The following is a 144,179-nucleotide window of genomic DNA, read 5'->3' on the forward strand; positions in this document are numbered from 1 at the left end:
AGGACTTGCAAGGTTAACAGCAGCTGAGTGGGAGTGGTTAGAGCACTCGCCTCACAAGTGAGAGGACCTGTGTTCGATTCCCAGCCGGGCAAAACCTTAGGCAAGTTTCCTTATTCACACACGCCTGTTTACCTAGCAGTAAGAAGGAACCCAGTTGTTAATCAGTTGGCAGATCACTTTCCAGGATAATAATTCCTTCAAATAAATAAATGGTTTAGTCACTCACTGTACGAGTGTAGGACACTGCAGTGCGCAATTGATTGCCACGTTTCACCCCAAAATATGCAATATATTCTGTAAAGCACTTTGAGACATCTCAATGACATGATAAGGCGCTATATTAAATGTAAGGATGATTATTATTAGAACCCCCACCCTCAGTAATGTTTCAATGAATCCTGTGGAAGATAGTTTCAGGATATTTGATTTGCTTTTCACTCTGGTGCAAGTTCTGGATCAAGAGAAACCCTTGAAACTAACAAATAGCCCTGACCTCTTGTCTATAGTCCCGATTGATGCCAATCACTGAGCCAGAGGCAATGGGCCAAGGGGTTAACCCTAAGCCATCAGCTGCGCCCATAGAAAATTACGGACATTTTTGCAAAAAATATTGCGGAGAGCTTTATAAATCTGCCTCAGTCAGAGTTGTCAATGTCAGGTAAACACTCGGAATGTAACACACCATCAGCAAGTGACACAGGTTGAAAATCCACTTAACCACACGCAACCTCTTACCTTTAACAATAAGTTGTACAGTACTTTAAACACAACCGCACTAGGCTGGATGTAACATTCAAGCCCTTAACTTTCAAATACCAGTTCTAAGTGTAAAGCTATTTCTCCGACAGATGCAAGTGAGACCAAAAAGCACTTCTTCACACTGACGGTTGGGAAAAGGTGCAACGGAATTTCTCCCAGTGTCATTGGCCAAACATCCCCCAAATAAAATTGGTCATTCACTTCACGGCTGATTGGACATTGTGCAAATTGTCTGCCTGCCCAGTTATTAGACTATAATAAATCCTGTGAAGTGCTTTGAGACATTTCTGCAATTCCCTAATCCCCTACACTCCACCATCGAGGGACACTATGCCCCGAAATGCTGGAACTCTCTGTCTCAATCCCTCCTGTTTGCTAATCTTCAGATCACACCTCAAGATTTTCCTCTTCGACACTGCCTACAGTCACCTCCCCTTTGCTTCCCGACTCAGTGTCAAATTCTGCCATTGTTAAGCGCTCTGGGGTCTCCTTGGAGCTGAACGGGCTCCAAGGTGTCAAACTTGGCAACGGAATTTCAGAACCGAGCCAGCCCTCTGTGGTGGTATCGTTAGTCCGGTTCCTCAGCCAAACGGGTCTGCAGTGTTCCAGGGCACTGCTGATCGTAGCCCAGTCAGCTCGGTTCATCAGCAGCACCTGGAAGGGCAAACCAGTCGCTGGGGCCAGGGAGTCAACCCACTCAGCTCCGGTTAACCCTGCAAGTTAAAGCCCTAACAGGTAGTAAAAACAGAAGTCACTGGGAACACGCAGCAGGTCAGGCAGCATCTATGGAGAGAGGAAAATTAGTTAACATTTCAGTTCGATAACCTTTCGGAAGAACCCTTATCTTCCTCTCCTCATTTTCCTCTCTCCACTGATGCTCCCTGCCCTGCTGCGTGTTCCCAGTGACTTCTGTTTTTGTTTCAGATTTCCAGCATCTGCAGTATTTTGCCCTAACGGGTAGGTTAGTCATAGCTGGACAAGCAGCGGAAAGCTTGCAGGACAGCAACATCAATGGCAAACTGAGGTTTTATCTGGTTAGACGCCAGCAGTTACCCCAATGCACACTCTGGGGTCCCCAAGCCTTGGCCCTTGCCAACCTGTGCCTAATACTTTCCGGAATTAGGATGGTCCCTCCAGGGAGAGAGAGAGTGCACATTCCATTCCAACAATCTATCTCTGGGATTTCCATGTGTCGGTGGGATGCCTGGAATTCTCAGCTGGGTTTGGATACTCTTAAGCACAGTGATGGGTTTCCGCATGTGTCAGACACCGCCCTGTGTGAAGGGTATATAAAGGCAAGCTGTTGTTGTTTCAATGACATGTTAAATGCAATATTAAATGCAAGGATTATTAGTATTATTGTTATTTTTGCCTATCGAATATACAGTCAATTTGCTTTACAGCATATTATGTGAAGCGCTTTGAGACATCTCAACGATGTGATAAGGTGCTATATCACTATATTATTATTATTAAAACAATCCTTGCATTTGATACAATGCCTATAGCATTTGAACGTCTCAAAGAGCCTCACAGATAATTGCCTGAGCTATATTTGTAGGCAAACACTTGGATGTCTGAACCCTGCCTGGAGAGTTTAGTTTTATTCCAGGAAACGAGGATGTTGAAGTTCATTACCAACAGCAAATACAAAGGTTGGTGCCCTCCAAGGTCAATATAAGAGGCTGCTATCATGCCTAACATGATAAACGTTGTGGGCAAAATGAATTTGCGGCATTGGGAGAAGTCAAGGGAGTCAATTAGCAGTTTGTGCAGTGGCTCATTCAATGCTTGCACTGAGATGGATGTGAGTGGAAGCCAAGAACCCAGAGGATGAAGCAGGGAAGTGGAGAGAACCTACGCAGTACATGCATTGCCATTTGTTTTCAGTCAGCTGGGTGTCTGACGCGCATGGAAACTCAACGCCGTGCTTAAAGTCACTAACCAAACAACTGAGAGTTCCACAAACTTATAGTTTCCATTTTTCTGGAATGGAGTACGCACTCTTTCCGTCAAGGGATGCACCCTGTTTATCTAATCCCAGAGAAATTAGGTGAAGATTAGTGTAAACTGAAGATAATATAATAATCCTTGCATTTGATAAAGCACCTTATCACATCATCGAGGTGTCTCGAGACGCTTTACAGAACATACTGTAGAGTGAATTGACTATATTTTTGTGGGCGAAACATGGCGGTCCAATTTTGCACAGTAGTGTCCCACAAACAGTCTTGGATTGAGTGACCAAATTATTATTTTTTGGATGGGACTATTTTGGCAATCCGCCAATCAACTAACAACCGGGTACCTACTTATTGCTAGGTAAACAGAGGCATGTGAAGTAAGCAATCTTTCCTAAGGTTTGCCCTCCCTGGGAATTGAACAATCCTCTGGCTTGTGAAGCAAGTGCTCTAACGACGCAACAGGACTCCAAAGATTGGAGATCCCAAAGTGCCAATTTGCACACAAATGTCCCACAAACAGCCATGAAATGAAAGACAAATTTTGATCTGGAGGGTTGTTGGCAAGGACACTGGGAGAACTCCCTTCTCTTTTCGTGCAGTGCCACAGGATCTTTAACTTTTGCCTCAAAGGGCACAGATGGGATCTCAGCCAAGGTAATTTTCTTATCATTTGCCAATTATCAGTAAGATGGAGGAGCCATTGGACAGCGAACAGGAACCAGAACAAAACACTTTAATATAAAAATATCTCAAACATGAGGTATTATGGTTATAGAGCATTGATGTGATCAAGCTCATTCGGTTAGCGAAATGGCTTGTTATTTATGGAGCTCACAAGAGAGCGTTATTGCCTCATAAATTCAGTGCCTCGGAAATCCATTGTGTGATTAAAGAGTGTAGTTATAACTTACTTTTGCATTTGTATTCCACAGATATGTGTCCTCAGGTGTGTAAAGTGGTAGCAAGCAAAATTTCTCTCATTTCTCAGTTAGGGTGAGACAAAACTTGCATTATTACAGCGTCTTATCTTGTTGGGGTCCATTTTGTGATATAGTGAAATTCGGATAACTTATCATCCCAGGGGACATAGCTCAAATGACTATTTATCAGAGTTGACTAGTTATCCAAAATATAGTATCTCGAGAGTACAAAGTACTCTTGCCAACCTGCGCCTAATACTCTCTGGAATTAGGTAAGCAGAATGTGTCCCTCCAAGGAGAGAATACACAACAACAACAACAAGATTATATTTGTATAGAGCCTTTCACGTCAGGAGGATGTCCCAAGGCACTGGACAGTGTACAGCATTTAAGACCCGAGCTGGGGTCAGGGGAGGAGAAGGGAGGGGAGTGGAAGGGGGGTGACGAATGGCATGGTTGAAGAGGAGGGTCTTGAAGCAGGACTTGAAGGAGGCTAAGGAGGGGGTGAGGCGGAGTGATTGAGGGATGGAATTCCAGAGGTTAGGGGCAGAGTGGCTGAAGGCTCTCCCGCCAATGGTGGGGGGGGGTGGGTTGGGTGACGTGGAGCAGGCCAGAGCCGGCTGAGCGGAGGGAACGGGTGGGGGTTAGGAAGTCGCAGAGGTAGGGTGGGGCGAGGCCATGGAGGGCTTTGTAGGTGAGGACCAGGATCTTGAACTGGATCCTCTGAAGGATAGGGAGCCAATGGATCGGGCGAGAATGGGGGAGATGGGGTCACGGAGTTTGGTGCGGGAGAGGACACGGGCTGCAGAGTTCTGGATTATCTGCAGCTGTGGAGGGAGGAGTTGGGAAGGCCGACAAGCAGGGAGTTTGCATAGTCGAGCCTGGAGGTGATGAAGGCATGAACAAGAGTTTCAGTGGCCTGAGGGGTGAGGTAGTGGCGGAGTCGGGCGATGTTACGGAGATGAGGGAAAGCAGAACGGGTCATGGCTTGGATGTGGGGAAGAAAAGACAGTTGAGGGTCGAACAAGACACCGAGGTTCCTGACTGGCTGGTGAGTTGTAGTGTGCAACCATGGAGGTTGATGCTGCCAGAGGCTGAGGTGCTGAGGCGCTGGCGCGAGCCAATCAGGAGGGCCTCAGTCTTGTTCACATTCAACTGTAGGAAATTTGCCCTCATCCAGTTCTGTCAGGACAGCAGTGGTCCTGGAGTTGAGAGTGGAGGCAGAAAGATAGAGTTGGGTGTCATCTGTATACATATGGAAGTTGACCCCATGTCTGCGGATGATGTCACCAAGGGGGAGAATGTACATATTAAAGAGGAGAGGGCCAAGGACAGAGCCCTGAGGGACACCAGACGTGACAGTGCAGGGGCTGGAGGAGAAACCGTTAGAGGCAACAAAATGGGGACGGTGAGAGAGATAGGAATCAAGGGCAGGTCCGCGAAGATTGCGTAAAGAGGAGAGGCGGTGTATGAGGATGGAGTGATTTACAGTGTCGAAGGCGGCAGAGAGGTCGAGGAGGACAAGGAGGCAGAGGGAGCCCTGATCACAGATGATCAGAATGTCATTAGTGACTTTCACCAGGGCTGTTTACACATTCCATTCCAACAATTTATCTTGGGATTTCCATGTGTAGGTGGGATGCATGGAAATCTCAGCTTGGTTTGGATACTGAGGATACTCTGAGGAAGGATGACGGGTTTTCATGTGTGTCAGACACCCGGCTGACCGCCTCCCTCCAACACCCACCCCCGCCCGCCCGTCCCTCAAAAATAGCAGGGATATTGATTGACTGCTAGTTATGTGGGGTTGATGACTTATCAAAGGGATCAGTTATCACTGTATATCCTAAAATTATTTTTTACTTAAGAAATTAAGTCCATCGTGTCCACTCAGGTATATTGGATGCCAACTGGTACAACATCTCAGACTGAGGTTCCCTTTCGTGACATCTTCCCATTTACCAGATGTATTGTGGGGGTGTCCCTAACTCGGACTTCTTATTCAACGCAATTTCTTAAAGAAATATCACAAGACAACACTTTAGAATACAAGGAGTCCAAATCCCTGACCGTCCAGCGCCTTGGGACATCCTCCCGACGTGAAAGACACTATACAAATGCCTCTGTTTACCAACAGTAAGTAGGAACCCGGTTGTTAGGCGTTTGGTAGATCGCTTTCAGGGCGTAATAATCCCTTCAAAATAAATAATTTGGTCACTCAATCCCCGACTGTTTGTGGGGCACTGCTGTGCACAATTGGCTGCCGCATTTTGCCACAAAATAGTCAGTCAATTCACTTTACAGTATAGACGTCTCAAAGCGCTTCACAGAATATGCTGTAAAGAGAATTTGACTGTATATCTGTGGGCAAAAAGTGAGTGAAAAGCGCTATATCAAATGCAAGGATTATTATTATATTATTATTATCCTGTGAAGCACTTTGAGACGTCTCAACGACATGATAAGGCGCAGTATCAAATGCAAGGATTGTTATTATTATAATAAAGAGGGGACAAGATGAAGAGATTGAGGCTGGGAATTCCAGAGATTTGGGGTTGATAAGATCAGTCAGGAGGCATAGGTCTGCCGTTGACCTTGAACAGTTTCCCCCTTACCATTCACGTGGATTATACTGAAGAAAGCTCACTGATCGTTGACATCAGGGTCTTTGGGCTTTCCATGAGCTTGTTATTTACCCCGGTCACATTCCTCGCTTTATAAAGGAACGGATCTCAGAGGTGCTGTCAGGAGAGATGCTGCCTCGTGCCGTCAGTAACATTCGTAAGTCGATTGCACTCCAAACGGATGGAGTTTTGACAGGCAGGATGGAGATTTAATTAGCACAGAATGTGTGGAGTGGAAGTGGGGGGGTGAGAAGCAGTACGTCAGAATGAAAGAAAGCAGAGCAAAGGCATAGTCGCCAACTCTCAAATGTCAGGGATTTAATTTAATTCCCTCAAGACATCTCATCTCAGGCAACTGGCCTTGTGTCTTCACAAACACAAAAGGTCTGTGCGGTAGGAATGAGTTGGAGAGGGACGGGGGGGCAGAGGTGGAGGGGGAGTGGGAGAAAAGGGTGAATGGGATAAAAAATTGATGTCATTATGACTCCAAATAGGCTTTATAATTTGCAATAGGGGGGAAAGAGGAGAGGTAGGGGTGGGGTCAGGGTGGAACGATCATTCAGTCTCTATCAAATGAATGTCTGCATTTTTCCAATGTTAATAAACATTTCTGCTTCACGTCAGTCTCTGTCAGGCCACTTAGACTTTTACCTGCACGGGTAGGTTCTGGCTATGATGTCTAAATAATGCCAAAGGCTGACATACTGGAAAACTGACACAGACAGCCAATTAATGCTATATGAGGCCATTGCATCAGCATTTTGGTCTGTACTGTATTGAATCCCTGTGGGAAGTCGCAGATATAAATCATAAAGCCTCATTTGTCTTGTAAAAGGTCAGATCTTAAACTGTGAGGCAGATCGGAATATAAATCAGATCTGAGGGGAAGGGAGGGCAATCGCAGATGGGGTTTCGAGGTTTATTATTCCAAATGCTTACTTACAATTAATTATTAGTTTGTGTAACAAAAAAAAACAATCATTTAACTTTACGAGCTTGGCAACTTCACCTGAGCGTGGTTCTATTTATATTGTGTAAATGTAATTGTTGCCTGCTGCGTATTGCCCACAAAATACAGTCAATCCACTTCACAGTATATTCCGTGAAGCGCTTTGAGACGTCTCAACGATGAGATAAGGTGCTATATCAAATGCAAGGATTATTATTATTATTAATAAATAAGATCTGGAATTTCCAGAAATAAATAAGGAACAATAGTACTGTTTCGTTGTGCGTAAGCGTATTGGGAGTCTTTTTTTTTTACAATGTGCTTCCTTTTTACCCAAGGTTTCAAAACTGTTTACTTCTTTTTTTGTTGTAGGGTTTGTGTAATTGTTCCTGTTGGTTTCAACCATAAATGGTTTGAACTATTGTTTGAACTATTGAACTGTTGTTCAAACCTTCTGCTTAACAAAGAAAAAAAACATATTTTTTGTTTTTAGCTCTTCTCTTTTCAGATGATTTGTTACTGATTGGGGGAAAACGATTATAATAATCCTTGCATTTGCCTTTCACGTCGGGAGGATACCTCAACGCACTCTCACAGGATTTACGCTAAAGTGTAGTGACTGTGTATTTTGTAGACGAAAGTGGCAACCAATGTCCCACAAACAGGAACAAAGTGAATGAGCAATTTTATCTGCGGAAATCGCTGTCCCGGACATCAGGAGAAACCACCTTCTCTTTTTAGAATAATTTCATGGGATCTTTGTAGATAGACATTGCATTATCCACTGTTCCACAGTGCAACGGTGGCGTCTGTCTACAAGTGAATGACCCTAGTGAGACCGAGAACTACAGAGGGATCTCCCTGACTTCAGTGGCCCTCAAAGTGGTGCTCCAGATAGTCATTGAACGTGTATCGCAAACATTGGAAGCTCACGGTTTGATCCAGAAGGAGGCGTCTGGCTTCGGTTCTCGCCAGGGTTATGTGGGATCGTTCGTAGCTTAGCATGAGATCACAGAACGTTGTGAGGCTAAGGGAAAACCTTCCTACATTACAATCATCAACTTCCACAAGACTTTCGACCTAGTGCCGTATGAGACCTCATGATGAAACTGGAAGTCATGGGAAAACATGACCAAATCCTTGCATTTTATCCGGAATCTTTATTCCGTTCCAAAAGTGTTGACACTGAGTCCATCGCTCTTGAAAAGGGTTGGGAGGTTGGAGTGGGGGGAGGGTAAGGCAAGGCTGCCAATTGTCACCACCCTGTTCGATGTATTCATCAATAACATGTTGGGTGGCATCGAGATGGATGGACTTTGTGTATCTATTCCAGACCTTTTTGACTGGATTGCAGCATTTCTGTTTCAGACAATATTTTGTGGCTGGGATACACACCAGGGGATGTTATGTGCTGCACTCAACATATTGAACACTGGGCCAACCAGTGGAATATGATGGTGGGTGGCCCCAAGTGCGGAATCATGGTTCTGCATAGCTCAAGAGAAGACATCGAGGAAATTGATTGGAAGATACAAGGAGGTTGTAGTGGGCACCAACTTTTGCTTGGACACTGAGCAAAGAAAAGAGAAAGGGCACTCTGTTCATGCTTGTCTCTCTTCAAGGAAACAAGGTCCCAATGCAGGTCAAGCTAGCAGCATATAAGACCTGTGTGCAAACAGTCCTCCTTTCCTCTTCCGAGCTGCTGGGGATACAGAGGAGAGGAGAGGCTTCCTCCAACCCATTTGCAAAGTCCAGGATCAAGCAGTGAGGTGGATTTGTGGCAAACATGGGAAGGGGCTCCGGCCTACCCTGACCTGTTGCTAAGTATCCTGAATCAGTTTCGCATTGGCACATCTATTTGCCAAGGCCCCTCGCACGAGGACCCGGACTAAGCAGTTGGTGCTGAGTAAGCCTGGTACATGACTTTGGACTTGGACCTTGAGAACATCAAAGTGGTTGGCATATCGCAAGCTGTCCTGTAACGGTCCTCCCACCACACTGAAGGCAGATGTCTGTCAGATAGCTAATGAGGAAACTCTGAGGCTTGGGGCAACAGCTGCTAGAAATCCAGAGTTTGTGACATGGTGGGGAGGGAAGGTGACCGAATGTGACCGAACATTCATTGATTCCATCAAACACCTTGAGCGATCAGATCAACTTTGTCAGGATGTTGAGGTTAGTGCAGTTATTATAATAAAAATAATAATCCTTACATTTGACCTAGCGCCTTTCATGTCAGGAAGAAATCACAAAATGCTTCACAGGTTATAATAATAATAATAATCCTTGCATTTTATACAGCACCTTATAATAATAATAATAATAATCCTTGCATTTGATATAGCGCTTTTCACGTCGGGAGGACGTCCCAAATCGCTTCACAGAACACACTGTAAAGTGAATTGACTGTATATTTGTGGGCGAACGCGGCAGCCAATTGCGCACAGCAATGTCCCACAAACAGTCGTAGATTGAAAATGACCAATTTATTATTGTTGTTGTTTTGGAGGATTATTATTAGGCTCTGTGTGGAGTAAGGAAACTTGCCCAAGGTTTCGCCCTCTGCCTGGAATTGAACTCAGGTCTCTCGCTTGCAAAGCGAGTGCTCTAACCACTGAGCTACAGGACTCCACATCACGTCACTGAGCTGTTTCAAAGAGTTTCACAGAATATACCATAAAGTGAATTGACTGTATACTTAACTGTATATACTGTAATGTGTTAGTAACTGTGTATTTTGTAGGGGAATGTGACAGTAAATTTGCGCACAGCAGTATATTCCGTGAAGCGCTTTGAGATGTTTCGAAGATGTGATAAGGCTCTTTATCAAATGCAAGCATTATTATTATTATTATGATAAGTGGGTTCAAGAAACAAATAGATGTGTAATTAAAGGCTTAAAGAAGCACAGAAATCTTCAACACAGCTACTTTCAATGGAGGAAAGGTATTAGCGGACACAGTGCATTAATAACATATAATAATCTCTGCATTTGAATTCTAATGAATTCGACCGAGCAGGTGGCCCTAGCTGGACAAGCAATGGGAAGCTTGATAGATATTGCTCTCAATGACAGACTTAAATGTTTTAGTTGGTTCAGCTAGGACTCCAGTAACTTCCAGAAAATTTGGAAGCAGAAAATTTCCAGGTGGCGGCACACATACGGATACCGTCAAGCACTATGATGGGTTTCTGCACGTGGCAGACACCCGGCTGACCAAAAGATAAATGCCCTTTAGCCACTGACTCACCGACCAGTGGAAATAATTTCTCCCTGTCGACTCTATCAAAACCTGTCACCATGTTGAAAACTTCAATCAGGTCCCCGTCACCTTCCCTGTCAATGTTTGGAAGAATAACATTCAATCCGGGAGAAACGGTTGATGACGTTTATTGTCGGGATCAGAAGAATCCCACACAGTTGCCGGCATGGAATTTTTCCTTTTAAGTTAGGAATTGACATTACTTTATAACAATCTGAGCTGCTCCAACAGGCGGGCACTTTACATGTCGAACAAGGTCAACGTGGAGGTTCCACTGAAGGGAAATAAAATAAGTCGTAAAGATATCGGACTTTGTTTTGAAGCAGCTTTTCGTTGTTGAGCTGGATTGATGAGCTCAGAGTTCCTTGTTGTTTAAATGCTACGGTTTTGCTCCTCTCATTTGTATACGTACATGAAAAGAAGTCGTTGTGAGTTCCCGGTGAAAAAAAGTGATAGGATACAAGTCACAAGTGCCGATCGGAAGCAGCTTCTCTTGCCCATGTCCGCTGCCGATGCAGGAAATCGTTAAGAAAGCAGTGTTTTCCTCAGGGGCCTTGGAAGCGAGTTCAGGAGTTCCATCCCAACACGACATGAACAACCAGCAGATAACACATCCCGATAGTGGTGGAAATCAACATCATGGGAAAACCCAGCCTGAAAAGAGAGTGAAACAAAAGCGTTGATATCAGGAGGAAAAACAGCCTAAGCTTTCGAGTGCCATATATTTTTTTGGTCAGCCGGGTGTCTGACACACACAGGAAACCCATCACCGTGCTTGAGAGTATCCAAACCAAGCTCCCTCTCGGTCTCTCTCTCTCTCCCTGGAGGGACGCATTCTACTTACCTAATTCCAGAAAGTATTAGGCCCAGGTTGGCAAGAGTCAAGGTTTGGAGATCCCAGAGTGTGCGTTAGGGTAACTGCTGGAGTCTAACCAACTAAAATCGCATAGTTTGCCATTGGTATCACATATTGAGTGGCATTTGGGGATACCAGAGGCTACACAAGTCAACAGACAAGTGGTGTAATTGGTTTCCCTGCCCGCTGATGCAACCCTCATTAGCTCTGAACCTGAACAGTACACTGTGAACCAATGCTGGAGGATGGATGGCTGGGTGAGTGAGGATCGAATAATATAAGCTAGCACTGTGCGTATGCGTTTCGAAAGGTTTGTTCACCCACTAACAGGGACTGTGACCTTGGTTTTGACCATCACACGGCAGGTTGGTTTCACTCCACTGATGACATATTATTCTAAATCGTAATCCTTATCAATGGAATAAATATATTCATGATAATCCTTATGTTTATGTTTCACCCACAAAGTATAGTCAATTCACTTTACAGTATATTGTTTCGAATAGAGCCAGGGAATCTTTAACCCCCACCTGAACAGGGAGACAGCACCCCAGTTTAATGTCTAACCTCTGACAATGAAGCGCTCCCCCAAGCACTGCAGGGAGTTTCAGCCTTTGACTACGAGTTCAGAGTCTTGAGGTGGGGTTTGAACCCACAACCCTCTTGACTCAGGGACGAGAGTGCTACCAACTGAGCCAAGCTGACCCCCTTATAAATAATAAATGCCATCATCTCCGCTTTCTGCGAGACACGTGAGTTTGGATTCAGCTTGAGTCATATTTTTATAGTGTTCAATGCCATCTTAAATTTTAAAGTTAATGTCAAATTTGAACTTAGCAGTAACCCAATTGTTAGTCGATTGGTGGATCACTCTCCGGGGATAATCATCCCTCCAAAAAAAAAATTGGGTTACTCAATCCGTGACTGTTTGTGGGGCAATTGGCTGAGCGCAATTGGCTGCCGTGTTTCACCCACAAAATACAGTCACTACTCTTTACAGTATATTCTGTGAAGCGCTTTGAGACATCTCGAAAAGACGTGTTAAGGCGCCATATAGAATGAAAGAATGATGATGATTCTTATGATTATTATTATTATTATCGTGAGCTACAGCTGCTCCTGGTAACCGCAGAAGCCTATGTTACACTGTTATCAAGTACTGCATTTCACGGTATCCGAGTGGCCTGAAGTGTTCTGTTTAATGGGAGGTCAGAAGCCTAATGAAGTGGCACCATAACAACATCCTCCACACTCAGCAACAACAATACCAGCTGCTAATGGCCACAAAGATGACAGCAATTAAATTATTCAGCCAGCTCGCTAAAGGCCCAACAATTCAGATCCGATACGAAGCATCACAACTTTCACCTTGAGATTCCTCAATGAGGAGTCTGGTTGGAACTTTCCCTGCAGGAAATCTGTTCCAATAATACTATTCCCCGCATTTGTTACAGAGCCCTATCATGTCGTCGAAATGTCTGAAAGCGCATCATAGGATTTTACTGAAAGTGAATAATGATAATAATCCTTGCATTTGATACAGCATCTTATCACGTCGTTGAGACGTCTCAAAGCGCTTCACAGTCTATACTGTAAAATGAATTGACTGTATATTTTGTGGGCAAAACAAAACATACAGTCAATTCACCCCCAACCTCGCCCGACTCCACTGGCTTCCCATCATACAGAGGATACAGTTCAAGATCCTGGTCCTCACCTTCAAAGCCCTCCATAGTCTTGCTCCCCACTACCTCTGCGACCCCCTAATCCCCTACCATCCTGCAATGTAGGGCTTTCCCTGCATTGGAATGTCAACCTGTGAGCTCAAGTCCCGATGTTGAGCTTTGAGTTACAGCCTTCTGACTTAGACGAGAGAGCTACCAACTGAGTCAAGCTCATAACTAGACATAGATTCACACGGTCCTCACTTATATCACTCGCTTACAAGGAAGAACTCCTTAACACCGCGCTTCAGATTCCTGATCAGGGAATCACATTAAGAGATACCTCAAATAGACTCCTTTTGAAATGTCCTTCCACAGTTCACCTCCAAGTTTTTTTTTGTGGGGGGGACACTTTAACATCAACAGTGTTTGCAATGTGCTGGTGAGTGTCTTGAAACAGTTGTACATAGCAGCGGGTGAAGCGCACATTAATTCAGACACCTTCCAGTGTAACAACTGGAGCTAAATATATACTTGAAAGGACAGAGGACAGAGAATGATTGGCTCGGGCTACAGAATGCAGCAGTTTCCCTCTCACTTTGAGACCGTAAACATTTCCAAGTCTATGCTTGTCTTTGCTCCCTGCTCTCCCATTCTCTCTCCGCCCCCATCCCTCACCGCCCTCCATGACCTCCATTGCCAAGGCAACAAAGCCTCAAACCCAGCTTGTCCGCATCAGACAGCATGTTTCCACTCTCTTGCAAATCATCGTCAATTCCAGTTTCCATGTCATGAAATCCCATTTCAAAGACGAGGAGGCTATAATTTGCGGAGCTCTCGGGAGTTCTCTTTGACCATTTGCCCTTTACATTTCTGAGGAATCAAGATTAAGTCTAACCTCAGAACGAGTGAGTAAGGTAATTTTTCTTCAGTCGGTACTGGAAGTACTGCTCTTACTGAAAGAATCGTGTGAAGAATCCTATCCAGGTGGGATGTGATGTGTTAACTTAACACATTGCGAAAAATAGCTGTCAAACCAGTTAATGACAATCTGCTCTTATAAATACACACACACACCACCTACCCACACACACATCCGGTCCCTCCCTATCTTTGGTACAATGCTTTGCCGCAAAAAACCCTATTGTTGTTACGTCCCACAATTATTATTAGAGAGGTTGGGAACAAACAAGGAGATACAATACATAATTAAATTACATTTTATAGAATCTTTCACTTCAGGTGGACGTCCCAAGGCGTTTGACAATCCTGGTTTGGAACCCAAGCTGGGAGTGGGTCCCAAGGGAGTAGCACCTTGAGTAGCACCTTTCTTGTCAGGAGGACGTCCAAAGGCGCTGGAATGGGAAAGATGATGGGGAAAGAGCAGAGGAGTGGAAATAGAGTGGATCATTCCAATAGGGAAGTTGGGACCAGCACCAGATAGGTTGAATGGCTTCCTTCTAAGGTGTAAAGTCTGAAACTTTGAGTTCAGTGATTGTTTTAGCTTTGTTGCTTTACCTCCATCACCCAACATGTCCAGACAATTCCTATATTTCCCAACAATCATCTTTTACCACACAAAAACAAAACAATAATAATAATCCTTGCATTTGATATAGAGCCTTATCACGTTTTCGAGACATCTCAAAGATCATCACAGAATATACTGCAAAGTGAATTGACTGTATTTATCTAGCACCCTTGATGTAGAGTAACGCACAGTGGCATTAAACAAGGAAGAAGGAGAGAGGGAAGTGATCAAATGTGTGGTTGAAAAGGTAGATTTTTAGATGGAATTTAAAGATAGATGAAGAGGGGGCAAGATGGAAGATTGAGACAGAGTTAGAGACGTAGTGAGTGACTGAAGCCACAGACACTGATGTGTGAGGTGCTTCCCATTTGCAAAGTCCAGGATCAAGCAGTGAGGTGGATTTGTGGTAAACATGGGAAGCGACTAAAGGGAGGGAGGCTTCTGAGCCTACATTGACCTGTTGCTCAGCACCCTGGAAGTAGAGTCAGCTAAACAGCTGGTGCTGAGTAAGGCTGGTACGCGGCATTGGAATTGGACCTCAAGAACATCAAGCTGGATAGCATATTACTAGCTGTCCTGTAAAGGACCTCCCACCACCCTGAAGGCACATGTCTGTCAGATAGCTGATGAGAAAACTCTGAGGCTTGGGGCGACATCTGTTGGAAGGCATTACCTGGAGTCTGAGTTGGTGAACCACACATTTCTACATCCAGCTCTTGGAATCCACCTTGCTTGGCTTGGAGAGAGGCAAGCAGCTGCTTCTCCACATCTCCAACTGGTGGAACCATCGCTCTTTGAAGCTCTCACGCATTTCATGTTGGGCTGCAATACCCATCAGGAAGCTGGCGGGGAGCTGCTGTTTCCTACCATGCACCTAGTGAGGGCTCAAAACCGCTCGTCAAATATCAAATCACCAACTGGTGACTAACCTCCTTAGGGAGGAGGTAAGTGGATCTCTTTAGAGCTGAACTGACTCCAAGGTGACATGTTTGACAGTGGAACATTGGAATCGAGACAACTCTCTGCGACAGTCTCGGTAATCCAGCTCCTGAGCCAGGTGGGTCCACAGTATTCCAGGACAGCACAGCCCAGCCTGGCTCATCGGCTTCACAGGATATACTGTAAAGGGGATTGGCTGTATTTTGGAGTGAGTGACTAATTTTATTTGGGGGATTAGTTGACCAGAACAGCGGGAAACAAAAATTCCCTTCTCATCAGGGAGTAGTGTGTTCGAAACTCATATAGTGCCATAGGATCTTTAACATCCAACAGAACAGGCAGACAAGACCCCAATTTAACACCTCATCCGAAGGTCGGCACCTCCGACAATGCAACACTCCCCAGCAATGCATTGGAGGGTCATCTTAGTCTATGTGATTGCAAACACTGATGTGGAAGTTGAACCCACAACCTTCTGATTCAAGGCAAGAGTACTGCCACTAGCAGAGTGAGGAGACTAATTTAATTCACTTGCACTTGGCCTCGCATTCAGGTCCGAGGGATGAACTGCCTGTATGTGAACCCTTTGTACCACCCGAAAGCCCCGCTGAATTTAACTATTGTCCAAAAGCTCTGAGAAATAATCGAACAGTGAGACATCGCCATTCAGCACACAACTTGTAATTTCTTCTTAGAAATTACTCAGCGGAATGAAAGGGAAGACGCAAAATGCTGAGAGCCACTTAAAGAGAGAGAATAAATAAACCACTTTATATAACAAGAACCACAACGTGAAATAAAACCAGAAAAAGCACAGCGTGCCAACCAGCATCTCAAAACGAAAGCTAAGTTAATGCTTTAGAATTTCAGCTCGGAGAAACGGTCACTCCTGCATTAAATCTGCTTTTCTCTTTCATGCTGGGCTTTTAGTGTTACACTGTGCTTCCGTTTGCTGTGGAGCAGGGAAGAAGAACTTGCATTTTTAGAGCACTTCTTTACAGCAAAATAATAACAATCTTCACATCAGGATGACGTCTCAAAGCGCTTCACTGTGTATTTTTGGAGGAGAATGCAGTAGCCAATTTGCGCATAGTAGCATCTCACGAACAGTCATCAAGAGAATGACAAATTATAATTGGGAGAATGTTAGCCAGGACAGGTAGAAAGTTCCTACACTTGACTAATAGTCTCGTAGATTTTTGACAACCACCTGAACAGACAGATGGGAAACATGGTTTACTGTTTTACGACCTATCACCATCCACCTTTATGATAATAATAATCCTTGCATTTGACATAGCGCCTTTTCACATCATTGAGACGTTTCGAAGCGCTTCACAGAGTATACTGCAAAGTAAATTGACTATATTTTAAGGGCGAAACTCACAGCAGTATCCCACAAACAGTCATGAATTGAGTGACCAATTTTTTTTGAAGGGATTATTTACCCCCAGAAAGCTATTCGCCAATCAACTAACAACCGGGTTCCTACTTACTGCAAGGTAAAGCAAGACGTGTGGAGTAAGGAAACTTGCCTGAGGTTTCGCCCTACCCAGGAATCGAACCCGGGTCCTCTCGCTTGCGAGGCGAGTGCTCTAACCAATACTCTACAGGACTCTGGGACTTCATAGTGTGACCAGCGTGTGAATGGGATTGCTCCTGTAGCCATCTCCTGCCTGACGTGTGAAGAGCAGGATTCCATGAAAATCCAAGCTGTCTGACAACAAAGAAACTTAACTTTCACCTCTGTGAGCAAATATTTTAGCAAATCTACCTAAATAACTGTAGCTAAATTGAAACTGAAGCATTGTTCAATGAGAGCTTCTTTAATTCGTAACCACACCATCCACTGATAATTCCACGTGGTCTGTGTTTACCAGCAGCATTTAAAAGCTCCATCAGAACAGCCGACCAAATTAAATCCCCTCTACTTATCTGTATAGGAGGTAGATCTCATTGAACACACATTATAAGCCAAACTAAACAAGGAAGGAAGGAGTTGAAGAGCTGTTGCTGAAAGCTCCGTCACTGATGGTGGTGCGGAGGAGACAGGGGACAGAATCTTACAGCACAGAAATGATTCTATAAGGCCCATCAAGTCTGCCCTGGTGTTTTTCTCCACATGAAATCATTGAGTCTCATCTCACTTTCCTCGGGAATCACTTGGATATTTTACGGCAAGAGTGGTTCTTTTTTTTGACCTTTGAGCGAGTGCCTTTTCAGCCCCATTCAACTACAAATGGACTGTACTTAAAATCATAGAGAGCTGACTGTGTAGGTAGGGAGCCACGCTTCCCTCCAGTTGACAAGACAACCACAACAACTTGTATTTATATAGCACCCTAGCGAGGTAGGGTCCCTGAGTTCTTGACCTCAAACACAGAGGATATAATCTTAACACTAGTGTTAAACCGGTCACGAGTGAAACCCGAGCTATTCCTTCAGGCACAAGCATAATATAAATGATTCTTATATTTGATATGGCGGCTTTCAAGCCTTAGAGAAATCTGAAAAGGGCGTCACAGGATTTTACTGTGAAGTGCAGTGACTGTGTCTTTTGTAGACGAATGCAGCAGCTAATTTTCACGTTCAGGTGGACGTTAAAGATCCCATTGCACTATTCGAAAAGAGATGGGAGTTTCTCCCAGTGTCCTGGCCAGCAATGCTCCAAATAAAATTGGTCACTCACTCCATAATAATAATCCTTGCATTTGATATAGTGCCTTATCACGTCTTCGAGACATCTTAAACGTCTCAAAGAGTTTCACAGAATATATTGTAAAATGATTTGACTGCTTGCAATGCAAAGAGTTAAAAGTCTTTCACGGACTCTGCCTTCAGTGGGGTGGGAGAAAATAAACTATTTAATGTACATTTTGTGGGCAAAGCACAGTAGCCAATTGCTCACAGCAGTATCCCACAAACAGTCGTGGATTGAAATGACCAATTTTTTTTGGAGGAATTATTATCTCCAGAAAAGCAATATGCCAATCAACTAACAACCGGGTTCCTACTTACTGCTCGGTAAACAGAGGCGTGTGGAGTAAGGAAACTTGCCCAAGGTATCGCCCTGCCTGGAATTGAACCCAGGTCTCTCGTTTGCGAGGTGAGTGCTCTAACCACTGAGCTACAGGACTCCACATGGCTGTTTGTGGGACATTGCTATTCACACACACAACACAGTCAATGCACTTTACGGTATACAACAGCAACAACAACTTGGATTTATATAGCGCCCTCCACGCCGGACGGCGTCTCAGAGCGTTTCGGATCCCGGGGCCGAGCCGGGGGGAGGGTGAGGAGCCAGGGGGAGGGGGGGGAGCCAGACCCGGAGGAATGAAGGTAACGGGCACTGTTTTGAGGAGAGAGGTCAGAGAGGTCGGGGGGTGCAGAGGAGTGGAGGGACTTGAATACGAGGGTGAGGATCTTGAAGTCGATCCTCTCTGGGATAGGCAGCGAGTGCAGTCTGGCCAGGACTGGGGGGATCGGGGAGCGGAGTTTGGTCGCGTGAGAATGCGGGCGGCAGAGTTTTGAATGATTTGGATTTTATGGATGGTAGCAGATGGGAGACCGGCGAGGAGGGCGTTAGAGTAGTCCAGCCGAGAGGTGACAAAGGGATGGACTAGGGTTTCAACGGCCTCGGAGAGAGGTATTGGCGGAGATGGGCAATGCGTCGGAGGTGGAAGAAAGCGGTGCTGGTGAGGGACCGGATGTGGGGGAGGAAGGACAATTGGGTGTTGAACCTAACGCCAAGGTTACGTACGGGTTCGGAGAGTTTTAGGGGGAGGGTGGGTAGGTGGAGAAGGTGAAAGCCGTGAGATTTTAGACGTTGATGAGAGCCAAACAGTATGGCTTCCGTCTTGTCAACGTTCAGCTGAAGGAAATTTGCACTCATCCAGGCCCTGAGGTCTGACAGGCAGCTGACAGAACATCAGGGGACTGGGGGTTCGCAAAGAGAGGTGGAAAAATAGAGTTGGGTGTTGTCCGCGTACATATGGAAGTGTACCCCATGCCTGCGGATGACATCCCCAAGAGGGAGCATGTAGATCAGAAAGAGGAGGGGCCCAAGAATGGATCCTTGGGGTACCCGCAGGTAACCGGGTGAGAACGGGAGGAGAAGCCGTTTGTGCAGATGTACTGCGGGCGGTTTGTGAGGTAGGACTCGAACCGGGCGAGTGCGGTCCCACTGAGGTGGATGACGGAGGAAAGGCGGTGGAGGAGGATGGCGTGATCGACTGTGTCGAACGCGGTGGAGAGGTCCAGGAGGACAAGGAGGCAGAGGGAGCCCTGGTCACAGATAGAGAGGATGTGGTTTGTGACTTTCACAAGCGCAGTCTCTGTACTGTGGGCGGAAACCGGACTGGAGGGGTTCGAAGAGGGAGTGGGAGGAGAGGTGTGCGCAAAGTTGATTGGCAACACCGGGTTCTAGAACTTTTGCGAGAAAGGGCAGATAAGAAATGGGGCGGTAATGGCTGGGGTTTGAGGGATCTAGGGAGGGTTTCGTGAGGAGGGGGTTGATGACAGCAGTTTTGAGGGAGGCAGGGACTGATCCAGAGGAGAGAGACTAGTTGATGACGTCAGCCAGTAGTGGGCAGAGGAGGGGGAGCTGGGTGACCAGTAAGTTGGTGGGGAGCACTTCTGTGAAGTCCTTTGTGGAATCCATCATTCCAACGCGAATGTCACAATACCAAATCCAATGATTCTTATTATTGTGAAAGTTGGGTCTGCTGCTTGCTCATTTACGCTCTTATATTATCTTCACTTTGTTCAACTCTAACGCACTTTAAGGGTTTTCTCCTTTATTCTCAGGCGATGGGAATAATCCACCTACATCTACATCAGAAACCCACATCTTCTGTGCAGGACCCGTTATAACTCACCTCACTAGTGCAAATTCTCTTATGCCACAGTTACACTATGGACCCTATTCACTGCGCACGAGGGCCCACCCACTTCCTGCACACTGGGCGGGCAGCATTTTGGACGAAAACGGTCAACTTCCAGGTCAACAACAACAACAGCAACTTGGATTTACATAGCGCCCTTCATGCCGGACAGCGTCTCAGAGTGCTTTACAGTTTAAGATCCCGGGACCGAGCCAGGGGGAGGGGTGGGAAGGTGACCAAAGGCGCGGAAGAAAAGAACAGGAAATGACACGAGTGTGACCAATCAGTCAGCCATTTGTTTTCACTTATTACAGCAAGCATCCGGTGAAGAGGGAGCATGTCAGGGCCTAATCCATGTTCGGTCAAACCCACTTGTTAGGCCTCGCTATAACTCTAGTTGGGATTTACTTGATCGCAAACACTACGCTAATAACGGGATTCCACTCTACCTTGGATTCTTCCTCGTCTCCTCATCCTTCCTGAAGACTTCATCTTACTTTTCTCAGTTTCTCCATCAGACAGTGGCTTCTTCTCCATTTTAAACATCTCAGTTCAAGATGCACCACCATGGAAACATAGAAATTGACAGCACGCAAGGAAGCCATTCAGCCCCATCATGCCTGACTGCCTCGCTCTGTGCAAGAGCTACCCATTTAGCCGCCTCTGCTGAGTTTGCCTGCAAAATTCACAGTCACTACACTTTATTGTAAAACCATGACAAGTATGACTATCCAGAATGCCACAGCCCATATGGTACCAGGGTGGGGACGATCAATGTGGAGATAATAATAATAATCCTTGCATTTGATATAGCGCCTTATCACATCGCTGGGGACACCTCAAAGCACTTCACAAACGGTCAGTTCTCTTTACAGTATATTCTGTGAAGCGCGTTGAGACGTCTCAAAGACGTAATAAGTCATTATATCAAATGCAAGGATTATTATTTTTATTATATCAAATGCAAGGATTATACAACAACAACAACAAGATTCCATTTATAAAGCGCCTTTCACGTCAGGAGGACGTCCCAAGGCGCTGCACAGTTGGGTCATGACCCGAGCAGGGGGGAAATGGTCAGGGTGAGGGGAGGGAAGGGAGGGAGCAAGGAGGGGGGAAATGGTCAGGGTGAGGGGAGGGAAGGGAGGGAGCGAGGAGGGGAAATGGTCAGGGTGAGGGGAGGGAAGGGAGGGAGCGAGGAGGGGGTAGAGAGTCGAGAGGGGAGCTGAAGGCTCGGTCAAAGAGAATATAATAATAATAATAATCCTTGCATTTAATATAGTGCTTTTCACGTCGGGCGGACGTCCCAAAGCGTTTCACAGAACATACTGTAAAGTGAATTGACTATATTTTGTGGGCAAAATGTAGCAGCCAATTGCACAGAGCAGTGTCCCACAAACAGTGGTGGACTGGGTGACCACTTTTTTTTAAGGGATTATTACCTCTGGAAAGCAATCTACCAATTCGCTAACAACCAGGCTCCTATTACTGTTAGGTAAACAGAGGTGTGTGGAATGAGGAAACTTGCCTAAGGTTTCACCCCGCCCGGGAATCGAACCCAGGTCCTCTCGTTTGTGAGGTGAGTGCTCTTACCAATTCGCTACAGGACTACACATCCTGTATATTCTGTGAATGGAGTAAAGCAGATACCATTGGCAGGCGGACCTTTAGCAACTCTGCCCCCACCCTCTAGAACTCCATCCCGCAGTCCCTCCACCTCACCCCCTCCCTTTCCTCCTTCAAGACCTATCTCAAGACCCTCCTCTTCGACCGTGCCTTCGATCACCCTCGTCCCCCCCTGCCCTCCACCCTCTCCGATCCCAACCCCCAGTTCAGGTCAGAAACATTGATTGTCCATCGCCTTGGGACCTCCTCCCAACGTGAAAGGCACTATACACATGTAATTTTGTTGTTGTTGGTCAGAGCCTGAATGAAAACTTTGAAGGAAAGATCAAAAGGCTGAGGTTCCTTCATCCCAGGCTCCTTGAGGTAAAGGGACAGATCAGGGGTTTTGTCAGCCACTGAGGTGAAAAGTCACTGGTGGGATCAGAGCAGGACAGCTTAAAGATTGTTGAGATTGATTTGATTATTTCACAAAAGTGGAGGGTGTAGATGAGGCAAAGGAAAGGATGGAGGATAGAGCCCTGAGGAACACCTCATAAGCGTGCAGTGCAGGAGGAAATGCTGTTAGAGGAGATGTAGTGACAATGTTGGTATAGAGTAGGACTGAAGACAGAAAATGCAGAGCCATAGAGGTGTAATAATAATAGTCTTTGCATTTGATATAGCGACTTATCACATTGTTGAGGCATCTCAAAGAGCTTCATGGAATATACTGTAAAATGGATCGACTGCATTTTGTGTACAAAATGCGGCAGCCAGTTGCACACAGCAGGGAGGAGAGATGCCGGATTGGGAAATGGGCCATGATCTTGCTAAGTAGCCGAAGAGGTTCTTCAGTTGAATGGCCTCCTCCTGTTCCTAGGAGCACTTAACTCAATTGCAAACCTGTAGCTCGGTGCCAGCCACAAACTGAACGTGTCAAGTTACTGCAGTCAATTACAAGGTGGCCGTGATCCAAAGTATAAAGAAATGCAGAATTCCTCTCCTCCCACTGGGCAGAGGTTTCCATCTCCAACTACCACAGGTGCCTACTTTTGACAGGAAGCAATTATTCCCCGGATTTGCATAATACAGGAAACCCACAGAGTCTGCAGCTGAAGACACAGTGAGGATAAACCAAGGTGTTTATCCTGACTTAACTGCTGCGTTTGAAGTGCATGAAATATTGCAGGCCAGTGGGCAATGGAACTCCAAGCTATGTTTCCAAAGTACTCTACAACTTCTGCAAAGTACAAAAGCGAACTTGTATTTACACAGTGCTCCTGTAGCATCGGTTAGAGCACTCGCCTCTCAAGCAAGAGGATCCGGGTTCGATTCCTAAGCAGGGCGAAACGTTACGCAAGTTTCCTTACTCCACACACCTCGTTTTACCAAGCACTAAGTAGGAACCCGGTTGTTGGACAATTGGCGGATCGCTTTTCCGAGGGCAATAATCCCTTCAAAAAAATTAAAATAAAAAAAATAATAATTTGGTCACTCAATCCACGACTGTTTGTGGGATATTGCTGTGCACAATTGGCTGCTGCATTTCACAGAGTTGCTAAAGGCAAGGACTAATTGGGCTCAATGCCTGTTTCTATACTATATAATTTTATGTAACTCTAAGTAATAATAATCCAAGCATTGGATATAGCCTCTTTCACATCAAGAGGACACCTCAAAGCACTTCACAGGATATTCTGTAAAGTGGAGAGTGACTGTATGTTTTGTAGACGAATGCAGCAGCCAATTTGCAGTGTCCCACAATCCGGAGTGATTGATTAATTGTATCTGGAGGATTGTTGGCTAAGACATCGGGAGATGTCTCCCTTCTCTTTTTGAATAGGGGAGCAGCATCTTTAACATTCACCTGAAGAGGCAGATCGGAGCTCAGTTTAACGTCTCATCCGAAGGACAGACTTCCAACAATGCAGGGCTTGCCTGGTATGCGTGTGTTTTCACAACGAATTTAGCAAACTGTGAGCAATTCTGCAGGTGAACGCAGCATGGGATTAGTTACCGGTGACAAATTGGCAAAGGTTTTTTTTATTATCGGGGCAGTTAAAAGAAGAAGAATGATGCAGCTGTTATGGATTTTCTCATAAAGTACAGATATAATGTGTCAGTGAAGGCTGATCTCACTCACACTGGGGCTGTATATGCAAAAATGGAATGGAATTTGGGTCAATTCGCAACAGCAAAACAGTCTTCAATCTTCATCTTACTACAGTTACATTCCAAAATACCTGGCTCCTTACAAACTGCTCCAATCAGTCTGAACAGGGCTGAATTCCTGCCCACTCCTGCCCACATTAAGCAAATCTAAAAGCACATTGTGTCAAACAAGAATATGTTACAACCGCGTATCCAGATCCTTGAGGATTACACTCAGCAAGATCTATGACTGAAGCACTGTCCTGTTTGCTGTCACATTTCTACCCAGAGCGAAATTACTTCTGATGCAAATTGTGTTCCGCGGCTTTTCAGATGTCAACCTGGATCAGCTCGTAGCCTCTGAATTAGCAAGTTGCAGACTCAAACACCATTAAGGAATTTGAGCTCACAGTCAGGGCGGCAGAGAGAATGGACTGTCAAAGATGCCATCTTTCTGATAAAATAAGCTTTAATCTGTAATTGAAAGATCCAATGGAAAGATCCAATTGAAAAGAAAAGGGAGTTTCTCCCATGTCCTAGACACAAATAATAATAATAATAATAATCCCCCCCAGATAAAAGTGGTCATTCACTTCATGGCTGTTCAAGGCTATACTTTACTGCACTCTATCCTGTGAAGTGCTTTGAGATGTCCTACTGGCGTGATGAGGTAAGGTTATTCTTATTATAACCACCTGAACAGGAAGATAGGTCCTTAGCGTCTTATGCAAAGGACAATGGAGGATGGAATTTGGAAGCAATGACATCTCACACCTGTACAGACTCCCACTTTCTTTAGAAAGTGCTCTGAGACATTTTCCTGTGTAAAACATAAGAACGTAAGAAATTCTAGATGAAAAAGACCAAGGTCCATCTAGTTCTTCCACATTCCTGGCAGTCGCGTGCACATATGTCTTGATCTACCTATGTACTATACCCATAATGTTATTTCCTAGAAAACTATCTAATCTGCGTTTGAAGCAATGAACACTTCCTGCTTCAACCATCTCCCTCGGGAGCCTGTTCCACAGGTTCACTATTCGCTCACTGAAATAGTATTTGTATAGATTTGTTCTGAATTTCACCCCCTTTGATTTCTCCAATTTCCAGAACTGTACAGTCTCTAAGTATGGTCTCACCAACGATTTATACAGTGGTAGGATTACCCCACTATTTCGGCTGCTATTGATCTTTTGATGCATCCCAACATCTGGTTTGCTTTACTCACTGACACAGAGATTGTTGGGAGAGCTTCAATTTATTATCAGTCAGGACCCCCAGGTCTTTTTCATTTTCCATACCTATTATTTTCCTTCTGTTCAAATAATAGTCCCTTTCCAGGATTTTTTGTCCCCATTTGAAATACTTTACATTTCTCCACATTGAATTTCGTCTGCCACCAATCTGCCCAATCCACAATTTACCATCTTCATTAACTTGATGTTATCTGCAAACGTAGCCACTGTGCTCGCGTCTCCTAGTTCCGGATCATTTATAAAAATATTAAACAAAAGGATCCCAAAACAACAGTGGCGCTGGCGTGAGCCACAGTTCCTTGTGGAACGCCACTGGTAATATTTTCCCAGTCTGATGATATTCCCTGTACCACCCCCTCTGGGTTCTTCCAGTCATCCAGTTGTGTATCCATTGTAATATACCTCCATTGATTCCCGCTTTATCCACTTTCAGTACCAGCCTCTTAAGAGGAACGGTATCAAAACCTTGCTTGCACTTATACAGCGAAAGGCAGTGTATAAATGCAAGGTGTTGATGTCTATGGTATCATGTTAAAAAAATTCTAATTTTTAAAAGATTGGGTGAGTGTGCATCTTTAACTCAGTTTTAAACTCATATTTAAGTCCAATCTTTACTGTCAGATTTACGAAGGGAAAATTATTGGAAAGGTCAAGCTACACACTCGCCTCACAAGCAAATGGACTTTGGTTCGATTCCGGGGCAGGGCAAAACCTTAGGCAAGTTTCCTTACTCCACACGCTTCGGTTTACCTACCGTAAGTAGGAACGCAGTTGTTGGTCGATTGGCGGATCGCTTTTCGTGGGTAATAATCCCTCAAAATGAATCCACAACTGTTTGTGGGGAAACTGCTGTGCACATTTGGCTGCTGCGTTTTACCAACAAAAATGCAATCGATTCACTTTGCAATATATTCTGTGAAGCACTTTGAGATGTCTCAAGAATGTGATACGGTGCTATATCGAATGCAAGGATTCTTATCATCATCACATACAGCCTTCTGAATTCTGTGAAATGCTGCAGGAGGAACAATATTAAGGAAAAAGAGCTGGGGAGTGGAATTGGAGTAGACAGCTCCAGTGTGGGGATTAGAAACAGCACAGGCACAATGGACTGAATGGTCTGTACTGTAAACCATCCATGAATCTATATAAGCCTATAAAATATTCAGGCTTTACAAACTGGTACATGAATCTGCATGATTCTACTAAATTTCTTAATTAGATAGGAAATGCATCACATCATTTGCACTGCGTTCACAAAGCACCGTGATCTCCCAAGTGAAAGAGAAAACAATTAATACCGAAGGGTGTTATTTCCTGAGGTGACGGATGGGGATTCTGGCACGTCGAACACATAGCACTTCCCTGCTTTGGAAAATGTTCTAATCTGCCCTTCAACCCGCTTTCTGTTTTAAAGAGCACATTGTGACATTCAAGCGTTGATTAAATTACCTGCCACGTGTACCCCTTGCTTTGTAACTAAAGCAACAATTTGCTTTTATTCAGCACTCTTCACGTCGTTTTGTGGCGGTGTGTGATGACAGAGTCGAATACCAAGTTGGCCAAAAGCAAGAGAGAGAGAGAGAGAGAGAGAAAGAGAGAGAAGGGAAAGGGGAGGTGACCATAGGCATGATCAAAGAAACAGAATTTTAGACAGGATTTTAACAAGAGTATTTTGGGGGGGTCAACCGGGTGTCTGACACATATGGAAACCCATCACCATGTTTAAGAGTATCCAAACCCAGCTGAGAATTCCAGGCATCCCATCTACACATGGGAATCCCAGAGATAGACTGTTGGAATGGAATGCTCTCTCTCTCTCTCTCCCTGGAGGGTTGCATCCTGATTACCCAATTCCAGAAAGTGTTAGACGCAGGTTGCCCGAGCCAAGGCTTGGGGACCCCAGAGTGTGCGCTGGGGTAACTGCTGGAGTCTAACCAGCTGAAACCACATAGCTTGTCATTCATATCGCTGTCTGGCAAAGTTTCCCGCTGCTTGTCCAGCTAGGACCTCCCTACACATTAAGTACACTCTCTTTTGGATGCTCCTTGATGTGGTGTGGGTAATCAACAACAACAACAACAAAATTACATTTATAGAGCGCCTTTCATATCGGGAGGACGTCCCAAGTTGCTGGACAGTCAGGGCCACCAATGGTAGGGCGGGTCGGTAGGGAGACATGGAGCAGCCGGAGCCCGATGAATGGAGGAAGTGGGCAGGTTGGTAGGGAGTCAGCAGGTCAGAGAGGTAGGAGGGGGCGAGGCCATGGATGGCCTTAAAGGTGAGGACAGAGATCTTGAATTTGATCCTCTGGGTGATGGGGAGCCAGTGGAGTTGAGCGAGGGTGGGAGTGATGGGGTCGGGGAGCCTGGTGCGTGAGAGTACACGAGCTGCAGAGTTTTGGATGATCTGCAGCTTGTGAGGGGACCAGTTGGGAAGGCCGATGAGGAGGGAGTTCCCGTAGTCGAGCCTTGAGGTGACGAATGCGTGGGTGAGGGTTTCGGCAGCCTGAGGGGTGAGGCAGTGGCGGAGTCTGGCAATGTTGCGGAGGTGGTGGTAGGCAGTGCCGGTCATGGTGCGGATGTGGGGCAGAAAGGACAGTTTAGGGTCAAACAAGACACCCAGGTTCCTGACTGGCTTAGTGAGGTTGAGTGTGCAGCCGTGGAGGCTGATGCTGACAGCGCCTGAGGTGCGGAGGCGCTGGCGCGAGCCAATCAGGAGGGCCTCAGTCTTGCTGACGTTGAGTTGGAAAAAGTTGTCCCTCGTCCAGGACTTGATGTCGGACAGGCAGTCGGTCAGGACCTCAGTGGTCCTGGAGTTGAGGGTGGAGGCAGAGAGGTACAGTTGGGTGTCATCCGCGTACATGTGGAAATTTACCCCATATCTGCGGATGATGTCACCAAGGGGGACTACTAATGATGTCACTAATCGGGGTCTCCTTGAAGCTGAACCGACTCCAAGGTGATATATTTGGAACAGAATGCCGGAATAGAGTCAGTCTCTATGAGGGGGAGGGAGGGGGGAGCTGGGTAGTCCGGTTCCTGTGCCAAGTGGGTCCACGGTATTCCAGGACACTGCTGACGACAGCCCAGCTAGCCTGGCTCATCGTCAGGACTTGCAGAGGTCACAACAGGTAGCAAACAGGTCACAGAGGGTAGGGATTCCTCCCATTCTACTCCTGTTAACCCTGCAAAGTCCTAGCGGATAGAGTGTTACTAGTTGGACAAGCAGCGGACAGTGATATCGATAGCAAGCTATAGGGTTTTAGTTGGTTAGACTCCAGCAGTACCTCAACGTACACTTTGGGATCCCCAACTTTTGGCTCTTTCCAACCTGTACCTCATACTCCAAGATGCTACCCATGTGAAGGGTGCTGTATTTGCCCACAAAATACACAGTCAATACACTTTACAGTATATCCCGTGAAGCACTTGGAGATGTCTTTTATTTTATTATTATATTTTATTTTAATATTATATTTTATTATAATATAATTGCAAATTGTTGTTGTTTGCTGTGATGCTCTCCAGAGTCAGGAAGTAGGATGTGTTGCCTCCAGGGAGAGAGTGTGTGTTTCATTCCAAACAAAGGAAATCACTAAATGTATGTGGCATACAGGGATGTGGAAACCACAGTCTGGGGCGGAATGGGAGGAGATGATCTTAAACACGGTGATAGGTTTTTACAGGTGTCAGACACTCGACTGACCAACAAAAAAAACCTTTGGAAGAGCTTTTGCCTATTTTGCAGAAGAAGAGAGTTTGCGCTTGAAAGAGTTTTCAGTCGAGAATTCTCAATTCTGTGTTGACTTCACAGGAAAGCCACGTTTCCTAAATATAATTAGTTCATCTGAGCAATGAACAAGTCTCCCTATCTGCGAGCTGTTGATCTGTCACTAAAGCCACACACTCTCACTGCCCACAAACACCTCACCCACCGAAAAGCAATTCGGAATAGGAACATCAGCCTGTGATAAATGAGCAGTTATGCAGCCATCTGTCGTCTGGTGGCTGCAGGTTTTTTTTTCTATTGAGTGTTCCAAGAGCTCGGAGCTTGCCTGAGCAATTTGTGCAGCCTGCCCATCAGTGTCGCTTAGCAATAGAGGAAATCTCGTTGCTACTGCCACACAGGGGAGGATACGCGTGAGCAAAGCTATATCAGGCTGCCGTGCGCACAGACGCCAAACGAAAAAACATCCTAAAATAACAGTGTCTTACAGACACCAGTGCCTGAGAGAATAATATATAGTAATAATCCTTGTACTTGATATAGCACCTTATCAGGTTGTTGAGACTTCGCAAAGCGCTTCACAGAATATATTGTAAGTGAATTTGACTATCTTTTGTGGGCAAAACACAGCAGCCAATTGCGCACAGCAGTGTCCAACAAACAGTCGTGGATTGAGTGACAAAATAATTTTAATTTCTTTGACAGAATTATTTTGGCATTCCACGAATTGACCAACAACCGCGCTCCTACTTCCTGCTAGACAAACAGAGGCGTGTGGAGTCAGGAAACTTGCCTAAGGTTTCGCTCTGCCCGGGAATCGAACAAGGATCCTCTCGCTTGCGAGACGAGTGCTCTAACCACTGAGCTACAGGACTCTACAAGAGAAGCCCAATATGCAGCCGGGGATTATCAAACACTCGCTTGTTAAAATAACAGCACATCGCAGAAAGCCTAAAGCTGACCCCTTTCACCCCATCCCATTCCATCTGAGAGCTAATAGAGAGAGTTGGGTTTGCATCCTGTGCAAGTGGCTTTTACCACTTCAATGAACAAACTGGGAGCCGGAGCCCCAACCTGTCTCCTCACTGACCGAAACCAAACAGCGGGTGTTCATTTATAGAGAATTCTCAGTGTTATAATAATAACAATCCTTGTATTTTATATAATAATAATAATAATCCTTGCATTTGATATAGCGCCTCATCAGGTCTTCTAAGCGTCTCAAAGCGCTTCACAGGACATACTGTAAAGTGAATTGACTGTATATTTTAGCTCCAATCATGTCGGGAGGACGTCGAAGCGGTTCACTGTAAAGTGGAGAAACTGGATTTGTGTAGGTCAAGGACAGAGACGTTCCGCAAACAGCCGTAAAGTGGTTGACCGAAATGTTCCTGAGAAGTGCCTCGGAGGATCTAATCTCTACTAAAGGTGGCAGAGCAGGGAGCTATTAATTCGGAGAATGTGTAATATCAAATAACCAGACACCCCTACCCCCACCCACCATCCCATCCGCCCCACAAAGGCACATCCATAACTACCAACATCTCACACAGCCGTCAATAAGGGGCCCTGCAAATATCAGCGTGCTGTGCTGTGAGTGAATTTCATTAGTCTTTGCAACGATTTCCATTGCGAATAACCTCAGATTGTATTAGGTATTGATCGGGACCTAGTGAAATGATTTTCCAAAGCAGGAGAGCACAGTTCACCCTGAAGATGAACGAAGGCTTGCTCGATATTCCTGAGATCTTTCATGTCCAGCAACTAATTCACGAGCTGCGTAGCCGTGAGTACTGTGTTTGGCCAATAGTTTAAATATGCTTGGGACAGCCGCCTGCAAGATCGTATCTTACTAAAATCTTCTCCTCTGACAAATTGTCTGCTCCCAGGCTTATCTCACTGGTAACAGATTCACTGATTCCCTCCACTAAATCTAAATAAGTGTTGGCTGGAAGAGTGATCCTCTGACAATACAGCACATCCCCAGCTCTGTAGCATCAGCCTAGTCGAACAGAGCTCAAGAACCACAACAACAACAAAATTACATTTGTATAGATCCCAACATGGAGCTTGAATCGACAATCTTCTGACTAGAGAAGTTAGGGCTGTTCTCCTTGTAAGAGGGAAGATTAAAGGGAGATTTAATAGAGGTGTTCAAAATTATGAGGGGATTTGATAGAGTGAACGGGGAGAAAGTGTTTCCACTGACGGGTGGGTCGGTAACCAGAGGACACAGATTTACGATAGTTGTCAAAAGAAAGAGGGGAGGCGACAAGACATTTTTTCACACAGCGAGTTGTTCGGGACTGGAATGCATTGCCTGAAAAGGTGGTGGAAGCCGATTCAATAACAACTTAAGAAAAGTTGGAAGAGGGCAAATTTCAGTGAGTTAAAAAGGCACTGAGCCAAGGTGGACTGGAAAGAAACATTGGCAGGTAAAACAACTAAAGAGCAGTGGGAAGTCTTCAAGGATGAGATAGCTCGGGGACAGAATAAATACATTCCCACAAAAGGGAAAAGTAGGGCTTCCAAACCTCCCTGGATGACGAAGGAAATTGTATCTAGAATGAAGCAGAAAAAGGAGGCGCTTGACAAATGTCAAACCCAAGACACAGAAGACAACCAAATAGAATATAGGAAGTGCAGAAGAGGTTTGAGAAAGGAAATAAGAGGGGCAAATAGATTATACAAAAAAAGGTTAGGGGGTAACATTGAAGGGAATTCTAAAATATTTTACAAGCATATCAAGAATAAAAGGCGAGTCAAAGGTAGGGTGGGGCCAATTAAGGACCAAGAGGGAGATCTTATTGTGGAGGCGGAGGGCTTGGCTGATGTGCTGAATGGGTACTTTGCATCTGTCTTCACAAAAGAAGTGGATGCACCAAATGCTGCAGTATCGGAGGAGAGCGTAGAGGAAATGGATAGGATAAGGATAATAGAATTTTTCGATGAGGTAACGGAGAGGGTGGATAAAGGTAGTGCAGTTGATGTAGTTTATATGGACTTTCAAAAGGCATTTGACAAAGTGCCACATGAAAGACTTGTGAGAAAGATAGAAGCCCACGGTATAAAAGGGACAGTGGCAGCGGATGCAGAACGGGCCGGGAGACAGAAAGCAGAGAGTTGTGGTGAACGGCTGCTTTTCTGACTGGAGGGAAGTGTACAGTGGTGTCCCCCAGGGATCGGTATTAGGACCATTGCTCTTCTTAATAGACATAAATGATCTGGACTTGGGTATAGCAAGTACCATTTCCAAGTTTGCGGACGACACAAAGTTAGGGAGGGGGTAAACAGTGAGAAGGATAGGAGCCGACTGCAGGAAGACATAGACAGAATGGTACAATGGGCGACACATGGCAGAGGAGTTTCAATGTGGAGAAATGCGAAGTAATGCATTTTGGTAGAAAGAATGAGTGGAACGCAATATAGGCGGTAATACAATCTTAAGGGGGTAAAGGAACAGAGAGACCTGGGGGTGCAGGTAAATGAATCCGTGATGGTGGCAGGACAGGGAGATAAAGCTGTAAAAAGGGCATATGGGATACTAGGCTTTATAAATAGGGGCATAGAGTACAAGAGTCAGGAGGTTATGATTAACCCATATAAACACTGGTTAGGCCTCAGTTAGAATACTGCCCCAGTTCTGGGCCCCACACTATAGGAAGGATGTTAAGGCATTAGAAAGGGCGCAGAGGAGATTTACGAGGATGGTACCAGGAATGAGGGACCGTGATGATGAGGAAAGGCTGGAGAGGTTAGGATTATTCTCATTGGAGCAGAGAAGGTTACGAGGACCTAATAGAGGTCTTCAAAATCATGAAGGGATTTGATAGGTTAGAAAGGGAAAAACTGTTTCCACTGGTGGGTGTGTCGGTGACTCGAGGTCACAGATTCAAAATAGTCTCTAAAAGAAGCCGAGGGGAGGTGAGAAGAAATTTTTTTCACGCAGCGAGTTGTTCGAATCTGGAACATTGCCTGAAAGGGCGGTCGAGGCCGATTCGATAACTACTTTTAAAAACGCGGTGGACGGGTATTTGAGGAGGACGGGTTTGCAGGTTATGGGGAAAGGGCCGGGGAGTGGGATTGACATTGCATTGCTCTATTCAAAGAGCCGGCACAGACTCGATGGGCCGAATGGCCTCTTTTTGTGCTGTACGATTCTATGATTCTAAAGAAGTGGATAGATATTTGGGGAAGGCAAAATTTGCAAGGCTATGGGAAGAGATCGGGGGTGTGGGATTAATTTGAATAGCTCTTTCAAAGAGCCGTCATGGGCACGAAGAGCCGAATGGCTTCCTTCTGAGCTGTATAATTCGATGATTCTATGAAAGGCGAGAGTGAGCCAGGCTGACACATAATGGAGTGAGTCTTCACTCCTCAAGACTAATAGCTAGATGATCTCCATTTCCCAAGTAACACATATTACATGCTAGATTAATGTTACTTGCGTTTTAATGTTTTACAAGTAAATTACTCAAGCACAAGTCATAGATCTTTCTTCTGTAATTTAAGTAACTTCCATTGATCAGGCAAACGTCGAGCAAAATTGCGAAGGGAAATCTGTACAAGACGCTAGTTTTAGCCCGTAAAAACATTTGGTCTTAAAATGCGTTAAAAAAAAATGTGGGAAATTCTTTTTGAAAACCAGTCTTAATTTTAGAGTTTTACATGAAATCTAAATGCAGAAAAACCCATTTGCAAAACATAACTGAAGTTTAGAATTTTCCAGATTTGTTGGTGACTGAAGTTGTTGAACGAAATGGAGAATGAAGATCCTAATGGATAAATGGGGAAAGAGCGGGGAAATTAGATTACAGTAAATAGCTCCACTAAAACAAACACAGACCTCCTTCTGAGCCTAAACGGATATGATATTTTAATGAACAGATTGTTGGCAGCAGACTTGCAATATTGATCACTCAATACACGGCTGTTTGTGGGACACTGCTGTCCGCAATTGGTTGCCTCGTTCCGCTCACAAAATACACAGTCACTACACTTTACAGTATATCCCGTGAAGCCCTTTGAGACGTCTCAATAACATGATAAGGCACTGCATCAAATGCAAGGATTATTATTAATATTATTATTATATAATCCCAGTGTGGAATAGGGGAATTTTACAATGTTCCGACCCAGAGCTGAGAGTGCTAGTAACTGAGCCAACCTGACATCTTAATCAAAGTAGTTTTAAAGTAAAAGCAGTGACTTCTGCTGCCAGGATCAGATGAACTTTTTTCTCTGGAACTAACAACAAACAACTTATATAGCATTTACATAGCGCCCCTCGCACAGGGTAGCGTCCCAGAGCGCTTGACAGTGACGGGACACAAAGCCGAGCCAGGGGGAGAGGGAGGGCGACCATTGGCAAGGTTGGGGGAGGAAGGGACAGGGCGGAGGGATAGAGGAAGAGTGGTCCAGAGTTTTGGGGTGGTAGTGGCTGAAAGCGCGGCCACCGATGGCGGAACAGAGGGCACGGGGGACATGCAGAAGGCCGGAGCTGGGTGGAGAGGTCGGGAGGTGTCAGGGCACGAAAGGATTTGAAGATGAGTTTGGTCTTCAATCGATCTGTTCGGCAAGAGGCAGCCAGCGTGGAGCCTGGCTGGAACCGGTATGATGGGGGTAGACAGTTTAGTGCGGGTGATTATGCGAGCGGCAGAGTTTTGGATCAGCTGGAAATAGTGTCAAATCGTTCACTCACAATGAGAGTTGCCGGCCAATACTCCGGTGAAAGATTCCAGTGATAATACAGCAATAGCAATAATAATAATAATATGCCTTATTGGCTGAGACTTTCCACCCAGAAGAAATAATTAGAGGTTTTTAAAATCGCTTAACCTTTTCATGTCAAATTGCTAAATAACAAAACTTTAAAGAACAATTACAGAAACCAACCGACCAACCATGCAGAAAATCGTGTAGCATTTGCCAGCGGCCTGCAACTGATGGAAACAGATGTCATAAAGTGCTTAAAACAGATCCCAGACAGCTGAGAGTTGTGTTCTACATAATACGGACAACTGAGAGAGTGTAACACAGACTACAAACAGCTGAGAGGAGTCATTATACACAATACAGGCACCTTAGAGTGAGTTACACACTACAGACAGCTGAGAATGTGTTACATAGACTACAGGTAACTTAGTGTGTTGTAATAATAATAATCCTTGCATTTGATATAGCACCTGATCATGTCTTCGAGACATCTCAAAGCACTTCACAGAATACACTGCATTATACAGTGCATAATACAGGGAGGTGAGAGTGTGTTACACAGACTGTAATCCTTGCATTTGATATAGTGCCTCGTTGAGATGTCTTCAAAGCGCTTCACAGAATATACTGTAAAGTGGACTGATTGTGTATATTTTGTGGACACAGACTACGGAAGGTTGAGAGAGGGGGAGAGAGAGAGAGAGTTCCTTGATGAAATAAACAAGAGAATAGATAAAGGTAATGCAGCTGACATGGTGCTGAAGGATATTCAAAAGGCTTTAGATAAAGTGCCACATAAGAAGCTTTAACAAACGAGTTCAATGTTATCATATATTGTGTGACTGGGGTTAAAAGTGCAGTATTCCTAAATCATTCCGATCCTTAATTAACAAACTCTTTATCGACTTTAATATCAATACTAGCAATTGGCTGCCACATTTCTCCCACAAAATACATAGTCAATCCACTTCACAGTGTATCCTTTGAGACATCTCAACGACGTGATAAGGCGCTATATCAAATGCAAGAATTATTATTCGATTATTGTTAGATTTCAAAAGAGAACTGGATATTTACATATAACATAGTAAATGACAGGAGCAGGTGGGTGGAAGGAGGAAGAGCAGGTAAATGGGACTGAAAGGATTACTCTTTAAAAGAGGCAGCACAGAAATAACAACGATAACAACAACAATAATAATATTTGCAATTGACTTTATTACATCTCAAAGCGCTTCATAGAATATACTGTAAAGTGAATGGACTCTATATTTCGTGGGTGAAACAATGGGACAAACGGCATCTTCTGTGCTGTAATTTTCTATAGTTCTATGACTAGTGCCTCCCTCATGACAGACAGACAGACTCCCCCCACCTCACCCCCCCCCCCTCACCCCCTGAATTTGGGAGAACACTAAGTGTATGCGATGTGAGTGCATCGGATATACGATCAGAATCCTGCGAGCAACAACAGCAGCTTGAAAGTAACGAGCTTTAAAAGATTTAGTGACAAAAAAATCCTTTCAGAAGCCGGCGGATAAGCACCTACTGAGGCGATCAAATACTCATTGCTTCCTTTCATCTGAAATGTCGATCCACACATGATCACGGGCTTGTTCGCCTACAGGCTTATTATTATTATTATTATTATAAATTCACAGATACTTTGTGAAGCACTTTGAGATGTTTGAGGTTATAGACGCAATATCAAACGCAAGGGTTATTATTGTTAATGAATTTACAGGGATTCCTGTTAAAGCCACACACACATCCCCCCACACACACACCCTCGTTAGATTGTTGCTTTGTGAAGTTTTTTGTACTCCTGATAATATAATAATAATCCTTGCACTTGATGTGGCATCTTATCATGGCATTGAGACGTCTCAAAGCGCTTCACAGAATAGACTGTAAAGTGAATCGACTGTATATTTTGTGGGCGAAACGCGGCAGCCAATTGCGCACAGCAGCGTCCCACGAACAGTCGTGGATAGAAGCGACCAAATTTTTTTCATATATTTTTAAGGAATTATTACACCCGGAAAAGCGATCCGCCAGTCGACTAACAACCGGGTTCCTACTTACTGCTGGGTAAACAGAGGCGTGTGGAGTAAGGAGACTTGCCCAACGTCTCTCCCTGCCAATGTAAAAGTTGTAGCATTACATACCAGATTATTATTATCAATAATAATTGGTTACCATGTTTCGACCACAAAATACACAGTCAATTCACTTTACGGTATATTCTGTGAAGCGCTTTAAGACGTCTCAATGACGTGATAAGGCGCTGTATCAAATGCACGGAGTATTATTATTATTATCTGCCCATCCTCCTCTTACTATTCAAAGCTGTGCTATGGGAAGTTGCACAGAAGGTAATTAACAAAGATACCATCATGTGTGAAAACCGCTAATTGATATCACATTGGTCTTGCTAAATGCTTCAATAACACATTGCAAATGGCTTGGGGTTGACTATATACAACCCTCATCGAGAGTTAATCAGCTATAACCTTAGGGAGACTCTAAACACTTTAGACAATGGAATCTCTCCCACTCACTCGCTCCCAAGTTCATTCAAGCATATTAATGATCTCTTTTCAGAAAGGGTTGTGATTTGACTCATTATGCATTGATATGGGAATGCTCGGGCTCCCATGCACTTAATGGAACAATTAAGGAATGTAACAATTTTCTATTTGGTGCCGAAAAAAATAGTGTTTAAAAAATCTAACTATTAGATTAATTTGGGTGAATTATCTGGTGAATAGTTACACTGAAAATGTGTTTGAGTCTCTCTCTTCTCTCTCTTCACCCCTTCTCTCGCTCACAACAGGGGTTGTTTATAGTGAAAGGCACTAATTGTGACATTTAACCTAATTTTGGGGGCTGGATCAACAGAATCGTTCAAAACGGAACTCGATAAGCACCCGAGCAACAAAAAACATGATGGGATGTGGCATGAGAACTGGGGGGTGGCATTGATGATTAGGAAATAATAATAAATTGGTCACTCAATCCACGACTGTTTGCGGGACACTGCTGTGCGCAATTGGCTGCCACATTTCACCCACAAAATATATAGTCAATTTACTTTAAAGTATATTCTGTGAAGCGCTTTGAGACGTCTCGAAGACGAGATCAGGGGCTGTGTCAAGTACAAGGATAATTATCAACGTTATGATTATCATGAAAAGAAAGAGATTTGGGCTAAACAATGACACAGACATGATGGGCAGAAAAGTCTTTTCTGTTTAGCCATCTTTCATGCTGACACTCTAATACCATGCTGCAGGGAGCGCTGCCTTATCCGAAGTGATGTCTGTTGGATGAGGCGTTAAACCAAGGTTAAAGATCCCTCAGCACAATTCAAACAGAGAATCGAGCTTCTCCTGGTGTCCTAACCGACATTCCCTCAAGTCATTCGCTTGTGGTTGTTTGTGGGGCTTTGCTATGTGCACATTAGCGGTTGTGTTCTCCTACGAATGCACAGTCTGTGACAGTAAATCCTGTGAAGTGCTTTGTACTCCCGACATGAGATTTGTAGCGTTAAACACATGGATTAGATACAGCGTTAAATCACAAAATGGGTTTGAATGAAGAAAGCCCTCGATAAACAACATATACATTCTGTACTGAACGTGAGCACTATAAACATACAGCCGCGTGTACTTCTACACACATTCACGTACAAAACACCCACAGATAATAAAGTTTTACCTGAAAAATGCCATGAAGGAGAAGCCATAGCCGTGCTGCTCTGCGATGCCAGCACACACCACGTTAGCGGAGGCTCCGATCAATGTGCCGTTACCTGGAGGAAAATAAATTGTTTGAAATAAGGTTCCATGGGAACCACCTCAACGCCCACAGAAAGTTCAGGAGAAATCAAAAGATCCAAGGAATATGAGAAGCTAAGTTTTATGATTGAGAGTTTCCTTACTCCACACACCTCTGTTTACTTAGCAGTCAGTAGAAACCCGGTGTTAGTTGGATCATTTTCCAGGGATCATAAATCCTCCCATAACAATAAAAATTGGTCACTCAATCCACAACTGTTTGTGGGACACTGCCGTGTGCAAATGGCTGCCGCATTTAGCCCACAAAATATGCGGTCAATCCACTTTACAGCATGTACTGCGAAGCACTTTGAGACGTCTCAACGACGAGATGAGTCTTTATATCAAATGCAAGGATTATTATTTATGAAGCCAGGCCAGCAGCTCAGGTAAACGAAGAGGGAGGTAATAATAATAATAATCCTTGCATTTGATATAGCGCTTTTCACGTCGGGAGGACGTCCCAAAGCGCTTCACAGCACACACTGTAAAGTGAATTGACTGTATATTTGTGGGCGAACGCGGCAGCCAATTGCGCACAGCAATGTGTAAGTGTGGGAAGGAAGTTAGGTGTAAGAATTAGGGAAGTTAAGAGAAGGAGGAGGTAAGGGGGGAGGTGAAGTGAAAGGGGCAGATCAGAGGGAACGAAAAGTGAAGAAGATAATGGAAGGGGTAGGCAACAAAATGGGTAATTAAGGGCAGAGTAGAGTAGATAGGTAAGAGATAGGTGTCCTGGCCAACTACTCCCTTGATAAAATTAGTGGTTAACTTCATGGCTGTTTAGAACAATAACAACAAAATTACTTTTCTATAGCGCCTTTCACGTCAGGAGGACATCCCAACATGCTGGACAGTCAGTGTTTCAGACCCGAGCTGGGAGTCGGGATTGGGGAGGGTGGAGGGAAGCAGGGTGATCGAAAGCATGGTCAAAGAGGAGGGTCTTGAGATGGGTCTTGAAGGAGACAAGGGAGGGGGTGAGGCAGAGGAACTACAGGGATGGAGTTCCAGAGGGTGGGGGCAGAGTGACAGAAGGCCCGGGCAGGGAACGTGAAGCAGGCCGGAGCCCCGAGTGGAGGGAGTGGGTAGGGGGTTAGGAGGTCACAGAGGTTCAGGGGAGCAAGACCGTGGAGGGCTTTGAAGGTGAGGACCAGGATCTTGAACTGTATCCTCTGTGTGATGGGAAGCCAGTGGAGTCAGGCGAGGATGGGGGTAATAGGGTCACGGAGCCTGGTGCGGGAGAGGACACGGCCACAGCTTTGCCCACTCACTTAATCTGTCTAAGTCCTACTCCCATCTACCCAACTTACTGTGCCTCCTAGCTTAGTGTCATCTGTAAAGTTGGATAGAAAACTTTTTATTCCTTCATCCAAGTTATTTATATATATGGCGAATAGCTGGGGTCCCAGTACAGACCCCTGGGGAGCACCACTTGCCATGTCCCGCCAAACAGAGAAGGTTCCCTTTATCCCTACTCTGTTTCCAACCTTCCAACCAATTTCCAAGCCACGTCACAAGGTTACCTCCTACTCCACGCGCTTCCATTTTCGCTAATAATCTTTTGTGTGGAACCTTATCAAATGCCTTCTGAAAGTCCATATAAACGACATCCATAGACACTCTCTTATCCACCGTTTTAGTGACCTCCTCAAAGAATTCAACGAGATTAGTCAGACACCACCTCCCCTTCACAAACCCACGTGACTCTCTTTGACGAGCTCATACCTGTCCAAGTGTTCAGTCACTCTGTCTCTGATGATGGATTCCAGTATTTTCCCTATGATTGACGTTAAGCTGACAGGTCTGTAGTTTCCTGGTTTCTCCCTCCCTCCCTTCTTCAATAAAGAGGTGACATTCACCATTTTCCAATCTAAGGGCACAATTCCCAAATCCAGTGAGCTTTGGAAAATTATGACGAATGCAATATGCAATTTCCTCTCCTATTCCCTTTAGCACCTGAGGTGGAAACTATCAGGTCCTGGAGGTTTGCCTGTCTTGATATCTTAAATCTCATTATTTTTTCCATTACCATTTTTTAAATTTATATTGAGCATTTCTTTTTGACTTATTTGTAGGTTCCCCTGTACGACTGATCCTCTGCTGTAAAAACGGTAGCAAAGTATTTATTTAACAAGTCAGCCATTTCCTTATTTCCTGTTTTAGTCTCACCTACATCAGTCTTTAACAGACCCACATTCCCCTTGACCATTCTCTTTCTCTTAATATACTTATTAAAGCTTTTACTATTGGTTTTAATATCCCTTGCAAGTTTTTTTTCATACTCCATTTTTGCTCCTCTTATTTTCTTTGTGACCCTTTGTTGCCTTTTGTAGTTCTCCCAATCCTCTGCATTCACATTTTTTCTTACATTTGAGTAAGCCTTTGCTTTTAGCTTGAGACGGTCTCTAACCTCTTTTGTCCACCACACACTTAACTACACGATTGAAGCTTTTGCGTTTCAGGGATATGTAATTGTTGAGTATTGCATCAAATACTTTTTTTGAATACTTCCCATTGTTCAGTTGCTCATATGATCCATTTGTAGGGCATGTGAGCAAATTAGCTGTCGCGTTTGCCTACAAAACATACAGTTATACTTTGCAATAATTCCTGTGAAGTGCTTTGAGACGTCTTCCCGATGTGATAGAAGTTATATCAAATGCAAGGGTTATTTTATTATTATTATTAGTGTAAATTCTGTTTGTAGGTACACATATGTGGAACTCTCAGACCGGTTTGGATACTCTTAATAATATAATAATCCTTGCATTTGATATAGCGGCTGTTGACGTCTTCAAGACTTTGAGACGTCTCAAAGCGCTTTACAGGATATACTGAAAAGTGAATTAACTGTATATTTTGTGGGAGAAACCGGCAACCAATTGCATACAGCAGTGTCCCACAAACCGTCATGGATTGAGTGACCAAATTTATTTTTGAAGGGATTATTTACCCCCGGAAAAGCGATCCGCCACTCGACTAACAACCGGGTAATTACTTACTACTATGTAAACAGAGGTGTGTGGAGTAAGCAAACTTGCCTGGCATATCGTCTGCAGGGGAATTGAACCCAGGTCCTCTCGCTTGCGAGGCGAGTGCTCTAACTACTGAGCTACAGGACTCTTAGCTTGGAGATAGGTTTCTGGCCGTAGCAGTAAAATGTCTGGTACATTCGCTGACACAAAGGTATGTTCTCGCTGCCTTAAACACGCCCGGACTGTGGTGGAGACGGCAGAATGCTGAAACTCTTGCATCCTCTGGGTTAAGCAGCTTTGCGCTATTATATGCGCGATATCATGCAGAGTACAGGTCCTGTAGTGTTGCTTCACTGCTAACCTGCTCAGTCAATTACGCATTCAGCGCATTCCAATTCCATCTCCACCCCCACCCACCCCCACCCACTCCCCACAAGTTCATATATTTATCTATTTGCGATTCGTGAGTCTCGGAGTGTGAGGTGCTCTGAAATGAATCGCATCTCGGCAGATGCTCCTCTCCTTGTCCTTTTGTCCAGGGGGACAATGGGGTTGTTTTCCCAGCGAGGAAGAGATGCCATTTCCGAGCCCCGGCGTTCAATTTTTCCTTTCAAATTAGACCTTTGTTGGACCAAGAATGCTCACGGGCTGTGCTGTTAATTCCCATCACCCCACTTCCCTGCAGGACTCTGCGTCTGCCTCACCAAGTACGCACAATCAATGAATCTCTGCTCAAACAGGTGCCAGTCTTACGCAGTCTATCCACTGCGCGCGGCTGGGAGAGAAAGCAATCAGCAGCGATACCATCAGGCCCCTCGATCAATGAGTGCTGACACAGCGAGGTGATGAGGGCCACACTGCTGTAACTCGTCTGTTAGTTTCCTCCTGTTTGCCGCAGATTTGCGGCCGATTTGCGCAGCTCGACTTTATTTTACGGGGAAGAAAATAACTTAAAAAAAGAAAGCATTCCAGGTACGAATGAGGGGAAAATAGTTCGCCTTTCAATGGAATAATACCTATTGAGTTTGATACAGTGCCTTTTATCAACAGAACGTGTCAGTGTTTTCCGTAAAGTGTAGTGACTTTGTATTTGTAGGGGATTTTGTTTGGATCAGTCGGGTGTCCGACACGTGTGGAAACCCGTCCCCGTGCTTAAGAGTTTCCAGACCAAACTGAGAATTCCTTGCATCCCACCCACACGTTGAAATTCCAGAGATATTTATTGGATTGGAATGGGCACTCTCTCCCCGGGAGGGACGCAATCTGCTTATCTAATTCCAGATAGTATTAGGCACAGGTTGGCAAAACCCAAGGCTTGGGGACCCCTAGAATGTGCGCTGGGGTAACTGCTGCCCCGAGGCTCTGAAACTGCCTTCCTCACTCCCTTCGTCTCGCTTCCTCCCTTCCCATTTTCAGGGAGACCTTTCTTTTCGACCACACCTTTGGTCACCTTCTCCCCACTCCTCCTAACTCGGCCCCGGGATCCGTTGCTGTGAAGCGCTCTGAGACGCCGTTCGGTGTGGAGGATGCTATATAAATCCAAGTTGTTGTCGCTGGAGTCTAACCAGCTGAAACCACATAAACTGCCATTGATATCACTGCTCTTGATTTAAAAATGAGAGTCCCGTTATGAAAGTTGAGGTGTAAATAATGAATTATGCTAATTGGACATAATTAACACGAGCAAACGCAGCTAATTATAATGTGCCTTTCCCCGAGCAATCAAAGCCTCTAAGTCCTGTCTGTGGGACAATTGGGAAGGAGTTCACTGGAACGCATAATAAGGCTTATATTTTTAGTCTCAGATTCTTGCTTGTTAAAGTAAAATAAGCCTTTTATACGTTCTGCTGAAGGGCACAGGGAAACCTGATTTGTTGTCTATTGGACGACTAACATGCTGACGGGTGGCTTGGATTGATAATGAGGACACTTCACCAGGGAGTCTTTTGGTGCTGTCAAATTCACCGCTCAACCGCCACCCCCACACCCACAAGACCATTGCGAAGGAGCTCAGCGGCTGCAACAACAACAACAACAACAACTTGCATTTATATAGCACCCCTCACGCAGGGTAGTGTACCACAGCGCTTGACAGTGGCGGAGTGCGACACCGAGCCAAGGGGAAGGTGGGGGGGGGGTGGGGAGTGGACCGTAAGCACGGTCGAAGAGGAAAGAGGGATTGGGGGAAGAGTGTTCTGGGATTTGGGGGCATAGCGGCTGAAAGTGTAGCTGCCATTGGAGGGCAAGAAGGCCAAGCAGGAGGCCGGAGCCAGTTGAGCGGAAGCAGCGGGTAGTAGGTTGGTAGGTAAGCAGGTCGCGGAGGTAGGGAGGTGGGAGCCCCTGAAGGGATTTGAAGACAAGTGAGAGGATCTTGGAATCGGTGATAGGGAGCCAGTGGAGCCTGGACACACCTGGAATGATGGGGGTACGGAGTTTAGTGTGCGTCGTAGCAGGACATTATGTTCTGGAATCCGTTCATGGTGAAGTTCATTATTATTGGTCTCCCCCCCTCCGCACTGAGTGTTCAACATCACGCACACACGACACACACACACGCGCGGAGTTTCACAGAGGCTTGACACTGACCTCCAAGGCAGGCTCCAAACGCCAGGGCGAAGATCAGCGGTTTCACAGGCAGGTTGACATCTGCGTCCTGGCTCAGATTAAGTAGAACGGGAATCTAGCAGGAACCACCCCACCCCCCCCCCACCCCACCAAAAAAAAAAGGATATAATTAACAACAAATTGTGTTGATTTAGCACCTGCACAAAAGTAAATGCATCAAGGGGTTTCACATCGACTCAACCTGAACAGTGTGGGAACAGGGCGGGGAGAGAAAATGGAGGCGATAGGAAGCAGAAGATGGTGTTCAGTCAAAGATATAGGTCTTTAGCTGAGTCTTGAAACCAGAGCACAGGCGAGACTTTCATTCTTATGTTCTTATCAGAACAAGAGTTTGGGACACGACATGTCAAGCGACGGCCAGGATGGTGGAAGGCGAACTAGATGGACTTCTTTTGCCTTGCAAGTTCTTACGTTCTTATGAGACCGAGGGATTTTGGAAGAGGGTTCCAGAGAGCAGAGGCAAAGCTCACCCAACAACGTTGCGGTAACAGGGCAAGGTGGCAGGAAGGAAATGTACACAGGTAATCAAACCTGAGTCGTACCAACAACAACAACGACTTGCATTTATATAGCGCCATTCACGTCGGGAGGACGTCCCAAGGCACTGGACCATAACATTTACACAAAGAAGCACTTATATGCAGAAATCAGTTTTATACCACTGAGGCATAACAAATACAAAATTTCAAGTCTGGCGTATCAGGAATTTTAAAATTAAGATTTCTGTAATTTTCTCAGGAAAAAAGGATTAAAATTTCACGGCCACGAATAAAATCGTGTCCCTGGTCATGACTTAATTTAGTATAGGGTTTTGAAAGTAGTAATATACATTGCAGGACTTCTTCGATGCGTTTGTCGTGATAATAACATAATAGTAATACTAATCCTTGCATTTGATATAGTGCCATAGCAGGTCATTGAGATGTCTCAAAGAGCTTCACAGTTGATATGAGTTAGGAGATGGTTCCCATTAAGCTATACATTATTTGGGACCAAGAAATCGTCATGTCTTGGCCATTTATGCGACTTGTACAATCCAACTAGTGTAAAGAAGTTTTTTTTGGAGGAAATTAAGTGGGACTTGGGTGCATGTATGACTTAGGCAAGTAAATGATTTATGACAAGACGATTAATGGAAGTTCATCTGAATATTGTGCTGTACATATAATACATTGTACGTACAGCAAAGTAGCAAAATCAATTTGATATTCAATTTAGGAGATACAAGCTTTGGAGTGTTTGCATCTATAATGACACAATCACGCAGCACTTGCAGCTTTGACATATGCATCTGACATAACACCTCTCACGTTTACGACATCTCAAAGCGTTTCACAGGATTTACTGTAAAATGTAGTTAACTCTGCCCTCTGTAGGCGAATGCGACAGCCAAATTGCACACAGCAATGTTCCCACAAAAAGCCACAAAGTGAGTAACCAATTTTATCTGGGGGATTCTTGGCCAGGACTAATGGACAACACAGAGTTTTCTTTTAAGAAAACAATATTTCATTTTATATTTTCTTGAAAACGATGTCAACTTGCAGTGTGCAATCTTTCCTATCCTATCCTGTAACCTCTCCCGCACTAAGCTCTACATGTCCATCATCTTTCCATCAGTGACTTTGAGCCCACAGTTCCGGCTAACACTCCAGTGCAGTGATGGGGGAAGCCCTGTAATATAGGTGTCATCATTCAGTTGAGACATTAAACCAAGGTCCCGTCTGCCTGGTCAGGTAGACGTTAAAGATTCCTATTCCAAAAGAGAAGGAAGTTTCTCCCAGTTTCCAGGCTAACGATCCCCCAAGTAAAATGGGCATTCAACTCAGGATCCAGTGACTAGCCTTCTTGGGAGTGAGGTAAGGGGGTGGGTGGGTGTTTCCTTGGAACTGAACCCTGAGTCAGGTTTCTGAGCCAAGTGGGTTTGCGGTTCCAGGGCCCTGCTGATGACAGCACAGCCTGGTTCATCAGCAGGACCTAGAAGGGCAACCAGTCACTGTGGGCAGGGAATCATCTCACTCAGCTCCTGTTAACGCTGCAAATCAAAGCCCTAACAGGAAGGTTGTCCTAACTGGTCAAGCAGTGGGGAAGCTTGGCCAGATAGTGCTCTAAATGGCAAAGCTATGTGGTTTTAGCTGGTTAGACTCCAGCAGTTACCCCAAACACTCTGGGGTCCCCAAACCTTGGCTCTTGCCAACCTGTCCCTAGTACTTTTATAGAATTAGGTAAGCAGGATGTCCCTCCAGGGAGAGAGAGCGCATTCCACTCCAACAAACTATCTCTGGAGTCTCCATGTGTAGGTGAGATGCTCTGGGTAATGTTAAGCACAGTGATGGGTTTCCGCATGTGTCAGACACCTGGCTGACCAAAACAAAAGTCTTCAGTGGCAACCTCATGGCTATTTACAGGACTTTGCGGTGCAAAATGGCTGCCTCTTTTGCCTATAAAAACTGCCACTGCAAACTAATTACTGGGAAATGCATTGAGATGTTCAAAGCACCGTAAAAGTCTAAAATTTTTCTTTCTTTATTAAGATTTGGAAGCAAACGAAGGCGAATTCGATTAAATTCCACACAAGGAGAGAATCTTTAGAGGGGGGAAAAGGTAAACGTCAGAACCTCCAGCAATGAACACTGAAGTGAACAAATTGTCGGAAAGTTGTCTTGGTAACAAAGAAGGAAAGACTGAGGTTCAACACCGGAAGGTTGGATCCGTAACTTAGCAACTTAGCTTCGTTTTTTTCCCTAAGCTTTCCTGAGACCCATGATTTTTTTCAAGAAAAGATAACATCTCTTCAAAGGACTTACCATTGTGGCCGTGAAAGGAATGTTATCTATCAGGGAAGAGGCAAGGGCAGAGATCCAGACAACTAGAATAATAGCCACTGTGAGACGTTGGTCTTCTGGAACAGACTGGAGGTGAAAGAAATGAGCATTAGGTTTGGGAGGATCAAATGGTAACATGTGGAGACATTTGATCTGCAGGTTAACTCTCAATAAGAAACCGTAACACAGGAGCCCGCTGTGGCTGTGCTCAGCTCTCGACTGAGTAATAATAATAGTCAATGCATTTGATATAATATAATATAAACAGTCGTGGTTTAAATAACCAAATTATGATTATTATTATTATTTTTTATTTAATTATAATAATAATTCTTGCATTTGACATAGCGCCTCATCGCGTCATTGAGACATCTCAAGGTGCTTTACGGGATTTTGCTGTAAAGTATAGTGACTGTGTATGTTGTAGGCAAACGTGACAACTAATGTGCGCGCAGTAAAAACAGCCGTGATGTGAAGGACCAATTTTACTTGGGGGATGGCTGGCCAGGACACCGGGAGAAACTTCCTTCTCTTTACAAAACGTGCCGTGGGATCTTTAACATCCACTGAACAGATAGATGGGATCTTGGTTTTAATCTCATCACAATCAACAGCATCTCCGATAATGTAGGGTTCCCTCAGCCCTGTCAGACAATAAGCTCAAACTCCTGACATGGGGCACGAACGCACACCCTCTGACTCAGAGGCGAGAATAACCTCCAACTGAGGCAGGCTGACATGCCTCCATTGCACCCACAGACACACAGCCACTACACTTTGCAGCGAAACTCTGTGAAGTGCCTTGAGACATTTCAACGATGTGATAAAGAACTACATCAAGAGAAAGAGTTATTATTATCTGTATTCAGGAAGTCAGACATTCAGAAAATAGGCAGTTCCTCTCATTGTTATCAGTTACCTTTATCAAGGTGGCCGTCTGCTCTCCAATGTAGTCAATCAAATGCAGATTCGCCAGTGCCTGGGTTATAAATGGAACAAAAAAAAGGAAATTGAGGTAGCAACTCAGTCAGTGAGTAATATTATAATCATAATAATCCTTGGATTGATGCAGAGCCTCATCACATTGAAATGTCGTATAACACTATATTAAAAACATAACAGAAAGCTATTTACAAGGCTATGACATAAGAGCAGGGAAGTGGGACTAGTTGGAAGCTCTTTCAAAGAGAAAGCTCAGGTCTCGATGGGCCGAATGGCCTTCTTCTGTGCTGTAAGATTTTATGGTTCGATCATTTTGTTGATAGGAAGGACTGAATTTAAGAAGTTTCCTCGATTCTGCATCCACTTAAATTTGAAGTCAAAATGGACTTTTCGCCTCCTTGCTTCAAACCTCCGCATCGCTCTGCCGAGCTTTAGATTAATAAGGTTAGAAAAAAGATGGAATGAAAAAGGGACTTTCAACAAAATGTGGTCATTCATTTGACTGGCTGTGTGTGGGACATTGCTAAGTGCAAAACTAGCCACCACTTCCTCCCACAATTATTACAGTCACTACACTTTGCAATATAATAATAATAATAATCCTTGCATTTGATATAGCGCTTTTCACGTCGGGAGGACGTCCCAAAGCGCTTCACAGAACACACTGTAAAGTGAATTGACTGTATATTTGTGGGCGAACGCGGCAGCCAATTGCGCACAGCAATGTCCCACAAACAGTCATAGATTGAAAATGACCAATTTATTATTGTTTTTGGTTTTGGAGGGATTATTATTAGGCTCTGTGTGGAGTAAGGAAACTTGCCCAAGGTTTCGCCCTCTGCCTGGAATTGAACTCCGGTCTCTCGCTTGCATATCCCATGAAGCGCTTTGAGACGCGCTCCCAAGCGCTATACTAAATGCAAGGATTATTATTCTATTATTATTAAATGTTTAGCCAGTTTTTCTTCTTTCCTTTGAATAAGTGAATCAACACAGCACCCACTTCTCTTTGAAAGCTCATACAGATCCTGCCTTGACCTGGTAGAACATTCCACACCCCAACAACTCTCTGTGTAACACAAATACCTCTGAATCTCCCTCTATGCTCCTTTGTTAATTATAGTCACTGGGGGCAGGGAATCCTCCCACTCAGCTCCTGCTAACCCTGCAAGCCAAAGTTCTAACAGGTAAGGTGGTCCTAGCTGGACAAGTAGCAGGAAAGCTTGCCAGATAGTGCTCTCAATGGCAAGTTTTGTGGATTTAGCTGGTTAGCCTCCAGCAGTTACCCCAACGCACACTTTGGGATCTCCAAGCCTTGGTTCTTGCCAACCTGCACTTAATATTGTCTGGAATTAGGTAAACAGGACGTGTCTCTCCAGGGAGAGAGAGTGCATTCCATTCCAACAACCTGTCTCTGGGATTTCCATGTGCAGGTGGGATGCCTGGAATTCGCAGTTCAGTTTGGATACATAAGCACGGTGAGGGGTTTCTGCATGTGTCAGAGAAAAACAAATTAATCACAGAATCATAGAATTATACAGCACAGAAGGAGGCCATTCGGCCCATCGTGTCTGTGCCGGCTCTTTGAAAAGAGCTATCCAATTCAATCCCACTCCCCCGCTCTCTCCACAGAGCCCTGCAAACCTGTCCTCCCCTAATCACTGACTCACTGACCACAGAGGACATGTTGTACGTTGTAGACTTGGTGTCTAATGAGTAGCTTATGGCTCACTTTTAATGTTGAGGGCTTACTCGCAACAATGAGTAGCCTCTCATAAACGTGACTTACCTCCATCAGCACGAAGAGGGCTGCGAAGAAGAGAAGTGTTGCCCATTCCACCCTGTGCAATATTATCTCAAAGTCATGGATGTCAGCCAGCACCAGGAGCCACATTGCACCCAGCATCGCAATCCACCCTGTTTGACGCAAATTAAAAGCAGGTTTTACAGAAGCACAATGGGGAGACTGGTTGGGGAGGAGTGGGGGTGGGTCTGGTGGTAAGAGGAGAAGGGCAGGAGTTTTCCCAATCCCAGTTTCTTTATTAAATAAAGCCAGGAATAATTCAGCAATGCATGTCACTTGGCTCTGTTGGTAGCACGCCTGTGTCTGAGGCTGAATGTTGCAGTAAGATGTGATAAAAGAATACCTTGCATTTGATAAAATGCCTTATCATATCTTCGGGACATCTCAAAGCGCTTCACAGAATATACTGTAAAGTGAATTGACTGTGGATTTTGTGGGCGAAACACAAGGACAAAGATATCCTTCTGATGTGAAAGACTCTATATCAAATATAAGAATTATTATGTCATTGAATTGGTTTCGGTGTCACAACAGCAACTTGCATTTACATAGTCCCCTTCACATGGGCTAGAGTTTCGCAGCACTTAATAATCCTTGTATTTGATATAGCGTCTTATCACATCTTTGAGATGTCTCAAAGTGTGTAAAGTGAATTGACTGTGGATTTGTGGGCGAAATGTGGCAGCCAATTGCGCACTGCAGTGTCCCACTGGATTGAGTGACCAAATGAATGTACGAGTCGTAAGGTAAATAAACTCCAGCTCAGGAGCGACAGTCATTGAGTTAACACTGCTCTTAAAACCACTCTCAAAAACCTGCAAAAAATGCTTTTTCCCTCCACGTTTCAGATGAATTATCGTTGCATGACACACAATTTATCAAAAGTCACTCAGTGTCAGAAACAAATTAAAGAGCTCTAGCAGAGGTATTTCCAAATCAATAGTAATCATGGTGACTGATCAAGAGTTGGGGTTATTGCAAAGGAAAAATTATTTCATCAAATGTCAAAACTGCAGAATCTTGTGTTAAAATATTCACGTTTCTAATGGTGTAATGCGCCACAATGTTATCGCCAAACCACAACACTGTTCCTTTTCCTGTAAACCTTATAAAACCACAGTGAATAATGGCTTAAAGAGTTGCCGTGATATTTATCTTCCTTTCAGAAAAGGTCCTGATAAGACCTCCAATCAGAAAATCGCCCGTCCTCTCGCTCACCCGAGGCAAAAAAATGAGCGTTATTTCAGAGCAGATTTATTGACGGACTGAAGGAAATGCCAGCCCGGCTCAGTGAGCAGCACTCTCGCCTCTGAGCCAGAAGGAAGTGGGTTCAACCCGCACATCGGGACTTGAAGCTCACCGTCCGACCCGTCTCAAGACCCTCCTCTTTGACTGCACGTTCGGTCACCCTCTTACCCCTACCCTCCCAGCCCTCTACCCCTCCTGATCCCAACAGCCTACTCAAGTCCAAATCTCTGATTGTCCAGGGCCTTGAGACGCCCTCCCAGTGTGAAAGACGCTGCACAAATGCAATTTGTTGTTGTTGTTCTTGTTAAACTATGCTCCCCGTCCGCCTGTTCAGATGGAATCCTGTGACACCATCTGGAAAGAGAATGGAGGAGTTTCTCCTGACTAGAATCCCTCCAGATAATTTGGTCACTCACTGTTCAAAGGTGGATCAATGGGATCAACCATTAATTAAACCAAACACAATTCAAACTCAATCCCTCTGTCTCAACCCCTCTTTGTCTATCGTTAAATCCCACTTGAAGACCTATCCCTTCAACCACACCTCTGGTGACTTCACCCATCCCTTCACCATTGTTAGACATCAAAACACGTCATTGTGCAGCAATCCAAGATTCTAACCTACATGAAGGGTGGCATATAAATGCAAGTTGTTATTTGCTGGACCTTGAAGTGTACAAGTTGACTCCTCCATTTTTTATGCTCTAATGCATCCCCTACTATAATGCGCTTCTTCATAACAAGCAGTTCTAGTGTGGATCCCATTCACTGGCAATTTTGGGTGGAAATGGTTGACTTCTAGGTCAGCAGATCATGACCTATATCACTCCCTTTTTGCTGTGTATGTGCAAAGCAGGAAGTGACCTTGATGCCCCTGAAGGGTATCTCAAGGTCGGTAAACTGGCAGGAAAGGATTGCTCTTTAAAGGCGCTGGCACAGACACGATGGGCCAAATGCCTGTTTTCTGTGCCGTAATAATAATAATCCTTACATTTGATACATTTAATTTTGGAAGGATGTCCCAAAGCGCTTCACAGGAATCACTGCAAAATGGAGTAACTGTATTTTGTGGGCAAACGTGTCAGCCAATTGGGGCACAGCAATGTCCCCAAAAACAGCCAGATAGGGGTGACAGAAACTCCCTTCTCTTTGACTCATGCTTTGGGATCTTTAATGTCTGCCTGAATAGGTAAAATGGGCCTGAGTTTAAGGACAGACAGTAATGTTTCATTGGTTCTACAGTTCTAAGGGCCTTCTTCACAGAATCAATGAATATTACAGCACAGAAGGAGGCCATTTTGCCCCTTGTGCCTGCGCCAGCTCTTTGAAAGAGCTACCAACAAGACCCACTCCCCCACTCTTACCCCATAGCCCTGCAATTTTTTCCTGTTCAAGTACATATCCAATTCCCTTTGGAAAGCTACTGTCGAATCTGCTTCCACCACCCTTTCAGGCAATGAATTCCTGGGTAAAAAAATTCTCCTGATCTCCCCTCTGATTCTTTTGCCAATTATCTTAAATCTGTGTCCTCTGGGTACCCCAGTGGAAACAGCTTCTCCTTATTTTCTCTATAAATCTTAGTCTATGATCTTATGATCCCCTTAACTGTAGCATCGGTATCAGTAATGAATCACAGTCTTGTCATTGCTGAGTCCTAATTTTCCTCGAAATAATCTATGCAGGAGGCAGCTTGCCTCGTATCACATCACTTCATTAAAAAAAAGTTACATGGTGTAAAAATATTAAATTATGTTAATACAATAATTGCCCCTTTAAATCAAGTCGATCACATAATGAAATGGAATTGCAGTTTAAATGGATCAACCATAAATTAAACTGAACACAATTCATCAGGTAACTGTATCGCGGTGATGGATAATTAAACCCTGCGCTTGAGTGACTCATAGCGGGATTTATATTCTGGTAGAATAAAGAATCGTAGAAAGTTTCGAGCATAAAGAGATGATATTCAGCCCAGAGTGTGTATGTGCGTGTACAGGTAGCGTAATCTAACATACTATCAAAGTCTATTAGAGTCCTGAATTCACTGTGAAGTATATTCTGCGAAGCATTTTGAGACGTCTCAATGACGTGATAAGGCGCTATATCAAATGCAAGGATTATTATTATTATTATTTTTATTATCTCTTCCTCATCCCTCTCAGTGGTATCATTTTCCTGCAAGAAATATTTTTTTGAACGGCCACAGAGGTGGCAGCCACCGTCCACAGGATTTCAATGGGGAGGAAACGCACGGTGTCAGCTCACAGGTAATCTCAAGGCAAGTCTTATAGCAGTAGAGGAACAATCCCAATTAGCACTGTAACCCCATGGAACTCAAGACAATGTCAGCAGATAGGCAGAGAGAGAGGGAAAGAAAGGCATAACAAAGGCCGGCAATATCCGGAAACCAAGTCTCAAGTCTACTAATGGCATTTCACTGTTTTCCTGCAGATAGTTAAATATACATCAAATAGTGTAGATAATAATAATCCTTTCATTTGATATAGCACCTTATCAAGTCATTGAGACATCTCAAAATGCTTCACAGAATATACTGTAAAGTGAATTGACACGGCAGCCAATTGCGCACAGCAGTATCCCACAAACAATTTTTTAAAAAATTTTGAGGGATTATTATCCCCGGAAAGGGATCTGTCAATCAATTAACAACCAGGTTCCCACTTACTGCTCGGTAAATAGAGGCGCACGGAGTAAGCAACTTTGCCTAACATTTCACCCCGTCCAGAATCGAACTGGGGTCCTTTTTTTTGCGAGACGAGAGGTCTAACCAATAAGCCACAGGACTCAGTAGATACGTTCAAGAGGAAGCTAGAGCTCCACGAGGGAGAGGGGAATAACATAAGAACATAGGGAATGCTAGACAAAAAAGACCAAGGTCCATCTAGTTCGCCTCCCACCTTCCTGGCGGTCTCATGCACATAAGTCCCAAACTACTTCTGTATTATATCCCATAGTGCTATTTCCTAAAAGAAAGCTATAGGAACATAAGAAAGAAAGGTGTTGGAGGGAATAAGGAGTGGGTGAAGACTTGTGTGGATATCAGCATCAGCACGGACTGCTTTTTCCATCCTGTACATTCTTTGTAAATCATCATAACCGCAAGTGTGAGTGCTCGAGGTGAGTGCAATGTGCTCGAAGCCTCTCTTACCAAGGTCTAGGTGAATGCCAGGAACAAATGAGTTGAGAAAGAACATGAAGATAACAAATCCTAAAACGGTTGAACATTTCACCAGGAGGCTCTTGTCCATTATCCTGTGCTGCAAAGATATAATCAACAGTTGTTTAAAAGGGGGATCATGTACCTTAGTCAGTGGCACTCTCCCACCCCCAGCTTCCCCATGTCGGGACTTTGAGCTCACAGTCTAGGCTGATACTCCATTGCAGTGTTGGGGAGGATTTGGTGAGGATGAGACACTAAACTGAGGTCCTGTCGGACGGCTCAGTTGGATGTTAAAGATGCCGCGGCGCGATTCGAAAGGAGAAGGGAGTTTCTCTCGGTGTCCTGGCCGACAATATCCCCAGATAAAAAAAATTGGTCACTCGCTTTGTGGCTGTTTGTGGGGCACCGCTGCGTCCGATTCATTGACGTGTTTGACTACAAGTAATCAGTGACAACATCGGTTTGAATCTGTTCAGCGTCCCTCACGTGGATAGTGTCTCAAAGTGCTTAAGACCTCGGTGTGGTTTGACACCGAATCAGAGAGGGAGGGGAGGTGACCGAAGGCACGGTCAACGAGGAAAGTCTTCAGGTGTGATTTGACAGTGAGCAAAGAGGGGGCAAGACAAGAGAGGTGACTACACCTGACTAAATTTCTGTGAAGAGACATGATGTGAAAAGACACGTTAATAAATGCAAGGATTTATTATTATTGTCGTTATTTCCCCCTCCCTATATTATTTGGGTGATAACATTTGAATGAAAACCTGCGGTCCAGAGAGTACATTTTCATTCCCTGTCCTACAAGTTAAGATATTAAAAAAATCCTGCTCTCTTTCTCTCTTTCTCTCTCTCTTATCTCTTTCCTTTCAGAGCTGGATACGCGCTACAACAAAAAAAACTCTTTCAATAAGCAGCTAATTTACTTTATGTTATAACTAACAAATCGCATTACCTTTTAAATGCTCATTCTCCTGTCGCCCACTGCAACACTGGTGACACAATTGAGCGCAATTGTAATTGTGAGGTCTTTACGCTGAGCGTAATCAGCGACTCGAACAGGTCGCCAGGAAAGGTGTTTGACGTCAGGTCATTGGGACTCATTTAAAAAGCAGCTTAATGCAGTGATGGGGGAAATGGGAGTGTGGGTGTTCTGGAGAGGTGAGATTGGATAGGTTTAAGGGCATTTCTTCATCTAAACTAATCTTGTGTGTGTGTATGGGTGGGTGTTCACCCCGCTCTCTAATGCCTCTGAACATCCCGCTTGCTTCCTTTTTTTTTTCTCCCCACATCATCAACAGAAATTGTTTTAAATTTTGGGGGGTGGTCACCCGTTGTGTCTGACGCGTGCGGAAACCCATCACCGTGTTTCAGAGTATCCAAACCAAGCAGAGGATTCCAGGCCTCCCACCTACACGTGGAAATCCCAGAGATAGGTTGTTGGAACGGAATGCGCACTCTCTCCCTGGTGGAACATCCTATTTACCTAATGCCGGAAAGTTAAGCTAACTCGCCGAACGAAACAACTAGCCCACGCTGAAAATTGTTAATTCTTTCCACTTTTCATAACCGTAGAGAACTCCAAGGCAGGTGTGACCTCGGCTCCATCACTGTTGATGGTAAAGGAGATGATGGAGGAGAAGACAGGTCACCGAAGGCAGGGATTTAGTCTTCTCAGCTCCTGTTAGTGCCAAAAAAGCTATAAAGGGTAGGGGACCCTAGCTGCGGGAAGCTAGCCACGCACTTTTCACAATGGCATCTACACAGTGGCTTTTGGTCTTTAAACTCCAGTAACAATATGGCACCTTTCACGTACGATAGTGTCTCGGAGCGCTACACAGTGGTGGGGTTGGACGCAAGGGAAAAGGGGAAGGTTGAAGAGTAATGTGCCACAAACCAGCAATAAAATTAATGACCAGTTTTAATCGGGAGGTTGCTGACTAGGACACTGTGGAAGGGGGAAAGGAGGAGAAAAATACGTGAGAAGAAAAATCTCTTACTGTTTTCTGCAGTTCCTGAATGTTGCTTTCCCAGTTTTTGTCATCTTGAGAAATTTGCCTAAAATAGAAAATATTATATCAAATATTGTAAACTGTAGCGGGACTATCCAAGTGTTGCCTTTATGACTGAAGAAAGCACTTTTTCAGCAGTTTATTGTATTGACAATATAATAATAATATTCCTTGCATCAAAATGTCTCAAAACGCTTTACAGTAATTTCTATTAAATGTAATGATTGTGCAAAATAATCCTTGCAATCGATATAGCATCTTATTCCATTCTCAAAACACCTCAAAGCCCTTCACAGGGTTTACTGCAAACTGTAGTGACTGTGTATTTGTAGGTGAATGCAGGGGCCTGCCCCCAAAACACCCATGAAGTGAGGAAATTGATGGCCAGGACACTGGGAGAAATTCAAATTTAGAGCACTCGTCTTGCAAGCAAGAGACCCGGGTTCACTTCCCGGCAGGGCGAAACCTTGGGAAAGTTTCCTTACTCCACACGTCTGATAATAATCCCTCAAGAAATAAAATAATAAATAATAATAATTTGGTCACTTAATCCGTGACTGTTTGTGGGACACTGATGTCCGCTACTGCGTTTCGACCACAAATATACAGTGAATTCACTTTACAGTATATTCTGTGAAGCGCTTTGGGACGTCTAGAAGATGTGAACAGCGCTATATCAAATGCAAGGATTATTATAAGATCAATTTACAGTAACTACTGTCAAGTGGTATTGGCTGTTTTCACAGGCGGCTCAGCCTTTCACTCAAACGCTGTGCCCTGAACAGTCAGAAGGTGCAGTCTCCAACATTAAGCTTGTTCCAGACTTGAGAATACTCAGTGAGACGATTTGAGTAACATGGGTGTAGTTTTAGAGTTTAATATTCCCTGCTTTAATTCGGATCTGTTCCCTGGTTCCCGCTTTTCACCGTTTTGCCCCTGGACAGCAAATACACTCTCCACCAAAGGAAAATATAATGTACGATGGTGTGTGCGTTTGGGCTCAAACCCGTGCTTGTCGGATGTCAAATGACCAACTAGTGACTACCCTATTTGGGGGAGGAGGTAAGCGGGATTTACTTTGTGCTGAACTGGCTCCAACATAACATGTTAGGCCACAGAATGTCAGAATTGTGGCGGACTTATTAGACCAGATCCTGAGCCAGGTGGGTCCGCAGTATTCCAGGGCACGGCTGATGGCAGCACAGCCCAGCCTGGCTCATCGGTGGGAATTGGAAGGGCAGTGGGGGCAGGGAATCCTCCCACTCAGTTCCTGTTAACCCTGCAAGCCAAAGCCCTAACGGGTAAGATGGTCCGAGCTGGACAAGCAGCGGGAAAGATTACCAGACAGTGATATCAATGGCAAACTGTGCGGTTTTAGCTGGTTAGACTCCAGCACTTACCCCCAACGTATACCCTGGGGTCCTCAAGCCTTTTCTCCTGCCAACCTTAATACTCTTCAGAATTAGGTAAGCTGGATGAATCCCTCCAGAGAGAGACTGCACAATCCATTCCAATAAATATCTCTGGGATTTCCATGTGTAGGTGGGATGCATGGAATTATCAGTTTGATATGGATATTCTTAAGCACGGTGATGGGTTTCCATATGTGTTACCCCAAAAAAACTGTGTGCATGTGTGTATGTGTGTTTATATGTCTGGATGCGTGTGTGTATGTGTGTCCGTACATTTGTATATGTACATACAGACAGTGGCAAGGCACCGTTTAACCTTCCTTGTATCTTGGGACAAGAAAATGCACAAACCTTCACAGATTCAATTAAAAAGAAAATCAGTGAACATGAAGTTCAAACTGTGGAGTGGCCCCAGACCCAGACACTGGGGATCTCAGTGGAATGCGAAAGAACCAGATAGGATACGGAGTAGCAAAGCATAAAGTCGGTAGTATTTAAATGCAAATTATGGTGTCGATAAATCATCTGAAATTTAATTTCAGGTCGGTGGGTTGAGTAGATTAAGAAGCGTCCCAACGGGAATAGCACGTGAACGTTGTTGACTGAGCCTTATACAGGCTTAGGCTTCCAGCTCGTTTCTAAAGCAAAGCTTAAACATTGAGCAGACGTGGCAGGATGGTGATCGGCACAATGGAGTCCTGTAGTGTATTGGTTAGAGCACTCTCCTTGCAAGTCAGAGAACCCAGGTTCGATTCCCGGGCAGGGCGAAACCTTGGGCAAGTTTCCTTACTCCACACATCTCTGTTTACCTGTTTAACAGTAAGTAGGAACCCGGTTGAAATCGATCGGTGGATCGCTTTCTGGGTGTAATAATCCCTTTTTTTAAAAATAATAATAATTTGGTCACTCAATCCACGGCTGCCAGTGGGGATTGGCTGCCGCATTTCACCCACAAAACATACAGTCAATTCGCTTTACAGTATATTCTTTGAAGCGCTTTGAGACGTCTCAACAACATTAGATGCTATGTCAAATGCAAGGATTATTATCATTGTAATAACGTACCTTTGGAACGTCCTGAGTTTTTTCCTGAGCACACTCTCCAGTGTGAGAACCTTTTGCATCAGGAGACATTTCACTGCAGTCTCCTCTCGGCTGGCGGGGTTAATGCGCTGGGCAGTCAATCGCCACACGTGAATCTCGTGCTTCAGTTCTGGGGAAAGAGATTGAGAGTCAGAGCAATAAGTAAAGACAAGGGGACTGAGCATAAAGTGGGGAAACGAGTGCTCAAAAGACAGAGCAGTGCTTTATTAGGCCGAGTGTTTAACTTGCAAAGCAGAAAGCTGTAAAATAGCTAAAAGTTGCAGTATGTGATTAACTAATAATAATTATAATTATAATAATAATAATAATCCTTGCATTTGATATAGCACCTTATCCAGGAACCAGAGGAAGAGGAAAGTCGTGTAGCAGCAGATGGGGTGGGGATATGCAACCCCAATGATTGCTGCTGATTGAATTGGCTGGCGTTTGGAGAGCAGCAAGAAAACAATCACCTTTTCCCCATTTGTTTTTCTGTCAGGATTTGGGAGCAACAAACAGCAAAACTTAGCCCGTCACCAACAGCTGGGCCCCATGTAAAAACTGACACCAGATTTAACCAATTCAGCCCCATATCTGTGACGCATACATAGTCGGTCCATATCTGTGTCTTCTTGTTCTACTGTTTTGATGCATCCTAGATATTGTTCTGGGTTTACTGTTTCAATCCTATTTAACATTTTAAAGACGTCTGGAAGGTCCCCTCTGAATCATTTTCTCTTAAGACTGAAGAGTCCTAGTTTCGCCCAGAACATCTAGTCAATTTACTTTTCAGTGTATTCTTTGAAGCGCTTTGGGACGTCTCGAAGGCATGACAAGGTGCTATAGGTACTCAAAAAGGTACTTGGATAGAGGAAAGATTTGCAAGGCTATGTGGCAAGAGCGGGAGGAGTGGGACTAGTTGGATAGCTCTTCCAAAGAAGCGGCACGAGCAAAATGGACCGAATGGCCTCCTTGTGTGCTGTAATAATAATAATCCTTGCAATTGATATAGTGCCTCATCACATCTTCAAGAAGTCTCAAATCTCAAATCATAATATTCTATGATTCTATATCAAATGGAAGGGTTATTATTATTATTATTATCTGCCTCTCCTTGGTCAAACGTGGACAGAAGTCTATCGTTCGGTTCTGTTGTATTGCCTGCCAGCCCCCTCTGATGATGACTGACCCCTGATGTCTCTGCAACGAGATCGGTTGAACCCTATTCTCACGTCGGCTTTCCATCAGAAATTGTATTAGAGTAAACCTCTCAGCTGTCGAGCTGCGTGATTCACAGGACACAAAGCCACATCCTAGCAACGCCTGACTGCTCCTGGGAACCTGCACTGAACGCACTGTGTGATAGAGGCTGCACTCAAACCCGTTAAAAAGACACTCGAAGAACAACAGCACCAACTTGCATTTATACCGTGCCTTCATGTAGGAAAGCATCTCAGAGCCCTGTCCCTGTGGTTGTGTGCCAGGCAAGGGAACAGAGTCAGAGGCAAGTGACCAAAGAACTGGTCCAAGAGATGGTTCTTCAGGTGGGATATAAAGATAGATAAAGAGGGGGAGGTAGAGGATTGAGGCAGGGAGCTCTGGAGGCTAGGAGCATAGTGATGAAGGCACGGCCATTGATGGTGGCACGGAGGAGATAGGGGAAGTATACCAGTTGTATTCACCTACAAAGCACACAGTAACCACGTTTCACAGTATATCCTGTGAAGCGCTTTGGGACGTTCTCCCATTTGAATAGCTTTCAGAGACCCTGCACACGCGCAATGGGGCTTCTGTGCTACATATTGTTGTGGTCTTAAGACAGATTGGTTATACATTAAAGCTAAGACGAGGTGGATTTCTGTGCTGATTTTCAGTGGATCAAAATGAGGTCAGTTTGACTGTGAGCTAAAAGGCACCATTGAAATCACGGTGAGGTCACTGTAACATGCGGCAAGTTACAAGATGCAGGACTGAAGATTACACACCGGTATAGCTGTCAGACTAAAACTGAGCTGAACAATCTCACATGTAGTGCTCCTAGCTCAGTGCTCCTAGTATTCAGAATAGTGCAATGTCCAGCAACAGCCATGAAGGGAACAACCAATTTTATTTGGTGAATTGTTGGCCAGGACACTGGGAGAATCTCCCTTCTGCGTTCAAATTGTGCCAGGAAACCTTTAACATCTGCAGACAATTTTATCGTCTCACACATCAGCCTCGACTACAGGAGCTCAAAGTCTTGAGGTGGGACTCAAACCCACAACCTTCTGATTCAGAAGCGAGAGAGCTACCAACTGAGCCAGGCTGGCATACAAAACTTGTAGGACAAAGAGCAATTTCAACCGGAATCTAATATCATCCACAAAATTAAATGATACACCCTGAGAGGGAAGAGGAAACTAATGGTATTTAAGAGATTCCCTGCGTTCACCCATCAACTCACCAAATTACTTTCTGTAAATACAATTTACCGAGATGCCTCTGGCTGATTAATAATAATAGCAACCGTTCGTGAAATAGCTATTGTTGCTTACATTGGAGATTTATTTTGAAAGTTGCCCCCGGAACCGCTAGCAATTATATAGGTCAATATTACTTTAATGCATGGCACCTTAACTTACTGAGGTGGAGCACAGCATTTTCATTTCATATGTACGTCCTTTCATATGCATACATGAAGGAGAAGGGAATAGGGGGTTGTAGGGGAGGAAGGGAAAAGGAGAGATGGGGGCCTCGTGTGAAATATAAATATATATGCTTCCAACCCATATTACTTGGAGTCCTGTAGCTCAGTGGTTAAAGCACTCGTCTCGCAGGCGAGAGACCTGGGTTTGATTCCCGAAAAAATAAACCAATAATAAATTGGTCACTTCAATCCACGCTTTGAGATGTCTCGATAACGTGATAAGGCGCTGTATCAAATGCAAGGATTATTATTATTATTATTACTCTATGTAATTCCTTGGAGGCAGCAACGATTCAGTCATATAATAATCCTTGTATTTGATATAGCGTCTTATCACGTCATTGAGACGTCTCAAAGCGCTTCACAGAATATACTGTAAAGTGAATTGATTGTATATTTTGTGGGCAAAACGCGGCAGCCAATTGCGGACAGCAGTGTCCCACAAACAGTCGTGGAAAATGTTTGATCACTCAATCAACAGCAACAACAAACAACAAATTACATTTGTATAGCGCCTTTCACGTCAGGAAGATATCCCAAAGCGCTGGACAGTCAGGGATCTGCACCCGAGCTGGCAGTTGGGATCAGGAGGGGTGGAGACGGGAATGGTAAGGGTGGGAGGGTGACAGAAAGCACGGATAATGACGTGATAAGACGCTATATCAAATGCAAGGATTATTATTATTATTAAAACTGTAACAGTACAAGGCATAAAAACAGTGTTGAATTACTCACCTACAATCTCGCTCGGCTCCTTGTTGTACAGCTTTTTGTTCCAATACAACAGTCTCAGGAAAGGGAAGGAAACCAGAAGGACCAAGGCAACTCCCACAAACATGTGGCCAGTGAACTGTGCAAAATCGAACCCCTTCAGTGACGAGAGAAAGAGAAGCATTAATCATAACAAACAGTAATAATCCTTGCATTTGATAGAGCACCTTTCACGTCGAGAGCGTGTCTCAAAATGCTACATGGGGTTTACTGTAAAGTGTAGTGTAGTGACAGTGTAGTGTAATCACAGAAAACGTAGGACCAATGGAACGAGCTATTCAACTCAACTAATCTGTGCTGGTATTTATACCCCCCGCCCCTACCGCCCTCCTACCCTTCTATTCCATTCTCCCACATGAATCATCAAGTTTCCTCTTCATTACATTGATGCTCCTCACTTCAATCCCAGCTCTGGCAGTGAGTTCTTAATGCCCTTATTATTAACAACAACTATTAATGGCTTTATCAGTTATAATAATTATTTAATTAACTCAGAGGCGAGAGTGCTACCAACTGAGTCAGGCTAACACCAGAGGCTACGTATAGACTTGAGAACAGTGTCTCAAAATTCAAGTCGATGCGTCATTTTGAAAAGTTCAAACTCAATTCAGTCCTAATTTGGAAGTCAAACCAAACAAACCCATTATGAAATACCGTAAAATCGCCTCCCGCGATCTGTAGCTTTTACTGTCACCGTAAGTGACGAGCTTCTCTGGGTGCAGTTTCTTTAGCTGCTGAAGCTGATTATCGACCCAAGAAACCGAGGAAACAAACTAGAACGTTCTCGCGTTTCCGAGACACAGCGTGAAGGCTCGAGAGTGCTGGCAGCCCATTGTACCTCCCTGATTGGCTTGGTGATGTTAAACGCCAGCGATGTCCCGCTGGAGGTTTATTGATTTATTTTTCAGCCTTTCAAACAGGGCTCAATCTTTGCTTTGCCGATTGCTTGCTCCACAGAGGCTCGAGGGGTACGTTCAGTGAGCAATGTTTCACTCTCAAGCTTTCGACACTGATTTCAGCAGCTTAGCATTCCACCTCTAACCAACTGTGATGATTCTCCTTCGGGGGAGGAGGTAAGCGGTGTCTACTCAAGGCTGTGTGTTTGGCAACCGAATGTCAGAATCGAGCCCTCCCTCCCTCCCTCTGTAGTGGATAATCATACTCCTCAGCCATGTAGGTCCACAGTATTCCAGGGCACTGCTGATGACAGCACAGCCCAGCCTGGCTCATTGGACATGGATTTGGAAGGGCAGACCAGTCACTGGGATAGGAAATCCTCCCACTCTCAACCCTGCAGGCCAAAGCCCTAATGGGTTCGTGATCATAGCTGGACAAGGAGCGGGAAAGCTTGCCAAACAGTGCTGTCAATGGCAAGCTATGAGGTTTTAGCTAGTTAAATTCCAGCAGTTACCTCAACGCACACTCTGGGTTCCCCAAGCCTTGGCACTTGCCAACCTGCAAATAGCACCCGAATTAGGTAAGTAGGATGCATCTTGTTTGACCCTCAACTATCCTTCCTACCCCACATTCATGCCATGACCCGCTCAGCTGTCCCCCATCATCCAGAACTCTGCAGCCCGTGTCCTCTCCCTCACCAGGCTCCGTGACCCTATCAACCCCATCCTCACCCAATTCCAGTGGATTCCCATCACACAGAGAATACAGTTCAAGATCCTGGTCTTCACCCTTAAAGCCCTTCATGGACTTGCTGCCCCCTACCTCAGCGACCTCCTAACCCCCTACCATCCTGCCCGCTCCCTCCGCTCAGTGAGCTCCGGCCTGATTCACGTACCCCGCCTCGCCCGCTCCACCGTGCTTTCAGTCACCCTCCTTCCCCACCCTGAACTCCATCTCCCCAATCCCGACCCCCAGCTCGGGTCCAAAACATGGATTGTCCAGCGCCTTGGGACGTCCTCCCGACATGAAAGGCCTTTTACAAATTTAATGTTGTTGTTGTCCCTCTGGGAAGAGAATGTGCATTCCATTCCGGACATAAGGAAATCTCTATGTGTAAGTGGGATACATATGTGGAACTCTCAGTCTGGTTTGGATACTCTTAAGCCTGGTGATGGATTCTGCACACGTCAGACAATCTAGTCCTAACATTAGACGTGCCATATTTTGGAAGAGACATTAAACCAAGGTCCCATCTATCCATTCAGGTGGATGTTAAAGATCCAGTGGCACTATCCCCCAACACTCTCCCCAATAAAATCAGTCATTTATGGCTGTTTGTAGGACATTGTGTGCAAACCGTCTGCGGTGTTTACCTACACTTTACAGTAAAATAAAGCACTGAAGCACTTTGAGAAGTCTCGACAATGTGATGATAATAATTCTTGTGTTTGCTCTAGCGCCTTATCACATCCTCTAGACGTCTCAAAGCACTTCACAGAACACACTGCAAAGCGAATCGACTGTATATTTTGTGGGTGAAACGCGACAGCCAATTGCCCCCAGCAGTGTCCCACAAACAGTCATGGTTTGACGAGGAACCCAGTTGTTAGCCAATTGGCGGATCGCTTTCCGGGGGTAATAGTCCCTTAAAAAAATAATAATGATACTTTGGTCACTCAATCCACGACTGTTTGTGGGACACTGATGTGGGCAGTTGGCTGCCGCTGTTTGCCCGTAAAACATGCAACAACAATAACTTGCACTTATTCAGCGTCCTCCACGCAGGGTAGCATCTCAGAGCGTTTAACGGTGGTGGAGCCTGACTCCGAGCCGGGGTGGGGGGGGCTTGGGTAGGGGGAAGTGGCCGTAAGCACGGTCGAAGTGAAAGGTTTTCAGGCGGGACTTGAAAAAGTGGAGATAGAGGGCAAGGCGGAGGGATTGAGGTCGGCGATCCGGAGTTTCAGGGCGCAGTAAATTCACTTTACAGTGTGTTCTGTGAAGCGGTTTGAGACGTCTCGAAGATGTGATAAGGCGCTGTGTCAAATGCAAGGATTATTATCATTATTATTATTCTCTTTGGCCTTCCGGCTCCCAGTAAACTCCCCGCACACCCACTCCCGCACAACAATACACACTGTGGCCAGAGAGTTCAACCTCACATCACTTCTCCGTTAATGTGCAGTATTGGCATTTCAATCATTCAACCCGAACCTCGGTGTCATCGATCAATGCGGCAGCTGTTACCAGCACAAAATAAATGTATTGAAAAGAGAATAAACCTCCTCGTCCGCCTCTCCTCCCCTCCCCCCCCCCCACCACCCCGCCTGCCAGCCAACAAAATGATTAGTGTTTTTTTTAAAGAAAGGAGCGCAGCGCATGAGTGATAACCAGGCAGTAAAAGAGAGGGGCTTCGAGCTGTTACTGGTATCCAAGCTTCAGGCTGGCTCAGTTGGTAGCACTCTCGTCTCAGAGTTAGAAGGCTATGGGTTCAAGCCCCACCTCAGGACATTGAGTTCGTACAACCCAGGCTGACACTCAAGTGCAGTGCTGGGGGAGTTTGCATTGTCAGAGGTGCCGTCCTTCGGATAATAATAACAATCCTTGCATTGGATCGCATCGTTGAGATATCTCGAAGCGTTTTACAGGATAACAACAGCAAAAACAAAATGACATTTATAGAGCGCCTTTCAATTCCAGGCAGAGGGCGAAACCTCGGGCAAGTTTCCTTACTCCACACAGAGCCTAATAATAATCCCTCCAAAACCAAAAACAATAATAAATTGGTCATTTTCAATCTACGACTGTTTGTGGGACATTGCTGTGCGCAATTGGCTGCCGCGTTCGCCCACAAATATACAGTCAATTCACTTTACAGTGTGTTCTGTGAAGCGCTTTGGGACGTCCTCCCGACATGAAAAGCGCTATATCAAATGCAAGGATTATTATTTTTAACAATCACTCAGATAAAATTGTTCATTTGTTTCATTGCTGTTCTGGAAATCACAAATTTACTGCCGGTTTCACCTACAAAATACACAGTTACTACACTTTACAGTAATATCCTATGAAACATCAGTGCTTTGTATCAAATGCAAGGATTATGTAACTAACAGGACACTCATCACCTGAAGCCTTCTGTAATACTGAATAGCTGACAGTGTCCCATCCTCCACCACTTTGATTTTCAATCCTCCATGTTGCATTCCATACCCATTAATTAATAATAATAATCCTTGCAATTGATATAGCACATTATCACATATCACAAGAAATTGACATGAGTAAATATGCCACAGAATACAATGGTTTGTGCTCACCCGACTCCACTGGCTTTCCATCACATAGAGGATACAGTTCAAGATCCTGGTCCTCACCTTCAAAGCCCTCCATGGTCTTGCTCCCCCCTACCTTTGCGACCTCCTAACCCTCTACCATCCTGCTCGCTCCCTCCGCTCACCGGGCTCTGGTCTGCTTCACATCCCCCGCCTCACCTGCCCCACCATTGGCAGGTTGGCCTTCCGCCACTCTGCCCCCACTCTCTGGAACTCCATCCCACAGTCTCTCCACCTCATCCCCTCCCTTGCCTCCTTCAAGACCCGTCTCAAGACCTTCCTCTTTTGACCATGCCTTCGATCACCCTCCTTCTCCCCTGCCCTCCACCCTCCCCAACTCCCAGCTCGGGTCTGAAACACAGTCTGTCCAGCGCCTTGGCAGATCCTCCTGATGTGAAAGACACTTTACAAATGTAATTTTGTTGTTGTTGTTGTTGCTGGGGCTCAGAGGGAGAGCTAATGCTGGTCTTTGATTGAAGAGCAAGATAGGGTTCAAAAGAAGGACCATAGAATCATGGAAAATTACAGCACAGAAGGAGGTCATTCGGCCCATTGTGCCTGTGCCAGTTCTTTGAAAGAGCTACCAACTAGTCCTACTCCCCCGCTCTTTCCCCATAGCCTTGCAATCTTTTTCTTTTCAAACATATATCTAATTCCCTTTTGAAACTTGTTATTGAATCAGTTTCCACCTTCCTTTCAAGCGATGCATTGCAGACCGTAACAACTTGCTGCGTAAAACAATTTCTCCTCATCTCCCCTCTGGTTCTTTTCCCAATTATCTTGAATCTGGGTCCTCTATCGATCCTCCCGCCAGAGGAAACAGTTTCTCCTTATTTACTCTATTAAAACTCCTCATAGTGTAGGAGAAGAATCAAAGTTCTGGATTGTTTTCTGCCTTCGGCTTTGGGACCAGAAGCTGAATGGGTGGAGTGGATGAGTGGACTAAGGAACGCATTGCAAATGCGTATAAACAGTGGGATTTGTGACAGGTTAAGGAATGCAGTCGAGAAATACCGTGCTTTTTCCAAAGTTTACCATCCAATGAAAGAATCGTTTTACAAACACAGACAGAGTAATCCAATCTTGTTTTTCAGAGTGAAATCAGGGAGCATTTTATCACTCACACAGGCTCGGAGGGCTGAATGGCCTATGTTCCTGGACAAAAAGAAAATCCTTCTTTGCAACGCTATCCTGTGTGAAAGGCGCTATCTAAATGCAAGTTGTTGTTGTTGTTGCACTTTAGAGCATTATGCAAATGTATTTTTGCCCCATGATTTGCGACTAAGTTCACTTAGAGAATATAGATTCATTACGCAGTAAGTCTTGGGGAGCGTTTTGAGACATCCTCCTGACATGAAAGGCTCTGTAGCAGCGCAATTACTCTAAATTCTTCAAACTAGGCTTTTGTGGTCTGTTGTTGATCTATTTTAAGCTCTCGAAGGTTTGAGCACGTCCTCTCTCTCTCCCTGGTCCTCATGTGGTGCTCAGCTCCGTGAGCTATTACAAACACAAGCAATAAAGCTGCTACACAAAATTTGCTACATAACATCTCACCCACGTCTATCTAAAAGTGGTCTCCATCAGTAAATCACCAGTAAGTCTCTTCCCTCATTCTGTGGACCATTAAATCTATGCTGCAGTGGAGACAGAGGGGGTTGGAGTTGGGGCGGGGAGGCTGGGGGGAGTCTGATAGAGAATGACAACAAAAATGTCCAGTCGAAATTTTTTTAAAAAAAATTAACAGTGATAAACAATAATATAAGAATCCTTACTTTGTTCTGGGCCTTTCACGTCGGGAGGACGTTTCAAAGCGCGTTTTAGACGATAAAGTGTAGCGACTGTGTGTTTTGAGGGCGAATGCGGCAGCCAATTTGCACTATCCCCACAAGCGGACATGGAGTGAGCGACCTGTTCTATCTGGATTGTTGGCCAGGACACCGGGAGGGATGAAACTTCCTTCTTTTTTCGACCGGCGCGATGGGACCTTTGAAGTCCACGTGCACACAGACGAGACCAGGGGGAGGGAGAGAGGAGAGGCTGTTTGTGTAGAATTCACAGCACGGTTCAATTTGCCATTGCTAATGACTGATCTCTTGTCATTCACTTGCAACCTCTTGCACATTCTATCAATGAGGGTATTCTAATGAATATTAACGCGTTCCAGAAGGTTAATCTGCCGTGATACAGGAATTAAACAGACATTAAGTTGGGTAATGTAGAATCGAGAACTAGTTAATTTTCTCCCACCCCACTGAAGGCAGAATCCATGAAAGGCTTTTAACTCTTCGCATTGCAAGCAGTCAATTCATTTACGGTTTATTCTGTGCAGTGCTTTGAGACGTCCCAAAGATGTGATAAGGCGCTATATCAAATGCAAGGATTATTATTACTACGATTTCAAGCAGCAAAGATCCCACTGTAATCTATCTCTGCAGGCTCCTGCAGCCCACCCTACTCTCTCCCCTTTCGTCCCCCCCATCCCACCCAACTACCTCCTCCACTTCACAACCTCAGAACTGCTGAACGTCCGTGCCTCCCCCAACCCGCCCTCCCTCCAAGGTTTCAGTGCCTAGTCCTCTTTGAAACATCCGCACTAAACTCTGTACCCCCATCACATCAGTTCTAGCCGGGCTCCACTGGCTTCCTATCGTAGAACAGATCGATTTCAAGATCCTCACACTCATCTTCAAATCCCTGGCACTTCCCTACCTCCCCGACCTGCTTCCCCCCCAACCCACAACCCGCAGCCTCCACTCGCCCGGCTCTGGCCTCCTACATGTTGCCGGTGTCCTCCAATTCCACCATCGGCGGCCATACTTCCAGCCACTACGTCCTGAAAGTCTATCCCTCTACCTTGCCCCCTCCTTCCCCATCTTCAGATCGCGCCTGATGAACTTCCTCTTCGATCGAGCCTACGGTCACCTCTCCCTTCCCGCCCCGGCTCAGTGCCGTGCTCCGCCACTGTCAAGCGCTCTGGGACGCTACCCAGCGTGAGGGGCGCTTTGTAAATGCAAGTTGTTGTTCCTGTTGCAAGTGGAAACATATTCCTCCAAATACAATAGGATGGCTACGGCACCATTTGTTTACTGTCATCTTTTTGTGGGAGAAGACGACAGCTGATTTATGCACAGGCAATGTCCCACACCTAGCCATAAAGGAACAACTAATGCTGATTTGAATGATTGTTGGCCAGGACACCGAGGGAAAGTCTCTTTTCAAACAGTACCCTGGGAGATAAGCACCTCACCATTAATGGTAAATAATACTAAGAATAATCCTTGCATTTGACATTGTGCTGTATCATTGCCACTGAAGCGTCTCAAAGTGTTTCATGGGATTTTATTGTGAAGTGGTGATTGTGCATTTTGTAGGAAACATTATTCCTTTGGCTTAATTGAGGTGCTTTAACCACGAAAGGGCAGAAGGGACTCCGGTTTAATGTCTCATCCGAAGGACGGCACCTTTGACAATGCAGTGCTCCCCTCGTCACCGCGTTGGAGTTGTGAGCTGAAAGACCTCACAACTTGGGCCTTGAAACCCACAACCTTCTGGCTCAGAAGTGAGAGTGCTCCTGACTGAGCCAGGCTGACATTGTAGATAAGGGCAGGAATCAGGAAGAAGATTGGGAAGGGTGTTTGAAGAGAAAGGGGATTTAGAAGGGTGTTCGAATGCAAGGTAAGAGGATTTTCAACAACATCAACAACAACTTGTGTTTATATATAGTGCCCCTCATGCAGGGTAGCGTCCCAGAGCGCTTTTAACAGTGGCAGAACACAATGCCGAGCTGGAGGGAGGTACAGTTGAAGAGGAAGGTCTTCAAGCATGACCTTGAAGATGGGGAAGGAGGGGCAAGGTAGAGGGATAGAGGAAGAGTGTCCCAGAGTTTCAGGGTGTGATGACTGAAAGCGCGGCCACTGATTGTGGAACGGAGGGCGCAAAGGGACAAGCAGGAGGCCGGAGCCAGGAAGGACAGAGAGATACAATCCTTGCACTTCCTTTAGGGTTAAAGCCATTTTCAAGGGTTCAAAATTAATGGAACAAAGAAGCTAAAGATTAATTTGCACCTCATGTCCTCGCTCCACACGCAGTGGCTTCACATTAACTCCGACTTGAAAAAGGAGCTGAATAATTCAAATTTACATCTTCGAAATGCAACGCAATTAGGAATGAATGATTTCTGGCTTAAGTAATCATCCTTCTTACATACAGGTGTCCTGTAGCGTATTGGTTAGAGCACTCGCCTCGAAAGCGAGAAGGCCTGAGTTTGATTCCTGGGGCAAACCTTATAGCAAGTTTCCTTACTCCACACGCCTATGTTCATCAGTAGTAAGTAGGAACCCAGCTCTTAATCGATTGTCGGATCATTTTCCAAGGGTAATAATCCCTTCAAAAATAAAGAAATGAATACATCAATAAATAATTTGGTCACTCAATCCACGACAGTTTTTGGGACACTGCCATGCACAATTAGCTGCTGTGTTTCGCCTACAAATATCCAGTCAATTCACTTTAGAGCATATGCTGTGAAGCACTTTGAGATATCCCGAAGACGTGATGAGGTGCTATATGAAATGCAAGGATTACTATTATTATTATATTATAATAAAGTAAGGGTAAAGGGCAAGTTACTTGGTTCCGCAGCTCCTGTTTGGAGACGATGATGACATTGGGGGGGTCTCCCACAGCTGTGGCCGCTCCCCCGATGTTGGTAAAGACCACCTCTGCTATCAGCACATGTCTGGGGTCCAGGTTGAGCACCTCACACAGCCTGTCGGAGAATCAGCGGGAAGCAATTAATGGGGGGAGATTAACGGGGTTAACTAACTGAGGAAACTAATGGGAAAGAGCAGAGGGAAATTAATGGAAGATAATGAACGGGAGATAATAAACAGGAGATAATTAACAGGGACAAATTAACAGGGAAATAAACGGGGGAGGAGAATGATGGGAGAAATTAATGAGGGGAATTAACGGGGGGTAGTAACGGGGGAATTAAAGGTGAAAATTAACTTGGAAATAACCCGGGGAAATAGCGGAGGAAATATTGAGTAAATTAATGGGATGAATTAATGGGGGATATTAATGGGACAATTAAGAGTGGAGTTAACAGGAGGAATTAACAGGGGGAATTAACGGGGGGGGAATAATGCAAGAAATAACAAGGAATAATGGGATTTACGGGGAAAGGAAGGAAATAGTAGGGAAATAACAGGGGAAATAACGGCATCAACAAATATATAGAAGTCTTAAATCTAGCTGGTAACTCGATAAAGTGCACAACAAAAAAAAAACTTGTAACGTTGGAGGACATCACACTCAGATTTCCCCAATGACCACAACAGTAACAACAAGAACAAAATTACATTTATATAGCGCCTTTCACATCGGGAGGACGTCCCAAGGCGCTGGACAATCCGTGTTTCGGGCCTGAGCTGGGTGTTGGGATCGGGGTAGGTGGAGGCAAGGGGGGAAGGAGGATGACCGAAGGCACAGTTGAAGAGGAGGGTCTTGAGATGGGTTCCAGAGGGTGGGGGCAGAGTGGCAGAAGGCCTGACCGCTAATGGTGGGGTGGGCAAGGCGGGGGACGTGATGCAGGCCGGAGCCCACTGAGCGGAGGGAGCGAGCAGCTCGGTGGGGAGTTAGGAGGTCGTAGAGGTAGAGGGGAGCAAGACCATGGAGGGCTTTGAAGGTGAGGACCAGGATCTTGAACTGTATCCTCTGTGTGATGAACAACAGGTCCTGTTTGCCTGTTCAGGTGGATGTTAAAATTCCCAGGTAAAATTGGCCAGTCACTTCATGGCTGTTCATATTGGCTGCTGGGTTGGCCCACATTTTACAGTATGTCCTGTGATGCTCTTTGACACGTCCTGTCAGCGGACAAAAGGCGCTGTATCAAATGCAAGGACTGTGATTAACAATTTGCACCTATACAGCACCTTCTACTTAGCACGAACCTCTCCTAGAGTTTCACAAAGACTGAGTGGGAGGAGGACAAAGAGGTGTTACTTTAAGGTGGGCTTTTCAAAGCGGGGGGCAAAGTGGGGGGATTTGGAGCAGAGAGCTCCAGAGGGCAGAAGGGGTGAAAACAATCAACAATTTGGGTTTGGGTTTTAAATGTATCTTAAATAGTTTTACGCTGCCGTTAATCCCTGCACTAATCTGCTAGAATAGCTGGTTTCACTATTAATCTCTTCCAAAAAAAGATTATTTTAAATACTAATGTGATCTCTCAATCCATGAATGGTTCTGGGACAATTGGCTGTCGGGTTTTGACCACAAAAGACACAGTTACTTTATAGTATATGACAATCTTCGCAAACACTCCAGGACACTACCCCATGTGAAGGGCGCTGTATACATGCAAGTTGTGTTGCTGTATTTTCTGTGAAGCGCTTTGAGACGTCTCAAAGATGTGATGAGACTGTATATCAAATGCAAGGATTATTATTATTATTATTATTATCAACATTATTATTGAACTGCCATCCCTCCCAGCTGATGACTGAGGTCTGGGCTGTGCTGACAGTGAGCAGTGGTGCTCACTATGGCAACTGGGAAGGAACTACCATGAGATCACAAAGATTTTGCTAAAAAAAACTCCTTAATATAAAAAATAACATTAACCAACACTCCGTACCGTTAGATATAATGGCTTTCAAGCTAGAATTTCCCTGTAAAGTGTAGTGACTGTGTATTTTATAGATAAATGCGGCAGCCAATGCGTACAATTTGCGTACATCAATGGGGTCACACAAACAGAAGCGTACCCTTACCCAGCTCCCTTCACACAGGATAGTGTCTCCGAGTGCTATATTGTGGTGGGGTCAGACACTGAGCAAGGGAGAAGGGAGAAGGGGAGGTGATCCTAGTTGTCTTCGAAGAGGTAGGTCTTCAGGTGGGATTTAAAGATAGATATAATAATAATCCTTGCATTTGATAGAGCGCCTTATCACGTCTTCTAGTCGTCCCAAAGTGCTTAGATAAAGAGACGGCGAGGGGGAGGGATAGAGGCAGGGAGGCCCAGAGGTTAGGAGCTTGGTGCTGAAGCAAATGAGTGATTTTATTTGGGGGACTGTTGACCAGATCACCGGGAGAAATTCCCTTTTCCTTTCAAACAGTGCACTGGGATTTTTAACGTCCACCTAAACAAGCAGACAGGACCTTGGTTTGACACCTCATCTGAAGAACAGCACATACACACGCACATACACTCACACACACACACTCGCATGTACACACATGCAAAAACATACACACTAGCATACACACTCGGGCACGATTGCACAAACCCATGTTTTAGCTTTTATTAAGAACACACAAATCTGCATCATACATTCCATTTGGGAAAAGCATCTCCCATTAAACTTGGGTTCAGTGGGAAACAACTCCTGTGCCGACCAGCAATTTGTTGCCTTATTTCACTGTCAGAAACCTACATATATCACCTCTATCAGAGCACATCCACTGCATCAATGCGACAATCTCACACATGACACTGCCCACCCAACACCCCCCTCGTTAAGAGATGGGTCAGACTCTGCCAAGTTCAGTCCTTGTCAGTCCATATGTTCCCTCATCTTGCCTGTGAGTTTGCTCTTCACACTCCCCAAAGCACCTGCACAACCACAAGTGTCAGCCCGGCTCAGTCTGTAGCAATCTCGTCTCTGAGTCACAAGGTTGCGGGTTGAAGCCCACACGTCAGGACTTGGAACTCGCATAGTCTACGCTGTGCTGTGGGTGCGCTGCATTGTCGGAGGTGCCACCCGCCAGACGAGACAAAGATCCCAGCCACTACTCGAAAGGAGAGAAGCCCCCAGGCGTCCTGGTCAACAGTCCCCCAAATATAACTGATCATTGACTTCATGGCTGTTTGTGGGACATTGCTGTGTGTAAAGTGGGCTGCCATGTTCACCAAACAAAATAATCCACATAGTCACTTCAATGTAAATCTGTAAAGAGCTTTGAGACTCCCGACGTGAAAAGCGTTGTGCCAAACACAAGGATTATTATTATTATCAATATAATTAATGCTATTATTAGAATAGTACCTGATGGTCACAGGAGTGAAGAGTAGCATGGTGGTGACATTGTCCAGAAAGGCTGAAAGAATGGCGGCGATGAGACACAAAATGATGATCATGGACCAGATTCTCCCCCTCGAGAGCTGGTAAGCCTGTGAAGGACATACGGTGATTAGAGTCACATAAAGCGATAGAAACTGGATTTTTCAGCCCAACTACCCCACACAAGGCCCCGCCCCTCCTGCTCCCCTTGTATACGCACGATGACATAGGGAGGATGCTCTTTAACTAGATTTTTTTGCTCAAAACGTTAAAACATGCAGAGTACACAGCACAGAAAGAGGTCGATTTTATCTATATCTGTCCCATGAAAGAGCCACCCATTTCATCCGCTCTTTCCCCATCGCCCAAAATTCCAGGTTGGTAGGGTTTCAGGAGGTCACAGATGTTGGGTAGAGGAAGACCGTGGAAGGCTCCCCCCTTGCAAAAACAGCTTTGTTTTCTGTGCAAATGGGCAGAGGAAAAACTCTAGGCTCATAATTCCCCTTTCAAACAGACCCAAAGCTGTTCCTTACCTCAATGTTTTTTTCATTTCTCTCAATGGCAATTTACATAAAATTCACTGAAAGATTTTGTAATTCTCTCTCTCTCTCTTCCCTCACCCCCACCAAACTCAGCCTGGCCCGGGATTCAAACCAGCAAACTTCTGGTCCATAAGACCCAGCTCTATCTACTACACCATCAGGGCTGCTCTCCATTGGCATTTTTAATTATAATTCAAATGATAAAATTCTCCGTTGGATAACACCTCAATGTTAATAACAGCATAATTAACTACAAATATGTTTTAGCCAGAGACCCGGGTAGGTTACGTGCACATTTCACTCTGAACTTTGCAGTAATTCATTTAAGGTAACTACTTGTATAATGAGCACAGAATAAACTTATATAATAACAATAATCCTTGCATTTGATATGGCACCTTATTAAGTCATTGAGACGTCTCAAAGGGTCACTTTACAGAATATACTGTAAAGTGAATTGACTATATTTTGTGGGCGAAACCCGGCATTCAATTCCGTACAGCAGTGTCCCACAAACAGTCATGGATTGATTGACCAAATAATTTTTTTTTCTTTTTCAAGGGATTATTGCCCCTGAAAGCTATTCACCAATTGACTAACAACAGGGTTACTGTTAGGTAGACAGAGGAGTGTGGAGTAAGGAAACTTGCCTAAGGTTTCGCTCTGCCCAGGAATCGAACCCAGGTCCTCTCGCATGCGAGGCGAGTGCTCTAACCAATACGCTATAATGTCAATGTCATGTCTCAAATTACTTATATATCCTAATCCCATTTCCCCGCTCTTCACCAGAAACCTCCAGGGGAATTGCACAGCTCAGCCACTCACCTTAACAGCGCAGTAATCGAAAAATCCCGTGTCTGAAAATATTGCTACCAAAATCATCTGAAAAAAGACACCAAATAGCAGAATGAGAAAAAGGAGATTATTTGAACACGTTGATTTGTTACTCAGTCCCTCGATTTCTTATATGCTCTATAGTAGAGCACTGGAACCGAGCAAAGACAGGAATAGTAGGAACCACTGAGTTCCCAGATCGGTCCCAAAATAATATAATATCCCAAAATAATAATACAACAACTTGCATTTATATAGCACCTTTCATTCAGAATAGTGTCTCAGAGTGATTAACACTGGTATAGTTGGAATTGGAGTAAATTGAAGTTGAGGTACAGATCAGCCATGATCTAACAGAATGCCAGAACAGGCTCGAGGGGCTGAATGTCCGACTCCTCTTCCGATGTTTCTATGTTCCTATGTAGTTTGACACTGAGCCAGGGAGAGAGGGGAGGTGACCGTACGCACGGTCGAAGAGGAAAGTCTTGCAATCTGAGGACGGGCAAAGAGGGGGCAAGATGGAAGGACTCACGTAGGGAGTTCTAAATCCCCAGAATAAATCGGAACAAATCTACTGAAACACTACTTCATTGAGAGCAGTAAACTTATGGGCCAGGCTCCCTCGGAAGCAGAAAATGTAATTTGCTTGAAGAACAAAGTAGATAGATTTCTGCTAAAAAATAATATCTCGGGATACAATGTAAAATCTCGGTAAACCCTGCCTGTCCAAGTGGACGTTAAAGATCCTGTGGCACCATTTGAAAAGAGAAGGGAGTTTCTCCTGTGTCCTGGCTGACAATCCCTCAAATAAAATTGGTCACGGGACGCCACGAATGCGAGGTGCTGTTGCTATTGAGGTGTAGTATTGCATTTCATTTTGGATACCCCATTTAGGAAGTCTATACTGGCCTCGGATCGTACAGGAAGGAACACATCTATGAAAAAAGGTCGGGTAATTCAAGGAATGCTACAGAATAAATTGAGGTGTTTAAAAGGGAGCTAGATTGATACTTGGGAAATAAATCCATTAAGGGATATGAGGCAAAGGCGGGAAATGAGATTAAAAAGATTAAAAGCTTGTCTTGTTTCCGGGCTTCTATAGCAAGAAGCAGAAAAGTGGTCTGAAAAAATAGGTTGACCCACTCTCCGTAAATGGAAATTAATGCACAGTTGGTATTTCTGACTGCATTTGCTAAAGAGTCACTCCAATTGTTTTTCTGGAGCTGAACCAGATTAATAACAAAAAAAATCCAATTTAGAGTTTTATCTCTCTCGTGCTTCAATTCCAGGATAAGTGGTGCGCTCTGAGAATCATCTCCCTCCAGTTCAAATCATCTCTGCAATCGCACGCCATGAGTCTCAGTCGCTAAACTCCATGAGCCTACCATCTCAATCCTCATCCACTCCATTGGCACCAACAGATCGAGTTCAAGATCCTCGTCCTATCTATTAAATCCCTCCACCCTACCCTTGTGATCTCCTCAATCCCTGTAATTTCTCTTCCAATAACAACGCTGTTTGAAAGAGATATGCCAAAATATACATATATATGTCTGTGCACGTATATTAACCCAGGCCTGTTGTGCGTCTCACGCCTGCTCCCCATCGCCACTACATTCCTCTTGAACTCCCTCCCTCTACCCCTCTATCTTGCCCCCTCTCTATCTGTCATACCTCTTCGACTGTCGTACCTACGGTCACTTCCCCCTCCCCTCTCCACCCCTTTCTCCCGTGCTTGGCGTCCAGCACCGCTGCTGAGAAGTTACCCGACATGAAGGGTGCTACGTTAGTGCAAGTTGTTGTTGCTGTACTTGTGAACAAAAACTCCCAGCCGAGGAATTACAATTACCATTCCAAACAATAGCGCCAGCGTTTCATAGTCAATCCACTCCACCACTGTCACCAGACTTGGCCGCTACAGTCAAAAGGACAAGGAAATTAACAATTAATCCTCTGGGATGTGAGTTAGCAATTCCCAAACCCTCCCCACACCCCCAACACCCACTCGCAACCTACTAAATGAACTCCACTTTAGTTGGATTTTCCCATTCTTTAATTTTCTTTAAAGATTTTACATTACAAAAGAACCCCCAAAAAAGGGAGTAAGCTTCAGTCTACTAATACCGATTCCTGCTGGTAGGGATGAATTATTCATGCAGTGTTACATAATGAGTGAATTAATCTTCTTTATATATATATATATAAAAAAAGAATTGCTGGAAGCTTGTCAGAATATTCAGAGACACAGGCCTTTTCCTCACCTTCAAATCCCTCCACGGCCTTGCCCCACCCACCCTCTGCCACCTCCTCAAACCAAACTTGCCATCCCTCTGCTCAGCAGGCACCAGCTTGCTTCATGTCCCCCACACCACCCGGTCTGCCATTAGCGTGCTCGCCTCGCAAGCGAGAGGACCTGGGTTCGATCCCCGGGCAGGGCGAAACCTTAGGTAATCTTCCACTGTTTACCTGGCAGTAAGTAGGAGCCCGGTTGTTAGTCGATTGGCAGATCGTTTTTCCTGGGGTAATAATCCCTCCGAAAAAAAATAATGATAATTTGGTCACTCGATCCACCAATGTTTGTGGGATGCCGCCGTGCGCAATTGGCTGCGAGTTTCACCCACAAAATACACGATCAATCCACTTTACAATATATTTTGAGACGTGACATCAAACTGCAAGTGTATTAGCGCCCTTCACATCGGGAGGAAGTCTCAAAGCGCTTCACAGGAATCACTGTAAAGTGTACTGGACTGTGTTTTTCCAGGCAATTTTCAGACAGCAACATCCCTCCCTCAAGATTGTGGCTAGTGTCTAATTCCGAGCACCAGATTTTTCACAAAACCTTCACTAGAATTTAGCTGAAGTGAAACAGAGCTGAGCATCTGATTCTGCGGCAACACACAGTATTTTGCGGTGAGGGGGGTGGTTGTGGGGAGCGACACTTACTTCACCAATAACAGCAAGAGCAGCTAAAGCTGCCAGGGAACCTAACATAGCAGCCAGGGATCGATGGACAATCTGAAATCAGAGCACACAAGAGAGAGGAAAAAATAAAAATACGTTATTAGGTCCCCAATGTGGCAAATAATAATAATAGTAATAATCTTTGCATTTGATATTCTGCTTTTCACGTCAGGAGTTGACGTCTTAAAGCGCTTCACGTGATTTCAAACATACACAGTATATCAAATGCAAGGATTATTATTATTATGATGATTATTATTAATCACGGTTTGAGACACGCTCCCGACACGAAAGGCGCTGTACCAAATACAAGGATCAGTATTCCTACTAATTTACTGTAAGGTGTTGTGACTGTATTAGTGGAGTCCTGTAGCTCAGTGGTTAGAGCACTCGCTTTGCAAGTGAGAGACCTGAGTTCAATTCCAGGCAGAGGGCGAAACCTTGGGCAAGTTTCCTTACTCCACACAGAGCCTAATAATAATCCCTCCAAAACCCAAAACAATAATAAATTGGTCATTTTCAATCTACGACTGTTTGTGGGACATTGCTGTGCGCAATTGGCTGCCGCGTTCGCCCACAAATATACAGTCAATTCACTTTACAGTATATTCTGTGAAGCGCTTTGGGACGTCCTCCCGACGTGAAAAGCGCTATATCAAATGCAAGGATTATTATTATTATTATTATTATTATTATGTTTAAAAGCACAATCATTACATTTGATGTTAATTCCGGTGAAGTGCTTTGAGCTGTACAAAATTTGGTACTCTGGATTGTTATTGTAATAGCTTTCGCCCTGCCAGTGCCTGCCAGTCAGCGCTTACACAATTAACCTTGGAGAAGTCACGATCCTCAACAGATTAAAATGAATGTTCAGGCAGCAGCATTCCATCAATGAGGGAATATACTATTACTTTCAACTTAATAACCACTGGCTGCCCCTTTCCCTTCCCTCCTCCCTCTTTGCAATGGAAAAGTATGTTAGCTGTCGCAATAATAGTTGAAAAAAGATGAAAATAATAGTAATATTCCTTGCATTTGATATAGCGCCTTATCACGTCGGTGACAAATCTCAAAATATTTTACAGGATATATTGACTGTATTTCGTGGGCGGAACACGACAGTCAATTACTCACAGCGCTGTGCCACAAACAGTCGTGGATTGAGTGACTTTGTTTTGGGAAGGATTATTACCCCCGGAAAGTGATCTGCCAATCAACTAACAACCGGGTTCCTACTTACTGCTGGTAAGCAGGTGTGCTAAGTACGGAAACTTGCCCAAGGTTTTGCCCTGCCCGGGACTCGAACCTGGGTCCTCTCTCTTACAAGAAAATAATATCACAATAATAATCTTTGCATTTGATACAGCGCCTCTGACATTAAGACAGTGTCCTGTCCTGTAGCTCAGTGGTTAGAGCATTCACCTCGCAAGCGAGAGGCCTGGGTTTGATTCCCGGCAGGGCAATAATATTGCCCTGCCGTAATATTCTATGATTCTACGATTCATAACCATTTCTTAATTCCCACCGCTTTCAATTAACACATCACGCACCAAAATGTGCAACCCTAAATTGCATGAAAACCCAGTTGATCCCAGGCTTTTCTTGGTAATTCTGTTGTTGTGATTGCCATCAGGACATGTCCAGGTGTCAGCCTGGCTCAGTTTATGGCACTTACGTCTCCGAATCAGAAGTTTGTGGGATCACGTCTCATGTTGGGACCTTGAACTCATATAGTCCCGGCTGATACTCCAACACAGTTCTAGGGAGACTTGCATTATTGGAGGTGCCATCTTCGGATGGGTTATTAAACCAAAGTCTCGACTGCCTGTTCAAGTGGACGTTAAAGGTTCCATGGTACTATTCGAAAAGAGAAGGGGTTTCTCTCAGAGTCCTGGTCAACAACCACCCCTTCCTCCTCCAATAAAATCAGTGACTCCCTTCATGGTTGTGTGCAGGTTTGCCCACAAATACAGTCACTGCACTTTCATTAATAATAATCTTTGCATTTGGTATAGCCTCTTATCACGTTGTTGAGACAACAACAACAACTTGGATTTGGATTTATATAATGCCCTCCACGTCGGACGGCATCTCAGAGCACTTCACAGGATATACTGTCAAGTGGATTGACTATATCTTTTGGGGGGGAGCGTGGGGTTGAAACAAATGTGAAAGGTTCAGGCTCGTTTAAAAGGCTGAAAAATAAATCAATAAACCTCCAGCAGAATATCACTTGTGTTCAACATCACCAAGCCAATCAGGGAGGTACCAGCACTCTCGAGCCTTCACGCTGCGTCTCGGAAACCCGAGAACATTTTAGTTTGCTTCCTCGGTTTCTTAGGACAATAATCAGCTTCAGCGGCTAAAGAAAACTGCACACAAAGAAGAAAACTTGTCACCTGCTGTGACAACAAAACCTCCAGATCACGGGGAGCGGGGTATTTTGCGGTGTTCCTAAAGGCAATTCCTAATTAAGCAACGTGAGCTGCATCGTGAAATGAGGTAGAACACATGAAAGCAGGTCATTCTGCCCAATTAGTCTGTGAGTGAGTTTATGCTCCAGAAAAATCTCCATCACCCCTAGACACTCCTAATACGCCTCTTCCACACCCCTCCTCTACCTGGAGTCCTGTAGCTGTATGTAAGGAAACTTGTCCAACGTTTCGTCCTGACCAGCAATCGAACCCAGGTCTCTCTCGCTTGCCAGGTGAGTGCTCAAACCACTAATAAACTGAAAACTAGAAAAAGTATTGCTGGTATTTGCCCTGAATTGCTGTTTTCAACCCTGAACCTGTGTCTGTCTCCTTGGACTGAAGCCTTCTTCCTCTCAACCTCAACGTCTCTTCCTCTTGCTTTCTTGCAAATCGAAAGTGAAAGCATTAATTGCCTTTGAATATCTGGACTAGTTGGTGGGTCTAACTCGCCTACACAGCTGACATAAAGACAACTTTTTAAACTTTCAAAAAAAAGGAAGTTTCAAAGAAAGTCTACCGATGGTCCAATGGAAACCTTCAGCATAGTGGAGTGGAGTCCTGTAGTTTAGGGGTTAGAGCACTCGCCTCGCAAGCGTGAGGACCCAGGTTCGATTCCCGGGCAGGGGGTGAAACGTTGAGCAAGTTTCCTTACTCCACACGCCTCTGTTTACCTCGCAGTAAGTAGGAACCCGGCTGTTAGTTGATTGGCAGATCGCTTTCCAGGAGGTAATAATCCCTCCAAACAAAGAAATAATTGGTCACTCAATCCACGGCTGTTTGTGTGACGCTACTGAGCGCAATTGGCTGCCGCGTTTCGCCCACAAAATAAACAGTCAATCCACTTCACAGTATATCCTGTGAAGCGCTTTGAGACATCTGAACAAAGTGATAAAGTGCTGTATCAAAAAATGCAAGGGTTAATATAATTAAACTCCCAATACTTAGATCTTTTAGAACAGATTTTACAACAAATGACATTTGTGTAGCGCCTTTCGCGTCAGGAAAGTGTGTGAGAGCCACTGAAATCTTAGCGCCCATGTGATATGGGGCTGTCAACTGCCAATCACAAACACCAGGTCAAATACAATTTATTTTGATCAACTGGGTGTCTGACACATGCAGTAACCTACCAGCTGAACCAGAGATTTCTGCGGCCAATCCCCTTGATAAAATTGTTCATTCTCTTCATGGCAGTTTGTGGGACAATGCTTTCCATAAATGACTACCATGTCCACAAAAACATAGTCACTACCCTTTAAAGTAATTCCTTTGAAGTTCCAGAGGGTGAGGGCAGAAAGGCTGAAGGTCCGACCGCCAATGGTGGAGCGGGCAGGGCAGTGGTGGGACTTGGAGCAGGCCAGTGCCCACCAAGCGGAGGAAGTGGACAGGTTGGTAAAGGTTTAGTAGATCGCAGAGGTAGAGAGGAGTAAGGCAGTGGAGGGCTTTAAAAGTCAGGATGAGGATTTTAAACTCGATCCGCTGGAGGATGGGGAGCCGGTGGAGCCGGGCAAGAGTGGGAGTGATGGGGTCACGGATCTAGTTATGGGAGGGGACACGAGCTGCAGAGTTCTGAATAATCTGCAGTTTGTGGAGGGAAGAGTTGGGAAGCCCAGCGAGCAGAGAGTTGGCGTAGTCAAGTCTGGATATGATTAATGATTAAATGACTAAGGGTCCCAGCAGCCTGAGGAGAGAGAGGCAGTGGGCAAAGCGGGCAATGTTGCAGAGATGGGAGGTGGCATAACGGGTCATGGCACAGAAGTGCAGTTTGAAGGACAGTTGAGCGTCGAACAAGACGCCAAGGTTCCATACCGGCTCTGTGAGGTGGAGTGCGTATCCGTGAACAGTGATGCTGTCAGCGCCTGAGGTGAGGAGGCGCTGACGGGAGCCAAGCAGGAGGGACTCAGTCTTGTCGACGTTCAAGTGGAGAAAATTTGCTCTCATCCAGGAAGAACATTGACCGGGCAGCCCTTCCTTCCAATAGATGACAGCAGCCAATCCAGACAGCTAACACTGTCCTCTAGTGGCCACCCTTCCAACTACTTGGTTTATCATTTCTTCCACAACGGTAGGGCAACGACATGGGAGTAGGTTAGAATGATAAATAATCCTAGCATTTGATACAATCGATTTGCGCACAGAAATATCCCATTAATAACCATGAAATGAATGACCAATTTTATCTGGGACACCAGGAGAAACTCCCTTCTCTTTTCAAATAGTGCCACAGGATCTTTAACACCCACCTGAACAGCCAGATGGGATCTTGATATATTTATTTTATCTAAAAGACTCCAACCTGGACATTGCATCCCACAAACCTTCGCGTTAAGAACGCCTTAACATTTAATATTGTGCAGATTCGTAGAAAATGCTTGAATCCAGACCAGTCTTAATTTAAAAGTTGTGTTTTTTTTCTTCTAAAGAGCTTGAGAAAACCTGCTTCCAAATTAACAACAATAACAAATTACATTCGTACCGCGCCTTTCATGTCTAGAGGACGTCCCAAGGCGCTGGACAGTCAAGGATTTGCACCAGAGCTGAGGGTTGGGATCAGGAGGGGTGGAGGGTTGGAGGTAGGAGGGTGACCGAAGGCCCAGTTAAAGAGGAGGCAAGGGAGGGGGCAAATTAAGACCGAAGTTAGGAAATTTCTAAAATTCTGCAGGATTTGAAATACTAAGATAGTGGTTTCCAGTCTCAGACCCTACAATAGTCGGTGCCTCATGTTTATCAGTAAGCACACGACCTTACAATCTGAAAACAATTAAGACTCCAGCACCAGCTCAATGGAGACATAAACAGGTGAGCATAACCCATAGACATCAATCACAAACAAGCTATGCAACCTTGATGGTATTGATCTCAAACTCAGTATCATTTCCTGTGGCTTAACTTCTATCCCTTGCAGGATATCTATGATCCACACACACCTCAGTTTGCCTAGTGGGAACCCGCTTGTTAGTCGATTGGCGGATCGCTTTCCGGGAGTAATAGTCCCTTCAAAATAATAATAATTTGGTCATTCAATCCACAACTGTTTGTGGGACACTGCTGTGCACAAATGCCGGGTTTCGCCCTTAAAATAAACAGTCGCTACACTTTACAGTATATTCTTTGAAGCACTTTGAGGCGTCTCAATGACGTGATCATAGAATCATAGAATCATAGAATGTTACGGCACAGAAGGAGGCCATTCGGCCCATCGAATCTGTGCGTCTCTTTGACAGAGCGTCACTTTAACTAACCCCAATCACCAGCTTTCTCCCCATAACCCTACAAACCCGTCTTCCCCCGATACCTATCCAGTTCTCTCTTAAAACCTGTTATCGAATCGGACTTCACTGCCCTTTCGGGCAGATCACTCCAAATTCCAACAACTCGCTGAGTGAAAACATTTCTTCTAACCTCCCCTCTGCTTCTTTTGGTAGATATCTTAAGACCGTGACCACGGATCACAGACACACCTACCAGCGGAAACAGCTTTTCCCTATCTCACCTGTTGAAACCTTTCATGATCTTGAAGACCTCTATCAGGTCCCCGGGTAACCTTCTCTGCTCTAATGGGAAAAGTCCTAACTTCTCCAGCCTGTCCTCATAGCTAAGGTTCCCCATTCCTGGTATTATTCTCGTGACTCTCCTCTGAACCCTTTCCAGTGCCTTAATATCCTTCCTGAGGTAAGGTGCCCAGAACTGGACGCAGTACTCCAGCTGAGGCCTAACCAGTGTTTTGTATAGATTAACCATAACCCCTACTCTTATACTCTATGCTCCTACTAATAAAGCTCAGTACACCAAATGCCCTTTTTACTGCCCTATCTACCTGCTCTGCCACCTTCAATGAATCGCTTACTTGAACGCCCAGATCTCTCTGTACGTTCACCCCACTTTCAGATTGAGCTCCACGTCTATATTGCCTCCTATCATTTTTCCTCCCTAAGTGTATCAACTCACACTTATCCACATTGAAATCCATCTGCCACATGTCAGTCCATTCCACCATTCTGTGTATGTCTGCCTGCAGTCCGTCACAATCTTCTTCACTATTTACTACCCGACCTAACTTTGTATCATCTGCAAACTTGGAAACAGTGCTCTCTATGCCCAAGTGCAGATCATTAATATATATTAGAAAGACCAGTGGTCCCAATACCGATCCCTGGGGGACACCGCTGCACACCTCCTTCCATTGCGAGAAACACCCATTGACCACCACCCTCTGCATTCTGTCACTCAGACAGTTCCTAATCCAAACGGCTACTGTCCCCTTAATACCGTGGGCCTCCAGTTTTTTTATTAACCTCTTATGCAGTACTGTACTGTGTCAAAAGCCTTTTTAAAATACATGTAAATAATGTCCACCGCATTTCTCTCATCAACCCTCACAGTCACGTCTTCAAAAAATTCTATTAGATTTGTTAGGCAAGATTTGCCTTTAACAAATCCATGTTGGCTGTCTCTAATTACCTCGTGTTCCTCTAAGTAGAGATTTATTTTGTCCCGGATTACGGTCTCCAGTAGCTTTCCTATTACCGAAGTTAGGTTGACTGCCCTGTAATTTCCGGGCTTGTCTTTCTGCCCCTTTTTGTAGAGTGGGGTAACATTAGCCACTCCCCAGTCTCTTGGCACCACTCCTGTGTCCAATGACGATTGAAATATAATGGCCAAAGCCTTAGTGGCCAAAGTGATCAGGCGCTGTATCAATTACAACTATTATTATTATTATTATCCACGTTGAAAGCATTGCAAATGAACCACTGGCTGGAAACCCAGTAATATTAATAATAATCCTCGCATTTGACATAGGGCCTTATCACGTCATTGAAACATATCAATTCGCTTCACAGAATATACTGTAAAGTGAATTGGCTGTGTATTTTGTGGGCGAAACACAATATTATTTATCTCAGAAAGAGTCGTACAAGAGCTTGACATGTACCTCAAATATAATGAGAACGTAGACAGCAGCCAAAATGACTGAGGCAATCGCGACCTGCGTTTCGATGTTGGCGTAGAGGTACTGGTGGCTGATAGAAAGAGGAATCACGTCATTACTCTGGAGAAAGGCCTGTATGTTTACGCCGATTTGGCTGCCAGAAAAGAAACAGAATCACCAGTCAACAGAAGACATCAGAGGGTCGACATTCCACCGCAAGACCATCCTGTCTTAAAATCTAGGTTGGGACAAGATTATATGGGGAACATTTTTATATTCTTGACCTTAATTCGGAAGCTGATTTTGCATTGGCCTTATACAATACAATTTTCCATGACTCTGCGCGACCATAAATTTTTAAGACTAAAATGGATCTTATTACAATAACAACAACAATGTGCACTTGTGTTACATCTACGTGTAGAATGATATCTCAGAGTGCTGTACAGTGCTGGGGAAGTATCCATAGGAACAGGAACATTCAGCTCCTCAAGCCTGTTCTGTTATTCTATAAGATCATGACTGATCAAGATCAATTACCCGCCCTTGTTTCCCTAAACTTACAAATATCCCATTCCTTTCTCCTTCTGGAGTCCTGGCCAATAATCCACCAAATAAAACCGGTCATTCACATTCCTGTCCGCAAATTGGCTGCCACTTTGAATTTTATGAAGCGCTTCAAAATATCCTCCCAAGATGAAAGACGCTATATCGAATACAAGGATTGTTGTTATTAAGGTTTGTAGACTCAAGACCTACATTGGGACTTTGAAAATCATATGGTCTACACTGATGCTCCAATACAATGCTGGGGCTATGTGTATTCCGCATTGTTGAAGACGCATAAGACATCAAACTGAGGTCCTGGCTGTCAGTTAGGTGGATATTAAAGATTATTGAAAGAGTATCCTGTGCGCAATTGGCTTCCACGTTTCGCCCACAAAATATACAGTCAATTCACTTTACAGTATACTCTGTGAAGCGCTTTGAGACGTCTCAAAGCCGTGATAAGGTGCTGTACCAAATGCAAGAATTATTATATTATTATTTTTCAAAAAGAGAAAGGAGTTTCTCACACAATGAGTGGCTTTGGTTGGAAACCATGGCAACTAACCTGCGGCAACAATATCCCACAGCCAGCAATGAAACAAACGCTGGTGGTCAACCAAAAAGATCAACCTGGACTATGAGCTCAACTTCTTCCAACAAGCGACGAGTGTGCTACCAACTGAGACAACAACAAACAAATTGCATTTATTTAGCACCTTTTACGTCAGAAGGACATCCCGAGGCACTGGACAGTTAAGGGTTTGCACCGAAGCTGGGGTTGGAGACAATCTAACACACTCAAAGATGTGTGGCTAGAGCCAATAATTGCTTAGAAATTATTTTTTTATGGACTTAGTTCAAAGAAAGTGTTACCTGCTGCGCATTTCAAAAGTCTTCCTCTTGAGGACTTCCCTTCTTTGTGGGTTTAATGGAATGGTCCAGTTGTGCATTAACTGTGAAACACAAAGGAAAGTAACTACACATAGCTTCAGACAGTGCCTTTCGCATCAGGAGGACGTCTCAACTGCTGCTAAATGGATACACAGGGATGGAAGCCACAAAGGGTGTGGAGGAAGTGAAGGCAAAGAGGTAGTTCTTGCAGGGGCTTCAAATATGGGGAGGGAGAAGGGGGCAAAATAATAATAGCTTGCATTTATATAGTGGCTGTCAAACAGGATAGCGTCTCAGAGCATCTCGGGGAGGGAAAGTGTCTCGGAGTCCTGGGATAGCATCCACGAGTACTGAAATAGTGTCTCGGGAGACCATCTGCTGGGCAACATAAATTGCCACAAACCGACTCCTGAAATAACAAACGTGACCACTGACTCCACTTGCTCTTGTAGAATATTATTTTTGAGATTAATAGTGAGGGCAACATGAAAACCTAATGAGCTGGAGGCTTGGCACTAGTTTGAATAGATAGGAATCGGCAGCTTCGATGTGAAGACAAACCTCTACACATTGTTCAAACGGTAGTCAGACGTGAGCTGGGATTCCTGTGATCTTGGGAGAGGTTTGAGTGGAAAGGGCCTTGGCCTCATTTGATCTCATCCTTCCAGAACAACCGTCCTTCCATCTTCCCATCTCAGCATCAAGCTGTTTTCTTGCATGAATTCTAGCCGCAACCACCCTTCCAGGTAACCCATGATCCTATCAACCCCACCCTCGCCCGGCTTCACTGGCTCCCCGTCCCCCAGAGGATACAGTTCAAATTCCTTGTCCTCGTCTTGAAAGACCTCCACCGCCTAGCTCCTCTCTACCTCTGTGACCTGCTAACTCCATATAGACCTCTCCACACAGTAGGCTCCAGCAAGCTACTCATTCCCGCCCGGCCCACCATACCATCGGCGATCGGGCCTTCAGCCTTTCTGCCTGCACCCTATGGAACTTCCATCCCACATTCCCTCCGCCACGCCCCCTCCTTTCATTCTTCAAGGCCCATCTCAAGGCTCTGTGGGTTTGAGTTCCAAGTGAGGTCAGATGTTCAGATGAATTATATCAACATAATTATGCCGCATCCCACCCTCCCCACCACCCCAACCCCTCGCCCCACCTCCACCCAGTGCAGCTGAGGAGCAGAGTTGGGATGGGAGAGGGAGAGGGTGAAATTGACTTAACGTTCTGGGACCTGGTGGGATCGTCTCTTCCCGGTCTGATCGTCTTCGTGCCGCTCCACCTGAATGTTGACAAACTCGACCACGTTCCCGTGAGCGGCACCTTCAGCAAACGGCCCGGCCACCTGCAGGTCCAGAAGGATAGCGTCTCTAGAGGTCGAGAGGTTCAAATCTGTGACGCGCATTCTGTCAAGGAACTGCAACGGCTTCGTGGGGGGAAAAGAGTGGCCGAGAAAACGACCATCTCCGGGAGCCGAAAAAACATTATGTGTCTCACCCCATGTAATACCAGCCCAACCCTGAGATAACAACAATTTTGATTTACATACGCCCTTCATGCGAGGTGACCAGTAAACACGATCGAAGTGGAAGTACTTCAGTCATGATCTAAAAGAGGGTGTAAGGCGGAGGGATCACGGAAGAGAGTTTCAAAGCACGACCGCCGACGGTGGAGCGGAGGGCACGAGGGACAAGCAGGAGGACAGAGTCAACCGAGCGGAGGCAGCGAGTATTCGAGCAGGAAGAAAGCAGGTCAGAAAGGTAGGGAGGTGCCGGGGGGGGGTGACAGGATTTGTAGAAGAGTGAAAGGATCTTGAAATCCATCCATTCTGCGATTGGGAGCTAGGGAAGCCTGGTGGGGACGGACTGGTGTGATGGGGGGACGGAGTTTAGTGTGGGTGAGAATATTGGTGGCGGAGTTTTGAATCAGCCAACCCAATAACCCAGCCAAGGCTCACGGAAAGAAAAATGGACACGGGTGTGGAACCCTTCCCCTGGTACAACAACAACAACTTGTACTTCACGGAAGGTAACCTCTTGGTACAGAGGTACAAGAGGAACAGGAGTCAAGAGGTTTGCATCAGATAGGGAGTGATTTGGCAGGAGTGGCACATGGACACGGTGTGGGGGAAAAGAGCGATCGCTAGCAATCACATTTGTGGAATCACGTAGGGCAGTGTTAGCGGTTAGAGCACACGCCTCGTAAGCAAGAGGACCCGGGTTCGATTCCCGGCCAGGGTGAAACCTTAGGCAAGTTTCCTTTCTCCACGAGCCTGTTTACTTAGCAATAAGTAGGAACCCGATTGTTGATTGGCGGATCACTTTCTGGGGGTAATAATCCCTCCAAAAAGAATAAAAAATTGTTTGTGGGACATTGCCGTGTGCAATTGGCTGCCATGTTTCACCCACAAAATACAATATAATATTACATTTGTACATCGCCTTTCATGTCAGGAGGATGTCCCAAGGCGCTGGGCCAATCTACTTCGCAATATATTCTGCAAAGTACTTTGAGATGTCTCAAAGACATGATGAGGTGCTATATCAAATGCAAGGATTATTATGGTGCAGTGAAGTTGCTCACCTAAAGCAATGACCTGGTACCAGATTGTTCAGCAAAATAAATGCACAGACACTCAGGAGTAGAGCACAGGACCTGACCTCCACCAGGAATACAGTCACCATGAGCACAACAGTAGATTGATCTGCAGTGAGGTAGAAAGGCTATGAGAAGTGACTACTTAGTGCTCTTGACAAGGGCGATCTGGAAATAGCTATAGAAAGGCCATTGCAGGGTAGAGAGAGACAAAGCGAGAGAATGAGAGACAGAGAGAAAGGAATTCATCCATTCCTCCAGCTCAGAGTTCTTCAAATACAATAAACATTGCCATTACTTCATAATCCCATGAACCTTGCATTTGGTATAGTACAGCGCCTTATTCACTGTGTCAAGATGTCACAAAGCACTTCACAGGATATATAGTACAGTGCAGTGACTGTGTGTTTCATGGGTGAGTTCGGACACAACAATATTCCACAAACATTCATGAAGCGGATGACCAATTTTATTTGGGGGCTTGTTTCCAGGACACTGGGACAGAGCTTCCCTTCTCTTTTCAAATAGTGCCATGGGATCTTTAATGTACAAGCAGACGGGACCTCAGTTTAACGTTTCATTCGAAGGATGGCACCAGCACTGCATTGGAACAGCACCAGACAATATGATTCCAAGTCCCAACATGGGGCTTGAACTTACAACCTTCTGACTCAGAGGCGAGAGGGCTACCACAGTGCCAGGCTGACACACATTAACGACGTGATAAGGTGCTATATCAAATGCAAGAATTATTATTACTATTATTAATAAAACGACAGCACCTCTGCCAACTCAGCTTTGAGAGCCGAGGCTAGACTGTAAGTCAAAGGACTGGGTGTGTGGAGGCTTGAACCTACAACCTTGTGAACCAGAGGCAAGTGTTCCAGTGGCTGAGCCAGGCTGACACCTGCTAACAATACCTCTGTTTGAGCGGAGACGTTCGGCTGACAGTACAGCGTTACAGCACAAAGGAAAAGGCAGAGAATGGGCTGCAGTGCATCAAAATAATTTGTCACCCGTGGTACCAGACTGCTCTGATTAATGTGCGCCCTTGAACAAATGAAAAGAGAATTCACATCCTTTGCACAATAGCTGCTCGGCAATTAGGTTTATGTTCTGTCACTTGAGCGGAGACAAGGATGAATATAATAATAGTAATAATCCTCGCGATTGATAATAGCGCCTTATCATGGGATTTTGCTGTGAAGTGGAGTGACTGCGTACTTGGTAGGAAAACACGCCAGCCAATTTTTGCACACGGCAATGTCCTACAAACAGCCGTGAAGCTAAAAAATAATTTTATCCGGGGAGATTGTTGGCCAGGACACCAGGATAAACTCCCTTCTCTTTTCAGGATCTTTAACATCCACCCGAACAAGCAGACGGGACCTCGGTTTAAGAACATAAGAATTTGCTGGCGAAAGAAGGCCAAGATCCATCCAGTTCGCTTTCCACCATCCTGACAGTTGCTGGACATGTCGTGTCGAAAACTATACTGTATCCCGAGATATTATTTCCTAAAAGAAATCTGCCTCATTTGTTTTTGACCAAATTAACACTTTCTGCTTCCACCGTCTCGCACGCGAGCCTGTTCCATACATTTACTGCTCGCTCACTGAAAGAATGTTTCCACAGCTGTGTTGTGAACTTACCCCCCCTCCAATCGCACTTAACGTCACATCCGAAGGTCAGCACCTCTGACAATGCAGAGCTCCCCACGCACTGCACCAGAGTGTCGGGCTGGACTGCGAAGAGTTCCCGCACACAGAACACCAAGACGCTCTTTTCAAAGAGCCGCCACAGACACGATGGGCCGAATGGCCTCCTTCTGTGCTGTATAATTCTATGATTCTACGAACCTTCAGCACTGCCCCCCACAAAAGCTAATGAAATGTGACAGTCACAATCTGAAGCATACGGTGTCTCCATCACCAAAGATAAGTGGAGTTTGACCTGCAAGTCAGTTCTCAGACAGAGTAATAAGGGAGAGTCTATTGTAATATGCTCATGAAACCTCCCGACACTGTAATAAATCACATCACCCTCGAACAGCTATTAACAGTAACAGCCACAACCAAACTGCAAAGTACAATCGTCTAACAAAAGTGGTTCCAGCAACTTTATATATTTATGAAATAGTAGGGGATTAAGATTGTGTGCAAACACACATTAGGATATGAATCATATTTACAACTTGTACTATTTGGACACGAATTATTTTTCAAAATGAGGTTGACTTTAGCTTTACTGCTCATACTTCTCCATCCTCCCATCCTCACAACTGTGACCTAGATTTGAATCCAGATATGCCGATGAATAAAAATCGACACTCCTGGATAAAGTTTCCGATCTCCTGATAAAATAATAGTAATCCTTGCTAATAATGCTATTCTTGCAAAACACAAAATGCCACAGATGCTGTGAAATCTGAAACAAAAGCACAAGTCGCTGGGAACACTCAGCAGGTCAGGCAGCATCCAAGGAGAAAGGAAAGTGAGTCGAGGTTTCGGGTCCATGACCCTTCGTCAGAACTGGGACATGTTGGGAGGGAGAGGCTTTTAAGCGCTAACAGAGAGGTAGGAGGGTAAGGAAGACAAAGGAGAAAATGAGGTAGAGGAGACAGGGTGATGGGTTAAAGAGGTGTTAATGATTAATATTATTCTTGCACTTAATACAGCGCCTTATCATGTCAGGAGGACGTCTTCTAGCCCGTCGCCACATTTACTGTGAAATGTTGTGATTCCGTATCTCGTAGCCAAATGTTGCAGCCAATTTGCGCAAAGTCAAGTTCCACCAACAGCCAAGAAGTGAACGGCCAATTTTTAATCTGGGGAATTGTCAACCAGGACACCCAGGAGAAACCCCCTTCTCTTTTCGAACAGTGTCATGGGATCTTTAACGTCCACCTGGCGAGGCAAACAGGGCCACGATTTAATGTCTCATGTGAAGGACGGCACCCACCACAATGCAGCACTGCCCCACCCCTCGCCACCCCCCAGCACTGCATTGGAATGTCAGTTTAGACAAAGTAATTCCAAGCCCAACATGGGGGTTGAACCCATTGAACCCAAACCTCAGAGTCAAAGGCGAGAGCCAGGCTGACACACAAGGTGCTACATCAAATGGAAGGATTAATATCATTAGATTTTGAATATTAATAATCTTTGCATTTGATATAGCGCCTTATCACACCTTCGAGACGTCTCAAAGCACTTCACAGAATATACTGGAAAGTGAATTGACTGTATATTTTGTGGGCGAAACACAGCAGCCAATTGTGCACAGCAGCGTCCCACAAGCAGTCATGGATTGAAGTGATCAAATTATTATTATTTTTTTTAGAACCAATTATTATCCTCGGAAACGTGATCGGCCAATCAACTAACAACCGGGTTCCTACTTACTGCTGGGTAAACAGAGGCGTGTGGAGTAAGGAAACTTGCCCAAGGTTTCGCCCTGCTGGGAATCGAACCCAGGTCTCTCACTTGCGAGGAAAGTGCTCTAACCACTGAGCTACAGGACTCCACCAGAATACCGAAACACCAAGCTGCTTTAGGTGCAGTATGTTTGGCTTCTCATAGAGTTGAAGATCAGTGATTACTACACCGCTGGTGATACTGACATACACAGCGGGTTGGGGGAGAGTCTGCAGGGGTCACGGAAGCACTATTCGGAGGGACCAGGAACCTTGAATGAGTAATGAGCATAACAGTCATTCCTTTCCAGCAAATGCTTTGGCTATACTGGCTCACGTCTGAAGTGGTAAATGGAGTAAATTCACAGTACCAGGTTTCCTCGTCTCCTGGGAGGACAGAGTACAAGCACATTAAGCAAAAGCATCATTGGTTTACAATCTAACAAGGCACAGCTTTCCAATCGGAGGCTAAATGCTATATTGGGAACACAGGAGATTGAGAGCCGGGGGAAATAATGAAGGTGTTTAAAATTCTGAAGTGCCCATGACAAGGTAAATAGGGAAAAGCTATTTCCTTAAGTTGGGGAAATGGGTGGCAAGGGATCATAGTCTCGGGATTGTTAATAGAAGAAAAAGATCAGAGATTTCAATTACATACATTGTACAAGTCCCTTCACTCCCTTGCACCTCCCTACCTTTCTGACCTGCTCTCTCCCCGCTCCACTACCAGTTGCCTCCGCTCGGCTGGCTCTGGCCTCCTGCTTCTCCCTCGTCCTCTCTGCTCCACCATCGGCGGCCGCGCTTTCGGCCACTACTCCCCAAAGCTTTGGAACTGTCTCCCTCAATCGCCCCATCTTGCCCCCTCCTTCCCCTCTTTTAGATCACGACTGAAGACCTACCTCTTCGGCAGTACTTACGGTCAACTCCTCCCTCCCCCCTGGCTCGACACCTGGCTCCACCAGTGTTAGGAGCTCCAAGACATGAAAGACATGAAAGGAGCTATATAAATGGAAGTTGTTGTTGTTATGCTACAGCCCCAAAACAAGCCATCGGTGCCAACTAGTTTTGTGCTGGTGTGTATACTTCAAATGAGCCTCCATTCCTCACAATCCGTCCCCATGCCTATTCCCTTCTCCCTCCCTTCTGAAGCAATGAAGATTGGCTTGATGTGCTCACTTCCTCTCCCCCGAGGAGACCAGGAAACCTGCTTGGGGAAATTTCTTCACTTAGACGCTTTGAATAAGACAACTAACGAAGGGTCATTCACTTCACGGCTGATTGTTCGGCGTTGTAGTGTGCAAATTGGCTGCCCCGTCCTTCAACAATATCCAGTCACTACTTCTTAGTGGGTGAAATGCAGCAGCCATTTTGCAGTGAGTGACCAATTTTATTTGGGGGATTGTTGGCCAGGACACTGGGAGAGAGAAACTCGCTTCTCTTTTTGAATAGTAGATCCAGAGAAGTGTTTTGAGATGCTCCACAATGCTGTGAGAAGGAGTTATGTCAAATGGAAGTTATGCTAAATGAATTCACTGCATCTCCCGTTTTCCTGATTTCACCAGGTTTCCATCCAACTCATCAATTTAAGTAACTCATCCCTTACTTAAAGGTCTCCACACCCCATGTTTGTGAGCGATTTGACACACGTAAAACTTTTCTTTCTTCCTTGCACCTCAATTGCACATTTATCCTGTGTCGACTTTCTTTTCTACAGCTCCCATTTATTAATCTTTCATTTCTAAATTATTTTCTCGCGCTCGGGTCGCTACAGACTTGGCTCTTACCATTTCTCGGAAAGATGTCGTCCCTCTCCACGTCTCTTAAAATGCTGCTTAGTTTTTCACCATTGTTTCTCTTGGCGAATAGGAAATGTGGGAAAACAAGTACACCAGCCCATCGAGCATGTTCCATCAGCTTATAACATAAATTCACTGCCCTCTTAGTGAAGAAATGTTTCCTCAACTCTGTTCTAAAAGGCTGACCCTTCATTTTAAGACTGTGACCCCTGGTTATAGATTCTCCCACCGGGGAAACAGACCCTCACTGTCTACTTTATCAGCCCTTTAAGAATCTTATATGTTTCAATAAGATCCCCCCAATTCTTCTGTACTCTGGAGAATACGGCCCCAGTTTATTCAGCCTATCCTCATAGGTCAGTCCCCTCATCCCAGGAACTAACCGAGTGAATCTACGCTGCAGGGAAAGTATGTCCTTTTTTAAATAAGGAGACCAAAACTGCACACAATACTCTCGGTGCGGTCTCACCAAGGCCCTATACAGTTGCAGCAAGACTTCCCTACTCTCATACTCTAAACCTTTTGCAATGAACGCTATCATAACAATCCTTGCATTTGATGAAGCATCAAATCACCTTATCACGTTATCGAGACATCTGAAAGTGCGTTACATGACTTACTGTGTACCACGGTGATAGTGTACTTGTAGGCGAATGTGGCGGCCAATTTGCACACATTAATATCCCACAAAGAGCCAATGAAATGAATGGCCAGTTTTATCTGGAGGATTAGTGGCAAGGACAAATAGTGCCATTGGGTCTTTAACTTCCACCTGAACATGCACAGACGAGACCTCGGTTTAACATCTCATCCGAAGGACGGCACCTCCTCCAGCCTAGACTGGACTGAGTTCAAAATCCCTGACATGGGGTTTGAACCCACAAACTTCTGACTCAAAGATTCGAGTGCTGTAAAGTGAATTGACTGTATATTTTGTGGGCGAAACACGGCAACCAATTGTGCACAGGAGCATCCCACAAACAGTCGTGGATTGAGTGACCAGTTTATTTACTTATTCATTTATTTATTATTAAATATCCTCTAGAGAGAATTTTTAAAAAGAAATAAATACACACCCACAAAAAAAAACTTCACGCAACAAGATCCGAGGAACAACAAAGGAAAATGAGATGTGCCAAAAAAAAAACGCGAGCGCAGACAATACCAAATGTAAATCACTGTGTGAGCAGAAGATTCGTTTTCAACGCCTCTAATTTCTTTCTGTAAATCTAATCCTTACATTACCGTTAGCATGACTGACCTGCCTTCTGGTACAATTTAGACAATCCTCCGCAGGGTAAAGACAAGAGGAAAATACCTTATGCCAGCAACTCAGCCACCTTCTAAACTGCAAGGGTGTGTGTGTGTGTGGTGGTGGTGGGGGGGGAGGCAAATAAATGGGACTGTACGCATTGTCCTTTAAAAGTGCCATCACAGACACTTTGGGCCAAATAGCCTACTTCTGAGCTGTAAGTTTTCATGCTTCTACAATTCCTGGAAGGTTATTCCCATCTGGGATCGGGGTGGAAAATGTGTGTTGGTTTCTTGGTTTCCTCAATAGCGCTCCATTTCTATTCCTCGTTGATTACTTTATGATTTGTTTGACAAAATGGTGGGGTCCTGCAGCATATTGGTTGGAGAACTCGCCTCGCAAGCGAGAGGACTCGGGTTCGATTCCCAGCAGGACAAAACCTTAGGCAAGTTTCCTGACTCCGCACGCCTCTGTTTACCTAGCAGTAAGTAAGTAGACTTAGTCATTACCTAGTTGTTAGTCGATTGGCGGATCGCTTTCCGGGAGTAATAATCCCTTCAAAAAAACAAATAATTTGATCACTCGATCCACGACTATTTGTGGGATGCTGCTGTATGCAATTTGCCACATTTCGCCCACAAAATATTCAGTTAATTCACTTTGCAGTGTATTGTGTGAAGCATTCTGAGACGTCTCAATGAATGATAAGGCACTATATCAAATGCAAGCATCATTATTATTATTTTTTACGTGGATCAGAGAACCAAGTCCTCACAGAAAAACACTGAATAATAAATGAAACAAATACCCTCAGCTAAGCCACTGCCTTTACCACGCAGTTTCCTCTCAGCAACTCTTTTTTTTTACTGCACTGAATTAAATATAAATACATACTTAATATTTATAAATCTAAATTATGAATGCGCAAATTTATACTAATTTATAGATGCATTTATAATAAATAATCCTATAAATACCCTTCACGCCCCAACACTTCCTTATCTCTCTGATCTCCTCCCACCCTATGCCTCTGCTCGCTTCCCCCATCAACATCCCATTACTCGGAGAACTCAGCCTTACTGCTTCTCCCACGCCAAGCCTTCAGCTTCTACACCCATAATCTCTGGCAGAGAAGAGGGGTTTCTATCGCACAGTGTTGACGAGAACTTATTCTCTCATTCCGTTTGTGCTTTGTATGGCTCACTGACCCTATGTCAAGCAAGTTTCCTTACTCCACACGCCTCGAAGTAATAAGGCGCTGTATCAAATGCAAAGATTATTATTATTATGAAGCAATCACACAAGACGTAGGTTCGGCAAAATATTCACATTGACAAAGGATACAGTAGCCTCCTAATGATGGAACAGCAACCATCTGCCGGGGATTCCTACGGTCCGGATAAGAACTAAACAAAACCTGGAAACATTAAAAGAGACGGTTATTGGGTTAACTGAGCAGGAAGCAAGACTCGGGATTGAAGCAATAGGTTTCTGAAGTTGCACAGGGCCTTTCATGTCCCGAAACCCATGACAATGCGGGCTGGGCTGGGCTGGGCTGGGCACCTGAGCTGTGGGTGAGAGTCGAGTGGGGTGCAGAGGGGAAAGATGACCAAATTCGCGGTCTTGAGATGTGCATTGAACAAGAGGAGGGAGGGAGGGAGGGAGCAACAACAACGTGCATTTATATAGCTCTCTCGATGCGGGGTAGTGTCCCGGAGAGCTTGACAGTTGCGGAGTCTGACCCCGAGCCAGGGGGAGAGGGAGGGGGGAGGTGACCATAAGCACGGTCATAAAGGAAAGTTTTTAGGCGGGATTTGAGTGTGGGGAGGGCGAAGGAGTGAGTCAGATGGACTGAGAGTTCACCCACCGTTGGTGAAATGGATAAAGGGGGGGACATTAAGTAGACCAGTGTTTGATGGGACCAGCTAGGACATGATAGATTGGGGTGGGGGGAAGACGGAGGGATCGAGGGAGGTAAGTCCAGAGATTAGGAGTGTGTTGTTGGGGAGGGGGCAATGTAATGGGGGTTTTAAAAAGATACAATACAAAATACAATACACAATTCCATTTGAATAGCGCCTTTCACGTCGGGAGGACGCCCCAAGGTACAGGTTGAGGTGGCACTTCCTGCACAGAATTCCAGGAGAGAGGAAAAAAATAGGCGCAATTCAATATATTTTCAAGCTCCCGAACACTTACTGAGCAAACCACGACGAAGATAAAGAGGCTTGAAATCTTCAGGGCTCTTAAAACGCACCTGTAAAAAAACACACACACACACACATACACCCACACACAACACACACAAAGGGACAGAGAGACGCAGTAAATAAGAATATTACAACAGACCAATGCCAGTACCCATTATTGACTCCAACAGCATCTCAATGCAAAATAATACGGTATTTTACAAGAAAAACTTGCATTTGATATAATCTCATTCCAGATTGTACCCATCTATACCTCAGAGGGTATCAATTTATGATAGTTTTTAAAAAAAAAAGAATTTGGGAGAATTTTTTTCCATGCACAAGATTGTTAGCATGTGGAATGCTCAGACAGTGGTTGAGGCATATTATAAATTAGCTTTCAAAAGGGAACTAGATAGATATCTAAAAGAATCGCTGTTAAAAAGGTCCCAGTGGTACTGGCTAGAACACTCGCCTTGCAAGCGAGAGGACCTGGCTTTGATTTCCCAGCAGGGTAAAACCTTAGACAAGTTTCCTTCCTCCGCACGCCCCTATTTACCTGTAAGTAGGAATTGCTGTGCGCAATTGGCTACCGAGTTTCGCCCACAAATACACAGTCACTCCACTTTACAGTATATTCTAAGAGCTTTGAGACATCTCAACCACGTGATAAGGCGCTATATCAAATGCAAGGATTATTATTACTATAATTATAAGACCTTCCCTTTGATAGCTCATATATTCCCACCTACCCCCTACCCACCCCCCACCCCCACTACAGCCCGACCCCTACCCCCAGCTCAGATGCAAACGTAAGACCATCCAACTGCTCGGGACATCCTCCCCACGTGAAAGGCGCTGAATAAATATAAATTTGTATTGCATTGCGAACGAAACATTTTAATGCATTCAAGGGATGTGACGAACAATGGAACAGAGAAGCTGACAAATAACAAATAAAAGACAACAGGAGTAGGTTTACTTACAGCACAAAAGCAACATGGCATATCTGCTGTGCAGCAGAGATTATGTGATTTATACAGGAAAATCTATTTTGTAAAAGCAATGCAATTTGGATATGCAAATGACCCCAACAACACACTCCATTAGCACGCTTCATTCCATTTCCATTTTAGTGCTCGAGGAGAAAGTCAATTTTCTAATGAATCCAATTAGGGCTTTTATTAATGGCTGCTCCTTGCGGCATAATTAATGCGCTCTCCACGTTTCATAAAGCTACCGAGAGCCTTGTGTTGGGGGCATTAATCAACACGTTCAAAAAGTTCATAATACCCCCTTGTATCTGTCCTTGTCTCCATCTCGCTCTCTGTCCTCCTCCTAGCCAGCCCGATAGGTCCCGGAAAGGCAGACTGGGGTTAGGGATTCTTCCCTCTCAGCTCCTGCTAACTCCGCAAGCCAAAGCCCGAAGGGGTAGGGTGGTCCTAGCTGGGACAAGCATCGCGAAGCTTGCTAGCTATGAATCGCATGCTTTGTGGGTTTACAAGAGGGAGAGGCGAAGTGACCGGAAACATGATCAAGAAGGAAGGTTTTTAGGCGGGATTTGCGGGAGGGAGGGGGCAAGCGGAGGGATTGAGGGAGAGAGTTCCAGAGTTCCGATGGTGGAGGGAAGGGGATGAGGGATGAAAAGGAGGCCGGAGCCAGCCAAGAGGAGGCAGCGGTTGGGGGAATGGGGGTAAGTAAATCGGAGAGGTAGGCAGGTGCGAGGGCATGAAGGGATTTGAAAACGAGTGAGAGGATCTTGAAATCAATTTAGCTGGTTAGATGCCACCAGTACCCAAACACACACTCTACGGTCTCCCAAGTCTTGGCTCTCCTCAACCTTGGGAGGTAGTGAGAAAAAATGCGCAACCTATTCCAGACTGATGTAAATTTCCATGTGTAGATGATGTACATACGTGTGGAACTCTCAGCTTGGTTTGGATACTCTTAAGCACGGTGATGGGTTTCTGCGTGTGTCAGACAGGATTATAGGGAGAGTGCGGCGGAGTGGGATTGAATTGGATAGCTCTTTTCAAAGAGCCGACGCAGACACGATAGGCCGAATGACCTCCTTCTGTGCTGTATAATTCTACGATTTCTTTACATACACCAAGAAATGGCTTTGTGACCATAGGAATAGAGTATAGAAGTAGAGAGGTCCTATTAGGTTCATATAACACCTTATATTTGGTGTACTGTTAACCTTGCCAGTCCAGACACTCAAAAATGTTTCGACAAGAATACCAGCTTGCATAGCTATAGTGCCCTTCACACTTGGTAGCATGAGATTGATTAAAATCCGGAATAAATATATAATAACAATCCTTGCATTTGATTATAGCGCCTTATCACGTCTTCGAGACGTCTCAAAGCGCTTCACAAAATATAGAGGAAGACTAGTAGGGATCTTCTTACAGGTACTTTCCTAAAAATTTGGTTAACAGAAGAATAATCTAACATTGCACTAACGCAGAAAGCAAGGCCATAAGAAGGCAGAGCCTGGCTGGTTACCTAAAGTTTTTGGAGAGGGTAAAGTTCAAGTGGAAACTATCCAGGAGGTCACATTTCTCGGTTGAGGTAGATTGGGAAAGGCTGCCAATCTCGCTCCCCAGCCGACCCCTTTGTTCCGACTCAAAAGAGCTGCTCTCCCACGTTTCATCAGGAGCTGAATACTCCACTGCATGTAAAGCCAGATAGCTTTTTCTGAAATGACAGGGAAAAAACACACAACATTTACACAGTCGTCAACATTTCCAAGGTCTACAGTATGTTGCCTGTCCACTGAGCGACGGGACCGTAAGAAATGATCAATAATAGTATCAATAATTATCAATAATAATCCTTGCATGTGATATAGCACCTTATCATGTCGTTGAGGCGTCTCAAAGCGCTACAGAGAATATACTGTTAAGTGAATCAACTGTGTATTTTGTGGAGGAAACACAGCAGCCAATTGCGCACAGCAGCGTCCCACAAACAATCGTGGATTGAATGGCCAAATTATTACTATTTTTACTCATTTATTTTTTTTCAAAAAGGATTATTACCCCTAGAAAGTGATCCGCTAATCAACTAACAACCGGGTTCCTACGTACTGCGAGATAAACAGGCATGTGGACTAAGGAAATTTGCCTAACCTTTCATCCTGTCCAAGAATCGAACCCGGATTCTCTCGTTTGCGAGGCGAATGCTCTAATCAATACACTACAGAACTCCACTAGAATCAGCAACAGATGATCGGTGACTGGCAATAGATCTGTAGACATCAACCCTCTGTGGTTTGACACTTCCATCAATTGCGATCATTTTCATTGCATCGATCAAGTTTGCTCATTGTGATTATGAAACAGCCTTTTCTGAGATAAAGCGCTGTAATACCTGGTGATTTCCTAAGGAAACTGGAGTAGGTCACCTCTTATGGATTGAGATCATGCTTTCTTATGCCTTTCTTGTTAATGGAAGGAGTTAAGTAAGAATTGGAAACATTACGTTGCACAATAATCCTTACATTTGAGACGCGATTTTACTGTAAGATGCAGGAACTGTTTATTCTGTAGGTGAACTCAGCAGCTAGTTTGTGCACAGCAGTCTCCCTCAAACAGCCGTGAAAGTGGATGGCCAATTTTATTTAGGAGATTGTTGGTCAGGATATCAAGAGAACCTTAGAAATTTATAGCAGAGAAGATGGCCATTTGGCCCATCGCGTCTGTGTCATCTTGCTTAAAGAGCAATCTTATCGGTCCTATTTACCTGCCTTTTCCACAAACCCCTGAAATGTATTCCCTTTTAGATATCTATCGAATTCCTTTTTAGAGGAATAAATAATATGGATTCTGCTTCAACCACAGCTCCGTGTTGGGCAATCCATATCCTGGACCACTCTGCGAGAAAACAATTCTCCTAACATCCCCATTTGCTAGTTACCTTATATTGATGCTCTGTACTCCGAAAGCAGCTGAAACCTCTCGGCTGGACTACTCTAACGCCCTCCTCGCTGGTCTCCCCTCCACCACCATCCATAAAATCCAGATCATTCAAAACTCTGCCGCCCGCATTCTCACCCGCACCAAACTCCGCTCCCCGATCCCCCCAGTCCTGGCCAGACTGCACTCGCTGCCTATCCCAGAGAGGATCGACTTCAAGATCCTCACCCTTGTATTCAAGTCCCTGCACCCCTCTGCACCCCCGACCTCTCTGACCTCCTCTCTCCTCAAAACAGTACCCGTTGCCTTCGTTCCTCCGAGTCTGGCCTCCTCCTCGTCCCCTGAGTCCTCCGCTCCACCCTCGGCGGCTGTGCCTTCAGCCACTATGCCCCGCGGCTCTGGAACTGCCGTCCTCACTCCCTTCGCCTCGCTCCCTCCCTTCCTATTTTCAGGTCTTTCTTTTTGACCGCGCCTTTGGTCACCTTCCTCCCCCTCCTCCTGGCTCCTCTCCCTCCCCCTGGCTCCTCTCCCTCCCCCTGGCTCCTCCCCCTGGCTCGGCCCCGGGATCCATTACTGTGAAGAGCTCTGAGATGCCGTCCAGCATGGAGGGCACTATATACATCCAAGTTCTTGTTGTTATACTCACTGATTCACCCACCAGTCATTTCTCCCTATTTTTTCCCTTAGCAACTGCATTCTCTTTTCAAGTAGTGCCACCGATGCATTAACATCCAACTGAACCGGTAGACGGGATCTCAATTTAACATCTCAACCGAAGGGCGGCACCTCTAACAATGCAATACCCCCCCAGCACTGCACTGGAATATCAGCCTGGACTGTGAGCTCAAAGTCCCAACGTGGGGTTTGAACCCACAACCTTCTGACTCAAAGGCCCGAGCGCTAGCAACTGAGGCAGACTGACACCTATAAAAATCCAAGAAGAAAATGCAGCAAACACAACCATGAAACCTTTTACATGAATATGGTAATCGCAAGATCATAACAGGGAGAAAAAACAACAGCACATGACCATGTTTAACAGGCATATTCTTGTGCCCTTATCATGCTCATACACAGAAGCAATTATCCACCATCCTACACCAACGGTAGATAATATCACACCGAGAAATTTTACAAATCCAATTCCGCACAGAGACAGCAATACATTTTTGCCCAGCTTCACAAACACAAGTACTCTTTGGAATGAATGCAAAATTCGAGTGACTGATCTCTCATGCATTGCCTCCTACAAAACAATCTAATAGATCATGGGAACTCAAGCCGAGACATGAATCCCATCAATTCAGCTTTCAGGAACACTTAACCAAAAAAATGGTTTGTTAGTATTAATATAACACTATATTTGTTTAGCCAACACTATAAAGTTGGGTCCTAATTGTACTGAATTGTTTTCAAATTAACTCAGAGGGATTGAGAGACACTAAGAATCCTATTAATTCATGGTGTTAGTTAACAAGCACCGACTGGTAATACACATTCCAATGACGTCTACGATGTAGCTCTTTAAATGGATCGTTCATCTTCATGGTTATTCGTGACAGCAATGAAGAAGCGTTCAGTCTCAATTTATAACAAACTTACTTCTGAGATAATTATGGGTTTAAGATACTTAACATGGTTACAGGATGGATTCATTTCCGGGGGCTTCCCCCCACCCTGAGCGCCCCCCGCCCCCTCCTCCCCCCAAGATGTATAATATGAAATAATCCTTACATTTGATATAGCGCCTTATCATGTCATTGAAACATCTCAAAGCGCTTCACAGAATATACTATAAAGTGAATCGACTGTATATTTTGTGGATGAAAAAAGATGCAGCCAATTGTGCACAGCAGTGTCCCACAAAGAGTGAGGGATTGAGCGACCAAATTAATTAATCTTGAGCTTCCTGTATCGTATTAATTACAACACCCGCCTCGCAAGCGAGAGGACCCGGGTTCAATTCCCAGGTAGGGCGAACCCCGAGGCAGGGTTCCTGACTCCACACGCCTCTGTTTATCAGTAAACAGGAACCCGATTATTAGTGGATCGGTGGATCGCTTTTCCAGGGGTAATAATCCCTTCAAAAAAAAATCTGATCATTCAATCCACGACTGTTTGTGGGACGCTGCTGTGCGCAATTGACTGCCATGTTTCGCACACAAATATACAGTCAATTCACTTTACAGTATATCCTGTGAAGCGCTTTGAGGCGTCTCCACGACATGATAAGCCGCTATATCAAATGCCAGGATTATTATTATTATTATAACTAGTCTGCACCAGTCTACATAAACCCGGCTAATCCCCTCTACCTATACCCATTTATTTGCTTCTTTCTCATGTATGCTTTGAGTTTTCTGTTGAATACATTGATCCATTGTTTTGTTTCAACTTTTTGCTTCGCTTCAGCGATTGAAACGGAAAGTCATAAAAATAGAACCGATATAAGCTTTTTTTTTACTAAAAATCACAAAGGCGGGGGTGGTGGTGGAGAAAGTAAAAAGTTTGGAAAGTTCCTAATGCATTGTACATTTCACCAACAAAATAGACTGCGTGGGAGAGCTGCTATGAGCAAGGCATTCGACAACAAAAATATTCCGTTCATGTCCGCGCCTGACCAACTCCTATGTTAATGAAAAGGCATTTTCTTTTACATGCAAAAGTCACATCGACCGAATTAGGGTTTACTGAGCAAGAGGGCTGCTTATTAACAACTGACAGGAGTTGATTGTGTAATTAATTCCTCGAACAGTGAAGGTATAATCCCTATGACCGTCTCGGCAGTGGGAATCCGCGGCGAGAAAAAATGAACTGGCACCGAATTAAATTGACCTAAGTAACGAAATAGCTCATTAATACAGAATAATTGATTTTTTTTTCCTTTAATATTGGTGGGAATGGGCTGTGCTCGAAGTGCCATGTTATACTGTTATTGTGGGTGATTGTAGAATAGAGTTCAGACTTAAGATAGAAATGTATGTCAGGGGCACCGTTGGTTTAAATAACAGTGATTAAAAAAACTGAATGTTAATGTCATAGTGACCTAAATCAGACAGGCTTAGGTCAAATTGTGCAGTCACGGGGGGAGGAGAAAGATGATCAAAAGATATAGGTTTAGTGCGGATCTTGAACGAGGCAGCAAGTCAGAGAGACACTGAGATGGAGTTCCAGAGAGCAAAGGCAGAAAGACTGCAAACCCGACTGACCATGGTGGGGCATGTTGTGTGGATAACAACAACAACAAATTATATTTGTAAAGCGCCTCTCACGTTGGGAGGACTTCCCAAGGCGCTCGGCAGTCAGGGATTAGTACCCGAGCAGTGGGGTTGGGATCAGGAGGTGTTGAGGCGAGAAGGGTAGGGCGTAGGAGGGTGAGAAGCAGGTGGTGTTCGTTGAGCGAAGGGAGTGGGGAGGTCAACAACAACAACGACAACAACTTGCACTTATATAGCGCCCTCCAAGTTGGGTGACGTCTCAGAGCGCTTAACAATGGTGGAGCCCAACGCCGAGTGGTAGGGTTTGACAGGTTGCAGAGGTAGGTTGGGGCCAGACTGTTGGAAGGATTTAAAGGTGAGAACGAGGATCTTGAGCTCAATCGACAGGGGGATGGGGAGCCAGTAGAGCTGGGTGAGGGTACGGGTGATAGTCTCTTGGAGCCTGGTGTGGGAACGGGGCTATGGAAAGAAAACCTGCTGCTTAGAAACACTGCAAATTGGACACTCCTCCAGTGTCTTCTTGGGCTTCCTTGGTGGCCAAGCTTACTTTGCTGCTCAACTTTTGGTAACAGATTTTCTCTCTCCTGTACTTAACTACACGTAGTCCACTTACAACAGCAACAACTTGTATTTGTAATAATAATAATCCTTTCATTTGAGATAGCGCCTTATCACGTGATTGAGATGTCTCAAAGTGCTTCACTGTAAAGTGGACGTGGGTGAAACGCGGCAGCCAATTGCGCACAACAGTGTCCCACAAACGGTCAGGGATTGAGTGACCAAATTAATTTTTTTGGAGGGATTATTAACCCCGGAAAGCGATCCACCCATCAACTAACAACCGGGTTCCTACTTACTGCTAGGTAAACAGAGGCGTGTGGAGTAAGGAAACTTGCCTAAGGTTTCATCCCGTCCGGGAATCAAACCCGGGTCCACTCAATTGCGAGGTGAGCGCACTATCCATTGTATAGCAACCTTTACGTGGGATAGCGTCTCGAACATTGACTGCACTTACCCAGTCCCTTCCGACGACAGCAAAGGGGTCTTATCACTGAAAGTGTTGCCGTGTGTCTGGCTGTTGAAGAGTTTTCTGGACACAGTGGAGTGAAACCTGAAGTGAAGATTTAGTGAAAACGCTTATTGTGGAACTCGCTCGTTTATCCACTAAATAAATAAACATTACGTTTGATGCAGAGCCTTTAAATCAGAAGGACATCTCAAAGCGCTTCACAGGATAAGCTGCAAAGTGCAGTGACTGTGTATTTTGTAGGCAAATAATAATCCTCGCATTCAATATAGTTCCTTAATAATGATAATTATTAGCTCAGTGGTTAGAGCACTTGCCTCGCAAGCGAGAGACCTGGGTGAAATGCTTTGAGAGGTCTGGAAGACGTGAAAGGCGTTACATCAAATGCAAGGATTATTATAATAATAATAATAATAGCATCTGAAATAGCTCCTTACGTGTCAGGAGAATGACTCCATTATGTTTTACGAAGAGCTCCATTATATTTTACTGAGAAGTGTAGTTACTGTGCATAGCAATTTGCACACAGCAATGCCCCACAAACAGCCACAAAGTGAATGACCAGATTTTATCTAGGGGATTGTTGGCCAGGAAACATCTCACATTTCAGCATGAAACCGGCAGTAAAGTCTTACAGTGCGTTTAAAATTGCCGCCCAGTGATCTGATAATTAACACTTAACAAGAGAAGGGAGCCATAGAAATTTGCGGCACAGAAGAAAGGCATTCAATCCATCGTGTCTGTGCTGCAACAATCGCCAAAATAAAATTGGTCGTTCACTTCATGGCTATTTGCGAGACATTACTGTGTGCAAATTGCAATACACAGTAACTCTGTCAGATACAAGAATTATTATCATTATTAAGGCTCTATATTAAATACATTACTGCACCTGACATAGTTACTGTACATATTTTTATCCTGGATATTAACATGCTTCTGGTTACCTAACTGTTTAACAAGTCAACTGTAAGACTTGGCTATTGTTTTCACACTGTTCAGATCACACCTGAAGACCCTCCCCCAGGCTCAGTGTCATGATTTGCCACAGTCGAGTGCTCTGGGACGCTATCCTGTGTGAGGGGAACTATATTAACGCAACTTACTGTGGTTATTACCTGCTTACAAAACACATAGCCACTGCATTTTCCAGTGTGTCCTCTCAAACACTTAGAGGTGCCCTCTCCACGTGAATAATGTCACTGTATATTAAATGCAAGCATTATTTATAGATTGATGGGGTATTTCCTCGAGTTCTTACGATATCTGAAACGCAGAGATTTTGAACGACGCAGTCTGTACAGTGATGGAGTTTAATGAATTCTCTTTATCTCTTGTGAGGCTTGGATTCAGATCTGATTCAGTGATTCATTCCAGTTACTGCGCCCGTGAAATATTTGAAACAATCCCCCAGATAAAATGGGTCATTCACATCATGGTTGTTTGTGGGACATTGCTGTGCGCAAAGTGTTTGCCTATAACAATAACTTGCATTTATGTAGCACCCTTCACGCCAGGCCTACAAAATGCATCATTACCCCTACACTTTGGAACATTTGACAGCCCCTTCTCCTTGCACCCTCCTTTATCTCCTTCAAGACCATCTTGAGACCCTCCATTTCGACCGCGCCTTCGATCACCCTCCTACTCCTACCCTCCCTGCCCCCCATCTCTCCTGATCCCAACCTCTAGCTCGGGTCCAAATCCCTGACTGTCCAGCCCTTTGGGAAATCCTCCTTACGTCAAAGGCGCCAGATCAGATGCAAGGAATATTATTGTATTAGTAGCATCACGGCGTTTCCTCAATGTCTGCCTGACACAAGCAGACGGGTGGTTGGGAGGCAGGTGGTGGTGGGTGGGGGGGTTGGAGAACCTCAGGCTAAACATGTCCCTCAGCTGGAAGAGAAATTTAATTGCCAGTGACGAAGAGAGTCATCTTCCAATGGCCCGTTTTTTTTTCTTTGAAAGCGACGTTTAATATTTCTAATTAAAAGCTTGTCTCTGAGATCCCAACGTCAGGATGAATTTGCGATATTGCCCCTCGGTGGCTCTGGGTCTCGTTTCAACTTCAAACCTTCCCCGAAAACTGGCTCACATTCCCTCTGCCTAGTGACTGACTGGAATGTTAATGCTGGGCTGGTTGCACTAAAAGCATTTGTTTTCATCCCCGACTGTTTGTGGGACGCTGCTTTGCGCAATTGGCTGTCGTGTTTCGCCCACAAAATACACAGCCAATTCACTTTACAGTGTCATTCTGTGAAGCGCTTTGAGACGGCTCGAAGACATGATAAGGCGCTATATCAAACGCAAGGACTATTATTATTATACATATTTATATATATTTTAAAAAGTATTCTAATTGCTGTCCGGAACGTGGAATTGATTTACAGGAATGTGAAGTTATATCCAGTGGAAGACAAATGACCCAACCCCAAAAACACAGCTGAATGGATGATTTATTAAGTACATAATATAGTTAGTCAGACAGTATGGTTCCTGCTCATTTGTGTGGGCTGAAGATCAAAGCTAACTGTACTCACTATCCTTTGAGGGGGAGATTCACTCTGCCTGCAGTGTTTTCTTTCAAACTCCCTCCTAATTTCTCTCTCACCCTCCTCTCTCTTCCTTCCTCCCATCACCCTCCTAATTTTCCAGGTCTGGAAAGTAATAATAGTAAGCCTTGCATTTGACATAACGCCTTATCACGTCTTCGAGATGTCTCAAAGCGCCTCACAGAATATACTGTAAAGTGAATCGCCTGTGTATTTTGTGGGCGAAATACAAAATAATCCTTGCATTTGATTTAGCACCTTTCAGGAAGGCAGGACCTTGCGTTGTGTGACTGTGTGTTTTATGGGTAAATGCGGCAGCAATTTTGCAAACAGCAATGTCGTGGTTGAAAACACGGCCACCGATGGTGGATCGGAGGGGACGAGGTAGAAGCAGCAGACAGGAACCAGCCAAGCGGAGGTGGCAAGTGTTGGTGGGGGGAGAAAGCAGGTTGGAGAGGTAGGGAGTGTGAAGGGATTGGTAGACGAGTGTGAAGACCTTGAAGTCGATCCGTTCAGTGATAAGGAGCCAGTGAAGCCTGGCGAAGACTGGTGTGATGGGGGTAGGAGTTTAGAGTGGGTGAGTATACGGGCGGTGGAGTTTTGGAGCAGTTGGATTTTTTGGGCAGTGGAGCTGTTTGAGTTTGGACTCTGCTTCAAACAATAATTGGTGTCAGAGAATTCTACTCCCCAACTCCCGCTGTGTAAAAAGATTTTTTTTCCAATCTCATCTTTAATTTCCGATAATGCATTTAAAGTTAATTTCCTCTTCTGCGATTCACCTTCAATAAGCTATATTGGTTTGGAAATCATTTGGGTTTTATTGTTGCTCTCGCTCCCAGTTATTTGTAACCGGGTTTATTTTTATTTTTCTCATTTCGCTTCCCGGTTTGTTATTAATAATATTTCTTTGGGATTTGCTGTCCTGAGATTAAATGTTATTAACAATTCTCATATTCGGTAGAGCACCTTCGGTGTCAGGAGGATGTCCCAAAGAGCTTCAGAAGCATCACCACGTGATTGCGCACAGCACACAGCAGTGTCCCTCAAACAGCCCTGAAGTTGAGTGACTTTAGAGGGTTTAGATTATTGGGACACTGGAACCAATTCTGGGGCAGGTGTGATCTGTAATAATAATAATAATCCTAGCATTTGCTATAGCGCCTTATCACATCTTCGAGACGTCTAAAAGCTCTTCACAGAATACACCGTAAAGTGGATTGACTGTATATTTTGTGGGTGAAACGCGGCAGCCAATTGGGCACAGCAGTGTCTCACAAACAGCCGTGAATTGAGTGAACAATTTATTACTTTTTTTTAAAGGCATTATTACCCCCGGAAATGCAATCCGCCAATTGGCTAACAACTGGGTTCCTACTTACTGCTGGATAAACAGAGGCGTGTGGACTAAGCAAACTTGCCCCAACATTTTGCCCTGCCGGGAAGCAAACCCAGGTCTCTCACTTGCGAGGCGAGTGCTCTAACCACTGAGCTACAGAACTGTACAGGATAGATGAACTACACCTGAGCAATCTCCTTGCTGGGAGAATTACTAATATGGCAGTGGGGTGGCAAAAAACAAGATGAGGGAGAAATTAAAGAAAGCATCAGAGGTAAAGGGGTAAAAAAGGCAAAAGTGGATATCAAGGAGCTAACAAGGAATAGAACTACAACAAAACAAATTACATTTACACAGCGTCTTTCATGTTGGGAAGACCTCACAAGGTGCCAGACAATCAAGGATTTGCACCCGAGCTGGGGGTTAGGATCAGGAGGAGTAGGGGTAGGAGGGTGTTTGAAGGCACGGTCGAAGAGAAGGGTCTTGTGACGGGCCTTGAAGGAGGCAAAGGAAGGGGGGGAAGGCAAATTGAGAGTGGCTTTGGAGTTCCAAAGGGTGTGGGCAGGGCATCATCCTGGGGTGCTGGAGATCAGTGGGGGGAGACTCTAACACAGCCTTGAAGTGAATGACCAATTTTTATCTGGAGGTTTCTTGGCCAGGAAACCGGGAGAAACTCCCTTCTCTTTTTGAATTTTTGATGTCCAACTGAGCCAGGTCGATAACTTACTTTACTTGCTCTGCAAGTCAAAGCCCTAATGGTTTGGGTGCTCCTAGCTGGGCAAGCAAAGGGAACAGCGAGTGTTCACCATGTCAATCTGTGTGGTTTTAGCTGGGTAAACTTCAGTACTCCAACGCTCTCTCTGGTCTTGTCCCCCAAGTCGTGCCAACTGTGACTTCCAGAATTGGATAAGGAGAGTGAGAGAATGCACAGTCAATTCCAGACATTTGGATGTTTCCATGAACACTTGGAACTCTCAGTCTGGTCTGGGATCCTCTTAAGCTCGACAATAGGTTTGCGCACATGTCTGGCCGACTAGAAGCAATCTTTCTCTGTTCAATATAACATCTTGTAGACCTCTGCGTACAACTTTGTAGCGCATTGTAATGGGGAAAATGGCTGCTGCATTTGTCTGCAAAACACACAGACACCACACTTTACAGTAAAATCCTACATAGTGCTTTGAGGCATCCTCCAAACGCAATAAGACAACGTAGCAGCTTGGATTTATACAGCGCCCCCTTATGTAGGGTAGCATTCCAGAGCGCTTAACAGTGACACTGAGCCAAGGGGAGGGGGGAAGTGACCTTAGGCAAGGTCGAAGAGGACCTGACAATGGGGATGGAGGGGGCAAGGCAGAGGGATTGAGGGAGAGTGTTCCAGAGTTTCAGTGTGTAGTGACTGAAAGTGCGGCATTCGATGGTGGAACGGAGGGTATGCGGCTGGAGCCAGGCGAGTTCAAGCAATGGGTGTCAGGTTGTGGAATAAGCAGGTTGGAGAGATAGGGAGGTGTATGTGCATGAAGGGCCATATCAAGCACAAGGACTATTATTCTATTTACTTGTTACATGTCCCAGTCAAGAAACAAAATAGAGAACCATCGGAGGCAAAGACAGACTCATTTACAAATGAGGCACTCGGTGGATAATCACATTGTAACATCAAAGCCAACTAAAGGCTGTGGGAGTTCTGATTGTGTTAATGGAAAGCCACAGTGATTGAATGCACAGTTGAAGGTATCACTCACACGGTAAACAGATTACAGGCTACGTTCCGGGGCCTGTAATTCCCTTCCGTTCTCTCACACAGCTGCGAAGAGCTCGGTAATGGAAGCGGACGCCACTTGTATTAACCCAGGGACCAGGACTCCAGAATAGAAACACTCAGGGAATGAATCTTATTAATTCTTTTCTCAGTCGTCTCATTAAGCAGCGGCTGCAGTGCTCAGGGAAAAGGCTCTTAAGGCAAAGATTCACTCTGAATGGTACAAAATTAAATTGAGAAGAAGAGGAAGGAAGAGGAACATGCGACCGGCGCGCAATTCTACTGAGCTCGATTCCAGGAACATTTTTATTTTCTCTTTTAAAATGTAAGAGCTAAATGTAAAGCCATTAGGTGTCAGCCTGACTGACTCCTTTGCTAGCGCTCTCGTTCCATTGTCAGGTTCAAGCTCCGCATCCCGGGCTTTGTTCAAACTCTTTCTCAATCCCTCCACCTTGCTCCCTCCTTCCCCATCTTCAGATCGCTTCTAAGGACCTTTCTCTTCGATCGTGCTTACAGACACTTTCCCTTTCCCCTCCACCCCCTACCCCCCCCACCCCTGGCTCAGCATCGTGCTCAGCCACTGTCAAGCTCTCGCTAACCTGCATGAGGGGCGTTATATAAATACAAGTTGTTGCTGTTGGTCACTGTCTAGGCTGATGCTCAGGTGCAATGCTGGGTAAAGGACTGCATAAATGCTGTCCTATGGATAATAATAATAACAATAATAATAATAATCCTGGCATTTGATATAGCATCTTATCACGTTGTTGAGACGTCTCAAAGCGCTTCACAGTTTACACTGTAAAGTGGAGTGACTGTGTATTTTGGTGGGACGTACATGGCAGCCAAGGCCCACAGCAGTGACCCAGTCGTGGATCTGGTGAGCAAATTATTATTGTTTTTTTTAAAGAGATTATTACCCGCGGAAAACAAGCCACCAAACGACTAACAACCGGGTTCCTACTTACTGTTAGGTAAACAGAGGAGTGGAGTTAGGAAACTTGCCCAAGGTTTCGTCCCGCCCAGGAATCGAATCCGGGTCCTCTCGCTTGTGAGGCGAGCGCACTAACCACTGAGCTACAGGACTCCACATTGACAGTGAGTTGGCATTTCATAGAAGAACAAAAGAAGCCTAACTCTGCCCGATACCTGAAGCACCTGCTCCTTGCTCTGTGCAAAGCCATATAACAGCCCCGGACTCATCACAGCAAACTGCTGCCAAAGACACAAGACATTGGTAAACACAGCCGCACTTCATGCAGGCTTGGGTACCATATGATTGTCGGTTGGTCCAGTTCTAAAGCTTGCAAGGTACGGGCTAAGGCTCGCACCTAAAATCAGGACTTTCCCATTGCCATACAGCAGAACCCACTGCTCCATACACAACAACAACAACAACGCGCATTTATATATTTACCCTTCTGCACAGTAAAACCCCAGGTATATGTCACAAGAGTGGCTCAGATGAAGAAGACCTTTCTGTCCATTTGATCTCATCCCTCCAGAATATCCACCTTACCATCCTCCCATCACAGCATCAAACTGTTTCTTAATTGACCCAGCAGGTATCCCCCACCCCAGGTTAGTGGGTTTCTGTCACTCAGTGTCTGAGCTCCGCCATTGTTTTCCCCTTGAGGTGAGTAATCCTATTTTGTAAGGTTATAGGCCCAACGTCAGGCTCTAGGTTATTTGGGGTTTAATTTTGCTTGCTGAGGATCTATACAGCCAACAGAGACAAAATTGACACAATACCAATCTAAGTCTTACTTTATTATTTACAGCCTCATGTACAAGTGACAGCACAGAGGGCAAGTTTCAACAAAAACAACAACAAATGACATTTACTCAGCGCCTTTCACGTCAGGAGGACATCCCTCGGCGCTGGACATTCAGAGATTTGGACCCGAGCTGGGGATTGGGATCAGGAAGGGTGGAGGGCAGGGAGGGTGGGGGTCGGAGGATGGCTGAAGGCGCAGTCGAAGAGGAGAGTGTTGGAGGAGGCAAGGGAGGGAGGCGAGGGGAATGTGGGATGGAGTTCCAAAAGTTTGGGGCGACAAAGGCTGACTGTCAATGGATTTGCGCAGGTTGACATGAATCACATACCCGAGTCAGAGTGAAGCACTTTGAGATGACTTGAGAAGCATTTGATAAACTGTATTGTACCTGAGTTTACCCCATTTGCTAAATTTTGATTTGTTACTAAAAAGTACTGGTAAGAAATTTTCTACATCAGACCCAAATTGCCGGCTACTTTTATTACACCATTTAACGTCAATCCTGGACGTATAAAAACACACGCCTGGAAGCAATTTTCGCAAAAGTTGTAACTTTGCATCTTGTTTACCTCCTTTTTCTTCTCCCTCCATTCTCTGAGTCGTTATGCTGTTTTAATTTTGACTTTTATTCTATTATTGTGTTTTTTTTACTTTTAAAGCAATCAATTAACACTTTAACTTCCCTCATTTAAGGGCACCAAGGCACTACCCTGTGTAAAGGGTTCTGCATCAATGCAAGTTGTTGCTGTTCTACACCCAGAACCTCACTGTTTCCTTTGGAAATACTACAACTGGTTTGGATAATTGAGGCCCAAATTCCAATCAATTTGCACACAACAATGTTCTCACAAATAGCCGTGAAATGAGTGATCAATTTCATCCGCATGTGGGATAAATTCTCTTTTCTTTTCAGGTTCCGTTACGGGATCTTTGGTATCCACCTGAACTGGCAGATGAGACCTCCGTTTAATGATTCATCCAAAGGACGACACCTCTGACATTGGAGTGTCAGCCTAGATTATATGAGCTCAAAGTCCTGACATGGGGCTTACACCCACAACCTTCTGCGATGGAGGCGAGAATGCAACCAACTGAGCTTCGTATTACCCCAATACATGTTACCCCTACGATTCTAAGCGAGTCACCAACCTGTCCTGTTTGTTGAGAGGGCTGAAGTCCTCATAGTGCAGAACACATTGGTCTTGTGCGACCGCCCCATTCTGGTAGTACCCCTGGGGGGCATTGGGAGTTTGCCCGACTCCGCAGAAACCCTCCAGCAGCTTGAGGTCATCAAAATGGCTGGGCAAGGCTCTAGGCTTGACATGCCCGTTCAGACCCATTGCTGGTGATGCTGCCTTTTGGGCCAGCTCCATTTCTATCTGGCTTCTGCTGTCAGGGTACATTGTCGGAGCACTTACTACTTCAGCTGAGGATCTACATTAAAAGAAAGAGAGAGAAATTAACGTAGAGAAACAGGAGCATTCAGCCCTTCAAGACTACTCGAGGGGTAAGTGTGTGTGTGAGAGAGTGTCTGAGTGTATGCGAGAGAGAGTGTGTGTGAGAGAATGTGTGTGAAACAGTGTCTGAATGTGCGCGTGAGGGAGTGTGTGTGTGTGTGTGTATGTGAGAGAGTATGAGAAAATGTGTGTGTGTATGTAAGAGAGTTAGTGTGTGTATGTGAGAGAGTGTGAGAGAGAGTGTGTGTGTGGTGTATGTGAGAGAGTGTGTGAGAGAGAACGTGTGTGTGAGAGTGTGTATGTGGTGGATTGCGGATACGATAAAAGTGTCTCTTCCTCTACAACTCTCAATGCAAATATAATCACTGACTGCAACCATTGAAGTCAACAACCAATGTTATCTGGTGAATTTTTGGCCAGGACAACTGGAAGAAACTCCCTTCCCTTTTCAAAAAGTGCCAAAAAGTGCTTTGAGACATCTCGAAGACGTGATAAGGAGCTATATCAAATGCAAGGATTATTATTATTACTATTCCCTAAACAGGCAGACGGGACCTCAAGCCACCAAAAGACAACACAAGTACCCAATCCTTCATACTGACCCGAAGTGCTACCAAATAATAATAATAATAATCCTTGCATTTGATATAGACCCTTATCACGTCTTCAAGACGTCTCAAAGCGCTTCACACAATATACCGTAAAGTGAACTGACCGGGAATTTGTGGGTGAAATGTGGCAGCCAATTGCGCACAGCAGTGTCCCACAAACAGACGTGGATTGAGTGGCCAAATTATTTTATTTAGGTAAGAGAGTTAGTGTGTGTATGTGAGAGAGTGTGTGAGGTAAACAGCCGTGTGGAGTAAGGAAACTTACCCAACGTTTCGTCCTGCCCCGGGAATCAAACCCAGGTCCTCTCGTTTGCGAGGCGAGTGCTCCAACAACTAAGTTACAGGACTCCAAATGAGCCTCGTTCACAGACAAGCAGGACCTCGCACAGAGTGAACTGTGTGGGAGAATGCCTCAAACAACTTGGAGGAGACGGTAGAAGGAGTGTCCTGATTAACAACCACATAGCGTAAACAACACCATTTACATAGCGCACTTTGTGTAGGCTGACGTCTCAGACTGGGATCAGACCCCAAGCGAGGGAGAAGGGGTGGGTACAATAGGAGCAGTCGAAGAGGTAGGTTTAAGATGGGATTGAAGAACAAATAAAGGGCGAAATGAGACAGACGGATAGCAGGGAATTGCAGAGGTTAGATAGTAGATGGGAAGTACCCTGAATCTCTCTTGCTCTCCCAGGCCAGGAACTTTGAACAGACTATATTTCCAGCGCCTTGGGACGTCCTCCCGACGTGAAAGGCACTATGCAAACGTAATTTTGTTGTTGTTTTTGTTAGCGTTCTTCAAAAAGTATCGGTCACTTTAAGGTACAAACAGCTGATTTTGTTACCGAGTGCATTAGGACCGAGGCCAGATATTAAGAACAAAAAAATCCATTTTTTTTATTTCCAGCTGTTCTCGTTGGAAATTAAAATGCAGCTGATTTTTGTCTTACTATCCATTTCAGCCCGATGGACCCTGTAACCGAATCAGCTGTTTGTTCCTTAAAGCAACCGAGATTTTTTAATTCAAAAATCAGCTTTTTATTTTCCAGGCAAGTATTCCAGGGCACTGCCGATGACAGCACAGCAAAGCCTGGGTCGTCGGCAGGACTTGGAAAGACAGACAAGTTACCGGAGACAGGGAATTCTCAGCTCCTGTTAACCCTACGAGCCAAAGCCCTAAATGGTCCGAGCTGGACAAGCTGCGGGAAAGCTTGCCAGGTGGCGCTCTCAATGGCAAACTATGTGGTTTTAGTCGGTTAGGCTCCAGTAATTATCCCAATGCACGTTCTGGGGTCCCCAAACCTTGGCTCTTGCCAACCAGCGCCTGATGCTTTCCCGAATTAATAATAATTATTAATTAATTAATAAGGAACAAGCAGGATGTGTCCCTCCAGGGAGAGAGAGAGAGAGAGAGCGTATTCCGTTCCAACAACCTCTCGCTGGGGTTTCCATGTGTAGGTGGGATGTAGGGAATTCTCAGTCTGGTTTGGATACTCTTAAGCACGGGGATGGGTTTCTGCGTGTGTCAGACACCCGGCATCATGAGATCATGGCTGAGCTATTAAATTTGACGTAACCTATTTGCCGCTTGACGCAAACACACATATATTTTGAGACGTGTTTCTTATGAACTCAGCCATCTACTGTCTCACGTAATCACACAACTTTGCCCACATCATTTCCTCTGGAGCCAGGCCAGACAAGGCAGATGACTCATTGTTGAGGCGTTCTCCCTATCAATCTTGTTCAGTTGAAGGAGCGTAAGAAATAACACATGCAGGAGAATAAGTATAACACAAAGTGCTTATGTATGCTATTGCCATCGAAGCATAAAGTATATACAATTTAAAATGCCTTGGTTGCATGCAAGTTAAGTCAGAGCCAAATAAAGTATTGGCTTTGATTTTGACATCATGTAACTACACTGCCACCTAGTGATGTTGTGGACTCTCTCTTGACCCATTTTGCTTTACCAATAATAATCCTTGCATTTGATCTAGCGCCGTATCACGTCTTCTATAGACGTCTCAAAGCGCTTCACGGAATATACTGTAAAGTGAATTGACCGTATATTTTGTGGGCAAAACACGGCAGCCAATTGCGCACAGCAGTGTCCCACAAACAGTGGAGGCTTGAGTGACTAAATGTTTTTTTTGAAGGGATTATTACCGCTGGTAATACTACTGACAATCGACTAACAACCGGGTCCCTCCTTACTGCGAGGTAAACAGAAGTGTGTGAAGTAAGGAAACTTGCCCAACTTTTCTCCCTGCCCAGGAATTGAACCCAGGTCCTCTCACTCGCGAGGCGAGTGCTCTAACCACTGAGCTACAGGACTCCACTTTCTAATGCTTTAAGCATTGTAAAGCAACGCGTTGTTTTATTAGTAGTAGTACAAAATGTAATAATAATGTTCGTTGCAGCGCTTTATTTCGTCTCAAATCACTTCACACATGGAAAAAGCAATTTCTGGTATTTCGTTAACAACGTGTTCTGACGAAAGATCATCAACCTGAAACATTCGCTCACTTTCCTCTCCCCATAGATGCTGCCTGAGCGTTCCCAGCGACTTCTGTTTTTATTTCAGATTTCCAGCATCTGCAATGTTTTGTATTTTTCTTTGTTTCTGGGAGACTTTCGAACTCAAAGTCTAGGCAGACACCCCAATGCAGTGCTGGGGGAGAAGGGTGCTATGTCATTGGAGGCACTTTCAGATCGAACATTAAACCAAGGACCCGTCCTGCCTGTTCAGGTGGATATTAAAGATCCCATGACACTATTCTAAAGCAGAAGGGAGTTTCTCCCTGTGTCCGAGCCAACAATCCCCCAGAGGGGGAAAAAAAAATAGTGATTTATTTCATGGCTGTTTGTGGGACGTTGCTGCGTGCAAATTGGCTGACATATAAAATACACGTTCACTACACTTTACAGTAAATTCTGTGAGATGCTTTGAGACATCCTGACAAGAAAGGCTTATCAAAGGCAAAGATTATTATGACCCACTTAGTCGATCTTGGGTTTTTAGGGCTCAGTTGGTAGCGCTCTCACCTCTGGGTCAGAATACTGCGGGGTCAACCTCTGTTCGGATACTTAACCGATGTTAAACTGAGAGGATCCTGTTGGTTGTAACCAGAGGACACAGATTTAAGATAATTGGCAAAAGAACCAGAGGGGAGATGGGGAGAATATTTTTTAACACAGAGAGTTGTTATGATCTGGAATGCATTGCCTGAAAGGGTGGTGGAAGCAGATTCAGTCGTGACTTTCAAAAGGGAATTGGATAAATACTTGAAATGAAAAAACTTGCAAGGCTATGTGTGGGGGAGTGGGACTAGTTGGTAGCTATTCCAAAGAGCCAGCGCAAGCACGATGGGCTGAATGGCCTCCTTCCGTGCTGTAGGATTCTATAAACTGAGAATCTCACCCAGACAAGCAAGAACGGCCGACAGGATCATTAGTTAGGCACCAGTTTCTGGTTAAAAGCAGCGCAGTGTAATTACCTATCGGGATAGTCTGTGCTTCGCAATGCAAACCCTTGAGCCTTGGACATATTATCGAGATTAACACGGTTGATGATTTCTTATCGGGCTCTCTGCTCTTTATTACCGCCGAGTGAGTAACCTTGGCACCAGATTTACTTTATAATCTTGAATGTCACTGTAATTGCAGGATTGAAATGACCTTCCTGGAGATTACTAAGTAGAGTCTCACGAGAAAGCCTTGATTTTGTGTACCTAAGTGACTATCACAGCGGGGATGTTCTGATCAGCACAAGGATTGCATTAGGCAATGGAAAAATTGGGATTATCATTCACAGTGTTTCGCCCACAAAACATAGTCAATTCACTTTACAGTATATTCTGTGAAGCGCTTTGAGACGTCTTAAAGACATGATAAGGTGCTATATCAGATTCAAGGATTATTATTGAGTTAGGGTGGGACCAAGATTTCACCTGGTCTTAGCCTTAACTCCATTGTATTAACATTTACAAGTAAAAATCCTTAAATTCGAGGGTTCTAAGTGTGGGGGATAATAATAATCCTTGCATTTAACCACATTTTGTTGTAATTTTTTTGAGGGATTATTATGCCTGGAAGACGATCCGCCTTCCAGGAGTATTATTTTCATTATTATTCTGTCGTCTTATCACGTCAAAACACTGGTGTACACATGAGGTGGACAGTCTTGCTCTATCTATTATATATTTTGGTTTAAACTGAAAGAAAGGGGACGGTAGGGAGCCTGACAGTTACAAGGGAGCGAATTCACACGACTGAAGAGCTTGTTCATTAGCATAGTTATTCACCCACCGTTGTCAGTTTGACTGCACCACACTGTCATGCTTACTAACTCCTCTAAGATAATTCACAAAGTTGTCAGCGCTGTTTAACAACAAAACACAACAAAATTACATTTAAAGAGCGCGTTTCACGTCGGGAGGTCTTCCCAAGGTGCTGGGAGAAAAGAATGAGGAGTTTTTTTTTGATAAAATCGAGTTCCAAAAAAAAACATTATTTTGCAAAGCGTACAAAGCATTTTTGCTGTCGTGTAGCACCTATGACGTCACAACAACATGCTTTGCGCAGATTTACTGCAAAGTGTAGTGTAGTGACTGTGTGTTTGTAGGTGATCAGGGCAGCCAATCTGCACGCAGTGAATGAAGTGAATGATCGATTATATCTGGGGGATTGTGAGCAAAGGGATTACCAAAATGATACCAGGGTTTAAATACACAAGGGTTTTAATTTGCAGTAAATTATCAACACGTGCTTTCAGCCACTACACCCCGAAACTCTGGAACACTCTCCCTCTATCCCTCCGACTTGTGCCTTCGTTCCCCACCTTCAGGTCGTGCCTGAAGACCTTCTTATTCGACAGTGTCTGCGGACCTCTATATAGCAGCTCTCCCGTCGTGAGGTCGTCTCAAAGCACTTCACCAGATATAACAATAATAATCAGCTATAACCTAGCTATAACTTATGTTGTGGAGCCCTGTAACTCAGTGGTTAGAGCACTCGCCTCACAAGCGAGAGACCTGGGTTCGATTCCCGGGCGAGACGAAACGTTGGGCAAGTTTCCTTACTCCGCACGCCTGTTTACCTGGCAGTAAGTAGGAATAATAATCCTCAAACAAAAAAAATTATTTAGTCCCTCAATCCACGACTGTTTGTGGGACGCTGCTGTGCCCAATTGGTTGCCGTGTTTCGCTCACAAAACACACAGTCAATTCACTTTACAGTATATTCTGTGGAGCGCTTTGAGATGTCTAGAAGACGTGAAAAGCACTATGTCAAACGCAAGGATTATTATTATTATTGATGAGCAACTTTCGAAAGTGATTACAATGTGAAAAACAAGGAACTAAAGAAAATCTGCAAATTGAACGTGGTTTTATGCTAAAAAAAAGTCGAACAAATATAATTTCATCTCAAAAGTAATGAGGTGATGGTAAGTTGGTAAAAAAAAATCATTGGCAAGGCTTCCTTACTGCCTCTCTTCCTTCACAAGGTTGGTTTGGACGAAAAAGTTCCTTCGGCCTATCCAATCTCATCCCTCCAGAACAACCCCCCATTACTGCATCAAGCTGTTTTTTTAGTTGAGTCCAGAGTACTTCCAGCCAAACTGTTCCAGTTGTTGATTAGCCTCTGGGTAAAGAAACATTTCCTTGCGTCTTTCCTGAAATGTGACCTGCTAACTCCACCTAGACCTGTCCACTCCATCTGCTCAGCAGGCTCTGGTCTGCTCCATGTCTCCTGTCCGGCCCGTTCATCATCAGTCGGGCCTTCAGCCTCTCCACCTCCATCCTTTGGAAGTCCGTCCCACAGTCCCTTCGCCTCGCCCCCTCCCTTGCCCTCTTCAAGGCTCGTCTCAAGATCCTCCTCTTCGGCTGTGCCCCCGGCCACCCTCCTACCTGCCCTGCCTGATCCCAACCAGAACAATCCTGGCGGTCCGGTACCTTGGGATGTCCTCCCGACGTTAAGCGCACTATCAAAAGGTAACGTGTTGGTGGTGGTGGTGTTGAAATTGCCCATAATAACTCTAAACCTATGTCCTCTTGGTCCACTTCCTTACTGCGTCCTGAAGTTTTATTCTGGTTTTATTTGTTCAATCCATTTAACATTTTATCTACTACGAGACTTGAGAAGTCTTTGCTCGAGATTGAACCCTCTCCAGAAGGGAAGGAATAAAACATCTTCAGACGCACACTATTTTTTTCAGAGGATAAAGACCCTATAGCTGTGTGCTTAAAAGCACAATAACAACAGAAGCTGAGATTGGAAGGGATTTAAGAACCGTTACATCCTCTGTTCTGGGAAGATTATTTGTGCTGCCTTAAGTAACACCTTAAGAACATAAGAACCGATGGAATGAGAGGTTATTCTATAATAATAATCCTTGCATTTGATACAGAGCCTTATCATGTCACTGAGATGTCCAAAGCACTTCAGAGAATATACTGTAAAGTAAATTGACTATCTTTTGTGGGAACGCAGCAGCCAATTGTGCACAACAGTGACCAATTTATTATTATTTTTTATTGTAAGGGATTATTACATCCGGAAAAGTGATCCGCCAATCGACTAACAATCAGGTTACTGCTAGATAAACAGAGGTGTGTGGAGTAAGGAAACTTGGCCAATGTTTTGCCCTGTCCAGGAATCGAACCTGGGTCCTCTCGCTTGCGAGGCAAGTGCTCTAACCACTAAACTACAGGACTCCAAGCTGCCAGACAGATTTGGGTAGTAAATAAAAGAATAATCATTTGGTCACTCAATCCATGACTGTTGGTGGGACATTGCTGTGCGCAGTTGCCTGCCGTGTTTACCCACAAAATAGTCAATTCACTTTTTTTAATCCACAGCTTTCACTGTGTTGTGAGCTGAAGAAGAAGAAGAAACAACAGGTTACATTTGTACAGCGCCTTTCACATCGGGAGGATGTCAGGGATTTGGACCCGAGCTGGGCATTAGGATAAGGAGTGTAGGGCAGAGACGGTAGGGGCAGGACCGTGGCCTAAGTTGCGGTCAAAGGGAAGGATCTTGAGCCGGGTCTTGAAGGAGGCATGGGAGGGAGCGAGGCGAAAAGACTGTGGGATGGAGTTCCAAAGGGTGGGGGCAGAGAGGCTGAAGGCCTGACCGGCGATGGTGGTCATTCAAATGTGTTTTTCTGGTGAATAAAATTGCCTGATGCCTCTCTTTCACGCACAACAGAAATGACACTGTTCAGGCAGCGTTGACTTGCATATGACTGGCTTCACGTTGCGTGTGTGCTTCCACCCTCCTGGGCAGACTGGGATCTTGTGAGATGTTGAACAATGATCAATGTGACTTACGACAATGTAATTTCCTCTCGTATCCAAGAACAAGCCATTTCTTTGCTACGATGAGAGGCTACATAGAGCACTAGGGCACGGAAGCAACATATTCGACCCAGCTATCCTGTAGTGTAGTGGCTAACACGCTCACTTCACGAGCGAGAGGACCCGGGTTCAATTCCTGGGCAGCGTGAAACCTTAGGCAAGTTTCCTTACTCCACACTTTTGGAACTTGGTTGTTAATCGATTGGCAGATCACTTTCCGGGGGTAATAATCCCTTCGAAAAGAATTATAATAATTGGTCACTTAATCAACGGCTGTTTGTGGAACACCACTGTGTGCAATTGGCTGCCACGTTTCACACACAAATTATACAGTCAATTTGCTTTACGGTATATTCTGTGAAGCGCTTTGAGACGTCTCGAAGATGTGATAAAGTGCTACATCAAATGCAAGGATTATTATTATTTTCACTCCCTCACATTCCCTTCTATTTCCCTCTCCCTCTAGCTTCCACTTAAATGTCTGTATAAAAGGATTTCTGTATTTAAGACCACTCTCGCTTGGGGGCAGTTTATTTCTCTGTGCGTTTTAGTGTTGACCTGTCTGACCTGAACCAGAAATCCCATCAAAGCTGAACAAAGTTAAAGGATTATGCTTACGACTCTTCAAACACACTTTGTTTCTCTTTGCTTTATTTTCCCTTCCTCTGACGGCTATCTGAACGCACAGCTCTGAAAGACGGTTGTGTTCAAAGGCAACACAGACACTATTAATCCCTCGTCTCTTCGAGGAAGGAGCGCTCTCAATTCTACACAGGCAATCGTTTAGCGTAATCGTTTAACAACCGCAAATAGAAACTTGCAACACAGAAGAAAGCCATTCGGCCCATCGTGTCCAATCTATTCGCTGCAGCTTGTTTTAAATCACGCTTCTAAAGGGGAAGGGATTTCATTTTAGGATCATCAGATCATAGAATCATACAGCACAAGAAGAAGGCCATTCGGCCCATCGTGCCTTTGCCAGCTCTTTGAAAGAGCTACCGAATAATAACTTGGTCACTCAATCCACGACTGTTTGGGGGACGCTGCGGTGCGCGATTGGCTGCCGCATTTCGCCCACAAAATATACAGTCAATTCACTTTACAGTTATTCTGTGGAGCACTTTGAGACGTCGAGAAGACTTGAAAAACGCTATATCAAATGCAAGGATTATATATAGATATATATATATATATATAAATATAAATGTCTACAATCAGTCCCACTCCCCGCTCTTAACCCTCAGCTCATAGCCCTCCAAGTGTTTCCTTTTCAAGCATCTATTCAATTCCCTTTTGAAAGCTGCTCTTGGATCTGCTTCCACCACCCTTTCAGGCAACGCAATCCAGATCGTAAAAAAAAAATACTCCTCATCTCTTCCCTGGCTCCTTTGCCAAATATCTTAAATCTGTGTCCCGCCAGATTTAAGAGCTAAGAACTCATGGTCCCCTTGAAGGCCTCGCAGGCGAGAGGACCCGGGTTCAATTCCCGGGCGGCGTGAAACGTTGGGCAAGTTTCCTAACTCCGCACGCCTCTGTTTACCAAGCAGTAAGTAGGAACCCCTGACGCTGCATTGGAGTGTAAACTTGGATTATATGAGTTCCAGATCCTGACATGGAGCTTGAACCCACAACTTTCTGACTCAGAAGAGAGAGTGCTACCAACTCAGGGAGGCTAACGCAAATCCGTCTCATACGGAAATCCATCGCCCTGCTTAAGAATATCGAGCCTGTTTAGGATACTGTTAAGTGTGGTGATGGGAGCCCACAGGGGTCAGACCCCCAGCTGACATCCCCCACCAAACAATTTGTGAGTAGTTTGGGAATTTATTTAATTTATTTGATTTTTATTTACTTTATCGGAGCACAGGATTACTACAAAGTGGGTGCGGTGACCTTGCGGTGAATTGGTTTTCAGCCAAACAAACACATGATCTACCATCTTTATTCTTCGCTGACTTCTCATGTTTTGGCAGAGACCTCAAAAGCCCCCCCTCTCTCTCCCCCCACCCACCCTCCGCCCTCCCACTCCCCCAGCACTGTGTTAGCTTGTAAATCTAGACTGTGAGTTCAAGATCCCGAAGCGGATCAGAGGCGAGCATGCTATCGAATGAGCCAGACAGGCAAGTGTAGTGACTGTTATTTTGTCAGAAAAGCATGGCATAGAGGTCAGGACACTGGGACTCATTTAAAAGCAGCTCAACCCTGTGATGGGGTGATGATACGGTGGGTGTTCTGGAGGGATGAGATCGGATCCTTCTTCATCCAGACCAATCTTGTGATCTTTACAAAGTACAGTCACTACACTTGAAAGTAATTGCCTGACTCCAGGACTCCAACCAGCTGGGGCTGAAAGACCAAAAAATGACAAATCTATACAGGCCCAAATGTTAGGAATATAGTATAATCGCAAAGATATTATTATAAAGACAATAGTGGATCACACATTTCGTCATTCTGACTATAATAATAATAGTAATCCTTGTATTGAATATAGGGTGTATAACATCAAAGCATTTCTAAGTACGACACAGGATTTTTTTCCTGCCGTAAAGTGCGATGACTGGGTGTTTGTCGAGCAAGCCAACGATGAGTTTGACCAATTTTATCTGAGGGTTTGTTGGCCAGGACAAAATCTCCCATCTCATCAAGAAAAGTGTAACGGGATCTTTAAGCACCTGAACAGGTTTAACGGCTCATTCGAAAGGTGGTCTTTGACAATGCTTCCCCCTTATTTGAGACAGATGCATCAATTCCAATCAATTGCATTTCTCACACACACACATACACGGACAGACACACAGACACACACACACAGACAAGTAATATTAAACCTTCCGCAGCTCATTTACATTGAGCTCCATTATCATTATCCAGTGAATTTTGAAGCTTTTCAGACCAAGGAACTGAAGTTACAGGGTTAACACAGGCATTATTCATGACTTTTCTGAAGCAACCATCCCAGCTAATAATAATAGTAATAGTAATAATCCTGGCATTTGATTTAGCACCATATCACTTCTTCGAAATGTCTCAAAGCGCTTCACAGAATATACTATAAAGTAAATTGATTGTGTATTTTGTGGGCGAAACGTGGCAGCCAATTGTACACAGCAGCGTTCCACAAACAGTCGTGGATTGAGTGACCAAATTATTATTTTTTTTAATTTATTTTTTTACTAATGCCTGAACAATCCATTAGTTCTGGTTCACAACAACAACAACTTGCATTTATATAACGTCCTCCATGTCGGGCGGTGTCTCAGAGCACTTAAGGGTTAAGGGTTGTTAAGTTAACACGACGATGATTGGCTTTAATGAAGCCCAAATCGAGTGATCAAAGAGTCATTGTGGCGCCATTTGGCTTAACCCGGTCCGTGCTGGTGTCAGTCCACTCTTTACTGCACTGTCCCAGTCCACCACTGGAGCATCAGCGTAGACGATGAGTGTCAAGTCCTGTCGTAGGGGTTTGAACCCACAAGCTTCTGACTCTGAGCCACGAATGCTGCCAACTGAGCCGGGTTGACACACGGTGTAGACCACAGAGCAGAAACATAACAGGGAGTCACAGCTGTTCTCAGTTCCACAGAGATAAAAGGCATCTTCACATGGGACAGAGGTCTATCAGCTCACAGAGATGACAGTGAGCCACTGAGGGGGGTTGGAGGGGGAGAGGTGGGAGAACGTGAGGGTGTTGATGAAAGGAATGGACCCACTGGTTGACCAAACCCAGTGCATAACCCTAAGCGTTCTGCTGAAGCCATGTTAAACACAGCCCACAACATTAGTGTTCATGACAACATGTGACAACACGTAATAACAAAGTGTAGTAATTTTCCAGGAAGATTTTTATTAAATCCTTTTGCTGCAAAATACTCTTAGTGATTTGTGGACTGGTTCTTGTCTACAGGGTGTCCACAAAGTCCTGCTACCCCCCCCCCCCCCCCCCCCCCCCGTTACCAAACAGCGATACCAGACTACAGAGGAGCTGAAACTGGTTGCCAGAGATGCATTTTACCTCCTCACTCCCAGCCATGTTACGGAGGTTGTGGCACCAAACATGGCGATGGATCATTATCTGCAATGAAAATGATGGCACTCACACGCTCACTCACTCACTCGCTCACTCACGCAATCGACTAACAACCGAGGTCCTATTTACTGCTAAGTAAATTGAGGCGTGTGGGAGGAAGGAAACTTGCCTAAAGTTCGCTCTGCCCGTGAGTCAAAACGAGGTCCTCTCGCTTGCGAAGTGAGCGGTCTAACCAACACTCTCTACAGGTCTCCACAAACGAACATCATTCAAATACAGGCAAAGAAAAGTTAAACAGCGAAGCTTGATTTATTGACGTCTTTATCTCGTTTACCTGTTGAAATGACCGGCCACTCACTTTGACCCGGGAGAGATCCGATCCTTCGAGGCGAAGACAGCTTCGGAGTAAAAGAAGTCCAAAAACCGGGGCCAAGAGCATGGACGTTAACACAAACAGACGTGCAGCCTGATTAACACTTAACTGAGCACTTGTACACAGCCAGGCACTGGGAAGAGATAGATCCCTGCAGTGTAGTTGGTAGCAACTTTAGAACCAGCGAAAGGCTGAGGGGAATCAGTTCCTTGCAGTTGGCACGACTGCAGTAAAGGAGAGGGATTGCTTCTCTGCACACGTGGGTAAATCGAGCTGCCGAGGTTTGCCATCATGTGATGCTCAATTAGCAGAGAGCACTGTATGTGATTGATTGCCACTTCCATTTGCCTCACGCCCCAAAGCTCTAGAGCTCCCTCCCTCCATCCCTCCGCCTTGCCCCCCTCCCTCCCTCCCCGCTTTCACATCCCGCCTAAAGACCTCCCTTTTTGATCGTGCTTATGGTCGCCTCCCCTCTCCCCCTGGCTCAGGGTCCGAATCAGACACTGCGAAGCAAGTTGTTGTTGTGGTGGTGGAATGTGTAATGCGGCTTTGACTGGAGGGAACGCTCTGGTGAGGAGGATGGATCACAGAGCGTGTTTTGGGGGGGGTGGTGGGGAGGGGGGGTCTTTGAGAAAACAGCTCTCGAGTGTCTCCCGTTTATCTCAACAAACTGAGACCTTCGCCGTAATGCGGACAAGAAGAAGACAAAGAAAAAAGGGGTGAAATACAAAGCCTGGATGGCAACAAACTCTCACTTTCTTTTCTTACTTTCCAAACATATTGTTGGCTTGCAAATTAAACAGTCACTGCACTTAACAGTAAATCCAGTGAAGCTCTTTCAGACATAGCCCCCCCCGACCCCCTCCTCCTCTCATTAATTCCTTTTTTCAGCATCCATCCACGCCCCAAATATCCCACGTGAAGGGCACGATATAAATGCAAGTGTTGTTGCTGTAGCAAGTGCAAAGACTTATTATTTATGGAACTTTTCTCAACCTTATATTGGGCTTTGTGGAGAGTCTGGTGTGTGAGGATTGATTTAAACACCTGACTGACTTTCCGAACTCGGTCGAGTTTGGATCGAACTTATATACTGTCCAAGTCACTGTAGTCAGTCAGTCAATGCACTTAGCCAGTGCAGGTTGTGAACAGGCAGATGTTGCTCTTACTCTAGTGGAGGGAGGGAGGGAGGGAGGGAGGGAGGACTAAGAGTTTGCTTCTAGAATTCCAATTAAACGGAGCAAACATTTCCTCATTGATCCTGACTTTGCAGATGGTAAATATTGCTCTTCGTATAGTTTATTGATGTATTGACGGACTGAGTCCAGCAGCTCAAACTATATAAGCTTGATTTTGTGGGATTTTTTAATAGATTTCTTAGATTTAGATAATAGATTTCTTAATTAGTTTTTTTAATAAGAGATTTCTTATTAATTTCTTCTTGGTAATCTACCTCTTTGATGGAGCTCCTTTCACGTCAGAAAGACGTCTCAAAGAGCTTCTGCAAAGTATAGTTTAATGTGCAATGACTAACTTGTAGACCAACAATTTACTGTAAAGTGTAGTGACTGTGTATTTCATAGGTGAACATGGCAGACAATTTACGCACAGCATTGTCCGACAAACAGCCATGAAGTGAGTGATCAATTTTATCTGTGGATGGTTGGCCTGGACACGGAAAAACTCTTGGTTAAAGTAACACCATGGGATCTTTAACATCCACCTAAACAGGCAGACAAGACTTTGGTTTACTGTCTCATCCAAACTTCAGCACCTCCAACACCGCAGCCAGCGTTCCCTTCAACACTGCACTGAAGTGTCTGCTTACATTATGTGAGTGTTACTGACTGAGCCAGGCTGTGCCGACCGACCCAAACCAGGCCCCAACGCCTTATTTCAGCAGAATATAAGAACAATAATCCTTGCATTTGATACAGCGCCTTATCACGTCTTCGAGACGATTCAAAGCGCTTCACAGAATACACTGTAAAGTGAATTGACTGTTTATTTTGTTCGCGAAACTCAGCAGTCAACTGCGCCCAGCAGCTTCCCACAAACAGTCGTGGATTGAGTGACCACATTATTATTTTTTTGAAAGGATTATTGTCCCTGGAAAAGCGATTCGCCAATCAACTAACAACCGGGTTCCTACGTATTGCTAGGCGTATGGGGCAAGGAAACTTACCCAACATTTTGCCCTGCCCGGGAATCAAATCCAGGTCCGCTCGCTTGCGAGGCGAGTGCTCTAACCACCAAGATACAAGACTCCATATGAAATAATTGGGAACATTTTCTGGCAGTCAATTTGGATTGAGGAACAGAATTTTTTAAAAAAAGACCTGTAACAAGGCTCCTGTGGGCTCTATATTCAGATTGTTTCGCGGAGGCAGATAGAGAGACAGCATTGCATTTCTCCAGGCTGTTCAGAGTATGACATAGGATGTCAGTTCCGCACTGTCATTCAACAAGCAGATGATTTTGGGTCATCGAGCACTGAATGAATCTCATGTTCCGATCGTGATGGATATTCATGCCAGAGAAGACCTTTGTGGACTGCTAGCCTCAAGCTATGAATAGATATTCCAAATTGCTAAAATAACATCCTTCAGATGAGATGTTGAGCCAGGGCTTTGATTAGGCCACGGTGACATGTTTGGCAATGAGCTAACTGTTGGGAGTCTAGTTCCTAGGCCCGGCGGGTCCGCAGTATTCCAGGGCACTGCCAGCCTGGCACATCGGCAAGACCTGGAGGGCAGATCTGTCACTGGGACCAGGACATCAACCCACTCAGCTCCTGTTAACCCTGCAAGCCAAAGCCCTAATAGGTAGCATGGTCCGAGCTGGATACGCAGTGGGAAAGCTTACCAGCCAGCGCTCTCAATGGCAAGCTACGTGGCTTTTGCTGGTTAGACTCCAGCAGTTACCCCAAAGCACACTCCCCAAGCCTTGGTTCTTGCCACCCTGTGCCTAATATTTGTCCGGAACTGGATGAGAGTACATATTCCATAAATATCTCAGGAATTTCCATGTACAGGTGCACAAATCTTTGTTTCATTTGGTGATGGGTTGCCACGTATGTCGAACATCAGCTGAACAAACAAAAACGTCAACAACAACTTGCATTTATATAGGGCCCTTCGCGATAGCATCTCAGAGCACTGAAGAGGTGAAAGATCCGACAACTACAACAACTTTCATTGATATAGCGCTCTTCATCATGAAGCACTTAAACAAAATACCAACAACAATTTATTGTTTCACAGCACCTTTCACATTGGGAGGATAGCTCAAAGTGCTCCACAAACCTATCTAGGAGCTCAGGTGGGGGAGAGGGGATATAATAATAATAATAATCACCATCATTATCATAAAAATAACCCTTGCATTTAATATATGTCCAAATGCATCCATATGTTCTGTAGCTCAGTGGTCAGAGCACTCGCTCCTGGGGGTAATAATCCCTTCAAAAATAAAATTTGGTAACTCAATCCACGACAGTTTGTGGGACGCTACTGTGCACAATTGGCTGCTGCTTTTCACCCACAAAATACAGTCAATCCATTTTACAATATATTCTGTGAAGCACTAGGAGACGTCTCAACGACACGATAAGGCACTATATCAAATGCAAGGATTATTATTATTAGAAAATTCACTGAGAAAGTCAGCATAAGGAAGTTTCCCTCTGATCACAAGATTGGTTCAGTGAGGAAAGCCCTTCTGCCCATTTGATCTCATCCTTCCAGAATAACCACTTTGCAGACTACACTAACGCTAAGAGAACACTCCCAATTGCTAATAATAATCTTGCATTTGATATATGTGCGGTCCATGTAAATGTAATGGATTAAATGCAAAGGTCTCACTTACTTATTTAAAGTAAGGGATTGGATCATTCACTCAACCTGATACAATCTGCTTTCTCCCTTCCACACAATCATTTTCTATGAGACACAGTCATCGCTGTCTGAGTAAAAATCAATACAAACTTTCCGATCACATTCCCTTTCCTCATCCATGTCAGGACACAGCCTGACTCAGTAGGTAGCTGCTGAACAAATATCCAGTCACTGCACTGAACATTAATAGCTGGTAAAGTGTTGTGGGGTATCGTAACAATGTGATATCGTCAATTGGGCCGCAACAGAATCAATGCATGTGGATACCGAAGAAAGGCAGCTGGATGTAGAGAGATACAGCACCTGCAGAACTGTCCTCAATTTCATCAAGATCCATTCAAACAACATCAAACGAGCGTAAACTGCTAACACCAGGCAGCGAATCCACGCCACGATCTCTCTCTTTGAAATCCTTACAGCAGAGAATAGCAATCATCGTCATGTCAATAAGTAATCAACCTGCCACATTTCGTCCACAAAACGTACAGTCATTCACCTTACAGTGCATTCTGTGATGTGCTTAGAGACGTCTAGAAGATGTGATAAGGTGCAAGGATTATTATTGTCCCTGGAGTCCTGTAGTGTATTGGTTACAGCACTCACCTTGCCAGCGAGAGACGTGGGTTTGATTCCGGGGCAGAACGAAATCTTAGGCAAGTTCCCTTACTCCACTCGTCTCTGTTTACTCAGCGGTAAGTAGGAACCTGGTTGTTAGTCAATTGGCGGATTGCTTTCTGGGGGTAATGATCCCTCCAAAAATAATAAATAATAATAAGTTGTTCACTCAAACCACGACTGTTTGTGGGACACGGTTGCCGCGTTTCACCCACAAAATATTCGGGCAATTCACTTTACAGTATATTTTTTGTTAAGCCCTTCGAGACGTCTCAATGACGTGATAAGGCTCTATGACAAATGCAAAGATTCTTATTATTATCATTGTCTTGTGACTTTCACATCGGGAAGGCAACTCAATGTACTTCACAGAATTTGTCACTGCAGTTGACAATATATCCTGTGAAGCGGTTTGAGATGCCCTCCTGATGACTCAAATGCAAAGGATTATTTATTACTCATTTACTGTAAAGTTTGGTGACTGTGTGTTTTGTAGGCGAAGGCGGGGGCCAATTTGCACCAGCAAAGCGACATCCCACAACAAACAGCCATAAATAGGAAGCAAGTGAGGTCTCTTTGAGGCTGAGCTCCTGAAACACAATTTACCATTAACGCGCAGAGCTTCTATTTAAACATGTGCGTCGCTGTGTTAAGTCACAGCTGTTTAGCGGTGCTCCACCTCCATTTGCGTGGAGATTGGTGCTATTTACCCCTTCAGCCACTAATGGGTTTTTAATGCGCAAATCTCTTAAAGAGACTTTGGGGCCCAGTGCGGGAATTTGTTTTTCCCCCATTAAATACTTTCACTGCACGGGCTCCACACTGTCAATTAACCTTCTGCACCCTGTATGAATGCCTCAGTGGGTTTCTGAATGGCTTCGGGAATTATTTTAAAGAACTTTCCCACCTAAAACGGCTTTAGCCTAAGGTAAATCCAACCGTGTCTAATCCTAATCCCATCAGCATCTCTCAACTTTGGACTTTGACTTCTATATCTTTAGAAAGGACAAATCTTGCCTGCCTGGATGGACAGTAATAACTACGACTTGCACAGTAACACGCCGACCTTCACATTGGGTAAGGTTTCTGGGTGCTTCACAATGAGGTGTTCGATTCTTTCAAAAGCAAATTAGAATTCTTTTAGCAAATAGTATCTTGGGATACAGTATATAGTTTGGGACGTGACCCGTGTGTGCGACTGATGGTGGAAGGCAAATTGGACGGACCTTGGTCTTCTGTCGTCTAGCAAATTCCTATGTTCTTAAGTTCAACCTCAGTTTCACGTTTCATCCGGCACCTCTGACAATGCAGTGTTCCCCCACTGCTGCACTGGAGTGTCCAGCTCGCTGTGAGTTTAAATATGGAGCATACATAGGGACCACCGGAGAAAACTGTCTCAAGCTCTTTGTCACATCCTCCGTGACTGTTTGTGGGACACTACTGTGTGCAATTGGCTGCCGCGTTTCTCCCACAAAATATACGGTCAATTCACTTTGCAATATATTCTGTGAAGCGCTTTGAGACGTCTGGAAGACATGATAAAGTGCTGTATCAAATGCAAGGATTATTATTATTATTAACTCGCGGTAACGCATGGTAACTCACAGTAACACGCAGCACCATACACGTAGCCCGGAATTCAGATAAAAAGATTTTTTGTAACTGAAGAGTGAATAGCGTACTGGAGTCAGCCAGCGAGACGTTGTCAGTGTATAATCATGAATACCAGTGTCAGCCGTCCCTCTCTCTCCTCCCCCTCTCCCTTACTCCAAGTCATTAACGAGGATTAAAGGAAAAAGAATCAACGCAGTTAATACTCAGCCAGGGGCATGCAGACCTTTAATATAAAATATATACACTGTATATATAGCCCTGATTAGCTCACAGTGACGTACTTGTACCTTATCAATGTGTTGTCTATTGTAGTCATTGAGCCCAGGGCAGTGCAAGGCTGTCATCTGATAGCTGTGTTTAATGGGAAAAGTATTGTAAAAGAGTCCAGGGTCAGGCAGAACTGAACGTGCCTTTACAAAGACATGGTTTCCCAAAATTATTGGCTTATCAGTTCAGAGAGAAGGTTTCAGTTGGTCTGCCGGAGAGTTAGGCTTGTACAGACTACACTTCTGAACTCTTAACAAACCCCCAGGGTCCCCACCCCCACCTCTCTCCCACGGCGGCTTCCAGCGCCTCGAGACGTCCTCCCAAAGTGAAAGCCGCTCTATAAATATAGTTTTGTTGTTGTTGCTTCTCAGGCACAGAGACCGCACAGCTCCGTGGTCTATCATCCCAGAGTTCCAAACCAGTAGCAAGCTGGAGTTAGCTTAGCTGATCAGAGGACTAGGGTAGAGAAAGATAGTGGAGATAAAGAGGTGCCAGAGGGTATGGTTGAATTTTTAGGTTATTTTTAGATGATCCTCTGTGGGACAGGGAGACAGTGGAGGCTGGTGTGATGGACATGGAGTCTTTGGTGCGGGTGAGGATGCGGTTGGCGGATATTGGATAAGTCGCAGCTTGTGAATAGTGATGAAGGCGTGAATAAGTGCCTCAGAGGTGTTCAGTGTGAAGTGGGGTGGAGGCAGGCAATGTGCGGAGGAGAAGGAAAGCAGTTTTGCTGAGGCAACATCTGTATTGTGCCTCAAGTCGGGAGGTTATCCCAAGGTGTTGGGACAGTCAAGGATTTGGACTCAAGCTGGGGGTTCGGATCAGGAGGGAGGGTAGGGGTAGGATGGTGGCCGAAAGCATGATTGAAGAGGAAGATCTTGAGATGGACCTTGGAGGCAAGGGAGGGAGGGAGCGAGATGAAGGGACTGCAGGACAGAGTTCCAAAGGGAGGGGACACAGAGGCTGAGATCTGACTGCCGATTCAGAGAATTCGAGGAGTGAATGGAGGGGTTGAGGAGGTCAGAGGAGAACGGCTTCCATCTAATCCATATTCCATAACAACAACTTGCATTTACACAGTGCCCCTCACACAGGTTAGCGTCCCAGAGCGCTTGACAGTGGCTGAGCACGACGACACTGAACCGGGGGCGGGGGTGCGGGGAGGTGACCCTAGACACGGTCGAAGAGGAAGGTCTTCAGACTCAACCTGAGAAGTGCTTTGTGACGTCAAGAAATACTTGATAAGGCGCTACATCAAGTGCAAGGATTATTATTATTACCTTTTGGTTTAGAGACGTAACTAGTGATGTCTCCCAGGGATCAGTGTTACGATGGGGAAGGGGTGAGGCGGAGGGATAGAGGAAGAGTGTTCCAGAGTTTTGCGGCACAGTGGCTGAAAGCTCGGTGGAAAGGAGGGCACGGGGGACATGCAGGAGGCTGGAGCCTGTCGAGCGTTGTCAGTGGGTTGTGGGTTGCAGGGTAAGCTGGTCAGAGAGGTTGGGAGGTGCCAGGACATGAAGGGCTTTGAAAACGAGCGTGAAGGATTTGAAATGTTCACAGCACGGGAGAGTTCACAGGAGCCTGCACTGCATGTGATTCCAACATTAGACAAAGCTGATAGTAAAAATGACTGCCTTATGACTCCCTACGTGAAGGGCTGAGCCTTACGCTTATCAATGGGACTCACTGAGCTGCATCAGGTGCCAGTTCTCGTACTGCTGTCCTGTGCTCGACTTGTGATTTTCTTGGCTCTGCACAGGGCGAGTCTGGTTATCTTATGAATAGATAAAAATTCTCTAACCGACTGCCTTTGTCTCCTTACAACAAAATCGCAACGCATGCAGCAAGAATAAAAAAAAAGACGCTCTCTGGTGCTTGTCAGTGCACATCCCGTACGTAAGCCGTTTGATTAGAATAGTAGACTTTACTGCACAGAAGGAGACCGTTTGGCCCATCGCGTCTGGAGAAAAGCAGTGGTCCTAACGCTGATCCCTGGCAGACATCACTAGTTACATCTCTATTGAATGTCAGGTTAAACCAAAAAATAATAATAATAATCCTTGCCTTCGATATAGCACCTTATCAAGTCTTTCTCGACGTCACAAAGCACTTCTCAGAATATACTGTATGTTCTGTTGATACTTTACAGAATATACTTTTTTTTTGACTTATTATCCCCGGAAAAGTGATCCGCCAATCGACAACATCCACGTTCCTACATAGTGCTAGGTAAACAGAGGCGGGTGGAGTAAGGAACTTGCCCTGCCCTGGAATCAAACCCAGGTCCTCTCACTTCCGAGCGCTCTAACCACTGAGCTCCAGGATTTGAAGGTACGTTGCTATTTTGGTTCAAAGTGAAGTTAAAAATACACCGTCCTACATGTTAGATTGTGGAATATGCAGCGTTGTGAAGGTTTGTGAAACTACACGGTGCAATAACCATTGCTTTGAGTGACACCTCCTGTTATGGGAAATGACCCCTTTCACATCTAAGTAGGCAAGGCATTTAAACAATCTTACCAACTCATTCAAGCAATTCCGAGCCAAATAAAGGGTCAAAAAATGTTTTGGCAAAAGCAGAAAACAGGATACAGTCACGATAAAGTGGTCATCAAAATAATTGCATGAGGTCTTGCATTGCAAATGTGTATTGGCAGAAGGTCCGGTCTTAAAGACATTTATTAAAGGGTTTAGGTTTACAGTATTTGTTAATGGGATCAAGTTGGCCAAAGGGCCTTCCTCGGGGACAAGAGTGGGAGGAATTCCTTCACTCACGGTTACGAACTTGTGCTGAATTCCATGTTACCAAAAGTGCTCTGGGCCACTGCCCCATCTGAAGGGCTCTATATAAATGCAGGTTGTTGTGGTGTTACCGCCCCCCCTGTTGCCCGCTGGTGATACAAATGAATTTGACCACATTAGGTCAATGTGAAATCATATCACACGTCTTATTCCCCACCCCCACCCCATCTCTCATATCCCTCGATTGCTTTATTTGTCAAACAGCTATATAATTCCCTGTTGAATTTCCTTCCTCGTGCCTCTGCCTCTCTGTTTAATCCACCTACTCACCTTGCTCTGTGTAAAATAATTCAATCTGAAGTGTCAATTTACCTTCCCTTTCTGAGCTCAAATCTATATATCTATATATCCGTCAATATAGTGTAAATCAAATTAACTGTATATTTTGTGGGCGAAACGCGGCAGCCAAATGCGCACAGCAGTGTCCCACAAATAGTCGTGGAGTGAGTGACCAAATCATTATTTTTTTTAAGGAATTATTAACTCCGGAAAAACGATCCCCCAATCAGGTTCCTACGTACTGCTGGTTGTTTTATATTTATGCCCATTTGGTTTGGACTCATCAACAAGTGGAAACATGGTATACCCACCTTATTGAATCCTTTCATAAACCAATATCTCGATCAGGTCTCTCAATCATCTTAACTCTAGAGAGAAAAGCTAGAATCTGCCCAATCTTTCTTGATAGCTCTATCCACTCATCCCTGGTAACACCCTTGGCAATCCACATAACAGTATCTACAGTAAGAATGTAAGAACATAAGAATTTGCTAAGCAAAAGAAGACTAAGGTCCATCCAGTTCTTGCAGTGGCTTGATATGCTGTGTCCCAAACTACGTACTGTATCCCGAGATATTATTTCCTTACAGAAATCTATCTAATTTGTTCTTGACATTTTATTGCTATTGATCGAGCGTCAGAATGCAAACTCGTAGTTAAAGAGACGTCTCGAGGACGTGATAAGGCGCCTTATCAAATGCAAGGATTATTATTATTATATTTAAGTCACAGTGTGAGGCAAGTGTTCCAAGGGACGTTCAATGCAAACATAAACTGTAACATAAACACAAAACTTCACAGTGTAGTGGTGCACGAGAGGAGAATTCAGTGTTTACATGAGAAGTAAAACTCTTTGAACTGTAACAGAGACCTATAGACTTCTACTTTACATGATAGTTACAGAGGGAAATGCCCATTTCAGTCAGGTCATCCCCACCAGCCTTATTCAGGCAGAAAGGTCAAATACCATCCCATGGTACGTGCTTCCACATAGACCTGTCAACACAGAGTATCATTAGGTCAATCGTGCCTGTAAACCCAATCTTCCAGCGGATCGAATTCAAGATCCTCATCCTCACATTCAAATCCCTCCATGGCCTTGTCTACCTCCTTATCACATCTTCGATATGTCTCAAAGCGCTTCACAGAATATACTGTAAAGTGAATTGACTGTGTATTTGTGTGGGCCAAAACGTGGCAGCCAATCACACACAGCAGTGTCCCACAAACAGTCGTGGATCGAGTGTCCAAATTATTATTATCATCGTTAAGGGATTATAACCCCCGGAAAAGCGAGCAGCCAATCAACTAACAACCTACTTACTGCGAGGTAAACAGAGGCGTGTCGAGAAAGGAAACTTGCCTAAGGTTTCGTCCTGCCCAGGAATTGAACCCGGGTCCTCTCGCTTGCAGGCGAGTGCTCTAACCACTGAGCTGCAGGACTCCACAAGGGGTGAAGGGACGAGGACACACACAACCTTCCGGCATAACATCTGATGCTCAATTAACCGAGACACAGATAACCTTGTATAAAGGAGGGTAGTGAGACCTGCGTGGGAATCGAGGGCACACTGGCTATTCTGTTACCGTTCGCCCACAAGATCACAGCTGCCACAGAGGAACAGAGCTTTGCACACAGCATACGCCAGTCACAGGGAGCTGTTTCCATCCCAAGAAATCAAAGGGTTTTCAACCGTTGAGGGAGGAAGGGGGGGAGGGAGGGTAAAAAAGATCAGCAAAATTAAATAATGACTACCTCTGTCATTCCTCTGAGCATTATCAGACAATTAGAGCTACAACTAGCAATAATATAGCGTCTCTCACGCAGGATAGCGACTCGGAGCGCTGCACAATGTTGAGGGATCGAGAGCAAGCGAGAAGGGGTGGGGGAGAATCAAGCGAGAAGGGGTGGGGGAGAATCAAGCGAGAAGGGGAGGGGGAGGGGTCACAGGCGCGGCCGAAGAGACAGTTCTTAAAGTGAGATTTTAAAGATAGATAAAGAGGGGGCGAAGCGGATGGACTGAGGCAGCGAGTTCCAGAGGTTAGGAGTCTGGTGTCTCAGAGGGATTTATTTATAAGGGGGAAGACCTTAAATTAATACAGTAAAACTCACATAAGTCTTATCTTCATAAATCGTATAACAGAACTTAGGTATAATCGCCCAAGTCGTACATTCACCCGAGTCCCATTCAGTTTCCTATCAAAACCACTTAGATTTCTTTGCACGACTCGTATTAATCACCTCCTAACCCATAAAGTCGCTGCCTTATCCTCCATTACTCCTGCTCTTACCGCCAGCATTGAATCGCGGTAAATTTCGCCTGCAACTCGGACTTGGCCTTACTTCATTTGAAATGTTACGGTCCCTGAATGATACGACTTACGTGAGTTTTGCTGCGCATTCAATAACAGCAGTGAAACAAACCTGCCGGAAATCAGGAAACACTGGAAATACTGACCAGGCCATTCAATACGTGAAAGAAAACAACAGATTAGCGTTTCGAGCACGACTCTTCATCAGAACGGAAACGGTGGCTTGCGGGATCCTCTGCAAAAGAAGATTACAGATTGGTTAAACAATTTATTGAACATTTCACCCCCCCCCCCACCCCGAGGTGAAACGCGGCAGACAATTGTGCACGACGGTGTCCCACAAGCGGTCCTGGATTGAGTCGGACGCCTGGCAATAAGTCGTCACATCGACGTAGCGGAGGTGATATTACGGATCAACACGTTTCTGATGACATTTGTGAGACTTTGCGGCTGTCCTTGCGGGTCAGTTGCTGACCTGCCACATCAGGGTCACGTGCGCTCCTTGACATCAGTTACACCAGGTCCATTTGACAAGTGTGTGCTTACCCGCTTGGTAAAAGGGAAAGTAACTGCACCGAGAATGTCAACCCCAGCAACAGGGTCAAGCGTCCATCCACATCAATTCCCTTCGCTGATCAAAGCCAATTCACTTCATTATGCACCTCCCCAACCCCCCCCCCCCCAGGCATTTCCACTTCATTAAGGCTTTCCCGTGAGATTATAATTGCTAATGTCTGGAAAGGTCATTTGACTGTAAAATGATATGACTAAATGGAAACATCTGCTGCCAAATTCGCTCGAGCGAAATGGGAGCAGTGGGCGGACTAGTGAAAGGCAATAAGGACATTAGACACTGAAGCCATGTCGGACTGGGTAACCTGCTCAGAGGTGTTGCACTATTTTGCAGTTTGAGGTGCACTTGCACGATTCCCAGGTCATCACCTGAGATGCCCCAGAAACTGCTGGATTATCAGTACCCAGCGTAAATCCTCTGCAGGCTACTTACAGTGCCAAACAGTGGGAGGATAGCCGACAGTTGAAAGTACAACAAATTCTGCAAGACCGGGCTGACTGACTGCCTCAGCACCTCTTCACGAAAGCTAGTCAGGTAAAAATATTGGCCATTCACTTGGCCAATGTTTGTCGTCACTGCTGCGCGCAAATTTGCTGATGCTTTTGCCTACAAATACACATTCACTACACTTCAATCTTGTTGTTTGGAGACGTCTCAGCCATCGCGATAAGGTGCTACGTCAAATGCAAGGATTATTACCTTCGTCTAAGTCAGCGCTGAAAATAGGAACACTAAACCAGACGATCCTCTGCCTGCTTCAATATGTGGGCCTGTTGTTGAAATATTAATAATTTAAAGACACGTTAAGGTAGAAAAGATGAAATCAAATACTGTGAGCAGATGTTGAACATAAGGGACGGTTCACAAATAGATTTCTCCTGGAACATTCCCCCCGAGTATCTCTTTCACTCTGTAATTTTGCACAGTCCCATCATATCAACCTCACTCTCTCCAGATGTTCTTATGTTGTTATCGCTGGGGGAGGGAAACAGAAGGGGTTTGAGGCTGAAAGACGCCGATTACATGGCGCAGTGATTCTATCTGTGGAGAGAATTAGTGCATAGTTTACATCTCTGGGAATAATAGGACACAAAATGTCCAAAGTTTTTAATTGTAGCTTAATGCTGCTTTATCTAGACCCAGGATCGTCCAACCTTTTGGCTGCCACGCACCAGATTCCCTATCAGAGAAAGGTTTGTGCACCACAATATTTGGTGTTTCCCTTCCAGAATCATAGCAACGTTTACACAGCACCTTTTTAATGTTGGAAGGACATCTCAAAGCGCTCGACGCTGCCGGCTGGGCACCTGAGCTGGAGCTGGGGCTTGACATGTCTTTTTAAATCAATTATAATCAATGCTTGTGTGAAGCTGAAATGCCTTGGCTGGCTCCCCGACACGCTAACGTAAAGTACTGTTCTTTACAGTTATGGTAGCTAACGGGTTTAACATCCACAGCTTGGCTTCTGAGATCCCAGCCTCAGTGAATATATTGCAAGTGCTTCTGCGGGAGGTGTGGGGAGGAGGTGAAAGGGCCAACACCAAGGCTTGTGTGGCAATTAGATGGCTCCTCACCTGCTGGGACCATGGGAACGTCAAGATGGAAAGCAACCTGTCAAGGGAGTATAATGTAGGAAAGGTTATGCAGGCGTTCTGCTGTTTTGACCTTTGGTGGACGGGAGCATTTTTCCCCAGGATACAAATAGGATTGGGTGGGCTCTGTGGTGGAACGGATTGCACATGGGCCACGGAAGGAATGGGGTTGCTACATGCTTTCTTATCCTCTTTGGTTACCTTGGGTTATCCCGCCCACAAAATACACAGTCACTACACTTGACAGTATATTCTATGAAGCGCTTTGAGATGTACCAACAATATGATAAGGCACTATATCAAATGCAAGGATTATTATTATTATTCCCATATACATACCTCCAAGGTTAGAGATCTAAGCGGCAGGTGAGGTGACCCACTGACAGGGAGCAGAGGCTAATTTGTTTCTAACCGAGGGGAGTATACTTTTCACTCAGCACTTCAGTTATGGCAAAAGGATCGACGTAAGTATCAGAGGGGAAGCACCTTGACACGGCTTCTTGCGGTTCAGTTGGCCACCAACACTGGGAGAGACAAGGCAGGCAGCAATCAATCACTGTCAGCGTGTTGTGGGGACTTCTATGGGGAAGAGTGGGGGGAATCAACTTGCAATTATCCTCCTGGGAAGAAGGGGAGAGTTACATGGTGCCCTTAGGACTGAGCTGTCTCCAAAGTGAAAACAACAATAATAATCCTTACATTTGATATAGTGCTTTATCATGTCATTGAGATGTCTCAAAGCGCTTCACAGAATATCCTGTAAAGTGAATTGACTGTACATGTTGTGGGTGAACGTGGCAGCCAATTGCACACAGCAGTGTCCCACCAACAGTCATTTAACAGAATAATTTTTTTTTAAGGAATTATTACCCCCGGAAAAGCAATCTGCCAATCCACTAACAACCGGGTTCCTACCTACTGCTGGGGAAACAGAGGCGTGTGCATGTGTGGAGTAAGGAAACTTACCTAATGTTTCGCCCTGCCAGGGATTCAAACCCATAATAAAGTAATAAGGCGCTATATCAAATGCAAGAATTATTATCATAAATATCTTGGCTTGTGCAAACCAGCATTGTCTTGATATAGACAACCGGATGCATCCTTCCCCTATTCCCACACCTCCCCCACCCCCACCTGAGGGAGAGATTGCACACTGGCAAAGAAGCTCAGCTTCTGTTGAGTTCTCAGAACTCGAGCCTGAGGTGGGTGTAAGATAGAACAAAATTGGCTTATGACAGTAAATAATAGAGCAAGTTTAAAAGAAAAATTCCAATGTCAGGCACAAAACCTTTGCAAGATGTTCATTTCTTAATCCTCTGAGTGCCGTGGCTGTGGACCCATTTAATCATTCAAGTGCAATCGAGCTCTGAGGCCACCAACAAGAGTACTTACTTAACTCTCTTCCTGTTTCTTGGAGATTGATCTGTTTACATGTTCAATGCAATCGTGTCATTGTGCAATTCTATTAATCAATCAGTACATTGGTGACCTGAGTGTGGGAAGATTCGACAACAAAATGTTTCTGAAGGTATTTTTGTCAGGCACCNAAAAAATGGTCATCTGGACTCTGTTGCGATGTGGCTGGTAGACCATGCTAAGCAGACAGAGTGAATGACTGCAGACTTGTCTCTCGCCTGAAGGAGACCATATGTTCTCAGTCCCAGGACAGAATTTTGATGGGGTGATTTAACCAGATAGAGTAGGTGTCTCCACCCCTTCGATCGCCACTAGGTGGTGACGTCGAGAATGATCACAAAACCAAGAGGAAAGAAATGATAGAACTCCATAATTATTTAGTCTAACTGAAATCAAAGTCAGATGCATGTAGTAATTCACGCACCTGGAATTAAAAAATATAC

The 144,179-nt window shown here is 44.9% G+C and overlaps 1 protein-coding gene across 1 annotated transcript; it reads right to left on the bottom strand.

Annotated features, from left to right (window-relative positions):
• Nucleotides 1-10,648: 10,648 nt before the first annotated feature.
• Nucleotides 10,649-115,936, bottom strand: oca2 (oculocutaneous albinism II). The gene is made up of 23 exons (XM_042334433.1): nt 115,683-115,936; nt 107,097-107,192; nt 101,452-101,643; nt 98,951-99,008; nt 98,096-98,168; nt 88,928-89,085; nt 87,673-87,752; nt 86,254-86,404; nt 78,826-78,897; nt 77,729-77,794; nt 75,871-75,927; nt 74,489-74,613; nt 71,070-71,208; nt 62,176-62,308; nt 58,737-58,884; nt 56,248-56,305; nt 54,239-54,347; nt 49,804-49,931; nt 47,992-48,051; nt 47,055-47,159; nt 44,209-44,302; nt 38,532-38,625; nt 10,649-11,133 (listed from the first exon to the last, which is right to left on the bottom strand). The coding sequence occupies exons 1-23, from the start codon at nt 115,934-115,936 to the stop codon at nt 11,046-11,048; spliced, it is 2,538 nt and encodes an 845-aa protein (XP_042190367.1). The 3' UTR covers nt 10,649-11,045.
• Between the last annotated feature and the right edge of the window lie 28,243 nt (nt 115,937-144,179).

The sequence above is a fragment of the Callorhinchus milii genome, unplaced genomic scaffold, assembly GCF_018977255.1.
Source record: "Callorhinchus milii isolate IMCB2004 unplaced genomic scaffold, IMCB_Cmil_1.0 Scaffold4, whole genome shotgun sequence".
Taxonomy (NCBI): Eukaryota; Metazoa; Chordata; class Chondrichthyes; order Chimaeriformes; family Callorhinchidae; genus Callorhinchus; species Callorhinchus milii.

Excerpts from the sequence above, each read along its gene's own strand:
- oca2 (XM_042334433.1), bottom strand. The coding sequence starts at position 115,936 with ATGTACCCTGACAGCAGAAGCCAGATAGAAATGGAGCTGGCCCAAAAG. Across the intron at positions 54,348-56,247 it reads TTCAGGAACTGCAGAAAACA|CACAGGATAATGGACAAGAG; the intron begins GTAAGAGATTTT and ends ATATCTTTGCAG. Across the intron at positions 44,303-47,054 it reads TTCCTTTCACGGCCACAATG|ATTCCCGTTCTACTTAATCT; the intron begins GTAAGTCCTTTG and ends GGTTCCTGCTAG.